General features: G+C 42.5%; 5 protein-coding genes across 12 annotated transcripts; 1 reads left to right on the top strand and 4 right to left on the bottom strand.

Annotated features, from left to right (window-relative positions):
- Positions 1–2,389: 2,389 nt before the first annotated feature.
- Positions 2,390–3,833, bottom strand: dnph1 (2'-deoxynucleoside 5'-phosphate N-hydrolase 1). Its single transcript, XM_064930805.1, has 4 exons — positions 3,610–3,833; positions 3,331–3,402; positions 2,935–3,045; positions 2,390–2,745 (listed from the first exon to the last, which is right to left on the bottom strand). The coding sequence occupies exons 1-4, from the start codon at positions 3,743–3,745 to the stop codon at positions 2,627–2,629; spliced, it is 438 nt and encodes a 145-aa protein (XP_064786877.1). The 5' UTR covers positions 3,746–3,833; the 3' UTR covers positions 2,390–2,626.
- Positions 3,834–4,161: 328 nt separating this feature from the next.
- On the top strand, positions 4,162–7,355 carry LOC135510912 (male-enhanced antigen 1-like). Of its 2 annotated transcripts, none has more exons than XM_064932235.1 (4): positions 4,162–4,261; positions 5,429–5,751; positions 5,893–5,998; positions 6,164–7,355. In XM_064932235.1, the coding sequence occupies exons 2-4, from the start codon at positions 5,461–5,463 to the stop codon at positions 6,325–6,327; spliced, it is 561 nt and encodes a 186-aa protein (XP_064788307.1). In that variant the 5' UTR covers positions 4,162–4,261; positions 5,429–5,460; the 3' UTR covers positions 6,328–7,355. The 2 variants fall into 2 exon arrangements, with proteins under 2 accessions (XP_064788307.1, XP_064788308.1); XM_064932236.1 differs by having other exon boundaries at positions 4,166–4,261; positions 5,433–5,751.
- ppp2r5d (protein phosphatase 2, regulatory subunit B', delta) lies at positions 7,225–52,413 on the bottom strand. Of its 2 annotated transcripts, none has more exons than XM_064932234.1 (17): positions 52,224–52,413; positions 50,987–51,070; positions 43,088–43,265; positions 20,354–20,553; positions 18,883–18,993; positions 18,612–18,704; positions 17,869–17,999; positions 17,439–17,498; positions 17,239–17,347; positions 17,064–17,117; positions 15,201–15,371; positions 14,816–14,943; positions 14,426–14,527; positions 14,172–14,244; positions 13,304–13,342; positions 13,064–13,180; positions 7,225–12,613 (listed from the first exon to the last, which is right to left on the bottom strand). In XM_064932234.1, the coding sequence occupies exons 1-17, from the start codon at positions 52,248–52,250 to the stop codon at positions 12,476–12,478; spliced, it is 1,815 nt and encodes a 604-aa protein (XP_064788306.1). In that variant the 5' UTR covers positions 52,251–52,413; the 3' UTR covers positions 7,225–12,475. The 2 variants fall into 2 exon arrangements, with proteins under 2 accessions (XP_064788306.1, XP_064788305.1); XM_064932233.1 differs by having other exon boundaries at positions 13,040–13,180.
- A 1,026-nt stretch (positions 52,414–53,439) lies between these two features.
- On the bottom strand, positions 53,440–83,220 carry LOC135510913 (zinc finger protein 318-like). 4 transcript variants are annotated; one of them, XR_010451180.1, is made up of 12 exons: positions 82,541–83,220; positions 70,740–71,738; positions 69,328–70,552; positions 67,085–67,167; positions 66,878–66,977; positions 66,455–66,774; positions 64,457–64,651; positions 63,587–63,686; positions 61,709–61,827; positions 56,550–59,175; positions 56,404–56,440; positions 53,440–56,317 (listed from the first exon to the last, which is right to left on the bottom strand). XR_010451180.1 is itself a non-coding variant. In XM_064932238.1 (10 exons), exons 1-10 carry the CDS (start codon positions 82,814–82,816, stop codon positions 56,839–56,841), a joined length of 5,754 nt encoding a protein of 1,917 aa, XP_064788310.1. In that variant the 5' UTR covers positions 82,817–83,220; the 3' UTR covers positions 53,440–56,838. The 4 variants fall into 4 exon arrangements, 1 of the variants encoding a protein (XP_064788310.1); XR_010451178.1 differs by having other exon boundaries at positions 53,440–56,440; XR_010451179.1 differs by having other exon boundaries at positions 56,404–59,175.
- A 2,786-nt stretch (positions 83,221–86,006) lies between these two features.
- si:dkeyp-121d4.3 (uncharacterized) lies at positions 86,007–103,424 on the bottom strand. Of its 3 annotated transcripts, none has more exons than XM_064932241.1 (18): positions 102,546–103,424; positions 101,810–101,842; positions 101,526–101,695; positions 101,317–101,362; positions 101,098–101,223; positions 100,862–100,966; positions 100,451–100,669; positions 99,618–99,755; positions 99,310–99,417; positions 99,075–99,188; positions 98,752–98,958; positions 98,423–98,563; positions 95,665–95,781; positions 95,456–95,544; positions 93,680–94,361; positions 91,590–93,431; positions 91,138–91,219; positions 86,007–86,131 (listed from the first exon to the last, which is right to left on the bottom strand). In XM_064932241.1, exons 1-18 carry the CDS (start codon positions 102,981–102,983, stop codon positions 86,124–86,126), a joined length of 4,665 nt encoding a protein of 1,554 aa, XP_064788313.1. In that variant the 5' UTR covers positions 102,984–103,424; the 3' UTR covers positions 86,007–86,123. The 3 variants fall into 3 exon arrangements, with proteins under 3 accessions (XP_064788313.1, XP_064788311.1, XP_064788312.1); XM_064932239.1 differs by lacking the exon at positions 86,007–86,131 and adding an exon at positions 88,341–89,750; XM_064932240.1 differs by lacking the exons at positions 86,007–86,131; positions 101,810–101,842 and adding an exon at positions 88,341–89,750.
- Positions 103,425–113,868: the final 10,444 nt, after the last annotated feature.

A 113,868-nucleotide genomic window follows, 5' to 3' on the forward strand; every position in this document is an offset into this window, starting at 1 on the left:
GCCGCGCCGGAGATGCCCAACTCGGAGAGGGTGGAGAGGAGGATCTGATGGTTCACAGTATCGAAGGCAGCCGATAGGTCTAGAAGGATGAGAGCAGAGGAGAGAGAGTTAGCTTTAGCAGTGCGGAGCGCCTCCGTGATACAGAGAAGAGCAGTCTCAGTTGAATGACTAGTCTTGAAACCTGACTGATTTGGATCAAGAAGGTCATTCTGAGAGAGATAGCGGGAGAGCTGGCCAAGGACGGCACGTTCAAGAGTTTTGGAGAGAAAAGAAAGAAGGGATACTGGTCTGTAGTTGTTGACATCGGAGGGATCGAGTGTAGGTTTTTTCAGAAGGGGTGCAACTCTCGCTCTCTTGAAGACGGAAGGGACGTAGCCAGCGGTCAGGGATGAGTTGATGAGCGAGGTGAGGTAAGGGAGAAGGTCTCCGGAAATGGTCTGGAGAAGAGAGGAGGGGATAGGGTCAAGCGGGCAGGTTGTTGGGCGGCCGGCCGTCACAAGAAGCGAGATTTCATCTGGAGAGAGAGGGGAGAAAGAGGTCAGAGCACAGGGTAGGGCAGTGTGAGCAGAACCAGCGGTGTCGTTTGACTTAGCAAACGAGGATCGGATGTCGTCGACCTTCTTTTCAAAATGGTTGACGAAGTCATCTGCAGAGAGGGAGGAGGGGGGGAGGGGGAGGAGGATTCAGGAGGGAGGAGAAGGTGGCAAAGAGCTTCCTAGGGTTAGAGGCAGATGCTTGGAATTTAGAGTGGTAGAAAGTGGCTTTAGCAGCAGAGACAGAGGAGGAAAATGTAGAGAGGAGGGAGTGAAAGGATGCCAGGTCCGCAGGGAGGCGAGTTTTCCTCCATTTCCGCTCGGCTGCCCGGAGCACTGTTCTGTGAGCTCGCAATGAGTCGTCGAGCCACGGAGCGGGAGGGGAGGACCGAGCCGGCCTGGAGGATAGGGGACATAGAGAGTCAAAGGATGCAGAAAGGGAAGAGAGGAGGGTTGAGGAGGCAGAATCAGGAGATAGGTTGGAGAAGGTATGAGCAGAGGGAAGAGATGATATGATGGAAGAGGAGAGAGTAGCGGGGGAGAGAGAGCGAAGGTTGGGACGGCGCGATACCATCCGAGTAGGGGCAGTGTGGGAAGTGTTGGATGAGAGCGAGAGGGAAAAGGATACAAGGTAGTGGTCGGAGACTTGGAGGGGAGTTGCAATGAGGTTAGTGGAAGAACAGCATCTAGTAAAGATGAGGTCGAGCGTATCGCCTGCCTTGTGAGTAGGGGGGGAAGGTGAGAGGGTGAGGTCAAAAGAGGAGAGGAGTGGAAAGAAGGAGGCAGAGAGGAATGAGTCAAAGGTAGACGTGGGGAGGTTAAAGTCGCCCAGGACTGTGAGAGGTGAGCCGTCCTCAGGAAAGGAGCTTATCAAGGCATCAAGCTCATTGATGAACTCTCCGAGGGAACCTGGAGGGCGATAAATGATAAGGATGTTAAGCTTGAAAGGGCTGGTAACTGTGACAGCATGGAATTCAAAGGAGGCGATAGACAGATGGGTAAGGGGAGAAAGAGAGAATGACCACTTGGGAGAGATGAGGATCCCGGTGCCACCACCCCGCTGACCAGAAGCTCTCGGGGTGTGCGAGAACACGTGGGCGGACGAAGAGAGAGCAGTAGGAGTAGCAGTGTTATCTGTGGTGATCCATGTTTCCGTCAGTGCCAAGAAGTTGAGGGACTGGAGGGAGGCATAGGCTGAGATGAAGTCTGCCTTGTTGGCCGCAGATCGGCAGTTCCAGAGGCTACCGGAGACCTGGAACTCCACGTGGGTCGTGCGCGCTGGGACCACCAGATTAGGGTGGCCGCGGCCACGCGGTGTGGAGCGTTTGTATGGTTGTGCAGAGGAGAGAACAGGGATAGATAGACACATAGTTGACAGGCTACAGAAGAGGCTACGCTAATGCAAAGGAGATTGGAATGACAAGTGGACTACACGTCTCGAATGTTCAGAAAGTTAAGCTTACGTAGCAAGAATCTTATTGACTAAAATGATTGAAATGATACAGTACTGCTGGAGTAGGCTAGCTGGCAGTGGCTGCGTTGTTGACACTACATACAGCGCACTAAGGTAGTAGTCTAAATTGAACCCAAGATTTATACTGTATAAGAGAAAGTGTTATGATTGACTTAAAGAGATATAACTCATTCACCTGCTCTAGTACTAAGAGCACACGTTCTTGTTGTGTCGGTGAGGAATAGCTCACTGACTCAATGTGTCAACCATCTGTCAATTTTAGGATATCATTTTTATATGAAAAGAGCCCTACAAGTGAGCCAGTGACACCCAGTGGACAGAAGAACCTGCATCTACCTCATGAAGCAAAGAACAATTAACAAAATAGCAAATGCACCATGGATGTGACCTTATGATATAGCTTTATAAGCATTCAACAAACTGTTATGCAATCAGTAAAAAGACAAGACATTTGCTTACGGTGTATGTAGAAAATGTATTCAAAACATGTCATATCTATAAGATCTAAAAAAACAAACATTTTTGACAAACATAGATCCTTAATTGAGAAACTTAAGGAATCCTAACCATATCTCTTCTTATACTCTTGAAGGCACCATAGATGTGCAGTTAGACCATCTCAGACTTTGACGAGTCCGTTGAAGTATTCTTCCAGGATGCCCTCCACCTCCTCCTCTTTGTAGTCTCGCACCTGGAACAGGGACCCGTCAACCGCCCCTCTGATCATGGCAGACAGTGCTGGACATGGGTAGAGAAGCCATATCATACAAGGTCAGTAGGTATAAAAGACTGGAATATGATCAAATCAACATCAAGTTGTGACGGTCTCAAATGTGGGATTGTTTAAAGCTTGCTGTGATATGTGTTATTTAATTCATGTGTTATTGTATTATGATAATTTCTCTCAAAGTCAAACTGTAATCTTACATTTTCCAGAGGAGGGCCGGAAAAGACAGAGGATTTTCTTGTGCATGTCCAGTGCCCTTCCCAGCTCATACCCAACTCCAAGAGAGGGCTGTGTCACTTCAGCTATTATCACTGACATTAGAGAAGAGCAATGTTTAGATCGAAACATTGTGTCGTAGCAAACACTACTAACTTGTCTTGCAACATGGGTATAGATTAGGGACATTCAGCAATGGGTAACTTTTTTAGCAAGAACAAGAGCTAATATTTAAATACTGTAGGAATGGCATTATACACCTTTGCTATTCTGAAATAAATCGCTTTCAATGAATAGTGACAGAGTAGATGCAGACATATAAGACAACAGACATTTAAATATTTTCATCCTAAGGCAAACTCGTCTTGACTCTTTCTTACCATCAGACATCATAAGCCATTCCATATCTCGGTCATGGATAAATGTATCGCCGTCCTGCACAGCATCCTCACCTAGGACAGTCAAGATGCAAGGTTCAAGTAAATGTTGACAAGTTCATGACCACCAACAGTGCAAATTCTAGTCACAATGCAAAAAAAATCGTTTCATAAAACGTAAAACAGTCCACCAAACGACAAGCAAGTTGAGCTCATGCTGGTATCCAAATCTACAAATTCTTTACAGGGAAGACACCGTCTGTGGTAAAGAACGTGGCTCACCTTTCTCTGACAGATCACAGTGACTCACGTGCTCCGTCAGAACTTCTCCATATTGCTGTAGTTTCTGCACAATTTTCTGATAAATAACCACATCCTGTCTTCCTCCACGAATACTGCCACAGAAGTAAATTTGCATAGCTTTCCTTTTAGCTTGCTAACTTATAGGTAGGTGTCTGAAAACGTTTTTGATTGTGTCGAGTGAAAATGATGCCTAAAAAAAAAAAAAAAACAGTGTCCACTAGATAGCACAGCCACAAAGTCAAATGGTTTATATCGTAAAAATGTATATATATTTTTTTTGTTGCTTTTTTGTCTTAATTTAAGGTTAGGACACAAGGTTAGCAATGCGGTTAAGGTTTAAGTTACGGTTAGGGTTAGTTTTAAAATTACATTTTAAGAAGATTCTTCGCAGAAATGGGAGGGGTTTATAACTTTGTGGCTATGGTAACTAGTGATAACCCCACAGTGTGTGATTAGCTTGCCCGTGCATCGTGTCCTTTCGCATTTTGGCGCCATCTCGTGGCACACATGCTGGCGCCAAAACGCGAACGCGATGACGTCAAATCCGCCTCGATTTCCGTTTCGTTGATTTACAGGAACGTTGACAGTGACTTGGTGGCCCAAAAACATTGAGGAAAATATAACTGTCAAGGTTAGTGAAATTAGATGTTATTGTTACACGCACCGATATATATGTTCAAAAGGTTTATAATACTCTCACCTCTTGCATGGGGTGTGTCCCTCATTGGGCAGTCTGAATCGATATCCTTTGCTAGCTAGTCGTTTAGCTAAATTGCTAACGTTAGCTAGTTGACGTTGTTAGCTTGCAGGCTATCTACATCAGTTTATTTAGCTATTATGTAACAGCAGGTAGGTAGGTGGAGGTCGGCTACTCGAAACTATATATCTGTCTTCATGTTCGTGCATTATTCGCTTCGTGTCAATGTAGTTAGCTAGCTAACGTTACCTCGTTAGAAAGTCATTTTATTCGTCACTTTCTTCGGAAACAGCAGGTGTTTACTAACAGTGAAGTGCTTACGGTTAGAGAAAGCAAATACATAAATAATATAAAATAACGAAAATAATAATAAATACACAATGAGTTACGATAACTTGGCTATGTACACGGGGTACCAGTGTCGAGTCGATTTTTTAACTAGGCAAGCCAGTTAAGAATAAATTATTATTTACAATGACGGCCTACCAACATGCCTCCTGCGGGGACGGGCGCTGGGATTAAGAATAAAAATACAAAATATAGGACAAAACACACATCACGACAAGAGGGACAACACTACATAAAGAGACCTAAGAAGACAACATATCATTGCAGCAACACATGAAAACACAGCATGGTAGCAGCACAAAACATGGTACAAACATTATTGGGTACAGACAACAGCGCAAAGGGCAAGAATGTAGAGAAGTGCAGGGTTATGAGGTAATGGAACAAGATATGTACATATATCTAAGAATAAAGTGACTAGACAACAGTATAGATAAAACAGTAGCAGCGTATGTAACGCGTAAAAAGGTCAATGCAGATAGTCCGAGTAGCTGTTTGGTTAATTATGGCTTGTGGATAGAAGCCGCACAGGGTACTGATGGTTCCAGAATTAGTGCGTCAGTACCACCATGCAGTAGCAGAGAGAACAGTCAAGGACTTGTGTGTTACAAACTTTAATACAAGCCAAACGTCCCTAGTTCCATAATAAACATCCATTGCAAAATGATAAGCCACAGGTAGACAGCAAGTACTGTATATAACTGCTGTGTTGATATGCCATTTCTACCCCTCACTCACGCACTCTTTCCCCAGCCAGGGCTTGTGCCTGAGTCCGGTGTCCGTGAATGGAAGTGGAGATAGCATTCGAGATGGGTCCTGAGAGAATCTTACCAAACTCTGAGGAGGAGCTGGGCCAGGAGCGGCCGTCGGATGGTGGAGTGGGCGGGGAGTGGAGTGGAGAGGACGTGGAGGAGGGCGGTGTGGGAGATGATGATGAGGAGGAGGAGGAGGATGGAGGTTACTATTACCAGCCACTAAACCAGGACCCTGATGGACTAAATGCTGCAGCTGGAGACCAGCCTGAGGATATGCCCCCAGTAGCAGAGCAACTGCATGAAGTCCAGGAGAGAATAGAGGTATCTAACCCAATGTTCTGAATATGATCTATGCAGTATTTTAATCAGTGTCATGTATTTATCATTTGGACAAAAGTCAGTAAAATGTCAATTGTCATTGCTTGTTGAGACATTGATGAAACTTAATTGATTCCTCCACAGTCAATGGGTTTACATCTTCCCCAGCCCCCTCCCCAAGACAGTGATGAGGAGGAGCCAGAAGGAGCCTCTGCCCTGAGCAGCGCAGCCTCCATCCCCATGGATGAAGGTGAGGATCCAGTCTTGCTTAGTTCATCCACAATACCCAAACATACAGGGGTTGGTCATACAAACTGACCATAGCTATTACTACTCCTTTATGGTATTGCTCATTAAGTTGCCATGTAATGCTCACTCTCAATGTAATGCTTTGTACTTATGTCCACTCCTTAAGACCACGTGGAGCTGGTGAAGAGGACCATGGCAGCAGTGGCCCTGCCCTCTCTGGCTATCCCAACCTGGGCTCAGGAGATCTCTGACGACCAATGGAAGGACATGGTCCAACAGACACTCCAGACTCGCCAAAGCTCTGGAGGCCTGATGCTAGAGCGCAAATAAGACTGAATGGGCCTCCTTCCCACAGTGTGTCTAACTGTGCCATGCATTTCACCATCACATTTACCTCAGGGGAGTCTGAGCTGAGCTCCTCTGAGCGGGGCATGAGTTCTAGGTGTCTCAAATCTCAAGTTCCAATTCCTATTAGATTAAGATATCTCTCCTAAATGTGTTTGATAGGAGCCTCTGGGTACTCACTACTTCTAAGGGCGGCAGGTAGCTAGTAACCGAAAGGTTTCTGGTTCAAACCCCAAGCCGACTAGGTGAAAAGTCTCTGTGCCCTTTGAGCAAGGCACTCTTGATAAGAGCATCTGCTAAATAACTAAAATGTAAACATTTACTTTGTATTTGTAAAGTTTAATGTGAATGAGTATAGTATATTTGTCTCTCAGATCATGCAAACTCTTTCTGGTTCTGGAAGGAAGAACTTGAATCAATGTACAGCAGTTTAAAGTATGAGGCTCAATGGTTATGATAGGTAAAGCCAATTGGCCTTGAGAACAGAAACACTACTCTACGTGAACTAGGAGTTCCCCCACCCGAAGCTTTTTGAAACGTTCCAGTGTACAGTCAAACCACCTTTCCAACACCAGATCGCCTTTGTTATTTTGGGGTGGCGATTACCATATTGCAATACTGTTTAATCATTGTCTTTGTTGAGCATGATATATATGGGCATCCCATAGGAACAGTAAAAATGTCCCCCGTCTCGTAACGTTAATTTCATGGGGACCCAAAGGGGTGCACATTTTAGACACCTGATTCCACTCATATGTTTCTGATGAATGGAATCGGGTGTGTAGTGTTAGGGTAAAAACACATGTGCACCCCTTTGGGTTCCCCAGGATGATGGATAATTGACTTGTTTTGTGTGTGAGGCCAACATATTTCCAAACTCGATGGATGTCAAACATGTCCACTTTATTTTTTGCCTTTTTCTTTTTTTCTGTACATACATGAACATCTGTACAAAATGATTTTCATACTATGTAATGCTCTAACTAATTAAAGTACAACCTATGTACATATGACCTGGAAGGCAATTTAAGATTAGTGTCAGAACTGGACAAGGGAGTGGAGCAAGACCCTTTGCTTCAAAATGTAATCTTCAGTTTGTGTGGCTGCTGGACAAACTAAGCACAGTTCCATGTCATCACTTGACACCCAGCAATGGCATTTTGTGTACAGTAACAATGCTACCTCTTGGCGAGTCTGGAATGTCTCAACAAGTACCTTTTAGAAGCATGGTCAATAGGAATGTATGTGCCTTGTTCAGTCAGGTAAGAGAACAGTTACATTCATTTTATTATGAACTAATATTTTAAATTATATAGAAACGTCTCATGCACAGAACTTTTTCAAGCCTCACCAGAAAATACAATTCAGAGAATGGTTCTTTGGATTTGCCAAATCTTGTCTGCTATCTGAGCCGATGAGATTTGTTCCACGCAGGGTGAGTGTAGAGGTTATCGCTACTTTGAAAACTGAGCACAGTACAAGATACATTTATTTAAGTGTAAGGATAAATGGATTTAAATAAGGAAATTGAGATCATATAATAAACAGCTCCAGATAGCTTGGATTAAGACTGCTCTTGACATTACTGTCGGGGAGGAAACATTGGCAGCCAACTTTTCACTAAGGAAATCAAATTTTATTTGTCACATGCGCGGAATACAACAGGTGTAGACTTCACTGTGAAATGCTTACGAACAAGCCCTTTAACCAACAATGCAGTTCAAGAGATTGCCTGGGTGAGATGGCGAGTCACTTTGCCCAGCAGCCATAGAGGGAGTTGTTCCCCACTGTTGGAGTGATTGACAGGAAGCTCAAACAATAGAAGAGACCCTTACAAAGAAATTATGACATCGTACAGCAAGTGGTAAAAAAACAAAGGGGGGGGGGGGGTAATTGGGATGAACCTACAGGACAAGGGGTTGCAACCCTAAGCAATATACATTACAATATACCGTAACACAAATATTTGGAACGGTACCCACAGGCTTTCCTTTTTCCAACATAATTATTGTGCCTAATTAGTGAGGCAAGTATCTTTTTTCATCTGTAGATAGTCCTTTAAGGAGGATTAATTGTGTGTGGAAGTGCACAATACAAAGTGCACTTTGCTTGAGTGCCTGAAAGAAACAATAGAACGCAATCTACGACAGAGACCTATTGAATCAAGCCGGTTTGGAGGAAGAGAAAACGAAATAGGTTATTTCTTAGAGATTCCCTACACTTGAACTGAAACAACCCTTACCTTTCTACAATGAGGCTGACTCAACAGAGGAGCATTTTCAAGAAACATACACTGAACAAAAATATAAATGCAACGTGTAAAGTGTTAGTCATGTTTCGTGAGCTGAAATAAAAGTTCCCAGAAATGTTTCACACTAACAAAAAGCTTATTTCTCTCAAATTTTGTGCACAAATTTGTTTACATCTCTGTTAGTGAGCATTCTCCTTTTCCAAGATAATCCATCCACCTGAAAGGTGTGGCATATCAAGAAGCTGATTAAACAGCAAGACTATTACACAGGTTCACCTTGTGCTGGGGACAATAAAATGCCACTAAAATGTGCAGTTTTGTCACATACTGTCACAGATGTCTTAAGTTGAGGGAGCGTGCAATTGGCATGCTGACAGCAGGAATGTTCACCAGAGCTGTTGCCGGAGAATTCCATGTTCATTTCTCTACCATAAGCTGCCTCCAAAGTAATTTTAGAGAATTTGGCAGTACATCCAACCGGCCTCACTACCGCAGACCACGTGTATGGCATCGTGTGGGTGAGCGGTTTGCTGATGTCAACGTTGTGAACAGAGTGCCCAATGGTAGCGGTGGGGTTAAGGTATGGGCAGGCATAAGCTACGGACAATGAACGCAATTGCATTTTATCGGTGGCAATTTGAATGCACAGAGATACGGTGAATAGATCGTGAGGCTCATTGTCGTGCCATTCAACCGCTGCCATCACCTTTCTGATCCACGCCACTACATTTTTTAAATGTATCTGTGACTAATAGATTCCCAGTATTCCCCGTCATGTGAAATCCATAGATTAGTGGGCCTAATGAATTTATTTCAATTGACTGATTTCCTTATATGAACTGTAATTCAGTAAAATCTTTGAAAATGTTACACGTTCCGTTTATATTTTTGTTCAGTATAAATCCACTAAAAAACAAATTAAAAAACGAAAGGCAAGAAGAAGGCTAGAGAGGAATAATTAGAGGCTGAGGCGACATTAACCATTGGGCCAGAAATATTAATAAACATATTAACATGAATTTGACGGAAGGAATGAATGAGTTGGGATAACAATCATGGCAGTCAAGAGTCTGTAGACAGAGCAAGAAGGTTATCTTTGAGAAAACGGAGAAAGGATGGACTAATTCTGCACCAGTTAATGGTTGCTTTTCCTAAAGACCAACCTCTTGAGGACAATATTAACCTGACATTCTATCTAACGGAATTATTTTCGGAGGTTTCTTTTTGACACAGTGACATGATTCGTTTTTGAGCTACACCTCTAATTATAAAAAATACAAGAAACATTTTACAGTTCTATTACAAGCTGAGACATTTGTCAACTCATTCTCTTGTACGGACAATTGCTAATATATCACGTTTTTTTTTATCTTTAAGTGCTTTTCAAAAGCCAGTTTTGTGAACTACAAAACGCACTCAAAAACAGATCAAAACAAAAACACAAACCTACACAATTCATGTGAGCAGCTAGGTCTGAACTAAGTTATTGTTTTTTCATGGATTCTGAAATAAACCAATCATCAGGATTACAATCATGTTATTAGCATATGACTAATCAACAGGGAAAATGCAATTCAACAGACGGTGTAAGGCCATGATTTTACTCTGCAAAGAGGTGACGAAGATACAATTACAGTACTAAAACGTGAGCAAAACAGTCTCATGGAAGAGACTGACATAGAGTAAATAATTAAATTAAGATAAAGTCAGCCATCTTGATTCCTAGTGCTCTCTCATTTTATTTAATTGCCTTGTCTAAGTTGTAGTGCTGAACGATTAGTGCTTTTTGAGGTTGGTTTGGTTATGAAAAAATAATCACGGTTTAAATGCTCTATACATTATGTGGGTTGTTGTGCTGAGCGATTAACCAACATTTCATTTTTTTCTCTCCGGTTATTAATCAACTAATTGACCGGCATCAGTTCAATTACAGTTCTTTGTGAGCCCTAGTGGGAAATCAAATCATTCACGAGAGAACTCAAGTCAAGAACTATGTGGGACGCTGGGATGAAGAGAGTTGTAGTTTTTCTTAAGCAAATGTTCAACCGAGTTCATTGCAGAAACGTGGTAATTAACTACAATAACCACAATCAATTGCACCTGTTTTTTCCAGCTCGGACAGAGACGGATCAGAGAGGAAGAGGCGGAATGTAAGGTTTCACTGTCGCCAAAATCTGCCCAATATTTTGAACCAACGCTTGTCGTCTGCTTTCCCGCCTTTGGGACAATGACATTGTTAGGGATCTCTGGACGGATACACTTTTAAGAGAGAGGAATGTACAGAACAAAACAATGAGAGGGACAGAGACAGTTCGTGAAAGTATGCCTTATCTACTTTGAAGAACTAGTAAAAAAATATATTTTGCCAGTCAGTTCTGAAGCATACTTTAGGCAGGCTAGCTATATAAGATGACTGAAGAGAGTACAGTATGGGGAGCACATAGATAACACTAGCCTGAGCAGAGATGAGATGATGATTCTAAGGAATTAAAAATAATAAAGTAAAGTAAAATAATCAAGTAATCAAATAAAAACTGAAATATTTTATTATTTCATAGAAATGTCCTATTTTTTATTGATGTCAAGACACTGGAATATTTTCAATGTTTTGGCAATTTAATGTTTGGAATTTCCATCAAAAAGCTCTAAAATCATTGCAATGTAATTATTTCAAAATTAATTTAATATTTAAATAAATAATCGAAACCAAAATTCAAAAAGCACTAATCCTCAGAACTAGTTTGTTGAATGCTGTAACACAGAATAAAAAGAATTAATAAAAGTCCCATGATGGCAATGACTGCCCAGTGCTGCTTATCACTTATTAACCATAATTTATTCACATTACTTTAATAAAATATTTCAGTTGTGTGTATTACATTTGTTTTATTTGATTACTTTATTATTTCATTCTAAGTCATAATCTCATCCCTATAGAGCTATGCTGTCTGACAAAATTAATATTTTAATAGTTCTTCAAAGTAAATAAGGCATACTTTTATGACTGCTGAATACCAACTATCAATTACTTAGATCATGTATTTTCAGTGAATTATGGTCATTGTAGGTAATTACCACATTTTCCATGCTAAACTATGTAGAATACTGGCCTGTTGGCAACTGCAACTCCCTACCATATCGTACAGTCTGGGTTTGAAATGATTTCTCTAGAAAAACTACACACTTGAGCTTACAGAAAAAAATCTAAAGAAATGGAATTCAAATAATAGAACCGATATCGGTCAATTAGTTGTTTAAAAAACATTTTGGTTAATAGCTCAGCACTACTAAATTGTATTGTAAGCTTTGTGTCACAGACTTCGCTTCCTCAACATTTACTATGTTGCCTGGGCATGACCTGACAGCTAGGGGTTTTTACAGAGCAGAACCACTACTTTCACTAGACTTCCGGCTAGACTAAAGCATGGCCTCATCATCCACCAAACCATTCAGATTACCCACACCCTCTCACTCCAGGCAAGCTAGCAAGAGAATCAATCACAATCTACTGCCCTCTATAGGTAATGCTGGGTTCCAAAAAGGAAACAAAGAAACATGCTTCACGGATGCTTACACTTAATACTACTGTTGTGTTATTGTTGTCCTTGTGCAACCTAATGATCGGCCCACTGTAGTCAAGTATGTATGCATCTCTGTGCAAGCTGGAACTATTGTAGGTCTGTATGTTCCTATATGTGCGCATATGTGTGTACTTGTCCGTCTCTGTGATGGCCCTGGTTTTCTGCAGATGGGGATCTCCGGCAGAGATGAAGGAGTGGAGGGGGAGAAGCGGAGGAGAAGAGGGGGCGTAAATCAGGTGACTGGTTGGATGCGACACGGGGGGGGGGGGGGTTAGGTGCAGGGGGTGCCACTGCTCCCTGGTCAGAGGGCCTCCTCGTTGGCCGTCAGGTACTCCTCCGCTCTCTTGTGCTGCTCCAGGGCTTTTATAGTGTACACGTCCTGCGGCAGCTCCGACTTCCTCCGGATCATCACCTTGTCTTTCTTGATGTCCTTCATCCCCTATGGAAGTTTATAGAACAAAGTGTTCAAGACCATATCCAATACAGTAATGAAATGTCTCAAATGGACAGACATGGTCTGGTGAATTCATAAACTGACATGAGTTGGTTGAGGAATACATTTAAAAACTTTAAAAACATAGAAAGATGAAAAGAAATAAAGAAGAAGAAACAAACATGTGAAAAATCAACAGAACAGCGCTGTTTTTTCTTAATCCATTGATTAGTTGGTAGGTGTATTAATACTATCCTGAACGACAGCCTGCAGGTGGGCGTACAGTATGTGGTACGGGTGGTGTGAGTACATACCTGTGTTTCAACAAATGAAGGCCTTGACAATTCATTGATTAGTAGGTGTGTTAGTAAGTGATTAGGCTGGAAAAACAGCCTGCAGGTAGGTGTATGTAGGCTACACAGAGCAGTGTACCTGTGAGTGTGCTGGTAGTTGTACCTGTGTGGCCTCTGTCTCGACAGTCTTCTTCAGCAGCTGAATGTCCTCAGCAGTTGGCGTCTCCGTCTCCATGGAGTACAAGGGCACCCCTCCCGGACTCTCATTGTACATCATGTACTGGAAGATTTACAGACACAAATTAGTTGTATCTGGTCTGGATACGGCCTGTGAAATACACCCACGAATGTACCAAGAGCAACATCAGACAGCCCATTGAATTCAGTAAGAAAAGAGGCAGACCTCTTCTTGTGGGTGGAGACCAGGTCGGAGGTTGGCAACCTGCAGAGAAAGTATAAGTTACACCATGGCTACATTCACTGAAGCACAATTCCTCTTAATTAAAACTTCAGCTATTTGTGCCTGAGCGCTTGGAGCTGGGAATCAGTCACGAGAGATGATTAACGGTGATAATTAGATGTGTCTGGAACAAAAGGACTTTACAAAGTCTAATTAATTAAAGCATGACCCTGTTTAAAACCCAAAGATCCCTGCCTACACCTCTTAATGTGCAGACAATTTCACACGCAACCATAGCAACATAATTGCTGAGGACTTTCTCCCCCTTTTGGTTGCTTTTTACCCCCTTTTTCTCCCCAATTTCAATGTTGTCTCATCGCTGCAACTCTCCAACGGGCTCGGGAGGCAAAGGTCAAGTTATGCGTCCTCTGAAACATGACCCGCCAAACCGCGCTTCTTAACACCCGCCCGCTTAACACGGAAGCCAGATGCACCAATGTGTCGGAGGAAACACTGTGCAACTGATGATCGGAGGTCAGCCTGCAGGTGCCCGGCCCACCACAAGGAGTCGCTTAGAGCGCGATGAGCCAAATAAAAATAATGTTTCCATTATTTTGTCAGTTACCTGTATTTGCAGGATCAGAACAACAGACAGGATGCGTGTTGCTAGGGACCATTCATTTGATACTACATACAGTACACTTTTTGGGGGCAAATCCAATTATGCAGTGTCCATCTACAAATGTGTATATGGAAATAAATTGCAGTGTCTCATTTCCTGAGCCTACTCCCTGAAACAACGTGATGTGAATGTTCCACAATGCATGGGGATAGGGTAGTGGTGTTTTTGTCATCCTGCCATAGGGATCACCTGTGGGTTATGCTTGGCCAGCTCCTCTATCTTGTGCCAGACCTCCTCACGCTCCTTCAGCTTGCACTTCTCTCTGAAAACACATCAGCAACAACAAAAACTACAGAGTTGGAGCCAACCAGGAAATCAGCTGGCTTGGCATTTTACTGTGCTTTGAGGGAGAGGATCAATAATTCCAGATGGGAATAAAGGAAGGTGCTGATTTACTAGAAGACCCTGCAGATGTCCTCTTTGAACATGCCCAGTGAACTCACTTCTGTTTCTCAGCCTTGTACTGCTGGGTGCAGTCATCAAACAGCTTCTGGTTCATCTCCATGAAGAGCTTCAGGGCGTTGTAGATCAGCCCATGGATTGTCCTGAAGAGAGGAAGGGCATGTAAACACAATGCAATATGTGCAAGTTAACATACAATGAATCGTTGAAATGTTTTGATGGATTATATTCAAAAGGATCCAGCGTCCTATTTTCAGGGGGAGAAAAATATTTCTGCACTATTGCAAATTGTATTTTCTTCCATTACAACTACTCATAGCTTTCTTCTCTCAAATGTGAACCCAGGGTCCTAATAGCCAGGCTTGTTTTGGATGCACGCAAGTTCAGCAGGAGCATTGATCTTTCAATTGACTTGGCTGCAGTGGTCGTACTTGTTCCAGTGGCTCTTGGAGTTCTTGTAGAGAGCAGGGAACATGATGGGGAGGATCTTGGCTGCGTTGTCGCTGATCAGGCTCATAATGTACTCGTTGTTCCAGTAGTACAGCGCCCTCTCTGCCACCTTGAGAGCACAACACAGGAGGAAATCAGAGACAATACACCCCTTGTCATCTAAGTGGTCTTCTTCTATTGTGGGTATTGTATAGTTCCTGTTCATGACCGAATATCGCACTCGATTCTAATACCAATTACTTTCAATTGACATGACAAGTTATTTTTCCTTCTTGAAGGCAATTTTATATTCTGTTATGTTTGGGGCAGTGAAGCAAAATGAGTAAACACAGCAATGTGAGTGAGCTTGAGGCAGGCGTAGTGTACCTGGAAGTGTGGACTGGACACACACTTGGCCAGCTGTCTGAACAGCGGCTCCATGATCTTGACGAACTCAGAGGGCTCGATGACATCCAGGATCTCCTCCAGCTCGTTGAGGAACATCACCTCTTTGGGGCTGTGGGTCTTAGGCCAGAACTTCAGCAGGCCCATGATCACCTCAGGGTCAAATCATTAACACAAAATTAACATTCAACGCCCACAACAGCAAAAAATCTACGTTTTTGCACCTCCACTGAACATTTTCATAATCCATATATTTTAGCTAGTTTGGATGAAAAAAAATCATATCTAACCATTAATAAATGGTATAATTGAGTGATATGATGCATTTTGCAACCCCACTCCCCCGTCGCACCAAGATGATGTTACAGGAAGGCCATAAAGATCATCAAGGACAATAACCACCCGAGCCACTGCCTGTTCACCCCGCTATCATCCAGAAGGCGAGGTCAGTACAGGTGCATCAAAGCTGGGACCGAGAGACTGAAAAACAGCTTCTATCTCAAGGCCATCAGACTGTTAAACAGCAACCACTAACATTGAGTGGCTGCTGCCAACACACTGACTCAACTCCAGCCACTTTAATAATGGGAATTGATGGGAAATTATGTAAAATATATCACTAGCCACTTTAAACAATGCTACCGAATATAATGTTTACATACCCTACATTATTCATCTCATATGTATATGTATATACTGTACTCTATATCATCCACTGCATCTTTATGTAATACATGTATCACTAGCCACTTTTACTATGCCACTTTGTTTACATACTCATCTCATATGTATATACTGTACTCGATACCATCTACTGTATCTTGCCTATGCTGCTCTGTACCATCACTCATTCATATATCTTTATGTACATATTCTTTATCCCCTTACACTGTGTATAAGACAGTAGTTGTGGAATTGTTAGTTAGATTACTTGTTGGTTATTACTGCATTGTCGGAACTAGAAGCACAAGCATTTCGCTACACTGGCATTAACATCTGCTAACCATGTGTATATGACAAATAAAATTTGATTTGATTTGAATGGTTTTGACCACTAAAGTTTTGCTTCTCTACACGCTCCACTGCTTAGATTGGTGCAGCTAGAAACCACAAGTGTCTATTCTATAATGAAAAAGGCAGCCGTGAAAAATTATTCAAGGAACTTGTTTATCTGTTTTGTTGTGCTGTCGTTCCATTTGCATTGGTGTTTTAGTGTTTCGTGTCCGATGCACTCAGGGTGTTGATATCATTTTGCGGCGTCATGAGCAAAGTCATTGTAGCCTATCATTTCACTTCACCTGTGAGAACCAAGAGCACTGGCTGACTTGGCTTTGACGTACCGCAGCCGGAAAGCTTACCAACAGCCCAACAAAGGTTTTCACCGTGTCCAATACAACGTAGAAAAATACATCTCTAGCCCAAACCGTTCAATAGGTATCCATATGGCCAGAGCTTCATCTTATTCTTTCTAACCATTTCTAATGCTTATGACAAATTCAGCTCCAGAACCAACCATAGCCTAGCCAGCTGGATACTTTTTTGAATATGTGTAGTAAAACCCCCCCAGCAAAACAGATAACATTAGCTAGCTAGTTAAGGTTAACAAGATAGCTAGCTAGATAAGGTTAGCATTCTAGCTAGCTTCAGTGACTGTCAGTGCCCTATTTGTTGTTGTTTCTCCACTCCACGTGGAAATCATCACGACGTTCCCACCCCCAATTCGTGAATTCTTCTGAGGTGGAACCAAATCCAAGCATTTCCGATCTAGGACAGGAATTACGTCAAAATAGGGGCGGCAACTTCCTCTAGAGTGCCCTTTCACTGTGTGATGAGTATTAAACTCACCGGTTCAGTTAGACTGCTGTCCTTTTCCAAGAACTGCACAACGCAATATGCCAGCTGTGGAGAGATAAAGAGAGAGACAAGTCGTATGAGTAAGAGCAATATCAGCAGGAACTTAAATGAGAGGCCCGTCTGAGCCTCATGCTGTGTGGTGGGGCCTTTCAGAGCACTGCGATACCTGGGGGTGGTAGACGCTGAGTGACTTCACTTTGTGAAGCGGCAGCAGCCCTCGGATCAGAAACATTTTGTGCTCCTCTTTCAATGGCAGGGCAAAGCCGTTGATTATGCTGGGGATAAGGGACAAGGGAAGATTTGTTTGAGATGAATGGTAAAAGAGCATGTGTTGAGGGGATCGTACACTGTGCAGTGTGCACTCACCTTCCTAAGATTTCTAAGAGCTCTGCGATTCCATTGTGATGCTCCGTTTCATATATAAACCTGCAATATGAGACCAGACCAAGGTCAACTATCGATTACATTACACAGATAACAGATATACTGACACATCTTCTTACATACATCAAACACAACCTCAACATTTGACAACCTTGCAGTTTTTTCTTTGTTGTGGTTACATATCGATCCTCCCAAGAACAAACAGACTCACTCAATCACACTCTGTGGATAGATTTCAATGGCGAGAGATGTAGCTGCTTGCAAGACATACGCATAGAAACAGAATAACTAGAACGGGCATCTCCCCCAATCAAGTCAGCATCCTGTGTTAGGTGGACCGGCAGCCACATTGGGTGTACCTGTAATTCTATTTCTATGGACAGACATAACTAGTGTAAAAGCCATATCTCACCTGTAGAATATGTTGTTGATCTGCCTGCGGATGTAGGCCCGGAGGCCCAGGAACTTGCCGTAGATCCTGTGGAGGATGGTCTTCAGGAAGTCCCGCTCCCTGGGGTCTTCACTGTCGAACAGCTCCAGGAGCTGTGGGGGTGGAGGAGGGACATGATCAGGCATATGCGTTCAAGAAACTAGCACTACTCAATAAAATAGATACAAATGGGACACTTGCAATTGTAGAGGCAAAGCATTTTTCAATCAGGCAAAGGTAGAAAATATACTCTTCGTCAGACAAATAGTCCATTCACAGATACACAAAAATGTTCCTGAACATGTAGCACATAGTATTAAGTGGTGCGGTGAAACCAAAATTACACTGCCATGAGATTTGATAGAGGCTGGGTTTTGCCATAACATAATGCAAGGCCATGTGTGTTTGGAGCCCAGGCCAGCACTCAGAAAGTGAGTAGGCTGACTCAAGTCCTTAACATTCATTTCCAGCAGCGGTGGATGGGAAGCATCATGTGGTCAGATGGAGCAGAGTGATCCCTGCTAATTCCCTCTCAGCTCTCATGTCTCTCTACTGTGTGGGTGGGAGACGGAAGCTGGCCAAGGTATGAGTGAACACACACACACAGCATAATTCCCAACTGCCTGGGCGCCAGGATATTACACATACTGCCAATTAAATATTTTAACAGCTCAGCAGTTACAGGGAGTGAAGTTTGTGTTTTGTTGGAGGAGAGGGATACTTACAGACAGTACAAACTTTTGGTCAATGTATTTTTTAGCGACATTAGGCTGGAAATCAGGGGACTCCAGGAATCGTAAGAAGAATTCATACACCAGCTAGAGGGAAGAAAAAGAAGACATTGAGATAAAAGGTTGGTGTGATTTGAGGCTGAAAATACTGAAGGGGGGGAAAAAAGTATTTTAAAAAGTCAAAAAAAATTATTTATAGTCTAAATTTCAAAATGTAAGAAAATATTCACGCCTACACTCACATGTGCACGCACACACACATTACCTGTAGGTGTGGCCAGGCAGCCTCCAGTGTGGGCTCGTCCTCCTCTGGGTCAAACTCAGCCCCTGTGGGGTTGGAGGATGGTGGTAGGGTCCTGAACAAGTTGATTGAAAACTGAACAGGGCAGAGGAGAGATGTCAATCAACATGGCAACAATCAACAACTCTTAAAGCTGCCATCCGATTGTAAATGTTAGGAAAACACAGCACAGCCCATCTGATACCACACAAAAGGAAGGACTTTCATAAGATCAGAGCACAGTGTGTCCTGGCCTCCTCTGCCTACCAATGAGAAAGGCCCTAGTAAGGTCAGTTCATAAGGTAACCCTGGTAACTCTTGTTTAAAGGCTGTTTAGGTTAGCCCTGCTAACACTACCACTGGGAGAGCTGCAGTTGAGCAGCATCCCTCTGCCTGCATCCCTGCAGCTGACGCAACGCAACGCTTCCCCAGCACCTGCTTCTTGTCTCGGCCTGAGGCTGCCGCAGCACAGAGCCCCTTCGGCACTGAGGAGAGAGAGAGACGCTGGAAATAGCCTGCCTGGCTCCACAGCTCCATCGCCCAACCTCAGCCTCATTACAGAATACTGGGAGAGGGAGAGACGACAGCAGAAAGGGAACAGGAGGTGGTAGTTTTGAAAGAGGGACAGTGATGGACAGTGGGGAAGGGAAAGATATACAGTGGGATGGGGAGAGAGAAAGGAGGGGCGAGGGAGAGAGAAAGGGAGGTTGTAGGAGGAAGAGAGGAAGAAGGGGAACGATATACAGAGGGGGAGATCCACATGAGGCCAGTGTTGTGGTGCATGGCCAACAATTCAGAGATGCTCAACGGAAGAGCAGATGTATGGGCTATAATTTGTGATGAATAATTGCTCAACATTTCCCAGTGCACGCTTATTACTCGTTGAGCACAATGCTCAAATTTGTCACAAGTGGAGGGGGAGAGAATGACCCGGGGGGAGGAGAGAGAGGAAGAAGAGGGTGAAATAATATCCCGGGGGGAGGAGAGAGGGAGGGAGTACCTCAGAGGAGAGAAGAGAGGGAGAGTACAACAGGGGGAGGAGGGACAGAATTCCCCAGGGGGGAGGAGAGAGGGAGAATACCCCAGGAAGTAAGATATAGGGGGAGGAGAGAGGCAGATAATAGCCCAGGGGGGAAAGAGACAGAAAAGAGAAGCTTCCAGGGGGATTTGGCTCGATCTGACTTATCACTGACATAAATAACGACCTTTGGGTGCTCCTCAAGGGTTTGATGCTGATTCTCTCACCCTACTGTGCTGGGTGGAATCCTGAGCCAGGCTAAGCTGAAGTCATTATTGAACACAGAGTCAGGATGTGGCATACTGAGGTGATAGGGGGGCCTTGACAGCATGTTAACACCCACAACCTTCCCCTGAACATGGTGATTAAATACAGGCCCAAAACCTTCCACACTTTGTCAGGGTTTATGTACAGTAGGTGCATGGATCTCTTTTTTACCATGATCACACCCTCTGGGTAGATGGACTCGGTGACCACATCGCGGTTGTGCGTGATGTACTCCACCATCTCATTCAGGCCAGCACGCTTCACCTCCTTGTACTTCAGGTCGCTCAGAGGGTCCGTGACAAAGTCAAAGAGCACGCAGCACTGCCGCAGCTTCTGCACAAACAGCTCCTCCCGGTCAATAAGGGGTGCATCTGAGGAGGAGAAAGGATGGGAAGATCAATGATATGCTGTATGTCTAGATTAGGGCTCTCCAACCCTGTTCATGGAGAGATACCTTTCTATAGGTTTTAACTCCGACCCTGTTCCTGGAGAGATACCTTCCTATAGGTTTTAACTCCGACCCTGTTCCTGGAGAGATACCTTCCTATAGGTTTTAACTCCAACCCTGTTCCTGGAGAGATACCTTCCTATAGGTTTTAACTCCAACCCTGTTCATGGAGAGATACCTTCCTATAGGTTTTAACTCCAACCCTGTTCCTGGAGGGATACCTTCCTATAGGTTTTAACTTCAACCCTGTTCCTGGAGAGATACCTTCCTATAGGTTTTAACTCCGACCCTGTTCATGGAGAGATACCTTCCTATAGGTTTTAACTCCAACCCTGTTCCTGGAGAGATACCTTCCTATAGGTTTTAACTCCGACCCTGTTCATGGAGAGATACCTTCCTATAGGTTTTAACTCCAACCCTGTTCCTGGAGTGATACCTTCCTATAGGTTTTAACTCCAACCCTGTTCCTGGAGGGATACCTTCCTATAGGTTTTAACTCCAACCCTGTTCCTGGAGAGATACCTTCCTATAGGTTTTAACTCCGACCCTGTTCCTGGAGGGATACCTTCCTATAGGTTTTAACTCCAACCCTGTTCATGGAGAGATACCTTCTTATAGGTTTTAACTCCAACCCTGTTCCTGGAGGGATACCTTCCTATAGGTTTTAACTCCAACCCTGTTCCTGGAGGGATACCTTCCTATAGGTTTTAACTCCAACCCTGTTCATGGAGAGATACCTTCCTATAGGTTTTAACTCCAACCCTGTTCCTGGAGAGATACCTTCCTATAGGTTTTAACTCCAACCCTGTTCCTGGAGAGATACCTTCCTATAGGTTTTAACTCCAACCCTGTTCATGGAGAGATACCTTCCTATAGGTTTTAACTCCAACCCTGTTCCTGGAGAGATACCTTCCTATAGGTTTTAACTCCAACCCTGTTTATTTCTTTTTTATTTCACCTTTATTTATCCAGGTAGGCTAGTTGAGAACAAGTTCTCATTTACAACTGCAACCTGGCCAAGATAAAGCAAAGCAGTTTGACACATACAACAACAGAGTTACACATGGAATAAACAAACATACAGTCAATAATACAGTAGAAAAAGTCTATATACAGTGTGTGCAAATGAGGTAAGACAAGGGAGGTAAGGCAATAAATAGGCCATGGTGGTGAGGTAATTACAACATAGCAATTAAACACTGGAGTGATAGATGTGCAGAAGATGAATGTGCAAGTAGAGATACTGGGGTGCAAAGGAGCAAGACAAATAAATAAATAAATACAGTACGGGGATGAGGTAGTTGGATGGGCTATTTACAGATGGGCTATGTACAGGTGCAGTGATCTGTTGGCTGCTCTGACAGCTGGTGCTTAAAGTCAGTGAGGGAGATATGAGTCTCCAGCTTCAGTGATTTTTGCAGTCCGTTCCAGTCATTGGCAGCAGAGAACTGGAAGGAAAGACGGCCAAAGGAGGAATTGGCTTTGGGGGTGACCAGTGAGATACCTTCCTACAACCCTGTTCCTGGAGAGCTACCGCTCTGTAGGTTTTCGCTACAAACCGAATCTAGCTGGTTGAGAAGCTGAATCCGGTTAGTTACAACTGGGGTTGGAGCGAAAACCTACAGAGGGTAGCTCTCCAGGAACGGGGTTGGAGAACCCTTGGCAAGATAGTGATTCATAACTTCAGAAAACATTATACACTTGTTCTGTCATCCCACCATTTTGTGTCCAAGGCTAACATTGGGGATAAAGTGTGAGATACAGATTCATACACCTCTATTCATAGACCTCCACGTTATTTACCCTGGCTCAATTGTACCCTTAGGGTTGTGAAACCCTGCTATTCTACACAGCTAGCTACTGTTTTACAATTCAGACTCCCTTATGCAACGAGGCTTTCATGAAACCACAGCACCCCACCTCCTCCTCCTCCTCTTTTCCTGGATAATGAACATCAAGGTCTCCTGTACTTGTCAGCCCCCTCACGGAACTGAGGAAAATGGCATGACACTGTGGCATGGAGGAATGCAGACTCCACCTCACACACAGGTCTATAGGTGTTTCGGCCCTCCAGGACCGGAATTGAACAGCCTTGATCTAGTGTGTTGTTGCTTGTTGCGTAATGTTTAAGCACACTTGGCGTGAGTGCTTTACTGTCATGTCAGCTTAAATGACTAGGATTTACATGAATGACCCATTTCTAAGGGTCAGAACATGTTTGGATGTGAGCTATATTGTAGTGCGTTTTGGAGGATGTTGATTGAGTTTTGATAAAATAGCATTATTCAATTTGCATTGTGGGATAAGATCATGCAATCGAGTGGGTATGAGAATCACTTGAAACAAAGGAGGATTATGGTCAAGGACATAGACGTGAGGGTTGAGCTGTTTTTTCAAGAACACAAGGAACTGAATAAGAGGGAGAGGCTGGAATCTGGGGCACAGACAACAGTCCCAATAAAACTACATTTGAGAAGAGCCTTAGAGAGTGGCACATAGATTTCTTATTGTACTGGGCAATACAAGTACCAAGACTTGAGAAACTGGCTTTAAATTGGCAAGACTTTAAATTTTTTTTTTTAACCTTTATTTAACAAGGCAAGTCAGTTAAGAACAAAATCTTATTTTCAATTTCAATTATTTTCAATGACGGCCTAGGAATTCTGCCTGTTCAGGGGCAGAATGACAGTTTTGTACCTCGTCAGCGTGGGGTTATGAACTTGCAACCTTCCGGTTAAAACAGTACATCATACATTATTACACCACTACATATCTACAATACAAAATGTATAATACCACCATACAACAACATTACAATGTACGTGTTTATACACTGAGTGTGCATATGTGTGTGTCTGTAACTGTGTGTGTTTATTCTTCACAGTCCCTGCTGTTCCATACATTGTATTTAAAAAAAAATGTGATTATACTGCTTGCATCAGTTACTTGATGTGGAATAGAGTTCCATGTAGTCATGGCTCTATGTAGCACTGCGCCTCCCATAGTCTGATCTGTTCTTGAGGACTATGAAGAGACCTCTGGTGGCCTGTCTTGTGGGGTATGAATGGGTGTCTGAGCAGTGTGCTAGTAGTTTAAACAGACACCTCAGTGCATTCAGCTTGTCAACGCTTATTACAAAAACAAGTAGTGATGAAGTCAATCTCTCCTCCACTTTGAGCCAAGAGAGACTGACAGGTGTATTATTAACGTTAACTCTACATGTGATGATGGGACTTAGACAAGTTGTAAATGTATCATATAATAACTCACAGCTTTCTAAGAAAACAAACATTTTTGACATTTATGGTCTGTTTACATATATTGTAGAGGCTATTTATACAGAAAATGGGTGTAAAACCAGTATACACTGTATTTATAATTATATGACAATATTTTAGGTTGACAATTCTATTACACAATTTCTGAAATATCACACGCCTTACTTAGATTTTCATGCATTAGTCAAATCAGTATTATGCCTCTACTGCCATTCATTCCAATTAGACAGGTTTGGATTTCTCCCTGACCAATATGGCTGACATTTTCACCCCATTATGGAACTTTTAGGGTTATGACATAACCCCTCTAGCAATTTAAAAGGATCTCTATGTATTGCCCCATCTTCTCCACTGACCAGACCAGGGCCTTGCTGGTCAATACAGCCTGCCCCAACCGACACAAAACAGACACTTTGACATCATACAGTCAAATTTCTCACAAGGGGTCTATTTCATTATCTCAATGTTGTCACACTCCCCACAAATCACCCTGGTATGTGACAGTTTCTCCGGGGAAGCTCGCACGCAGTCACACAGACTACTGCAGGGGTAGGCAATTAGATTCAGCCACGGGATGATTTTTGTTGGAGCATATGGTTTTGCAGAACATCATAATAATATACAGTGGGGTCGGAAATGATTGATACCCCTGAGAAAGAGGAGAAATAACGACTGTCTAAAATAGGCCTGAGCTATATTGGTAGGCCTGAGCTATATTGTATGCAAAGAAATAAGGAAATTATATGATTTTATATGAATACAACTGCTCAGAAAAAGAGATTTTGTTTAACAAGTAATATCTGTTATTGGTAATGCTGAGAGGTTAGCATGTCTTGGGGATATGATATTTGACCCTCTGTAACTTTCTCATTCATCATTATTCACGGCTCATATGTATTCACAATAGCATCCGCGTTAATGTAGAAGTGTTAAGAAATGTATTATATTCTTATTTATAATGAAACTAACTCCAAAATGGCACAATTATGTTATTTACCATCAATTTATATTGGACACAACATAATCTGAAACACAACCAAAACAAACTGCAAATGCATCCAAAATATTTGTAGAGTCACAAGCTTGATGCAGTCAAACGTTTGACAACTTTGTTTCCATTAATAATTAATAATAATAATTGAATAATAATAATAATTTTAAAAAAATAATAAAAACATGTATATTACTTGTTAAACAAAATCTCTTCATCTGAGCAATTGTATTAGTATAAAATAATATAATTTCACAAAAAAATAAAATTGTTCCAGAGGGATCCGTGACACTCTCCCTGACCGAGTCTGTAATACCTACATGTTTCAAACAGACCATAGTCCTCGTGCCCAAGAAAGTGAAGGTAACCTGCCTAAATGATTACCGCCCCATGGCACTCACATCAGTAGCCATGAAGTGCGTTGAAAGGCTGGTCATGGCTCACATCAACGACATCATGCCGGAAACACTAGACCCACGCCAATTCGCATACTGCCTCAACCGATCCAAAGATGATGCAATCTCAATTGCACTCCACACTGCCCTTTCCCACCTGGACAAAAGGAACACCTATGTGAGAATGCTGTTCATTGACCTCAGCTCAGCGTTCAACACCATAGTGCCCACAAAGCTCATCACTAAGCTAAGGACCCTGGGACTAAACACCTCCCTCTGAAACTGGATCCTGGACTTCCTGACGGGCCGCCTCCAGGTGGTTAGGGTAGGCAACAACACATCTGCCACGCTGATCCTCAAAACTGGGGCCCCTCATGGGTGCGTGCTTAGTCCCCTCCTGTACTCCCTATTCACCCACGACTGCGTGGCCAAGCACGACTCCAACATCATCATTAAGTTTGCTGATGACACAACAGTGGTGTGGCAGCCTATAAGGAGGTGGTCAGAGACCTGGCAGTGTGGTGCCATGACAAAAACATCTTCCTCAATGTGAGCAAGACAAAGGAGCTGATCGTGGACAATAGGATACTCTTGATGGTGCAGCTGTTCGAACAGGCCCCCATTACCATCAACAGGGCTGAAGTGGAGCCGGTGGAGAACTATCATGGTCCAAACACACCAAGACCGTTGTGAAGAGGGCAACGACAACACCTTTTCCCCCCCAGGAGACTGAAAATATTTGTCATGGGTCCCCAGATCCCAAAAAAGTTCTACAGCTGCAACATTGAGAGCATCCTGACCGATTGCATCACCGCCTGGTATGGCAACTGCTCAGCATCTGACCGTAAGGCGCTACAGACGGGAGTGCGTACGACCCAGTACATCACTGGGGCCAAGCTTCCTGACACCCAGGACCTATTTACTAGGTGGTGTCAAAGGAAGGCCCAAACAATTGTCAAAGACTCCAGTCACCCAAGTCATAGACTGTTCTCTCTGCTACCGCATGTCAAGCAGTACTGGAGTGCCAAATCTAAGACCATACGGCTGCTGAACAATTCATCAAATGGCCACCCGGACTATTTACATTGACCCTCCCCACCTCTTGTGTTTTTACACTGCTGCTACTCGCTGTTTATTATCTATGTATAGTCACTTTATAAATTACCTTAACTAACCTGTAACCCTGCACATTGACTCAGTACCACCTGTATAAAGCCTCGTTATTGTTATGTAATTTTCATGTGTTCCTTTTTGATTTTATAATTTTTTTACTCTAGTTTATTTCATAAATATTTTCTTAACTCTATTTCTTGAACTGCATTGTTGGTTAAGGGCTTGTCATTAAGCATTTCACGGTAAGGTCTACAACACCTGTTGAATTCGGCGCATGTGACAAATAAAATTGGATTTGATTTTAAGATCTCTTTTTATATTTTGGGGAATACTTGGGAACAGATTTCCAAGACTAAAACACATTTTTTGCTGAATTCCTGGTGATTTTACAGTCTTTTTTGACCCAAAAAATACAATCCTACAAAAACTAAAGACTCGCGGATCTTGACCCGTACTACTCTATAACATCATGGAGGACTTGTAACATAGGCACATCCTCCTACATAAGATGATATAATACGAGTACCCAATACTTTTGCCAAAAACAAGCCGTTAAACTGAGTAGCTATGAGGCTCAAGACAACAAAGAATGTCTCTGTCTACTCTAGTCTAGAGCAATGAGAACAAATGGTGGGTTAGAGTGGAAGGGGATACTGGACACTACGGGTTTGGCACTTGACTACTTATGTCAGCCACTATTCCACTAGGAACGTAAGCTGCTTAGTGGTATAAACACAGCAAACAAAATCACTATACTATACTGCCGACCTCAGTCTTCCTCCTACCCCTCCTCCTCACAACCGCTGGCTCCATTTTAAAGCGTTTCACTCCAGGCCACAGCCACGGAATCTATGACACAAAGCTAGATTATATAATTTCAATTATTTTATTTTTTTTGTGATGGAGGATGAATCATCCAAGGAGGCCAGCGGCATGTGACAACAAGCTGAGGCTCCCTATTGGCCCATTGGCCCGGAGGACCAGTAGAGTGGCTGCATATGCCTTGCATGCGATGAAGTGATGCGAGACCAGTTACAAAACAGCACAACTATCATCAGGCCTCACACAGATGGAGAAAGGCTTGAACGGAGACAGAATTTGTTTAATGTGCCCAACGTGTGACAGTGCCTATAGGAGATATAGAATAGGGGAGAGTGGGATAAGTTACCCCATTTTGCTTAAGTTTAGCCACCCTTGTTTCTAGGAAACCATACACATAATGTAGCATTTTTTTTTGTTTTAGAAAGATGGCTTAATTTCATGGAGTCTGTGAAGGAAGAAACCACATGAAAGAGTGGTAAGCAAATTAGGTATAAAAAAAACCAACAGATTTTCACAAAGTCAAATGAATTGATTGTGTTAGTGGTTTCATGATGCTTGTATCTAGACCAAATTAGATAATTTAATGATCGTTCTATACAGCAATTGGGGTCTCTATAAGCTTCGGTATGAGGTCCAAAACCTAGCATGACATTGCATCCTTGTAGCTGTGTGGGCTAATATAGGCAAAATGTTTGCCTTGGGGTAATTTGAGCCAATGGCTGAGCCAATGGCAAGTTGAGCAAATTGAAGCATTGTCTTCCGAGGTATAATGCAAGGCATTATAGCTGGGAAATGACGTATGTTAAATGTTAAAAGTGTTTTAAAAAGGTAAAAAGTGTTTGTTAGGTGTTAAGTCTGTGTTAAAAGATACTTAAAATGTTCAAAAGGCAAAAAAAAGTGATTGAGTGTGTTGAATTGTGTTTGAGAAATAAACAGACATGGTTTTAAAATGTAGTGGTAATACTTCATTCAGTACAGAAACTTGTAGGCAGCTTAATTTACCTTGTCCCGCGGCTCAACTTACCCTGTTTTCAAAACTGTAATGTTTACATGGATTCTGATTATTTCCAGGGACACACAACATCCTGAAATATATGTAGATATCTTTATTAGAAATAATACTATATTTCTCTTGACAGAGTGACGTTGAATGTAAAAAAAATGGCTCAACTTACCCCACTCTGTATTCTAAATTAAAAAGAGAAAATAGTCACAAAAGGCTGGAGTTCTGGCTATATCTATCCTCTCTCCTTATATACTAGAAGGCTGTTTTATACCTAAGGGTGGCAGTCATCCATAAAAACAAAACAGACCGTATGAATCCCAGTTCTAAGCAGATTCAAGAAGAGACATCTGTACACCTGACCTACTAAGACTCAGTCAGTGCCTCCCCTGCACCCTCCTGAGAGCACGGGGAGGACACCACTGCATACATCACTCACTCTTACAATACAGCAGCAAATGCTCCTACATCTGTAAGTACACCTTACTGATACCAAAGCATATCTCAAAGTTTCCATCAGACTATAGGTTGGACATTTTCTATCGCCCACAGGTAGAAAACATGACCTTCTCAGGATAAAGGTTTACTGAAGATGAATTGGAATCCATATAGCCTTCACTTAGCTAAGAGCAATCTGTTGGACAGTATTGTGCATCTATGCTTTATAACCCCACTTAATTGTAGGCCTATATTGAAAAAGATCACCAGAGGCTTAACATCAGATAGATATCAGATTCCTTGAGTTGAAAGACTTAGGGAGTGCCAAAAGAGTGGAGTTCCTTACGAGAACTAATCAATAATCATGTGCCCAAGCATATGGAGCAGAACATCAACATCCTTCCTCAAAGCACAGCAGAATCAGATGAGCCTTGTACAACATGGCGAAATAACATTCAACCCTCTGTACCGTCAGTTCAGTTCTGCTTGTCAAAAACCACATCTTGGCAATAACATGTGGCCAAGGCCTTTCAGTAGGGCTGTCATGAGACCAGGCCTTCACCCTAAGGATCAACTGTCCCCCACTTCCCTGGAGTAAGATATACTCTCATATACACAGACTTCTATTATCTCCAATAGATATCAAATCAACAAATAAATAAAAGGATATTAATAAAAGACTGTCTTGGCAAGTTTGAACACGGAAAGAGTACTACAGTTCTGGACATCTTTTTTTGTTGTCGTAGAGAGGTAAATCCTTTTGAATTCAATCACTTTTTGACAGCACCCCTTTTGATTTGAACAAAACCTTCCATACGTATTTGCCCATTGTAGAAGTGCTCTTCTAAAAAGAAGTTATGGTATAATTCACACTCTGGATGGCATTTTCAAGTAAATGTACTCCTTTATGCTAATACCTTCATATAAAATCCTGACCTTGAAGGCAAACACTGTTTTTTGTTATTTACTTGTGATTTATTTGAACAGGTAAATTTACCAAACCTAAGCTGAATAATTTGATGCGTTGAACTATCATAATTGCACTACCGTGTAAAAGTTTGGGGTCACTTATAAAAGTCCTTGTTTTTCAAAGAAAGTATCATTTTTTGTCCATTAAAATAACATCAAATTGATCAGAAATACAGTGTAGACATGGTTAATGTTGTAAATTACTATTGCAGCTGGAAACGGCTGATTCTTTATGGAATATTTACATACAGAGGCCCATTATTAGAAATGTACAGAGGCCCATTATCAGCAACCATCACTCCTGTGTTCCAATGGCAGGTTGTGTTAGCTCATCCAAGGTTATCATTTTAATAATGTAGGCCTACCAACAAAACCAATGGCGCAAATCCCATAACATCACATGGAAATAGATTTTGATTTCTATGATGTAGTCTACAGTAGCCTATATGTGGTGTTCAATGCAGGCCTACATTGCATGAGACTTTTTAAAACGTTTTTTTTTTTTTACATTATGACGGGCTTGATATTAACTCATTATTTTTGACTTGGTGTGCGTGGCAGTCCTGGAGGAACATTGGTCGCGACCCCATGACAGGTCGCCTGATTTGAAAATAGAGTCGCGAGAGAAACTCAGAAATAAAACATTTGCTCCTGGTTATTAGAACCGGGGTTATGTCGGTAACATCTGTTAGCCACTGGATGTGGTTGTAATAAACAGAGCGGTTTCTGTTTTCTTCTTACACGTGGCTCTATCTTTTAAACGGTTTAAGCAACAACAAAAAATTATGACACAATCACTGACAGATAAGACTAAGTAACAAGTATGTGTCTTCTGTTCTCTCAACAATACCCACAAGCCACGCATGACTCACTAGAAGTGGACAAGACCAGGCACTAATTCTGACTGGGGGAAAAAATAACATCATCAATGATGGATGTCCTTTTCTACACAGAAAATCTTACAGAATTATGGCATTTTGAACATCCCAATACCTTTCTGATGCATCAGTCACTTCAAACCATCCTTCCTTCAGATTGAAATATTGTCAAAGGTACTGTCAGACTGATTTGTAATAGATTGTCATAGCCCCAGTTAAAAAAAGTAAACTTTTTTTTTTTTTTTCATGGTGTGGTCACAGATTTTTATTTTAATATAAAACATGGGAACCTCTGACCTAACTCGAAACTCACACGCCACCTATGGATTTGACCTTTGACCTATATGGGCTGAGATCTCAAGTGCTCTGAGCAAACATTATGTATGGATCATTTACTGCATCATCAGTTATCCTAGTTCACAACCTATTCTTTCACAGCCCACATTTTATGATGCACTCAAAGTGGCGAGCTAAAACAACCAATAGGACCGTATAATTCATTCTCTGCATGCATTTGCGTCTGAGAGGTTCAAATCCTTGGTGATCTTTGAATATGCATGCCATGGCAAGTAGCGATCTATGTCTAAACATACTAAATATTAGCAGTTACAATCCATCTTAGTCTAAAGCACTTCAACACTTCGCAGCACACAGTGCTAATCCCATTTCCCAGGATATTCCAATTTTAACATTCCCGGAAAAAGCAAGCTGCTGCTGGAGGTCAACGGGTCACCTACCCAAGACACTCGGCTGAATGTGCTGATCACAAGCGGATAGTGATAGAGAGAGGGAGTGGATGTAAAGCCATGTGTAACACACCCTCAAGCACTAGACCGAAACACACAGCAGCGCAGTGCCACTGGACAATATGACTGTCTGTTGGGAGAGAAATAGTCCTCATGCAAACTCCATGGCTGAAGCACCCTGGCGGGGAACAGCTGACAAACACTGACCTTTCTTTCTTTGAGATCACCGTCATAACACTGCAGTGCAAAGCAGACGTTTGCCGATCAATAAAAGGAAATCAATAGAGCTTATGAAGGGCTAAAGAAGTTCATACACTAACTAATAACGACAGCAACACAGCCTCAACAGTATATACATTATACTCCGCTCTCTGACTACAGCTAGGAGTTTACTCCTACGGTCATTGGCCTTTGGAATACATGGAAGAGGATGAGGTAGGTTAGTCTGTCCTAACTAGTTTTATTGTCTTTTGCTTGTCATTACATGGGATGATGATGATGGTGATTTTGAGGACGATGTAAATGAGCATTTGGGTGTTTTGCTTTTGGTCAGCATGTTTTTTCCATGAAGATGTTGACGTGATGTTTCTGAGAATGTGATGGCGCACTTTACTTACCTACTATTGCTACTGCTAACGTTGATCATAGTATTGTTGTATTTATATTGATGGCTGCCAACCCATGACTGATGCACAAGCACTGTATGTACTACCTTTGTATTCGGTATCATGGGGATTCATGTGTGTCTTTTATGTTTTTTTATGTCTCATGCACTTCTTGCTACAAAACCAATTGCCCTGTATGGAACTGGGAAAGGGCTTCAGTCATGTCTGAATCAGAGGTAGGAGGTTTACATCCAATTTGAGAGAGATTTTCTTGCAAATATTATAAATCTGCATCGGAAAATATGTGCATTTCCCCACCAGAGGTGTTTCCATCAAACTGACTTTGTTGCGGATGGAAGGATGTGCGCGAGGACGTAGCGCACATTAAAACAACTTTTGCTCTTAGGTTTTCATGTACCGGATAAAAAAAACATGAGTTTAATGTGTTTCCATTGCATTTTTCATTCTACTGATAAATGGCAAACTTGCCAACGCAAAACGATACCACCATGTCGAACAAACAAGTTGTCTGTCAACATGTATTAAATTGTACTGACATTTCCTGTTCCCATCACACTTTCCTTTTTTAGACACCATAAGAAACAAGCATCTACTACAAACTACACCTATGAATTTTGGTATGACAGAAAACCTATTTTTTTCCCTAAAGCCTGTGCACTTGGTCTATATGCTGTTAAATATACGCTTTTTATGTCAGATTTTGGCATTTATCTTCTAGAACTATAGTCATAATTTACCAAAATATGCAAATCTTCCAGGTACAGTATGTCAAAAAGCCTGAATTGAAGAGTGAATGTGAGGAGGAGGCTGTGCCTAATCTGTCTGCATGGTGTGTTATGGCGAGGTTTCGCTGTCCTACTTAGCGAAGACACTTGCACTGCTGATCCAATTACTGCCTGTGATCCGTCTGCTCTGCCTCTCTGCTTAGCCAGACAAGGGGAGACTCAATGAGAGGAGAGCACAGAGCAACAACAGGAGAGAGAAGGAAAGAGATGTGGTGGTCACTGAGAACCTGGGTATTACAGTAGCTTTTGTGCATCCATTTTCATTTCTACACATTTTATCATGACCATACCTGATAAGTCACACGAATAACAAGGCATTTCTGTACCTTGAATCACATTGTATTAGAATAATAATAATGTCAAAGTGTAAATACAAAATGAAAAGCTGAAATGTCTTGAGTCAAGTGTTCAACCCCTTATTGCAAGCCTTAGTTCAGGAGTAAAAATGGGCTTAACAAGTCACAATAAATTGCATTGACTCACTGTGTGCAATAACAGTGTTTAACGTTATCATCTCTGTACCCCACACATACAGATAATTGTAAGGTCCCTCAGTTGAGCAGTGAATTTGAAACAGATTCAACAACAAAGACCAGGGAGGTTTTCCAATGCCTCACAAAGAAGGGGACATATTGATAGATGGATTCTGTATCAATACACCGAGTCACTACGAAGATACAGACTTCCTTCCTAACTCAGTTGCCTGAGAGGAAGGAAAATGCTCACAGATTTCACCATGAGGCCACTCCACAATAGTAACCGAAATTACACAGTGAAAAGGAAGCGTGTACAGAATACAAATATTCCAAAACATGCACTAAAGTAAAACTAAAAAAATGTGGCAAATATGTTCTGAATACAAAGTGTTATGTTTGAGGAAAATCCAACACAACACTGAGTACCACTTCATATTTTTAAGCATGATGGTGGCTGCATCATGTTATGGGTATGTTTGTCATCGGCAAGGACTAGAGTTTTTTTATGATAAAAATAAACGGAATAGAGATAAGCACAGGCAAAATCCTAGTGGAAAATCTGGTTCAGTCTGCATTCCACCAGACACTGGGAGACAAATTCACCTTTCAGTAAGACAATAACCTAAAACACAAGGCCAAATATACACAAAGTGTTCAAAACATTAGAAATACCTTCCTAGTGTTGACTTGCAACCCCTTTTGCCCTCAATCGGGGCATGGACTCTACAAGGTATCAAAAGCGTTCCACACGGATGCTGGCCAATGTTGACTCCAATGCTTCCCACAGTTGTGTCAAGTAGGCTGGATGTCCTGTGGGTGGTGGACCATTTTTGATACACACGGGAAACTTCTGAGCGCCTGGCACCTACTACCATACCACATTTTAAAGGAACTTAAATATTTTTGTCTTCCCCATTCACTCTGAGTGGCACACATACACAATCCATGTCTCAAGGCTTAAAAATCCTTCTTTAACCTGTCTCCTCCCCTTCAACTACAGTGATTGAAGTGGATTTAACAAGTGACATCAATAATGGATCATACTTCCACCTGGATTCACCTGGTCAGTCTATGTCATGGAAAGAGCAGGTGTTCCTAACTCAGTGTACATTGAAGTTGCTTACCAAGACAACATGGAATGTTCCTGAGTGGCCAAGTTACAATTTTGACTTAAATCTTTTTGAAAATCTATGGCAAGACTTTAAAATGGCTGTCAAGCAATGATCAACAACCAACTTGATAGAGCTTGAAGAATTGTTTAAAGAATAATGTGCAAATATTGTACGATCCAGGTATGTTGAGCTCTTATACTTACCCAGAAAGACACAGCTGCAATTGCTGCCGAAGGTGATTCTAACATGTATTGACTCGGGGTGTTGAATACTTATGTAATCAAGACGTGTTTTAGTTTACATACATTTTTTACAAATGTTAAATTTTTCTTCCACTTTGAATTTTGTGTAGATTTTTGCCAAAAAAGTACAATTAAATAAATTTTAATCCCACCTTGTAACACAACAAAATATGGAAAAAGTTAAGGGGTGTGAATACTTTCTGAAGCCACTGTATATGTGTGTGATTAATTTGAGCGAAGACTATACATGCAGTTCTGCATTTTGAAGTACTGGGATGAAAGGGCCAACATCAATGAGCATCATCATTCTCCATAACTGGAAGCGATCTAATGAAAATATGCAGACAAAAGCTATTGCCAGTAACTATTCATATAGATCATATGGAACATTTAAAGAGCGATATGAGTCAGAAACATTTATTCTAGTGTCCAAATTGACTACAAGTGTAAATAGGATCATTTGGGTCATAAAGTCAGTCTCGTCCAAAACAGAGATTTGCGAGATGATAGGAAAAAAATGGTGTCAATGAATGAAGAGTACCCCACAGTTTCCTTGGGTTGGGTTTATTTCAATCTTGCCCACATGCCCACAGCATCCAAGTAAAATCACCAATTTGGAGCGCAGCTGCAAGCAACCCGATCACAATGCCCATGGTAAATTTGGTTTGACTTTGGATATCCCTATGGGGCTAGTCAGAGACCATGAGTAAATTACACAATATACATGGGACAGTACTTAAAATGTCAGTAGCTCCAAATTTCAATGACTTACCACAAACTAACTATAAATTGTAGAAATTCATATATAATGAGAAAAAAAGATCTGCGAGCATATAATAAATAGGGAATGCAAGGATTGATGAGGGTTGGTAGATATGACTAATTTATGGTATATGGGTCTAAATGTTTCTTTCCTCTCTCACCCTCTCCAGCCTACTTTGAGTGTTCAAATTATATTTGTATTTTCTGCATGATAGGAAATGTATTTTGAGTTGCAATGAAGGGATGCATGGGCTATAACTTGAAACACGTGACATGATCTAGTTTATTTGGTGAAGACCGTGGATTTTGCTTTCTTCAATTCTGAGGGGTGTAAATGATGCTCCCATGTCCGCTGTAGATGGCATCGGCTGTAGGCCAGCGTTTCCCCAAACTCAGTCCTGAGAACCCCAAGGGGTGCACGTTTTGGTTTTGCCCGAGCAGCCAGGACCGAGTTTGGGAACCGCTGTTGTAAGCGTTCTCAGCTCCATGTCCGCCCGGGAATCAAGCCAGCCTGGTCTTTACTGTCCTTGGAAATTCCCCTTTGGGCTCAGGGCAGGGGCTTCACTGACGACAATAATGTAGTCTTTTTTTGTTTGTTCCTTTTAGAAATGCTATAGAAATGTTATAATTGTATCACTGCAGTTAGTCAAAGTTATTTTAATTTGATTTTTTAGACAACGTCTGAAATGATTTATTGAGAAATGGAGGGTGGAGAGGGGAATGCAATAAAGGCCTTGCAGTGGGGAAAGCTAGGAGGGACACAGGGAGGGTTATATAGGGCAGAGATTTACATAGGCCTACTGCTATTTGGGATTAGGGATGGAATGTGTGGGGAAGGGGTTTTTGGTTGATGTGTTATTGTAAAGGGGGAAATGAAAAGATTATTAGTGACATGGCAATTATGGTTTGTTCCATTCTGGGATTTTACATACTATTTCTTTCTGGGTTACATCACAATGAATATATGGAGTGATCCACTCATTTGATCATTTTAGTGATGTTTAAGATTATCTCTTTGAATATTAATGGATCACATAATCCTATGAAAAGAAGGAAATGCTTATCCCATCTTAAAACAAAGAAAGTACAATACGAGTCAAACGTTTGGCCACACCTACTCATTCAAGGGGTTTTATTTCTTTTTTAAATTATTTTCTACATTGTAGAATATTAGTGAAGACATCAAAACGATAAAATAACACATATGGAATAAAGTAGTAACCAAAAAAGTGTTTAAAATATATTTTAAACGTAGTAGCCCCCCTTTGCCTTGATGACAGCTTTGCACACTCTTGCCATTCTCAAATCAAATGTTATTTGTCACATAAGCCGAATACAACAGGTAAACCTTACCATGAAATGCTTACTTAGAAGCCCTTAACCAACAATGCAGTTCAAGAAATAGAGTTAAGAAAATACTTAAATAAACTAAAATCAAATCAATCAAAAATGAACACAAGAAATGTACATAACAATAATGAGGCTATATACTGGGGGTATCGGTACCAAGTCAATGTGCAGGGGTATATAGTTGAGGTAATTTGTAAAGTGACCAAGTCAATGTGCAGGGGTATATAGTCGAGGTAATTTGTAAAGTGACTATGCATAGATAATAAACAGTGAGTAGCAGCAGTGTAAATAGTCCGGGGGGGAGGGGGGAGGTCATTGTAAATAGTCAGGGTGGCCATTTGATTAGTTGTTCAGCAGTCTTATGGCTTGGGGGGTAGAAGCTGTTAAGGAGCCTTTTGGTCCTAGACTTGGCACTCCGGTAACGTTTGCCGTGCGGAAGCAGAGATGACTTGGGTGACTGGAGTCTTTGATAATTTGTCGGGCCTTCCTCTAACACCGCCTAGTATGTCCTGGATGTCAGGACGCTTGGCCCCAGTGATGTACTGGGCCGTACGCACTAGCCTCTGCAGTGCCTTACGGTCAGATGCCGAGCAGTTGCTATACCAGGTGGTGATTCAACCGGTCAGGATGCTCTTGGTGCAGCTGTATAACTTTGAGGATCTCGGTACCCGTGACAAATCTTTTCAGTCTCCTGTGGGGGAAAAGGTGTTGTTGTGCCCTCCTCACAACTGTCTTGGTGTGTTTGGACCATGATAGTTCGTTGGTGATGTGGTCACCAAGGAACTTGAAACTCTCGACCCGTTCCATGTTAACGGGAGCCTGTTTGGCCCTCCTTTTCCTATAGTCCACGATCAGCTCCTTTGTCTTACAATGAGAGGTTGCACTTATCTTCATCTCTCAACCAGGTTCATCTGGAATGCTTTCCCAACAGTCTTGAAGGAGTTCCCACATATGCTGAGCACTTGTTGGCGGGTTTTCCTTCACTCTGCGGTCCAACTCATCCAAATGGTCGGGTGATTGTGGGGGCCAGGTCATTTGATGCAGCAGTCCATCACTCTCCTTCTTGGTCAAATAAGCCCTTACACAGCCTGGAGGTGTGTTGGGTCATTGTCCTGTTGAAAAACAAATGATAGTCCCATTAAGCGCAAACCAGATGGGATATCGCTGCAGAATATTCTGGTAACCATGCTGGTTAAGTGTCTTGAATTCTAAATAAATCACCGACAGTGTCACCTGCAAAGCACCCCCACACCATCACACCTCCTCCTCCATGCTTCATGGTGGGAACCACACATGCAGAGATCATCCGTTCACCTACTCTGCATCTCACAAAGGCACCGTGGTTGGAACCAAAAATCTCAAATCAGACCAAAGGACAGATTTCCACTGGTCTAAAGTCCATTGCTCGTGTTTCTTGGCCCAAGCAGGTCTCTTCTTTTTATTGGTGTCCTTTAGTAGTGGTTTCTTTGCAGCAAATTGACCACAAAGGCCTGATTCATGCAGTCTCCACTCAACAGTTAATGTTGAGATGTGTCTGTTACTTGAACTCTGTAAATAATTTATTTGGGATGCAATTTCTGAGGTTGGTAACTCTAATGAACTTGTCCTCTGCAGCAGAGGTAACTCTGGGTCTACCTTTCCTGTGGCAGTCCTCATGAGTGCACATGGTTTTTGCAAATGCACTTGAAGAAACATTAAAAGTTCTTGACATTTTTCCGGAGTGACTAACCTTCATGTCTTAAAGTAATGATGGACTGTCATTTCTCTTTGCTTATTTGAGCTGTTCTTGCCATAATATGGACTTGGTCTTATACCAAATAGGGCTATCTTCTGTATACCACCCCTACCTAGTCACAACACAACTGATTGGCTCAAATTATGCAAATGAACTTAACAAGGCACACCTGTTCATTGAAATGGATTCCAGGTGACTACCTCATGAAGCTGGTTGAGAGAATGCCAAGAGTGTGAGTATTTTTATTTGTTTAACATTTTTTTGTTACTACATGATTCCATGTGTGTTATTTCATAGTTTGCCTTTACAATTATTCTACAACGTAGAAACAAGTCAAAATAAATAAAAACCCTTGAATGAGTAGGTGTGTCCAAACGTTTAACCGGTAATGTAAGTCTTCACACCTTTTGCTATGAGATTTGAAATTGAGCTCAGGTGCATCCTGTTTCCATTGATCATCCTTGAGATGTTTCTACAACTTGATTGGAGTCCACCTGTGGTAAATTCAATTGATTGGACAGGATTTGGAAAGGCACACGTCTGTCTATATAAGATCTGACAGTTGACAGTGCATGTCAGAGCAAAAACCAAGCCATGAGGTCGAAGGAATGGTCCGTAGGGCTCCGAGACAGGATTGTTGAGGCACAGATCTGAGGAAGGGTTACCAAAATATTTCTACAACATTGAAGGTCCCCAAGAACACAAATGGCCTCCATCATTCTTAAATTGAAGAAGTTTGGAACCAACAAAACCCTTCCTAGAGCAGGCCACCTGGACAAACTGAGCAATCGGGGGAGAAGGGCCTTGGTCAGGGAGGTGACCAAGAACCCGATGGTCACTGACTGAGCTCTAGAGTTCCTTTGTGGAGATGGGAGAACCTTCCAGAATGACAACCACAACTGCAGCACTCCACGAATCAGTCCTTTATGGTAGTGGCCAGCCAGAGGTCATTCTTCAGTAAAAGGCACATGACAGCCCACTTGGAGTTTGCCAAAAGGCACCTAAAGGACTCAGACCATGAGAAACAAGATTATCTGGTCTGATGAAACCAAGATTAAACCCTTTGGCCTGAGTGCCAAGCGTCATGTCTGGAGGAAATCTGGCACCATACCTACGGTGAAGCATGGTGGTGGCAGCATCATGCTGTGGGGATATTTTTCAGCGGCAGGGACTGGGAGACATGTCAGGATCAAGGGAAAGATGAATGGAGAAAAGTACAGAGAAATCCTTGATGAAAACCTGCTCTCGAACTCAGACTGGGGCGAAGGTTCACCTTTCAACAGGACAACGACTCAAAGCACACAGCCAAGACAATGAGGGAGAGGCTTCAGGACAAGTATCTGAATGTCCGTGAGTGGCCCAGCCAGAGCCAGAACTTTAAACGATCTAACATCTCTGGAGAGACCTGAAAATAGCTGTGCAGCGACGCTCCCCATCCAACCTGCCAGAGCTTGAGAGGATCTGCAGAGAAGAATGGGTGAAACTCTCCAAATACAGGTGTGCCAGGTTTGTAGCGTCATACCAAAGAAGACTTGAGGCGGTAATCGCTGCCAAAGGTGCTTCAACAAAGTACTGAGTAAAGGGTCTGAATACTTATGTAGATAAGGTATTTATGTTAAAAAAAAATATATATATATATATATATATATATATATACACAACCATTCAAAAGTTTGGGGTCACTTAGAATTTTCCTATTTTTGAAGGAAAAGCATTTTTTTTGTCCATTCAAATATCATATTGATCAGAAATACAGTGTAGACATTGTTAATGTTGCAAATGACTATTGTATCTGGAAACAGTTGATTTTTTAAAATGGAATATCTATATACGCATACAGAGGCCCATTATCAGCAAGAGTTGCCTCTCCCGGAGTTGCCTCTTCACTGTTGACGTTGAGACTGGTGTTTGCGGGTACTATTTAATGAACCTGCCAGTTGAAGACTTGTGAGGCGTCTGTTTCTCCAACTAGACACTCTAATGTACTTGTCCTCTTGCTCAGTTGTGCACCGGGGCCTCACACCCTTCTTTCTATTCTGGTTAGAGCCAGTTTACGCTGTACTGTGGAGGGAGTCGTACACCGCATTGTACGAGATCTTCAGTTTCTTGGCAATTTCTCACATGGAATAGCCTTCATTTCTCAGAACAAGAATAGACTGATGAGTTTCAGAAGAAAGATCTTTGTTTCTGGATATTTTGAGCCTGTATTTTCAGCTGTGCTAACATAATTGCAAAATCGTTTTTCTAATGATCAATTAGCCTTTTAAAATGATAATCTTGGATTAGCTAACACAACGTGCCATTGGAACACAGGAGTGATGGTTGCTGATAATAGGTGTACAGAGGCCCATGTTGATATTCCATTAAAAATCTGCCATTTCCAGCTACAATAGTCATTTACAACATTAACAATGTCTACACTGTATTTCTGATCAATTTGATGTTATTTTAATGGACAAAAAATGTGATTTTCTTTCAAAAACAAGGACATTTCTAAGTGACTCCAAACTTTTGAATGGTGGTGTATATATTTGATAAAATGTCTAAAAAACTGTTTTTGCTTTGTCATTATGGGATATTGTGTGTAGATTGAGGGGGGAAAACTATTTCATCCATTTCAGAATAAGGCAGTAACGTAACAAAATGTGTAAAAAGTCAAAAGGGTCTGAATATTTTCCTAATGCACTGAACAATGTGGCTTTCAAACTATCCAGAATGGCTAAGCACTGGAGGGGAAGGTTGAGGAGATTTAGGTTACGTTACAGAGTGTTTTAAAAGCTCCTTTTGGACTGTTCCAAATGTTATCCCAAAAAAAGAGCCAATGATACAGATATGCAGGGCATCAATCAAATTCTATGCCATTCTAGGACAGTGTGGTTGTCATTACATGAAAAGGATCAAAGAGTCTCCACATAGACCAAGATATGCTTCTGTATGTTATAATCCTGCTATTCGTGTGGGGAAGCAGTCAACCATTTGGGGGAAATGGGTAGGAGAAGGGGTTCATACTCTGCACAAGAATTAGGTATTTTTGGCGTAATATGCTAATTAAAACCTGTGTGTCAACACTAGATGGTGCCATTAGGTCAAAGGGTAACAATGTTCTCTTCAATGCCAAGCTCTGTACAATCATCTTATTTATGTTACAAAATACTGTTAAAAGATTAATAATGACACCTGTGAAAAACTTGAATTGTGTGGCAAAAGTATTTACAATGCGAGATAGATAAGAATAGATGATTGTATATTATTTCAAATATTGGGCAAAATGTCACAAGCCGAGGAAAAGGGTATACAATTAAACGTTTTTTAATCGATTTCACTCCCATAAGGTTACTAACCCAGGACGGGTTTGTCACAGAATGATGTGTGTTGGCGTGAAGGGGCAAAAAGAACCCTCCTACATGCCAGAGTTCAATCTTGGTTTCATCAGACCAGAGAATCGATGTATTTGTGTTTTGTAGTTTAATATGTAGGTTTGTTTAGTTGATTATTGTTTTGGGATTGCATTGGTTATGGTCCACTGGGCTTAGATATAGTTTGGTGTACTGTGTGTTTTTTGTTTGTTGTCAATACAGAAAAAGACACTGAGAGCACAAAACATTAACACTTGCTCTTTCCATGACATAGACTGACCAGCTGAATTCAGGTGTAAGCTGTGATCCCTTATTGATGTTACTTGTTAAATCCACTTCAATCGGTGTAAATGAAGGGGAGGAGACATGTTTAAGAAGAATGTATAAGCCTTGAGACAATTGAGACATGGATTGTGTGTGTGTGTCATTCAGAGGGCAAATGGGCAAGACAAAATATTTAAGTGCCTTTGAACAGGGTATGGTAATAGGTCCCAGGCCCCGGTTTGAATATGTCAAAAACTGCAATGCTGCTGGGTTTTTCATGCTCAACAGTTTCCCGTGTGTATCAAGAATGGTCCACCACCCAAAGGACATCCAGCCAACTTGACACATCTGTGAGAAACATTGGAGTCAACATTGGCCAGCATCCCTGTGGAACACGGTCGAAACCTTGTGGAGTCCATGCCCTGACAAATTGAGCTTGTACTGAGGGGTGCAACTCAATATTAGAAAGGTGTTCCTAATGTTTTGTGTATATAAGTGTATATGGTCCCATTTACATTGTGTCATTTATTGAGGGTTCCTTACTAGCCCCGCATAGATGCTATCCAAAGTCAAACCAATTTTGCCACGGTTGCACACTGGCCGGCTGAAGCTAATTGCCGAAAGAAGTTGACTATTTTCCTAGCTAGTCTAGGCTACTTCCAGACACAATACCCGTTAGACTGTTTGAAGTTATCTAAAAGGTTGAGTGACTAACTGTGTACTGTTTTGGCAGAGTGAATGTACAAACGCTTCCCACATGCAAACACACGAGACACCCACATCAAAGCATACCTCCAAGACACAAATGTCATTCTCAGTCGCATTTCTTAATGAGGATGACTGAAACTGAGGCCAAATCAGTCCGTTCAGCCCCCATTTAAGATCTGGCTGGAGCGAGGGTAGCATAAAGGATATCTATGAATAGGACAGTGGTTGTGTCCCAATTCTCCACCTTTCTCCCCAAGTTTGCACTTGCACACTTTCCATCATGAATTTCAAAGAGTGGAAACCTCCGCCAGCCAATGCTTTTAAATGTGTGAAAGGAACAGCACACTTGAGGAGAAAGGTGGAGAATCAGGATGCAACCAGAGAATCTTGTGGGTTAGCTGGTGATACCTTTGAGGGCAGGAAGCTTCTGCAGCTCTCTGTTCTTGGCGAGGTTGAATCGTGACGAACTCTGGCGACGCTCCTTCTTGACGATCTGGGGACCGCCAGAGTATTTGATCTTGTTGAGCTGAGTGGGTGGTGGGGTGCTGTTGCTGGGACGCTTGCTGGCAGTTTGCTGCTGCTGCGCCTGTGGACAGCACACACACAAAAAAAAAATCACAATGAGCTTGATGTTCCGTGAGGCTTGGAAAAGTTGGAACCACTGAAAATAGATTGCAAGATGGATGTTTTATTCGAACTGAATGTATTGCATTTACATGTTGATATCTGTCCTCCTGAAGCCTTGACAGAGTTTTCTATTTGAGAAGAATACAATTTGCATTCCCGAAAACATCACTGCTATTTCTTGGGATCGACATGTACTTTCACAGTAAATCAATCTTAGTAGACAAAAACCCATTCAATCTGGTATACATTGTTTCTCACTAGTTGCTAACCCATACTACAGTCACCATGCAGAGAGCAGTAAATGACTCCACAGAAACACTGATTGGCTTGGTCTAGTGCCACCATTATCCTGGAGTTTTAAAGGGAGCACACAGAGAGATGACTCCTGAACATAGCACTGGTCATGTTGTTGAGAATGAGAGGGGTTTTATTCTGTCAAACACTACAAACACTATAATTCCATGTCCAATTGTATTTTTTCTCTAAAGCTTCCGTCTGGGACATTATAGACTAGAGGGAATAGAGTAGTATTGTCAGTGATGTCCTGATTCTGTGAAATCTAATTTGTAATCCTTTCATGACGTCCATTATTACATGCAGAGAAGTTCATCACAAACCTCAAGAGCATTGAACTCCACTGACAAAATTGATGTCCTCCTCAAGGATTGTAATGAACTTACATATGTGTAATCACAGACCAGAAGAAAGGATTTAGGTTTTCACGTCACTATTATGTTCCCTCTACAATGCCTCTTGGGAATTGTAGTTCTATGCTAACCTAAAAAAAACTATTTGCAAATCCATGTTCTTGAACAAGCTTGTCATTGGATATGCAGCTGCTCTTGTAAATAGGTTGACTGAATAATGTACTGCTCTCATGCAGTCCACACTGACTGACTAAGGTCCAGAGTGGACAATCACATCTTTGTACTTAGTTTGGACTCAAGTATGCATGAGTAACACTGCTCTCCATTCAGCAGTAATGTCAACTACTCCTTTGTAATACTGAAACAGTTCAGTTGAGGTTAAACTGTATTTTCTGGGGTATTACATAGTTACCCTCTCTTTGCTTTCAGTAGCGGTGCATGGGGTAAAATCGCTGGGGAAGCCAGAAAAAAAAAAATTACAACCCGTGTTGTAATAATTCCTTTGCTTGCTCTATAACCTGTTTGTTCATATGCCTCGCGACCATGATACAGTGCCTTCGGAAAATACTCAGACCTTTGACTTTTTACGTATTTTGTTAGGTTACATCCTTATTTTAAAATTGATTCAATTTTTTTTTTTCTAATCAATTTCCATAAACAATACCCCATAATGACAAAGCAAAAACAGGTTTGACATTTTTGCTAATTTATAAAAAACTGAAATATTACATTTACATAAGAATTAAGGCCCTTAACTCAGTACTTTGTTGAAGCACCTTTGGCAGCGTTAACAGCCTAGAGTCTTCTTGGGTATGATGCTACAAGCTTGGCACACCTGTATTTGGGGAATTTCTCCCATTCGTCTCTGCAGATACTCTCAAGCTTCGTCAGGTTGGATGAGGAGTGTTGCTGCACAGCTATTTTCAGGTCTTTCCAACAATATTCGATCAGGTTTAAGTCCAGGCTCTGGTTGGGCCACTCAAGGACATTTAGAGTCTTGGTGGTTCCAAACTTTTTCCATTTAAGAATGATGGTAGCCACTGAGTTCTTGGGGACCTTCAATGCTGCAGAAATGTTTTGGTACCCTTCCCCGGACCTGCGCCTCGACACAATCCTGTCTAGGAGCTCTACGGACAATTCCTTCAACCTCATGGCTTGGTTTGTGACCTTATAGAGACAGATGTGTGCCTTTCCAAATTACGTCCAATCAACTGAATTTACCACAGGTGGACTCCAATCAAATTGTAGAAACATCTCAAGGATGATCAATGGAAACAGGATGCACCTGAGCTCAATTTAAAGTCTCATAGCAAAGGATCTGACTATTTAAGTAAATAAGATATTTCTGTTTTACATTTTTTTAAATTTGCAAAAATTTAAAAGAAACAACAGTTTTCACTTTGGCATTATGAGGCATTGTGTGTAGATTGCTAAGGATTTTTTAGTTTGTTTTATCCATTTAGAATAAGGCTGTAAAGTAACAAAATGTGGAAAAAGTCAAGGTCTGAATACTTTCCGAAGGCCGAGACAATAAGAAGGCACAGTGGCAGTGTAAATTCAACCACACCTTTATTTCATCACAAAACCAGAGAGCAACCTCTGTCCAGTGAAGTCTGCAAAGAATATTGCAGGTAACAAACAGTTACATGACCTACAGCATGGTCAAGTAAGTTAATGTTTCTGACATTTTCAGACCACTCAACAGCTGTTGATTTAGAACCACGGAGAGATACCGCAAGTCAGAAAGAAAACAGGAGCTGCTTCCACTGTTCTAGCACCATTTCAACATCATCAAATCACAGATCCTTAGTCTAATAGTGACAACTAAAAGATACCAAAAACAATTTAGTTAAATCAACGTAAGCTCAATATCGCGTGGCTGTCTACGGTTCTGATTTCTGTGGGTGTGCGTATGTGTGTGCTTGCTTGTATAAAACACATGTTGACTCACCCTACTTGTAGACCAAACACCAATGCCATCCTCCTCTCTTTCATGTTGATGAAAAGGTATATCACTCTGTCATACAGTACACACTTTTATTTTTTGTTGTCCTAGGCAACCTGGCTAAAATGCTTGCTTGCTAGCCTAACTTCCTTTAGTGGGCAGCGTTAGCTAGTTAACATCAGCCTTCTATATCAAGCTACATATTGAACTTCCATCCACAATGGCAATGTACGAATTAATGGTTGGATCAGAATCTCTGTTACAATCACTGGCCAAGACAGAGAGTTAAGTAAAACCAGTCCAAATCCCTATTTCCATCCATGGCTAATTTAGGAAAAGGACAATTTCAGCTAGCTAGCCACTGGAGAACACCACCACAACAAGATGCAACAAGTTGTTTCTGTCAATGACTTATAGTTGAAGTCGGAAGTTTACAAACACCTTAGCCAAATACATTTAAACTCTGTTTTTCACAATTCCTGACATTTAATCATAGTAAAAATTCCCTGTCTGAGGTGTTAGGATCACCACTTTATTTTAAGAATGTGAAATATCAGAATAATAGCAGAGAGAATGATTTATTTCAGCCTTTATTTTTTCATCACGTTCCCAGTGGGTCAGAAGTCTACATACACTCAATTAGTATTTGGTAGCATTGCCTTTAAATAGTTTAACTTGGGTCAAACGTTTTGGGTAGCCTTCCACAAGCTTCCCACAATAAGTTGGGTGAATTTTGTCCCATTCCTCCTGACAGAGCATGTGTAACTGAGTCAGGTTTGTAGGCCTCCTTGCTCACACACACTTATTCAGTTCTGCCCACACATTTTCTATAGGATTGAGGTCAGTGCTTTGTGATGGCCACCCCAATATCTTGACTTTGTTTAAGCCATTTTGCCACAACTTTGGAAGTATGCTTGGGGTCATTGTCCATTTGGAAGACGCATTTGCGACCAAGCTTTAACTTCCTGACTGATGTCTTGAGATGTTGCTTCAATATATCCACATCATTTTACTTTCTCATTATGTCATCTATTTTGTGAAGTGCACCAGTCCCTCCAACAGCAAAGCACCCCCACAACATGATGCTGCCAACTGCGTGCTTCACAGTTGGGATGGTGTTCTTCAGCTTGCAAGCATCCCCCTTTTTCCTCCAAACATAATGATGGTCATTACGGCCAAACAGTTCTATTTTTGTTTCATCAGACCAGAGGACATTTCTCCAAAAAGTATGATCTTTGTCCCCATGTGCAGTTGCAAACCGTCGGCTAGCTTTTTTATGGCGGTTTTGGAGCAGTGGCTTCTTCCTTGCTGAGCTGCCTTTCAGGTTAGGTCGATATAGGACTTGTTTTACAGTGGATATAGATACTTTTGTAACTGTTTCCTCCAGCATCTTCACAAGGTCTTTTGCTGTTGTTTTGGGATTGATTTGCACTTTTCGCACCAGATACGTTTATCTCTAGGAGACAGAACAGGTCTCCTTCCTGAACGGTATGACGGCTGCGTGGTCCCATGGTGTTTATACTTGCGTACTATTGTTTGTATAGATAAACGTGGTACCTTCAGGCGTTTGCAAATTGCTCCCAAGGATGAACCAGACTTGTGGAAGTCTACAATTTTTTTTCTGAGGTCTTGGCTGGTTTCTTTTGATTTTCCCATGATGTCAAGCATGGGAAAATGAAGGTAGGCCTTGAAATACATCCACAGGTACACCTCCAATTGACTCTAATTATGTCAATTAGCCTATCAGAAGCTTCTAAAGCCATGACATCATTTTCTGGAATTGTTTAAGCTGTTTAAAGGCACAGTCAAGTTATTGTATGTAAACTTCTGACCCACTGGAATTGTGATACAGTGAATTATAAGTGAAATAATCTGTCTGTAAACAATAGTTGGAAAAATGACTTGTGTCATGCACAAAGTAGATGTCCTAACAGACTTGCCAAAACTACCGTTTGTTAACAAGAAATTTGTGGAGGGGTTGAAAAATAAGTTTTAATGACTCCACCTAAGTGTATGTAAACTTCCGACTTCAACTGTACGCTCTTAATGCAATTTGATAGGAGTGACATCAAACTGGCTTCCCTTGACACTTCATTTGTGGTGCGCTAGGACCATTCACAGTTGAGCTCAATCAGTTTAGCCCAATGCCGATTGGCTATTATTTGACACTTTTTTTATTAAGGGAGGCTAAATGCTCACTTGCTTCCCTTAAATTCAATGCTACAGGCTGCAACGATGTCATACTCTTTATGACCAGTTTGCATCAGATAGATGGCCTACACATACAGAGACAGAGGGGGGCTGTTTCGCTCACTCAGATGCGTTCTCCGATGAGATAAATGTAACCTTTATTTAACTTGGAAAGTCAGTTAAGAAAAAAAAATCTTATTTACAATGATGGCCTACCCCGGCCAAATCCTAACCCGGACGACGCTGGGCCAATTGTGCGCCGCCCTATGGGACTCCCAATCACGCCCGGTTGTGATACAGCCTGGAATCGAACCAGGCCAAATTCAGCCTCTTCAGAATTTAAGGAAAATGTTGAAATAGAGAGACAAAATGTATTCTTTTTTGTTTGTTTTCTCTTGGCATCCATGAATACACACCCCTGCTGGCTTTACAAATCACGTGTAAGGCCGCTGTCCCCTAAAGGCCCGTTCTCCATCCTGTTTTGGGCACTAACCCCTCTCTACCCTCTGCTATTACAGGCAGATATGCTTACAGGGGTATTTCTAGTGTAATTGAGTACAGGAGGGATTCCAATGTACTTGGCTCCTATGTTAAAAATGTATTTCATTCAATGAAATCACTGAAGTATACTGTTGAAATTAAGTTTAATAAAAAACGCATGGTCTCATGTCTCAATAGCAGTATCAAATGATACTCTTATTCAAAAGGTCCAACTAAAAAGTCTGGGTAAAATATCTGGGTAAAAGGGAAATAAGTACTGTAAAAAGTTGCAGGTTGAGTAACTGCAGCACTCTCATTGAAGTACAGTAAGAGGATCTGTAGGATTGATTAGCTGCTGAAACGGCTTCCCCTTTCTTACGAGGGCACGGGAACGGATCAATCCAAAAGTGAACAACAACACGACCGTCAAAGGGGAGTCCTTATTGCTCATCCTCAGATAGTGTAAAATACCCTTCAAACTGAGCAATACATGTTATATATTGGCCTGAAATTAAGTCTGATTTATCAGACCCCCCCCCCCCCCCCACCACCCCTTCCGGTATGACCTTTTGACAGGTGGAGTGACTGGATACGTTTCTACTATGGTTTTCACCTATCACGATCAGTGATCCAGAAGAAAAAGAGATGAAGAAAGGTTGTTTTCTAAACTGTTGTCCCAACCTTTATGATTTCATGTATGTTTGACAGTGCATAGTCTGCATGCAGTGCATTGACACACCTGGGCATGTTTTTGAAAACCTGGGTGGTGATGGTGTATGTTATGGACCATTCCCATATTCCCATCAGACACATGTCGGGGGCTTGCCCAAAGGCATGGCAGAGATGGCCGGTTTGCATGACTGAGCTGGTCTCAAAATAGACCCAATCAATAGCCTTTCACCCTACGCAACGTCAAACCCTAAGCGCCCTGCGTTTCCTGTCACCAATACCAATCTCTGGACTGTGGGATGTTTTGAGAGCGCAAACACTATCGTTTGTTAAGGTACGCAGGCTAAATATTACGCGAGAGGTTAACAAGCCACACTCAGTGACTAATGCAGGGTATCCAGTGTTGAACCAATGTTAATGAGGTGTACAGTTGCAGGACATGGTGATGCAACACGTACAGTATTGGCTTATACTGTACATCAGTGTTTTTCAACCATGTGCCTGGGGACCCACTTGTGCACACATTTACCTTCTGACCGAGGACTAAGACACATGATTCAACTTATCAACTAATCACTAAGCCCTGGATTAGTTGAGTCAGGTAGTTGATTAGTTAAATGAGGTGTGTTAGTGCTTCACTGAAAAATAATGATAAAAAAACAAACACTGCAAGATCAAAGTAATATATCTATTTAAAACTGTAAGAAGAGCTACATTTGTTTCTGTGAGGATCCAGGTAGCCATAATGCATGTGCCTACATTGCTATCTTGGAGTAATCTGTGGGCACTATATCCTAGAAACCTGCCTAGCAGTCACAACAATGATCTGTTGCATACTGAGTGGAAGGCCATTTGAAACACTTTGAGGCAAAGAGGTCAGTGTTTGTCATCTACAAAGATTCATGATTGTATTTATCTAGCCATACCAAATCAGACATAAACAGCCAGATCAATCATATTCTGAGCTATCTGAACCGACACTGTTTTTCCATCTCAGAGAGCTTGTTGGCTAACCAAAACAAAACTAGAGTTCTGATTAAAGAATGTTAATTTAGATTTGTCAAAAACTAAAATGTAAAATAGGCAGGTTTAACTTCTACTTTGACAGGAGGATATTTTACTGGGCAGTAAACTATGGAGAATGTACTGCCTCTATGGTGGTCTATGCAGAGAGCTCAGCTGCATACAGAGAGGTCTGTACACAGAGGACAGCCACTCCCTTCCTGATAAAATGGCTGGAGTCTGGATCTATCTCAAGCATCATAATGTTAAAGTAACAATGTTCCCCATAACAATGTTCCCAAGGAGCTGCTGTGAACTCAACCAGCAGGCATATATGGCTGAACAGACATAAGCCATACGTGTCATTATGCAAAGGCCTGACATTATGTTTAGCTTCTCTCTGTAATGTTGGCCTAAGCAGGGCGAGGAACAAGTATTGGCACTGATGCATTACTATCTATGTAACATTGGAAACGAGCAACAGAACTAGATTAAGAAACAGGAAATACCGGGTCAAATAGAATTACATGGGGGCATACATAGGCCCCTGATTCAACAGACCATTTATTATTATATTTTGATTTATATAACTAGACAAGTCAAATTAAACTCAAATTATAGATTTAACAGACATACACAAATCTTTGATCAATTCATCTTCAGAAATAAACTGCAGGCTAAAAATGAAAAAATAAATACTGTCGAATAACCATCTGGATCTGTCATGTTAATCAAATAATATCTTACCTCATCTGCATTTTCAGTTCCTGTGTCTTTCCCACTAGTGGCATTACTGTTTTTAGTGCTACTTTTGGCAGATTTGGTTGGCTCCTGTGAATGACAACAATAGTTATCTTACTGTATACATAAAGAAGAACACAATTGATATGGGACCATACACAACTCACATCCTCTGGTCTTTGGAGTGCACAATGCACAGGGATTTCATTTCTGTGGTATTGCCGAATGGGCACGCAGGGCATATGCCCCCAACCAAAAGAAGGTCGGAGGCCCTTCTGGAGGTCGGGGACCCACAGAAAGCAAATGAACATGTCATAAGCATTCGCAAAATGTTTTGAATTGCAGGAAATTTGCATTAAAACTGCAAAATTGTCTCAGCTTCATGACAAAATGTGTCGAATAGGGGAGATAGGTACCGGGGTAGGTGACCTGGGGCCCCATATGCGGTAGTTCCACCCTAGGTAGCTACAATGGCCTTGCTTTACCATCAAAAACAGTAAGAATGCATTCTTGTGTCCAAGACTGCTGCATTTGTAAGACAGACTGTATGGAACTAGACTTGAAATACCCTTTAAGTGGGAAAAAACGGAAATTACTGACCGCTCAGACAACGACTAAGCACAAGCCGATATTGAAACATTGTAGCAAGCGATCTGACATATTATAACAAGACGGGTGCATTCTCTTAGGAAGAACGAGACATTGAACTTGTAGCTATCAACTTGATGATAATCTTGTGTTTATGTAATGAATGTAGTCTAACCAAATGCATGCAAGAATAGCTGTCAACTTACTATCAGAGATCAGCCTAGCTGACACTAATGCATGTTCGCAGTTCATATTCTGACAACACATTCGGAGAAACATACGACAATATGCCATTACTAAAACGAAACATTCTTTTACGCAAAAAATGATTTGAGAATATCAATTATTTCAAGTTAAAACGTATTGTTACTGTAGGCCTAGGTTAGTGTATCGGTATCACATCCATTACGTCAATTTTCTAAGAATGTAATATTCAGGGTAATGTAAACCATTTGATAAGATTACATTTGTATATCTTGTTGGCTACTGATGGTATTTGCACGGTCTGAAAAATTATCTGCTCTGCTAGGCCTTACGATAATAATACAAAATCTAGTTAGCGAATTAGAATACATCACGAGATACGGCCCACTTCCTCTGAACATTTAGCAACAATATTTTAATTGTTACCATTATGTTGCGATCATTACGTTACCTTTTCCTTTTTAGTTTTATTCGGCATTTTGTGGCTGTTGGTGTTTTTCACGGTGACTCCGCGACAGACTTCGCCGGGACTCGATCGCTGCCACTCGGTTACCTTCAGCTCCCTGCGCCCTTCTAGGCCAAGAAAAAGACCATTGGCCAGTCACACATTATACTGCCTAGTGACGGGCCACTGTAATTATTACATTGGGTGGTTATAGGATGGGCGTATTGCACTCCCGGTCTAGCGGTTTCCACTAGAATACTAGATAGCACAGCCACAAAGTCAAATTATATTTTTTAGTCTGAGTTTAAGTTTAGGGCTAGGAATAAGGTTAGCATTGTGGTTAAAGTTAGGTTCAAATCTAATTTTTAAAATAGAAAGTGTAGAAATGTGCGGGATGTAGCCATAATTATGACTGTGGTTGTGCTAACTAGTGATCCAATCTAAGGTGAAGGTAAAAACAATACAGTATGGTGGAGTTGCTGAAATGTACGTATTACCAAGCAACAATTCAAGAATGAATCCCTCCCTAGGCTTATAACATAGGGACATAACCAATAACCTATCAACATAATTAGGACGTAATCGTGAGTTAATCGAAAACATTGTTCAGAAATATAGCAATAGGATGACTAGCTAAATAGTTAACAGTACATTACAGTATAATGGAGATGCAGCCCTTACATTCAACTTTTGGCACGTACGCTACAAAATGATCCACACTAGTTTGTTCATAATCTAAAAAAAAAATGTGTTCTGAAATAGAAAATTAAAGATATGATTATCCAATACCTTTATTCTAAACAATATTTGATCTATAGGAAGATTTGGGGTTTTCCAAAGTAACCCCATACTGTAAAGTGAAAAGTTTGACATGAATTTGGTAATTTGTGCAGCGCACCACTGGAAATATGCCTCCAAAACAACGTTTCAGAACTCTGGCGAACTGTACAACCTACAAAACTATAGCACAGTTTATATGACCACTTACAATGCACTTTTACGTGACAAAATATCTACTGGCAAAAGGCTGTGGCCTCATATTGGATTGTCAATGCACTTTACCAGCACCACCTGCTGGACATGATCCATAACCTTCTTAGGGGCTAAAGAGGAATCCCATCTATGTGTATGCATGCCTAAACACATTTATAAAAACACGTTGGTAAGCATGTTATTGGCAATGATCTGCACCCTTTTTTCATTATCAATATGGACAATGAGCTTCCCTTCAAGATAATTTATTTGGAAAATGAAATGACATTGGTTGAGCAAGGTTTTAAACACATACATAGTAGAAAAAACAAACAGTTTAGGCCATGCTCCAAAGATCTTACAGTGAGCAATAATTCACTGATATGGTACCAGTGGCGATAGAGTATTAACCATAGTCAGTGAAATACATGAATAGAAATGAGCATTTCAGTACAGCTGAATAATTATTCAGTGACAAGAGTAATGACTGTTATGAGACAGAGAACAGCAATATCCTATGACAGACTGTCCCTGGTTTAACATACGTGACAAGTACATAAATTCCCCTCATGTATAGATTGTGTTGCCTTATTCGATCCACATTTCACTGAACATTCACAGGAAAATCAAATCTTAATTGTTTAGAGTGGCCTTACCTTTTTCTGAAGAGAAGACTGATCTCCCAGCAGGCATTGTTGAACATAACAATATGCAGAAACTTCAGATATGGTCTTTGCCATACCTTTTGATCTCAAGTCCAATCAATTGCTTTCAGAATTCTATAATTAATTATTAAAGTAATAACTATGAGCCAAATGCCTTATTCATGCTGCCCTCAGCTTTGCCATACTACTCATACACAGGTAAGTGACAAAAACATTGTCATCCACACAATTAGAAAGAACACCTATGTACATACATAAATACATATAATAACATTGTTCTGTTCCTTTCTGAATTGCTGCCACTGAGGTTTTTCCTTAAGAATTCCTTTCGACTGCAATGGGCATACCCGGGTTGGGGAGTAACGGATTACACATAATTTTGTAATCCCTTACATGTAAGGGATTACAAAATCTGATTTTTACAGGTAAGGGATTACAAAAACGGTAACTGTAATCCGTTACCAGCAAAACAATATTGTAATCGGAGTACAGTTACTTTTGAAAAACTAGATGATTACTTTTACATTCAGAAAGTATGTTAGCTAAAATAAATCTTTGACACTTGTTTTCTCAATGACATTCAAACCAGCATTGAAAAAAGGCACACATTTAAATCCGTTCCACCTAAACGAGTCTGACCATCTATGATGACAAACCAAATATGTTTAATGGAACGCGGGAATAGGCTTTTGTTGGCTACAGTCCAAGCTATGTCTTCCAATAGTGCGACTGCTGTCGTTATCCAAAGATTATCCAACTTGAATAAACGCTTGGTAAGGGTAACAGCAGTGGTGTAGTCTACGGCGATACGGATATCAGTTATTATTGATATCTACTTGTAGCGCATTGATGTGATTGTGAATCACACTGCTACTCTCATTTAGCTATTTTCGCCTTACGGATTGTGGTTGTTGTGGATGGCTGTTCACAAATCTAAATGTGTATTTGAACCTAATAATGGTTGAATTCAAGAAGTTTAAGTTGTCTATCAAATCATTGTTTTTGAAACCAGGTGACAGCCAGTGAAAATTGTGCTCTTGAAACAGCTCCGAAGTGCGGATCCCAGCCTATGGAATAAAAGAGGGGCTTTTATTGCCCAATCTAATGCATGCTGTCAACAAATAAATCCATAAATCTAATCGACACACGCTCAAATTTGCACACTTTTGACTGCCCCTGTAAGTCTATCTGTAGTTGCTACATATACACACACACATATATACATATACACACACTTTGATTCTTGAAGAATATAACTTAAAAATGACTCATGAATTAAGTTCAACTGTCACACTCCATGGGAACCCAAAATATAAGCTTGTTTTACTCCAATGTGTGTAAACATTGTGAATGTAAACAAATACTGTATAGCATAACATGGTTAAAAAATATTACATCATGGATGGTCAGTCCCTGCATCCATAGCTGTCTATTTATCTGAGAGTGGTTACATTTCTCCAGGCCCATCACTCAGCTTTTTACCAAAAGAGGCAGGGAAACCATTTTATTGTTTCATCTGTTGATTTGCCCTTTGATATCTTGATAATATGCAGCTGTTTAGTGCCACCAACAAACAGGCAAACAGGCCTTTAGCAAATGTAGCATGACATTCACTTTTCAAATGTAAATAGCACTTTCAGTAGTGCTCAAAGTATGCCATTCCATGAGCGCAGCATTTATCTTTCAACTCGAATCAATGAGCCCAATCAGTCCTCCATGACAACAAAATCATAAACAGAGTCGGGCTTGCTAATAAGTCCTTCGTTTTGAGGTTATGCTCAGGTAAAACAATTTGGCTAATCTATACATCCATATTTCCAAGTCCTGTTCTTTAAGATCAAGGGTTATAACATTTATTGGAATGCCAGAAGTTCTGATAGATTTTGGCTTTTAACGTTAAGATGATTTATTATATGTAGTAGAAAGCGATGGGTTAGAAGAAGCCTACATAACCAACCCATAAAGAAAAATTTGACATCCATATATTGCCAACCATGTAAACTTGAACATTGATTGATGCTTCAATAGATGTCATTCAATTGGTAGCATACATTTTTGTCTTCTTCTATTGCCTCTTAAGGGGAAAGTAATCTAAAAGTAACCGAATGTAATCGTTACATTACTGATTACGATTTGGGACAGGAAACTAGTAACTAAGGGATTACATTTAGAAAGTAACCTACCCAACCCTGGGCATACCATAATGATGGTTTATGTTTCCAATGTCTGATTACAAAGTCTGAGAAATAACAGAGAAAATGTTGTGGTCACTGAAATTTATTTGAACTCTACTTTAGCAACAACAGATAAAGGACAACCATTTTTTTTTTTTAAATTTACACTAACACAGAATAACATTGAGCATAGTAAAGTCAGTGAACAAATGTGTTTTTTTTAAAAGATCAACAATTCCAAGGTTAAATTCATGAGTATCTATATCCACATCTTCTTTTCTGGAGGGTGCTGTAAAGAGTGACAGATATTACATGGTGTAATTGTCAAAGAAAGCCATGTTCGGATATCTTTTGGTCCATGCTGCACTACCTTACCAAATTCTGTTTTCTTCTTAAACGTGAGTTCTTGTTCCTGTATTAAAATACCTTTCAATCATTTAAAGAGAAAAGAACACATTTCTTAAGAGTCTGTGGATATACCAAAAACCATAGTAATCAATAAGCATGGTACAGTACATTACCTTTTAAGAAGTAAAGAAAGGTTTTGCTGAACGAAGTAAAATTCTCAAGACAAAAGGCTTGCAGAACAAGCTTCTAAAGTTCTGAAGATTCATCACTTAATATGAAGGTCAAGTCTTTTCGTGGAAGTTTCACTCCATTCAAATTCGAGCAGCCTGCTAGGGCCATCAAGTTAACAGGGCTTAGTTTCTGAATCAGCAGTATTTGTGTGGGTTACTACTTGTTCCCGTCTAATCCCATCAACTACCTAAAAACACACATTTCCAACAACCTGCTGTCTAGTGGAGTCTGTTACTCAAGATTAAAATCAAAGAGGTCTAAGCCCAGCACTTCTGTTGGGAGATCCAGGGTCTCTGTTGAGATACCAAGAGAATCTGATGGGTTATCCAGTTGTACGGGGGCATCCTCAGGAGTCTCTTCCTTGGGCTGCGGGTCAGACCCACTCTCAGTCTCCATTGACTCCTGAGTGTTGGTTTCAATGGTGTTACTGTTGTCAAGAGCTGTGAACTCTGATTGGGTTTGCTCTGTTTGTGGGGCCGTAGCTTCCAAGGCTTCACTGTTATTTGAGTCATTCAGGGCAGCTTTGGACTCTGCCACTGCTTTAGTGGCCTGCGGGTCAAACCCACTCTCAGTCTCCATTGACTCCTGAGTGTTGGTTTCAACCGCATTACGGTTGTCAAGATCTGGGAGCTCGGGTTGGGTTTGCTCTGTTTGTGGGCCCGTAGCTTCCAAGGCTTCGCTGTTATTTGAGTCATTCAGGGCAGCTTTGGACTCTACGACTGCTTTAGTGGCCTGTGGGTCAAACCCACTCTCAGTCTCTTGCTCCTGAGTTTCAGTTTCAATGGTGTTACTGTTCTCAAGAGCTGCTAGCTCGGGTTGGGTTTGCTCCATTTGTGAGGCCGTAGTCGCCAAGGCTTCGCTGTTCTTTGAGTAATTTGTTTCACCTTTGGAGTCTACAACTGCTTTAATGGCTGTGCTGGTGATGGATGTGGTACTGGCTGTGGTAATGCTGCTATAGAATATGTCAAATAAATCTTGGGCTTTTGCGGCAGCTAGATTAGACTTTGGTTTTTCTGATTTGTTCATCACCTCACTTGGGGGTCTCTGCATGAAAGGAGGGGGTGTGACCATCACAGGGACATTCTGCTCACTCTCAGGGACTCCTGGTGCAGATACATCAAACTTCATGGTCATCATGGTCAGGGGAGGCAGGGGAGTCTTGAACTCGGGCATCACTGCTGAAGGAGTAGATGTGGAGGCTTGACTAAAAGACTCTGCTGTGGAAGCTTTCTTTTCGTCTGGTGAAGTGGGACCTGGCTTCCCAGTGCCCTCTGCTGACTTCTTCAAATCCACTTCCTCACCACAGAAAGCTTTGGAAATTATGTCTGCTGCCAGTACTGGGTCATTTTTAGGCTGGTTCTGTATGACAGGCAGAGGGGTCACGTCACTGTCACCGTCACCGGGTGGTCTGATAGAGAGAAAGGTGTTGAGAGGGGCCGGTTTAGCATATACCCAGGGCCCAAGTCCAGAGGGTTTTCTCAGGACCGTGGAAGGAGCAGGAAGGTTTGGCCGTATTTTCCCAGAGTTGAAGGGTACCCATGCGCTAGTTGGGGAGATGACCGTCTTCCCTGACAGTTTGATAGCAATGCTCTTGGCTGCGGCCAAAGACTTTGAAAATGCATCTGGGTCGTCATCCTCTTCAACCTCCTCATCCTCCTTCAGGAACTCAACAGCCACTCTCTCGGCCTCCTTCGCAAGCTCATTTTCTAGTTTTTTTTTCCAGCTGAACTTACCGAAGGCAGATGGAGTCTTTGGCTCGACTTTGGCGGTTTCCTCACTTTTCTTGCGCAGCTTTGCTCTCAATGCTGGATTAGGACCACAGAACACTTTGGGAGGGTCACTGGGTTTCTCAGGCTCGGACTGCTTTCTAGATCCTGACGTCTCCTCCCTTTGACACCCACCCTTCTCTTTTCTGGATCGTCTTTCCTCCTTTTCATTCTTAGGTTTCCCTTCCTCCCTCTCTGATCTATACCTCTCCTCTTTCTTGCTACATTTGGGATTGGGCTCTTTCCACTTCCCATATCTGGACCGGTCTTCCTCTTCCTCCTGCTCATTATCCCTCCAATTAAACTTGGGTCTCTCCTCTACCCTGCTAAACCTAGGCCTGTCTTCATCCTCTCTACAGTTTTTGAGCCGCTCTTCCTCTTCCCTGCGATTTTTGAAACACTCCTCCTCTTCCCTGCGATTTTTGAACCGCTCCTCCTCATTGCCATGCTTGTATCTCTCGTCGTCCTCCTTCTTACTGTACGTGGGCCTCTCTCCTCCCTCCTTACCATGTTTGTACCGCTCCTCCTCCTCTCTCTTGCGGTACAAATACCTCTCTTCTTCCTCATTTTTGCTGTACTTGACCCTCTCCACATCATCCTCCCTTTTGTGTTTGGACTTCTCCTCCTCCTTTTTGCTGCGTTTAGGTTTCCCTTCCTCCTTCTCTTTGCTCTTTTTGGACTCTTCCTCTTCGTGTTTACGTTTAAGCTCAGAGTGCTTTTTGTCACTAACTTCCAACGTGAGTCCAGCTTGACGATCCAGGTTCCTTCTCTGTTCGTAGAGCGGATACTCATACATTCGTTTCTGGCAGAAGGACCAAAGAAATATTCAAGTCATTAGAGTGAAATGTAAACAAGCTGTCCCAAAATTTGACTTCAAGGGAACAGTCTACCCAAAATACAAAAACATGTTTGTTTTCTTACCTTGTAAGCAGTTTATGGACAAAGAGACTGCAATATACAATTTGAGTTTTTTTACTTAGCCATTGACATCAAACACTAACATTTTCTAACCAAAAACTGTTGTGAGCCAATGTACCCAATATTATTTAGCATGTTTTAAAGGTCATGTCCAAATTCTCTTATAAAAGTCATTGACAACACAATCTGGAGACTTTGGGATGACTTGGACATGATATTTAAACATGCTAATATCGTTTTTGCGGGGTGGGGGGGTGGGGTAGGAAATGCTTAAGTTAACGGTTTGTGACCGTGGCTAGGTGAACAAACAAAACTTGGTTTGCAGATTTGAGGAAATATATATATATAATTTTGTTATTTTAGGTGTAATTTTGCCATTTATAGCTGTGTTTGAACACCTATAGTAACATACTGTATACGACATACTTAATGAGTATATACTACATGTTCATTTTAGTATACTGTAAACTAACAGTACCCTTACTAACGCTTCACCTGTCTACCGGAAGTTGATGCTGCTATGCAACATCTTGCTAGCTTGTTAGAATAACTAACAAATTAATAGCTAGACTTCTTATGACTTCATTAATGTCCACTGCAAACGGTGAACGACTATACCACTTAGCTAAGAATGACATAAATAATCAAGTCAATAAACGTGGGTAGTTCTTTAGATAGTTAATGTACTAGCAAGTTCAATGTATTAGTAGCCAACTAACGTTAGTTAGCCAACATACCGGTATATACAAGCAACTGCTGTAATGATGTGCTATGCGGTTTGTAAGGCTAAAGTCATATTTCCGATACCATTTGATCATAGTAAAGCAGAGAATAAAAGACTACTGTGGGCACAAATAAATAAATTCAGTAGTAGTGTTCGGCATGGCCTGGCCGATTAATTAGGGTCGAATTCAATATTTCATATCAAATAGGGAATCGGGATTACATTGCAATCCACGAGGAGACTGTTGCAAGCAGACCACCTGTTACGCGAGTGCATCAAGGAGCCAAGCTAAGTTGCTAGCTAGCATTACACTTATCTTATAAAAAAAACAAATCCATCATTGTTGCACCAATGTACCTAACCATAAACATCAATGCCTTTCTTAAAATCAATTTTTTAAACCTGCATATTTAGTCAAAATAAATTAATGTTAGCAGGGAATATTAACTAGGGAAATTGTGTCACTTCTCTTACGTTCGGTGCAAGCAGAGTCAGGGTATATGCAGCAGTTTGGGTCGCTTGGCTCGTTGCAAACTGTGTGAAGACCATTTCTTCCTAACAAAGACCGTAATTAATTTGCCAGAATTTTACATAATTATGACATAACATTGACGGTTGTGCAATGTAACAGCAATATTTAGACTTATGGCCCATTCTATAAAATATGGAACAGTTCCGTATTTCACTGAAAGAATAAATGTTTTGTTTTCGAAATGTTAGGTCATTAATTTGGTAAAATCCGGAAACTAAGGCTCATATTTCTGTGTGTTTATTATATTATAATTAGGTCTATGATTTGATATAGCAGTCTGACTGAGTGGTGGTAGGCAGCAGCAGGCTTGTAAGCATTCCTTCAAACAGCACTTTCCTGCGTTTGCCAGCAGCTCTTCGCAATGCTTGAAGCACAGCGTTGTTTATGACTTCAAGCCTATCAACTCCGAGATGAGGCTGGCAATACTATAGTGCCTATAAGAACTTCCAAAAATCAAAAGGTATATGAAATACAAATGGTAGAGAATGAAATAGTTATATAATTCCTATAATAACTAAAACCTAAAACTTCTTAACTGGGAATATTGAAGAACTGGGAATATTGAACCACCAGTTTTCATATGTTCTCATGTTCTGAGCAAGGAACTTAAACGTCAGCTTTTTTACATGGCACATATTGCACTTTTACTTTCTTCTTCAATACTGTGTTTTTGCATTATTTAAACCAAATTGAACATGTTTCATTGTTTATTTGAGACTAAATTGATTGTATGCATTATATTAAAATGTTTTTAAAAAGTGTTAATTCACTATTGTTGTAATTGTCATTATTACAAATACATATATATAAAAAATAAAAATAAAAAAATAGGCCGATTAATCGGTATCGGCTTTTTTGGGTGAAATTAATCCTGGACCTGAGTAGCAGGTCCAAGATTCAGGACCAGAGTACCAGGTAATGTGACGCAGCAGCACAAGTTGCGTGGAACTTTTTACCCGTTGTAAACAAGCTAGCTTGCTAACCTCATGTTAAATGTGAGTCTTGCAAATCGTACCCTGAAACAGTTATTTTCAAGAATTCTACAAAACATTTTGTAGAATTTTCACAAAAGCTCCAGGAGTCCAAACCAGAGTGACGAATTTCAGATGAAATATACCTCACGGTGAAATAATGCCCTACTCCCAACTAGAAATGGCCTACCTTGTATTTCTCATTGTGAGGTTGACTCGTGGCATGATCTTCAGCGCAAATTGCATCCCCGCAAAACTCCTCGCAAAGCTGGCAATAATATCCCCTCACTGGCACCAAAAACTCAGATCCTATGAGAGAAAAAAAGAGACGTTTTTAAAAACACCTAATGGCCCGGGAACAATCACAGATTTGTACCTTTACTATGCTCTCCATGGAAGAAAAATGTAGTAATCTACTTTTACAAAAAGTTAGGTCTATTCCGTAAGCATACATATTCACATAACATCAACATTTGTATACATAGTGGATATCATAAGTACTCAACCCCATGGATTTTTTCAAAATAAATGACATTACAAAGTGGGAATGAAACAGATTTAATTGTGATTTTTTTTGTAATTGATCTAGACAAAATACTCCTTAACGTCAAAGTGGAAAGAAAATTCTACAAATATTTACAAATTATATATATATATAAAAAAAATCTAAGTTCCCTCAGTCAATAATTTAATTTCAAGCACAGATTTAACTACAAAGACCAGGGAGCTTTTCGAAAGCCTCATAAAGGGCAGTGATTGGTAGATGGGTAATAATAACAAATCAGACTTTGAATATCTCTTTAATAATTATACTGTGGATGATGTACTAAACCACCCAGACACAACAAAGATAGTCATCATCCTGAATTGGGCTGCAGGACAGGAAGGAAACTGCTCAGGGATGTCACCAAGAAACCACGGGTGATTTTAAAACAGCTACAGAGAGTTCAATGGCTGTGATGGGAGAAAACAGAGGACGGATCAACAACATTGTAGTGACTCCACAATAATGACCTAAAATGACAGAGTGAAAAGAACAATATAAATATACAGAATAAAAGTATTCCAAAACATGCATCATGTATGCAACAAGGCACTATATAGTTATAGTGCAAGAAAACACAGCAAAGGAATACACTTTTTGGCCTAAATGCAAAACATTATGTTTTGGCTAAATCCAACACGTCACTGAGTAACGGCCTGGTTATTTTCAAGAATGGTGATGGCTGCATCATGGTATGGGTATACTTGACATCAGCAAAGACGGGGAGTTTTCCCAGATAAAAATAAATGGGATGGTGCTAAGCACAGGCAAAATCATAGAGGAAAATCTGCTTCAGGCTGCTTTACACCAGACACTGGGGGAGGAATCACCTTTCAACGGGACAATAACCTACAACAAAAGGCCAAATCTACACTGGAGTCACTTACTAAGAGGACAGTGAATGTTCCTGAGAGGCCAAGTTAGTTGACTTAAATATGCTTTAAAATGTATGGCAAGACTTAAATTGCGGTACAGCCATGATCCCCAACACTAACAGAGCTTGAAGAATTTTGAAAAGAATAAATTGGCGAATAATGCACAATCCGGGTATGCAAAGCTTTTAATAAAGACGTACCCAAGAAGACTGACAGCTGTAATCCCTGCTAAAGATGTTTCTAACATGTATTGACTCAAGGCGAATACTTATCCAATCAAGGTATATTAGAGTTTAACTTTTCATACATTTAAAATATATAATTATTTGGACATTGACAAATGTTATTCTTTGAAGATCGTTCACAAAATGTTGACAAATCCATTTCAATTCCACTGTGTAGTACAAAATGTAAAGCAATCCAAGGAGGTGAATACTTATAATACCCACTGTCGACATTGGTACTAGGACTATAAAGGTTGCCCAAAATAGGATCCCCTTTACATTGCATTTAGAAATCAATGCTTATTTCTTATGCATATTTTGAATTCAGTGTCTGCAAACTGTGGCAGTAAAAGATTGCTAACAACATTTAACAGTACATAATAAATATTTAGAAAAAAGGAAAAATAAAAGATTTAAGTTTGTACCTTTAGCAGGTTTAGTCATTTTCTCTCCTGAAGAGTGAATCTTACTCTTCTCATTGTTGGAGGAACTTGACGCCCACGGTCGATTGTAAGGATCCTGAGTCTGCAAAGTGGCAAACAAAAAAGCATAACCAATCTGCTGCAAAAATACAAGGGACTGAACAGTTCAAATGAAAAGGTAAAAGGAAATCAGGCCAGTGATGGGGGACAAAAAACAGGAACAGGAGACAGCACTCATGATAGTAAACAAAAGCTCTTCAATTCACTGAGTATGATCAAATATCCAAGAAGGGTACAGCTCCAGCCGATCAGCCCCTCAGCTCTGTGCTCAAGAGATCCTTGCCGAGAACAGCCAATAGGCTTTCAGCATCATAATCAGGAGTCTGCTGCATTCCTTTTGAAGGTAGCTAACTAACTAGCTAGCTAGCTAGCTGACTACATAGTTAACAAGGCCTGTAAAGAGATGAGTCCATCTGAGTGTTTATCAGAAAGCAATTTAAATATAAAGTTAAACTGTAAACTCGACTAGCTATCTATCATACCATCACCAAACCAGTCACACAATGCTAGCTAATAATGTATTATAAAGCAGTAGTTCTGGCCATGCAATCTAATTGGTTATCTTGCAGTTACCAGCATGGCTGGAGCGCAAGTACAGCACAGCTTCCTGACCACTTGCAAAATATATTAATAAGACTACATTCAGCAACACTGTAGCTAGCTCAGTGTTTGTTTACTGCGTGGCTTAGCAAGGATAGTTTGGCTGTTCTCTGTAGTCTGTATGATATGTGACTGGTTCCATAGCAGAACTCCTGAGCACGGAACTGCTGAAGCTGGAGTCTTATTGGGACATTCTACAAGTAGTACACAAACCTTTCGGTGCGATTTGCTGTGCAAGTGCGTGAAAAAATCGAACATGGAACCACAGGTGACATTGCAGCTTTTGCACCAGTGGTTCCCAGCGTCATAGTGTTCAAACAGGTCTGCTGGAGTCTCAGGAGGCTGGGTACTGGCGGGAGCTTTCTTCTTCGTTTTTTCAGGAGAGGCTCTTGAGGACGACGATGCTGCCTAATGAAGAACAGAAGTTACACAAGTCAGCAAAAGAGCGAAATAGGCCTGGAGGAAGCAGACAAAAAAATACATTTGAGTGTTAAAAATTAAAACAGATGTTCGATAAAGAGAATTTTATGATGATCCCCAAACACTGAAGTTTTCAAAATCTCTTACCTTGGCAACATAGGCGATCTGTGTTCCAGCCTTGAGGGAGTTACTCGTGAGTTATCAGAGAATCCTGTTTAAGGCTAATATAGGACTCATATCGTCGTATCCTTGTACACTAATCTCCACCAATTAATGGTCAAAAATCAAATTAAGTACTGATTCGTGAGCAGAGCAAAGCAGTCGAGAGAAATGGACTCAATGAGTGCTGTTCACAGACCATGAGTGTAGAGTGGAAAAACATCAAGTATGACATTTAAAGAGATTCACTCCTCTCAACCAAACAGCTAAAATTCAGAGTCGAGTTTCCAATCGCAGAGGTCATAAAGATTGCGGCACCCACGCACTTACAACAAATGCCTTGTTTACCAAGTTTGCCGTATTGTACGTTGCTCTCAGTTACTCTTCTTTGTATCGTCATAAGCCCAGTATACATGATCCAAGTTAAACGCCATGACGCAGGCAATTTGAAAAATCGGGAAAAGTATATTGTGCTGATTTATTGGGGCACTGAACCATGTTGCGCGCCGTAGTTTAAAAACTCCATGGAATTAGTGGTGAAACCATGACGTCATATTTGAATTCCTACGAGTGTATGCACCCTCGCCATTAAAATCCATTTGACTTTTAAGATGCCAAGCAGCTCTACTGTAAAGATAAAATGTTACATTTTGGTGTATTCTTGTCTTCAAACAATACACAGTTTCCATATTTAATAACTTAAATGATTTAAATTGAATACCTTATGATTACGTTTTTTGAATGAGAAATTAGAGATGAGTGACCACCCTATTAACATACTCTTTTTAAAACACAAATTTGAAAGAATTAGAGCCACTGAAAAGGATTAAAACAGGCCACATAATTAGGATCCCTCTCTGTATGCAAAGTATTCATCCCAACTAATCTCTGATCTTCTATCTACACATTGATAGTGAAAAATGCTTTCGATTAAATGACAGTTAAATTACAAACTGGGGAAAAAGATGGCCGCCTTTCAATTTATGAATGTAAATACCATATATCCAAGCTTCTAACGCAAACATCTTACTGAGTTTGGCATCTCCAGAAACAATTTCAGAGAAAAAGTTTATGGTTGTGGTCTTTCATAAACAAATACAGTGAGAGCAAAATGTAGGAAGCGCTTAAGCATATGTTGGCCATATGAAAGTGAACAGGTTCCACCTATGTTGCAGGTATAAAACACATTCATTTGTAAACATGCATGTATTTGCAGACCAGTTATGAGATTATTTGGGTCAGACATTGGCATACAAAGAGGGAACTTTTCAATCAAGATCGGGATCCAACTCTGACTCTTGGGCAACACCAACATATGACAGAGCACACGGAATGTCCAGGTTAGACTGAGTAGTTGCACCAACATTGATTAACCCCATATCTGATGTATAAGCAGAAGGCTAAATGCCAGGTATTCAAAGTAAATACTGCTTACTGGTATTTAATGGATCAGACAAGGGCAAGTAGACATTTGCATCCAAACCAGCCCTTTTGAATAATTATTCAAGAAGTCATTTAGACTGATATTCCAAAATAAAGCGAAGGCAACATGTTTCTGCAGCAATGAAGGTTAAGGTTCTACCAGTACTTCAGCTCTCTGGCTTGTGCCTGGAGCAGCTTACGGAATTCTACCTTAGCAGAGGCATGGGCCACAGGTGATCTCTCTCGGATGTGAGCACGCTCCTTTTTCTTCTCTTTCTCTGGAGGTGGTGGGTGTGTTGGCTGCTCAAGGTCCGCAGAACCCCTACCCTCTCGCCGGGGCTTGTCATTTGGTTGTAGACCGAGAATGAGTGCCACCTTGTCAAGCTCGGATCGTTTCTTCTCTGCTACCTCGTGCTCTTTGCGGAGCTCAGCAATCTGAGTCATGACCTCTTCCTGCAGCCGACTGATCTCAGACAGTAACGGGTCCTTATGGCCATCCTTTTCACGCCGCTTTTTGCGCAGAAGCTCCCCTACCAAGATAATACAATTTTTATCCAACTGCACAAAACCTAATGAACATTTATGATTTAAAATACAAAGAAATATAGGAAAGGAATGACATGATTGAAGCACCTTGCTGTTTCCTCAATCTCTCTAGTTCCTTCATGAGATAATCTTTCTTTTTCATGCGGATCTCTCTGTCTCGTCTCAGTTTTTCCCGTTCTTCAAGAACCTAGAGAATGGAGAATCATTAGAGAACGAGTGTATGGAAAGAAAACAAAACCAGCCAAAACAGTGTCAAATGGCATTTGAATCGAAGTGGACAGCTGAATACTCCACCTTTTGTTTTTGGCTTTCATTATTTCGCTCCTCTAAAACCCTCCTGTCCTTGCCATTATCTTGAGGGGCCATATTGCATGACGCTATACAGGAAAAATGTACAAAATTAGACAGGAGTTATGTGCTGCAGTTTCATTGATCAAAAAATATATATACTCTACCAGTCAAAGGTTTGGACATACCTACTCATTCCAGGGATTCTCTTAATTTTACTATTTTCTACAATGTAGAATAATAGTGAAGACATCAAAACTATGAAATAACACATATGGAATCACATAGTAACCAAGAAAGTGTTAAACAAATCCAAATATATTTTATATTTAAGATTCTTCAAAGTAGCCACCCATGGCCTTGATGACAGCTTTGCACACTCTTGGAAATCTCTCGACCAGCTTCATGAGGTCGTCACCTGGAATCCCGATCAATTAACAGGTGTGCTTTGTAAAATGTTCATTTGTGAAATTTCTTTCCTTCTTAATGTGTTTGAGCCAATCAGTTGTATTGTGACACGGTAGGGGTGTTATACAGAAGATAGCCCTATTTGGTAAAATATTATGGCAAGAACAGCTCAAATAAGCAAAGAGGAACAAATGTCCATCATTACTTTAAGACATGAAAGTCAGTCAAACCGGAAAATTACAAGAACGTTGAAAGTTTCTTCAAATGCAGTCACAAAAATCATCAAGAGCTATGATGAAACTGGCTCTCATGAGGACCGCCAGAGGAAAGGAAGACCCAGAGTTATGGCTGCTGCAGAGGATAGGTTCATTAGAGTAACCAGCCTCAGAAATTGCAGCCCAAATAAATGCTTCAGAGTTCAAGTAACAGACACATCTCAACATCAACTGTTCAGAAGAGACTGCGTGAATCAGGCCTTTATGGTCTTATTGCTGCAAAGAAACCACTACTAAAAGGACAACAATAATAAGAAGAGACTTTCTTGGGCCAAGAAACACGAGCAAGAGACATTAGACCGGTGGAAATCTATCCTTTGTTCTGATGAGTCCAAATTTGAGATGTTTGGTTCCAAGCGCAATGTCTTTGTGAGATACAGAGTAGGTCAACGGATGATCACGCTCCGCAAGTGTGGTTCCCACCATGAAGCATGGAGGAGGTGTGGGGATGTTTGCTGGTGACACTGTCAGTGGCTTATTTAGAATTCAAGGCACACTAAACCAGCATGGCTACCACAGCATTCTGCAGCAATACACCATCTGGTTTAGTGGGAGTATCATTTTGTTTTTCAACTGGACAGTGACCTACAGGCTGTGTAAGGGCTATTTGACCAAGAAGGAGAGTGACGGAGTGCTGCATCATATGACCTGGCCTCCACAATCACCCAAACTCAACCCAATTTATTTTAATTTTTAATTTTACCTTTATTTAACTAGGCAAGTCAGTTAAGAACAAATTCTTATTTTCAATGACGGCCAAGGAACAGGGGCAGAACGACAGATTTGTACCTTGTCAGGTCGGGGGTTTGAACTTGCAACCTTCCGGTTACTAGTCCAACGCTCTAACCACTAGGCTACCCTGCCGCCCCAGGGCCAATTGAGATGGTGTGGGATGAGTTAGACCGCAGAGTGAAGGAAAAGCAGCCAACAAGTGCTCAGCATATGTTGGAACTCCTTCAAGACTGTTGGAAAAGCATTCTTCATGAAAGTGGTTGAGAGAAAGCATTACACACTCTTGGCAATCATCAAGTGGCGCAGCGGACTAAGGCACTGCATCTCAGTGCTAGAGGCTTCACTACAGACACTCTGGTTTGAATCCAGGCTGTATCACAACCGGCCATGATTGGGAGTCCAAATAAGGGTTTGGCCATTGTATGCCGTCATTGTATGCCGTTCAGAACAATTTGAAGAATTGTTCTGAACTGACTTGCCTAGTTAAATAAAAGGTTAAAGTCAAAGGGTGGTTACTCCTTCAAGAGCGTTGGAAAAGCATTCCAGGTGAAGCTGGTTGAGAGAATGCCAAGAGCGCAAAGCTGTCATCAAGGCAAAGGGTGGCTATCTAAAAATGTGTTTAACACTTTCTTGGTTACTACATGATTCCATATGTGTTAATTCATAGTTTTGATGTCTTCACTATTTATTCTACAATGTAGAAATATAGTAAAAATTAAGAAAAACCCTGGAATGAGTAGGTATGTCCAAACTTTTGTCTGGTACAGTATATATTGATGGGGAATGAACAAGTCATTAAACATCAATTATTCAATGCCATCAGTTTATTCTCACCCTTTCTATCACCCCCTTGGTGCAACTCTGGCTGGATAACTTTAAGGTATGGTCTGTCAAAAGGCGGAGCATTCGGAAAATCTTCAATGGGAGATTGAGGTGGCATGCCAATAGATGGAGGTGGGTACATGGGCCACTGTTGGGGCATGTAAGGCCAGTTCCCATATTGCCCATAGCCAGGAGGTGGATAGTTGGGTGGTACCAGACCATGCGCCTGGGCTTGGGCATAGGCAGGCATGGAGAGAGATGGGTGGGTGGGTGGCACTGGAGTAGTTTCAGGGGCTTGTGAAGCCTTCTGCCCCCAGCTACTGTCCTCAGTCCTCACCTCTCTGCCGCCTCGAGTCTTCCCATGGTTGCTGCGCCTGTCAGATGGGGGTGACTTCTTCCGGTTCCTGCTGTTATCACAGCTGCTACTACGGCTCCGGCTGTGGCTGTCACTACGACTGCTAGAGCTGCTCCCACTGCAGCTCCTACGCCTGCCCCTGCTCCTGTCTGAGCTTCCTGAAGAGTCACGGCGATCCCGCCTCTTGCCAGGTCGACGGGAGGGAGTTTTCGGAGGGGGCCTCTTTCCATGCAGACGCTCCTGAGTCCTGGCAGCCATCTTGCTGATCTCTGTCACCCCCAGGTCCAGCCCGATGGTTTTGAGGAGGTCCTGGATCTTCTCGTACTCCTCCACGTCTTGCTTCTCCTTCCCTTCCAGTGGCCCTGTTCCTGGTGGGTAGTCATTAGGCTCTTCAACCTTGATATTATGGTCAGGGATGGCAGAGGACCTGCTTTGATGCCGATACCTCATGTCCATCTGTTGCTGGCGAGAGCTTCTCGGATCTACAATACCAGGATGGCCCTCGAGGTGCGGTGAGGTGCCATAGCGTGCCGGGTCACTCATAATATCACCATAGAGCTCTGACAGACTGTGCTGACGGGGAGCTGCTGCTGGAGCCCTGCCCCGCTCTACATCATCTTCATCGCCATAAAGGAACTTCTCCTCATCGTCAATGTCTGGTACCTTCTTCCTTTTCTCCTCCTGCGGTGCAGGTGCACCTCCCAACAGGTCAAGGATCCCTGCAATCCCACTGTGGTCCAGCCTACTCTGGGCCATGTGTGGGTCATCCCTCAACTCTCCCAGCATGGTGGCCAACATGATAGGGTCCATGCCTTTCATAGCTGAGAGAAGACGCTCTGCCTCAGCCTCACCAGCAGGGTCAACTCTTGGAGAATCACTGTTCTGCAAAACAAAAACAAAATAATAATCTATGATAACCAAATTGATCATGAATAGTAATTTGGATGAAGAAGAAAAAAAAGCCTTGTGGGATGACAGGGTTAGAGTGAGTATAGAGATGGGTAACACAATACACAGCTATATGCAACACAATTAATTTAACATAGTAAGAAAATTACATGTCCACTACCTGCACATATGACGGGGAGTCAGTCTCAGAGTCCATGCGCCTCTTCAGGATGGACTTTGTGGGAATATTCAGCATGTCTTCCATCTCTTTGCGGCGACGGGCCAACTCCAGCTCCTTGAACCCACTTGTCTTCTTTAAGTTATTATCACCTCCCCTGCTGCTCCTGCTACTGCTGCTAGAACTGACACTGCGGCTCCTGCGTGGACCAGCAGTCTTTGCTCTGCTCACACTGCGGGCCCGTCCATAGCTCTGGCCATGACTCCCACTCCTGCTTCGGGACCTGCTTGGCGGACGGCTCTTGCTCCTTCCACGACTCTTACTCCGTCCCCCCATTTCAGGGCTTTTGCTTCGGGCCCGGCTTTTGCTTCGTCCCCCCATTTCAGGACTGCGGCTTCGGGCCCGGCTTTTGCTCCGTCCCTTCATTTCAGGGCTGCGACTTCTGACACGGCTCTTGCTCCGTCCCCCGATTCCCGGGCTGCGGCTACGAGGACGGCTCTTGCTCCGTCCCCCGATTCCCGGGCTGCGGCTACGAGGACGGCTCTTGCTCCGTCCCCCGATTCCCGGGCTGCGGCTACGAGGACGGCTCTTGCTCCGTCCCCCGAATCCCGGGCTGCGGCTACGAGGACGGCTCTTGCTCCGTCCCCCGAATCCCGGGCTGCGGCTACGAGGACGGCTCTTGCTCCGTCCCCCGAATCCCGGGCTGCGGCTGCGAGGACGACTCTTGCTCCGTCCCCCGAATCCCGGGCTGCGGCTGCGAGGACGGCTCTTGCTCCGTCCCCCGAATCCCGGGCTGCGGCTGCGAGGACGGCTTCTCCCCCTGCTGGGACTCTGCCTCCTGGGGCCACGGTCATCAGGGCCGTCATAACTGGACCTCTTTGGCAGGTAAGGAGGGTAGTCTCTTGAGGGTAGCCCTACCCCAGGTGGTCCAGTCAACTCATTACCCACAGTGATGACCAGACTGTGGTCAGGGGGGATGCCACCACGGGGAGATGGAGATCTCTAATGACAGAAATAGATGTAATCAGTTTCATAACACTGGGATTTTGAAATGATAAGACAGCATTTTGTGCAATTGATGCATTGCTCCAGTAAAAAAGGCAATATGAGCCCGTGCAAGGGACGGGACTAACTTCCAGTTACAGCTAACAATTTAACCAGTATCAGGGTAGAAGAGGAAACAATGAATGTCAAGTCTTCTCTCTAGCCCAGGTAGATACCATTCATTTTCCCATTAGACAGCTCTGCAAACATTGTCAAAATACGTTCGGTACTCACAAAATATGGAGTTTGTGAGCAACCGATACATACTTTCCAAAAAAATGTTAAACATTTATAAGCAACCCCAAAGAAATTTGTCTGTAAATAATCTTTATATTGTTTTTTTATCACGTGCCAAATCCACCTCTTCAGCACCAATAAAATCACTCATTACTGCCACGCACAGGTTGGTACAGTATCCCGAAAGGTTATTTATTTCATTACCTACAACCAGGGCCGCCGGAAAACGTGTGGCGTGGCAGCATTTGCCACAGCACGTTTTAATCAGGTGGCTGCGCCACACCACTTTGGCTTTATACTAAACAAAAATATAAACGCAACATGTAAAGTGTTGTTTCATGTTTCATGAGCTGAAATAAAAGATCCCAGAAATGTTCCATATGCACAAAAAGCTAATTTCTCAAATGTTGTGCATAAATTTGTTTATCCCTGTTAGCAAGTATTTCTCCTTTGCTATGATATTCCATACACCTGACAGGTATGGCATAGCAAGAAGCTGATTAAACGGCACAATCATTACACATTGTGCTGGGAACATTAAAAGGACAATAAAAGGTGCAGTTGTGACAACACAATGCCACAGATGTTTCAAGTTGATTGTCCATGCAATTGGCATGCTGGCTACAGGAATGTCCACCAGAGCTGTTAACAGATAATTTCTCTACCATAAGCGAACGTCACTTTAACGGTGATGCACCGATATGACATTTTTGGCCGATACCCATATCTGATATTTCCCTTGACAAAAATAAACGAGACGGATATTTTAAATTTTAGCAGTCTTTTAAGCATTCCAGTACAGTTAAATAGTTCACACACATTCACTGGTTCAAATCCAGGCTGTGGCCGTGATTGGGAGTCCAAGTGCGGCTCGCAATTGGCCCGGCGTCATCTGGGCCGTCATTGTAAATAAGAATTTGTTCTTAACTGGCTTGCCAAGTTGAAGGTTACACACACACCAAAAAGTTGGTGTTAGCATTTATTTATGTCCCCATTACCAGTAAAACATAATCAAAACCTATTTATTTCACTTACTTGCTGTGCTGTTTCGTTATTCATTTGTTCATTCGTTTCATTCTCAACCAGGATCTCTATGAAAGCCATTTGGGTCTTTGCATGTCAAAAAAAACACATCAAATATCACTACCACCATCTGTTTCAATAGCTATAGTTAGCTAGGAAATTAACTACAGTTGAAGTTGGAAGTTTACATACACCTTAGCCAAATACATTTAAACTCAGTTATTCACAATTCCTGACATTTAATCCTAGTAACAATTCAATCTAAGGTCAGTTAGGATCACCTCTTTATTTTTTAAGGATGTGAAATGTCAGAATAGATAGATTTATTTGAGCTTTTATTTCTTTCATCACAATCCCAGTGGGTCAGAAGTTTACATGTACTCAATTAGTATTTGGCAGCATTGCCTTTAAATTGTTTAACTTGGGTCAAACATTTCAGGTAGCCTTCCACAAGCTTCCCAACAATAAGTTGGGTGAATTTTAGCCCATTCCCCCTGACAGAGCTGGTGGAACTGAGTCAGGTTTGTAAGTCACCTTGCTCGCACACGCCTTTTCAGTTCTGCCCACAAATTTTCTATAGGATTGAGGTCCGGGCTTTGTGATGGCCACTCCAATACCTTGACTTTGTTGTCCTTGAGCCATTTTGCCACAACTTTGGAAGTATGCTTGGGTTCATTGTCCATTTGCAAGACCCATTTACGACCAAGCTTTAACTTCCTGACTGATCTCTTGATGTTGCTTCAATATATCCACATAATTTTCCTACTTCATGATGCCATCTAGTTTGTGAAGTGCACCAGTCCTGCAGCAAAGCACCCCCACAACATGATGCTGCCACCCCCATGCTTCACAGTTGGGATGGTGTTCTTCAGCTTACAAACCACCCACTTTTTCCTCCAAACATAATGATGGTCATTACGGCCAAACAGTTCTATTTTTGTTTCATCAGACCAGAGGACATTTCTCCAAAAAGTATGATCTTTGTCCCCATGTGCAGTTGCAAACCGTCGGCTAGCTTTTTTATGCCGGTTTTGGAGCAGTGGCTTCTTCCTTGCTGAGCTGCCTTTCAGGTTAGGTCGATATAGGACTTGTTTTACAGTGGATATAGATACTTTTGTAACTGTTTCCTCCAGCATCTTCACAAGGTCTTTTGCTGTTGTTTTGGGATTGATTTGCACTTTTCAAACCAAAGTAAGTTCATCTCTCGGAGACAGAACACGTCTCCTTCCTCAGCGGTATGACGGCTGCGTGGTCCCATGGTGTTCATACTTGCATACTATTGTTTGTCCAGATGAATGCCTTCAGGTGTTTGGAAATTGCTCCCAAGGATGAACCAGATTTGTGGAGGTCCACAATTGTTTTCCTGAGGTCTTGGAAGATTTCCACATGATGTCAAGCAAAGAGGCACTGAGTTTGAAGGTAGGCCTTAAAAATACATCCACAGGTACACCTCCAAATTGACTCAAATGATGTCAATTAGCCTATCAGAAGCTTCTAACGCCATGACATCATTTTCTGGAATTTTCCAAGCTGTTTAAAGGCACAGTCAACTAGGTGAATGTAAACTTCTGACCCACTGGAATTGTGACACAGTGAATTATAAGTTAAATAATCTGTCTGCAAACAATTGTTGGAAAAATTACTTGTGTCATGCACAAAGTAATGTCCTCACCGACTTGCCACAACTATAGTTTGATAACAAGAAATTTGTGGAGTGGTTGAAAAAAAAAGAGTTAATGACTCCAATCTAAGTGTATGTAAACTTCCGACTTCAACTGTATATAGCTAGGTGTCAGCATCTAAAATAACCCTAATTTATGAGACAGTTCTTGTTTTATTTATGGTGTCGGACCCATCTATGTGAAGCTAGCCACAGTAAGGATTTTCCACAATAGTGGACTTTGCGGTTAGCTTACAAAATAAAAGTAAGCCATAATTCTACTATTTGTATTACTGTCTATAACATACTTTTATTTTGAAGGCAAACTGCAAATTTCATTGTTGTGCCTAATACTTATTGTGGCTAGCTTCACGACATATAACCCAGTGTGGTCAAGCCTCACTAGCCAGATGAAGCTAGCTGACTGCTTATAACATTAGCTTTGGGCAACAGGGTTAAGTTGCTGACTAGCCATTTATTTTCATGAACTGAAGCTCAATTTCAATAGGCGAACAACAAGTGGCAACCTCGCTAATACCCACTCCCAAGGATTCCTAAATCATTGCTAAGAATAATAAATTACTGCAGGTTCTACTGGTCATTATTTTCTGGCTGCTTGTATTGGTGCTAGCTCGGTACCAAGCTAAAACTAGCTACCCCAGAATTTGCGGTCAAACAAATTATGCTTTATTACCAACGCGGTATTGTAAACACATCGTTCGTTGCCGGTGTTTGCATAGCTTTGACAGTGCTACTGTATCTTTTTTGACACTCAAAGACCCAAACGGCATTCCTGCTAATAGCAGTGACGCTATTACTGTAACTCCTGTAGCGCAACATCTGAAAAATAGCGCACTTGGTAGTGTGGACCGGTGCTCGACCAGTTGGCGAAAGCAAACATCACCCACGACAGAGAACGGTTGATTGTCAAGGGCAATGAATTCCATTATCTTGGTTTTAATAGATTTCACCTTTGAGTTGTCTTGCTGAAATTTTGTTATGCTTTCCAATCACTGCTCGACTTGTTGACTGTCGATCCACACAGCAGACATTGTGGGATAGTTTAGGAATGCTGTGTTGCACGTGTAGTGGCGTCTTAAAGTCATGTATCTACGTTATATAGGTATGCACGTCAGCTTTGACATCGGTTTTGCACATTGGGGCATTGAAGTAGACATGCACGATATATCTGTGAACATATCAGAATCGGACGATATTAGCTAAAAATGCAAATATCGGTATCGGACGATTCTGATATGTTCACAGATATATCGTGCATCCTTATTTTAAAGAATTTGTCGGTACGCCCAAATCGGCCTCACAAGCGCAGACCATGTGTAACCACACTAGCAAGACCTCCACATCCAGCTTCTTAATCTGCAGGATCGTCAGAGACCAGCCACCCGGACAGTTGACGAAACTGAGGAGTATTTCTGTCTGTAATGAAGTCCTATGAAATGCTTAAAGAGTTGCATTCTGTCTTGGAATGGGTGGAATGTAATAAACTGGGGTCCAGAACATCTCTAAAACTAAGAGCTTTGTATTTGGTACAACTCATTCCCTAAATTCTAGACCTCAGCTGAATCTGGTAATGAATGGTGTGGCTGAACAATTTGAGGAGACTAAATTACTCGATTTACCTTAGATTATCAAAACATGTAGATTCAATGATTGTCCATAATAAACAGATGCTCTGCTTTTTTGTTCAGTTGTGTGGTCAAGTGCTGCAATGAAAGACCTAGTTAAGCTGAAGCTGGCCAAGAACAGAGTGGCACGTCTTGCTCTTCATTGTAATCAGAGAGCTGATATAAATACTATGCGTGCCAGTCTCACTTGGCTATGAGTTGAGGATAGCCGAACTGTGCAACTTCTTTTTCGAAAAAACATTAATGTGTTGAAAATCCCAAATTGTTTGCATACACTACTTACACACAGCTCTGACACAGACTTACCCCATTTTGGGGTATTTTCAGAGGTGGAAACTTTGTGGGAATTAACAGGAATATGGGAATTAACAGGAAGATGCAAATTAATATTAATACCATTTAAAAGTAGATTATTTTTGCATTGGATATATTTACCATATCATATGAAGACAGAAACATAAACCTGTAACCTTATTATGTACAATTGTCTACTTATGATTAATTCCTTCTGATAGAAATAAAACAACTATTTAGTTACGAATTGAACTTTAAATAAATGAGTTGACTCTTCACATGGGATGATTTCACTGAACAACAAAAGGGAATATTGAATGATCCATCTCCCAAAAACATTTTCAATATACATCTGTAAAATGATAGTCTTGAAACTAAAGCTTTGGTTGTCTTCCTCTCAGGCTTCCATGTCTTCTCCCTGGACCTCCTCTTTAACACCAGGCTCTGAGGACTCATCTTCACTGTCACTCTTAAATCCTGTTGAGGATGGCTCATTGTCAGGCTCAAAAAGACTCAAATTTGCTAGGACAGCCACCAATTTTTCAACCCTTGTATTGGTCAGCCTGTTGCGTGCTTTGGTGTGTGTTCCCAAACAAGGACCAGTTGCGCTCTGATGTGGCTGATGTTGGTGGAATTTGGAGGATGATGAGGCAACAGGGATTAGGGTTAGCCTCAGATCCACAAAGTCCACTTCCAACAGGTGGCTGATGAGATATGTTGGCACGACTGCCATATTGCATCTCCATCCCAAAGCCCTTGCTTGGAAGTGTACTTCGCCAGACTGCCAAGAACCTTGCCCTCATCTAGGCCAAGGTGGCGAGACACAGTAGATGACACCATAGGCCTTGTTGATCTCTGCACCCGACAGGATGCTCTTGCCGGCATACCTGGAGTCCAACATGTACGCTGCGGCATGTATGGGCTTCAGGCAATAGTCCATGCTTTTTGATGCATTTCAGAACTGCAGTTTCCTCTGCTTGGAACAACAGTGAATTGGGCAGGGCAGTATGGATTTCTTCTCTTACATCTGCTAGTAGAGTCTGAACATCAGACAGGACGACATTGTCTCCCTCAATCCATGCAATGGCTACTGCTATAGGTTTCAGGAGTTTCAGGCTGCTTACCTCTCTCCCAAAATACATCATCAGCATAAACCCAACCAGTCATGTTTTCATTTGATTGTCAAACAATCACTTCAAAAGGGCTCTTTTACTAGGTTACCCACACATGTTCATCCACAAGCAACATATTTCCAAACATATTTCCATATCTCCAAACAGTGGTGAATGGAAAAAGACATCTGTTACACAAAACACCAAAAATGTAATGATTGTTTGATCGTAGCTAGCTAGCTACATAGCCGTCTTTGTATCATAGACAATTGTGTAGTCTAGAGCGATTTTCTAGGTTAGCTAGCCAGCTATTGTCGTTCTTTTAACGTAACGTAACGTAATCAACACTGCTAGCTAGCCAGCTAGCCCCCGAATAGCAGCACTGTAGAAACTATTCACTCAACGGAACGACTTGATTAGTGTAGTGTCAACAACGCAGCCACTGCCAGCTAGCCTACAAAGTCAACAACGCAGCCACTGCCAGCTAGCCTACTCCAGCAGTACTGTATCATTTCAATCATTTTAGTCAATAAGATTCTTGCTACGTAAGCTTAACTTTCTGAACATTCGAGACGTGTAGTCCACTTGTCATTCCAATCTCCTTTGCATTAGCGTAGCCTCTTCTGTAGCCTGTCAACTATGTGTCTATCTATCCCTGTTCTCTCCTCTCTGCACAGACCATACAAACGCTCCACACCGCGTGGCCGCGGCCACCCTAATCTGGTGGTCCCAGCGCGCACGACCCACGTGGAGTTCCAGGTCTCCGGTAGCCTCTGGAACTGCCGATCTGCGGCCAACAAGGCAGAGTTCATCTCAGCCTATGCCTCCCTCCAGTCCCTCGACTTCTTGGCACTGACGGAAACATGAATCACCACAGATAACACTGCTACTCCTACTGCTCTCTCTTCGTCCGCCCACGTGTTCTCGCACACCCCGAGAGCTTCTGGTCAGCGGGGTGGTGGCACCGGGATCCTCATCTCTCCCAAGTGGTCATTCTCTCTTTCTCCCCTTACCCATCTGTCTATCGCCTCCTTTGAATTCCATGCTGTCACAGTTACCAGCCCTTTCAAGCTTAACATCCTTATCATTTATCGCCCTCCAGGTTCCCTCGGAGAGTTCATCAATGAGCTTGATGCCTTGATAAGCTCCTTTCCTGAGGACGGCTCACCTCTCACAGTCCTGGGCGACTTTAACCTCCCCACGTCTACCTTTGACTCATTCCTCTCTGCCTCCTTCTTTCCACTCCTCTCCTCTTTTGACCTCACCCTCTCACCTTCCCCCTACTCACAAGGCAGGCAATACGCTCGACCTCATCTTTACTAGATGCTGTTCTTCCACTAACCTCATTGCAACTCCCCTCCAAGTCTCCGACCACTACCTTGTATCCTTTTCCCTCTCGCTCTCATCCAACACTTCCCACACTGCCCCTACTCGGATGGTATCGCGCCGTCCCAACCTTCGCTCTCTCTCCCCCGCTACTCTCTCCTCTTCCATCCTATCATCTCTTCCCTCTGCTCAAACCTTCTCCAACCTATCTCCTGATTCTGCCTCCTCAACCCTCCTCTCTTCCCTTTCTGCATCCTTTGACTCTCTATGTCCCCTATCCTCCAGGCCGGCTCGGTCCTCCCCTCCCGCTCCGTGGCTCATTGCGAGCTCACAGAACAAGGCTCCGGGCAGCCGAGCGGAAATGGAAGAAAACTCGCCTCCCTGCGGACCTGGCATCCTTTCACTCCCTCCTCTCTACATTTTCCTCCTCTGTCTCTGCTGCTAAAGCCACTTTCTACCACTCTAAATTCCAAGCATCTGCCTCTAACCCTAGGAAGCTCTTTGCCACCTTCTCCTCCCTCCTGAATCCTCCTCCCCCTCCCCCCCCTCCTCCTCCCTCTCTGCAGATGACTTCGTCAACCATTTTGAAAAGAAGGTCGACGACATCCGATCCTCGTTTGCTAAGTCAAACGACACCGCTGGTTCTGCTCACACTGCCCTACCCTGTGCTCTGACCTCTTTCTCCCCTCTCTCTCCAGATGAAATCTCGCTTCTTGTGACGGCCGGCCGCCCAACAACCTGCCCGCTTGACCCTATCCCCTCCTCTCTTCTCCAGACCATTTCCGGAGACCTTCTCCCTTACCTCACCTCGCTCATCAACTCATCCCTGACCGATGGCTACGTCCCTTCCGTCTTCAAGAGAGCGAGAGTTGCACCCCTTCTGAAAAAACCTACACTCGATCCCTCCGATGTCAACAACTACAGACCAGTATCCCTTCTCCCTTTTCTCTCCAAAACTCTTGAACGTGCCGTCCTTGGCCAGCTCTCCCGCTATCTCTCTCAGAATGACCTTCTTGATCCAAATCAGTCAGGTTTCAAGACTAGTCATTCAACTGAGACTGCTCCTCTGTATCACGGAGGCGCTCCGCACTGCTAAAGCTAACTCTCTCTCCTCTGCTCTCATCCTTCTAGACCTATCGGCTGCCTTCGATACTGTGAACCATCAGATCCTCCTCTCCACCCTCTCCGAGTTGGGCATCTCCGGCGCGGCCCACGCTTGGATTGCGTCCTACCTGACAGGTCACTCCTACCAGGTGGCGTGGCGAGAATCTGTCTCCTCACCACGCGCTCTCACCACTGGTGTCCCCCAGGGCTCTGTTCTCGGCCCTCTCCTATTCTCGCTATACACCAAGTCACTTGGCTCTGTCATAACCTCACATGGTCTCTCCTATCATTGCTATGCAGACGACACACAATTAATCTTCTCCTTTCCCCCTTCTGATGACCAGGTGGCGAATCACATCTCTGCATGTCTGGCAGACATATCAGTGTGGATGACGGATCACCACCTCAAGCTGAACCTCGGCAAGACGGAGCTGCTCTTCCTCCCGGGGAAGGACTGCCCGTTCCATGATCTCGCCATCACGGTTGACAACTCCATTGTGTCCTCCTCCCAGAGCTCTAAGAACCTTGGCGTGATCCTGGACAACACCCTGTCGTTCTCAACTAACATCAAGGCGGTGGCCCGTTCCTGTAGGTTCATGCTCTACAACATCCGCAGAGTACGACCCTGCCTCACACAGGAAGCGGCGCAGGTCCTAATCCAGGCACTTGTCATCTCCCGTCTGGATTACTGCAACTCGCTGTTGGCTGGGCTCCCTGCCTGTGCCATTAAACCCCTACAACTCATCCAGAACGCAGCAGCCCGTCTGGTGTTCAACCTTCCCAAGTTCTCTCACGTCACCCCGCTCCTCCGCTCTCTCCACTGGCTTCCAGTTGAAGCTCGCATCCGCTACAAGACCATGGTGCTTGCCTACGGAGCTGTGAGGGGAACGGTACCGCAGTACCTCCAGGCTCTGATCAGGCCCTACACCCAAACAAGGGCACTGCGTTCATCCACCTCTGGCCTGCTCGCCTCCCTACCACTGAGGAAGTACAGTTCCCGCTCAGCCCAGTCAAAACTGTTCGCTGCTCTGGCCCCCCAATGGTGGAACAAACTCCCTCACGACGCCAGGACAGCGGAGTCAATCACCACCTTCCGGAGACACCTGAAACCCCACCTCTTTAAGGATTACCTAGGATAGGATAAAGTAATCCTTCTCACCCCCCCTTAAATGATTTAGATGCACTATTGTAAAGTGGCTGTTCCACTGGATGTCATAAGGTGAATTCACCAATTTGTAAGTCGCTCTGGATAAGAGCGTCTGCCAAATGACTTAAATGTAAATGTAAATGTATGTGATGGTCAGTAGTCTAGAATGAATGCCTCCACCGCTGTCTGTGCGCGTCTCGTGTCAGTCATTCATCTCTGCCTTGGTAAAATGTCTGTTTTCTTGTCGAACCACATTGCATTTTGGAGCGTAGGCTGTCCACCTGTTTCCATTTGCACATTTTTCCTGCCTCTGACACTTACGGTAATTATAAATAATGGAGTAATAGCCTACAGTTTTCTTGACATTTGTTTTTATGCCTTTTATTTAACCAGGTAAGTTGACTGAAAACACATTCTCATTTCCAGCAACGACCTGGGGAATAGTTACAGAGGAGAGAAGGGGGGATGAATGAGCAATTGTTTTCATTATTGTGATAGGCTAAGGTTTTACAGGTATGGCGTACCCCCACTATTGATTTTGCCTGGACACTGTACAAGACCTCCTTACTTTCACCCCTGTATTTAAATAGATTAAGTAGACAATGTTTTCATAGTAATCTTTCTGAAGAGATTTGGTCAAAAACAATACTTTTTTTGGGGTGCTCGTAAAACATTTTTTTTTTTGGAAGCACATACCAGGCATGATGGCAGTAAAACACTTAAGTTGCTCCGCGAAAGTCCATATTTGTACTTTGACTTGCAGAACTGTCTAATGGAAAAATGAATGGTTGCTAACTGGGCTAGAGGAGACTTGTCATACTCATTGTCTCCTCCCCTGCACAGAAGTATATTCCTTATGTCGATTCAGTTGCAAAACGTTTCGTCTCTTGCTTGATTTATTTCAAACAGAAACAGTTTAATCCAAGCGGAAAATGTTTTGTGACGAAAATTAGTTTCTATTGGACAAATTAAGGTCGACCCCACACAGTTACCTTCCGATTGGTTCTTAAACGATAAACGGTTTCCGTTGCAAAACGTAATGTATACACACCAGATAACGTTACTGATTCAGCAAACAATAAACAGTGATCAAATGGTTATGCTAACTAGCCTAGTAAAGCAAAACAAATGTATAGCTACGTTTACCAATGTAATTAACTAGTGGTAGGCTGGTCAGGTAGCAGTAACATGCAAATAATGATTGTACTTACTTCTCTTTGGGGAGGGCCGCTGCCCCAGTATTCACCACCTGGTCCTCTGCGACTTCCTGAACCAGCTGAAGTATACCTCCTGCGCGGTGGAGAACGTCTGTACTGGTCTGGAGATGGCCCGTCATGGTAACCCTCAAACGGCGGTCTGGGCCTGCCCCGTTCTTCTCTAAATGGAGGCCGAGGATACGGCCGGCCAGGCGTAAGACCACGGGGCGGTGGACCACGGCCCTCGTACGGCGGCGGATACCCTCGAGGTGGAGGCCGTCCACGATACATACTTTACTGTTAAATTGGACTTTTCCTATCAATTACAGCCACTTACTAGCGAATAAATTTTATACACATTGCCGTTTTATATTACTTACTGTATGTCTGCAGCTAGTGATAATGACATTCTAACTACCATATAGCTATTTCAGTTTGTTTGACGAACACAACGCTCACTGTGTTACGATTTCCGGCCTGATTGAACCGAAAAACCTCGTCTTCTTCTTTCATATATTAGCGGTCCGCCAACTAACGTAAACGGTGCATGCCGCCACCAACTGTGATGGAGTGTGTGGTCGATTACGGTTAGATTTAAACAAAATACAACAAAAACCTAAATCGTCCGAGTCCTTCCCAATCCCATACTACTAAGAAAATAAAAGAGCCATGCTAATTCCGACCACAGCCCGTAAATTAACAGACCGTCCTTCCAATCCCCGAAATATATATACACACACACACACACACACACACACACACACACACACACACACACACACACACACACACACACACACACACACACACACACACACACACACACACACACACACACACACACAGTTGAAGTCAGAAGGTTACATATGCCTTAACCAAATACATTTAAACTCAGTTTCACAATTCCTGACATGTAAACCTAGTAAAAATGCCTTGTTTTAGGTCAGTTAGGATCACCACTGTATGTTAAGAATGTGAAATGTCAGAATAATAGTAGATATAATTATTTATTTCAGCATTTATTTATTTCATCACATTCTCAGTGAGTCAGAAGTTTACATACACTCAATTAATATTTGGTAGCATTTCATTAAAAATTTTTAAAACTTGGGTCAAACGTTTTGGGTAGCCTTCCACAAGCTTCCCACAATAAGTTGGGTGAATTTTGGCCCATTCCGCCTGACAGAGCTGGTGTAACTGAGTCAGGTTTGTAGGCCTCCTTGCTCGCACACACTTTTTCAGTTCTGCATTTGGAAGACCCATTTGCGACCAAGCTTTAACTTCCTGACTGATGTCTTGAGACGTTGCTTCAATATATCCACATAATTTTCCTCCCTCATGATGCCATCTATTTTGTGAAGTGCACCAGTCCCTCCTGCAGCAAAGCACCCCCACAACATGATGCTGCTACCCCCATTTTCACAGTTGTAAAGGGTTCTTCAGGCCTGAAAGTCTCCCCCTTTTTCCTCCAAACATAACGATGGTCATTATGGCCAAACAGTTCTATTTTTGTTTCATCAGACTCGAGGACATTTCTCCAAAAATAATGATCTTTGTCCCCATGTGCAGTTGCAAACCGTAGCTTGACTTATTTATGGCTGTTTTGGAGCAGTGGTTTCTTCCTTGCTGAGCGGCCTTTCAGGTTATGTTGATATAGGACTCATTTTACTGTGGAAAAATATACTTTTGTACCTGTTTCCTCCAGCATCTTCACAAGGTCTTTTGCTGTTGTTTTGGGATTGATTTACACTTTTCTCACCAAAGTACGTTCATCTCTAGGAGACAGAACACGTCTCCTTCCCGAGCGGTATGACCGCTGTGTGGTTCCACGGTGTTTATACTTGCGTACTATTGTTAGTACAGATGAACGTGGTACCTTCAGGCATTTGGAAATTGCGCCCAAGGATGAACCAGACTTGTGGAAGTCTACATTTTTTTTCCTGAAATCTTGGCAGATGTCTTTGGATTTTCCCATGATGTCAAGCAAAGAGGCACTGAGTTTGATGGTAGGCCTTGAAATACATCCACAGGTACACCTCCAATTGACTGAAATGATGTCAATTAGCCTATCAGAAGCTTCTACCGCCATGCCATCATTTTTGGGAATTTTCCAAGCTGTTTAAAGGCACAGTCAACTTAGTGTATGTAAACTTCTGACCCACTGGAATTGTGATACAGTAAATTATAAGTGAAACAATCTGTCTGTAAACAATTGTTGGAAAAATTACTTGTGTCATGCACAAAGTAGATGTCCTAACCGACTTGCCAAAACTATAGTTTGATAACAAGAAATTTGTGGAGTGGTTGAAAAATGAGTTTTAATGACTCCAACCGAAGTGTATGTAAACTATATATATATAAATACACACAGTACAAGTGTTAAGATATTTTATCTGTGTTTAAGATAAATGTTTAAATAATTCTACTTAGAAACTTAACCATTAGGGATTAGAGGTTATGTAGCATGAACAAGGAGTAATTAAAAATAATAAACACAGCTCCAACTCGGTTGGAGGGGGGAAGAGAGGAATGCATGTGTGTGTGTTTAACGAAAACAAAGAGGATCCTTAACCTATTTTTGAACCGACCCGGCTATAACTCTGTGGACATAAAATAAGACAGTGAGAGCCCCTGCAGGTTTTCCGTATCTGGGGGGGGGGACTGGAACTGTCTGCTAAGTGGTAATACACTATGGTGAGACTTCAGGAGTTAAGCAAGATATAGTGTGTCATGTATGTGCGCTAGTGGGTTGGAATGAACTTTAGAAGTAGCTTTTTCCTTGTCGGAGAGTAGGAGGAGCCTTCAAGACACTATGACGAAATGTGTGGTATATAAACCAATGTACATTGTATTATGACCAGCGCACTCGAGAATAAATGCTATTGGCTAATTTTGGTAGATTGGTCTCTGTCCATTTTATGCAAATAAGGATCTTACAAATTCTTAGAAACAGACAGTGGTTTAAATTGAATTGGTTAATGAACACATATAGGAATTGTTAAATTCCTTTAACAACCACTCAAAAGTTTACACACCTACTCATTCTTTATTTTTACTATTTTCTACATTGTAGAATAATAGTGAAGACAAAACTATGAAATAACACACAGGGAATCATGTAGTAACCAAGAAAGTGTTAAACCCTTCAAAGTAGCAACCCTTTGACTTTAACCTTTATCATACTCATTAACGAGGCAAGTCCGTTCAGAACCAATTCTTATTCACATTGATGACCTACACCGGCCAAACCCGGACAACGCTGCGCCAATTATTCGCCACCCTGTGGGACTCCCAATCATGGCCGGTTGTGATACTGCCTGGATTCAAACCAGAGTGTCTGTAGTGAAGCCTCTAGCACTGAGATGCAGTGCCTTAGTCCGCTGCGCCACTTCATGATTGCCAAGGAGTTCTTGAAGGAGTTCCAACATATGCTGAGCACTTGTTGGCTGCTTTTCCTTCACTCTGTGGTCCAACTCACCCCAAACCATCTCAACTGGGTTGAGGTTGGGTGATTGTGGAGGCCAGGTCATATGATGCAGCACTCCATCACTCTCCTTCTTGGTCAAATAGTCCTTACACAGCCTGGAGGTGTGTTGGATCATTGTCCTGTTGAAAAACAAATGATAGTCCCATTAAGTACAAACTCGATGGGATGGCGTATCACTGCAGAATACATGCCTTTAATTCTAAATAAATCACAGTGTCACCAGCAAAGCACCCCCACACCATCATCTCCTCATTGCTTCACAGTGGGAACCACATATGCAGAGATCATCCATTCACCTACTCTGCACCTCACAAAGACACGGTGGTTTAAGCAAAAATCAAACATTTGGCCCAATCAAGTCTCTTATTATTATTGGTGTCCTTTAGTTGTTGTTTCTTGGCAACAATTCGACCATGAAGGCCTAATTCACGCAGTCTCCTCTGAACAGTTGATGTTGAGATGTGTCTGTTACTGCATTTATTTGGGCTGCAATTTCTGAGGCTGGTTACTCTAATGAACTTATCCTCTTGCAGCAGAGTTAACTCTGGGTATTTCTTTCCTGTGGCGGTCCTCATGGCAGCCAGTTTCATCATAGCACTTGGTGGTTTTTGAGACGACACTTGAAGAAACTTTCAAAGCTTGAAATTTTCCGGATTGACTGAACTTCATGTCTTAAAGTAATGATGGACTGTCGTTTCTCTTTGCTAATTTGAGCTGTTCTTGCCATATTATGGATTTTTTGTTTAAACAAATAGGGATATCTTCTGTATACCACCCCTACCACCTTGTCACAATACAACTGATTGGCTCAAACGCATTAAGGAGGAAAGAAATTCCACAAATTAACTTTTAACAAGGCACACCTGTTAACTGAAATGGATTCCAGGTGACTACCCCTTGAAGCTGGTTGAGAGAATACCAAGTGTGCAAAGCTGTCATCAAAGCAAAGGGTGGCTACTTTGAAGAATCTCAAAAATAAAATATATTTGGCATCAAACCATGTGTTTGATACCAATCCACCGATTCCGCTACAGCCATTACCACAAGCCCGTCCTCCCCAATTAAGGTGCCACCAACCTCCTGTGATGTGAAGGCAGCATAACATATGAGGCGAAGCAACGTAACAACCAATGGTTGCGTGCCACGTCATCGACTATCATCGACTGACAAATTCCTATATAACCCTGGTCCCCCAACAGTACACATTGTTATTGTAGCCCTGTACAAACACACCTCATTCAGCTCATCGAGGGCTTGATGATTAGTTGACCATTTTATATCAGGTGTGCTTGTCCAGGGTTACAATGAAAATGTGCACTGCTAGGGGTCCTCGAGGACCAGGATTAGGAAACACTGGTTTAGCTGGTACTTTAAATACCTATCCAGGTGTAGTAAAATGTGTCCGGCGTCAGCAACGTCTCAGCATAGGAACGCATATCTGTGATTAGCGGATACAGAAAATACCCATCCAGGCTTTGTAATATCTGGCATGCTGCAGTAACACCTGGGTAGAGGAACGCGCCTCGAGTCTGTGAAGGCTTAACATTTCTGAAAGCACTGGTTTTGAGTTGTCTTTTGTGTAATCATCAGCTTACTTTTGTCTGCCTAGTTGAATTCAGACGAGCAGCTTTAGCCATGTCCATTTAAATTGCAATTCATTTGAGTTTTGTTCAACAATGTATTAGCATGGCTATACTGAAAATGTGTGTTGCATCAAAAGCTTGGGTCTAAGTAGTGCATACCAATATGGTATACATTTTGGTAGCCTTTCAATCTAATGTAAAATTATAGACACAAGTCATATCTTCATAATAGGCTGGTGTTTATCACACCATAATGATATTTTAAGAGTGAAAAGATAGGAATACCAGTAAGTTTAGTAACAATCCTTATGGCAGCGGTGTGCATTTATTTTTAAGAAACATTTCAAACAGAGACTATCCACAAAAAACACACCCCGGTCAAACTTTTTTTTTTACAGTTCTGAAAGTGGATGCATTTTCATTATTCTTGATACTCTGTCCGCTACGTCTCTTTCCTCTCAAGAAGCACACAATGTCATATGTCACAACATGCACACCTCAATGTCACCTATGGTACAGACTTTTATATTTTGATAAAATGAATACAAAAACACAATACACTAAGGAAACAATGCTGACATAACTACAAAATATGATACTACAATATGGTACACTGTACATTCACAGATCTTTTATTGATGATGCAGAATGCTGTAGCATTTCCAAAGATGTCTCAAATGTAAAATGTACTTCATGTTTGCTCTTGTTGGATGTTCAAAACCTAGTCCTGAGGTCATCCTAGGAAAAGAGTAAAGAGATTCCTGGATAGATTGGAGGAAAAGCAGCCACAGACAACCTAACAGCTTGGAAGCAGTGGGGGAAAAACCTCAAATGGACAAGTTAGAAATAAAAGGAATTCTAATACATAAGAGAACCTTGGAGTGGCCAATAATCTGCTAGCTAACTACTACACTAGAAAAGCTTTAGCAGCAGTGTACAAATAAACCTTGTTTACGTGTATAATTTCTGTTGGACGTGTACACTTTGGACAATAACATGTTCTTCAGAAATGAACTTAGAAATCGAGTGAGTATATGTTTAGACAAGACAGAGACTATGTAAGAACTTCCACTAAACTGAAGACTTTTCCTTAGTTCTCTGGTATCCTTTTGGCACACTTTCACCACCATAATTTACAGGCACTACCTAGTAAGAGGCATTCAAGCAGCAGTTTCATATCTCAAAGGATTTGGAGCAGAATGAAAATGCCAGGAACACGATATTTCCCAATTGTCTAGTTTATTTTTTGGGGGGCCAACAAAATGTATACAATAAGTAAAAGCCTGACACTTAGTGGATAAACAGAACATGCTAATCATCAATATGCTAAAACTAAAAAAGGTAAGATTTACATACAACATTTATTCAAACTGGATACACCAATAACAGAATGTATTATCTGCAATGAAGTTACATTACATCTAAATCAACCCTTAGGTTGGTATCCAGCACAGAGAGGAAACGATTACAATAGAGATATGAAAATACCCCCACCCTAAAAAAAAACATTAATTGGTAATTTCTTAAGTAATCTCAGGAACATTGTTTGCCTCGGTCTCCCACTTCTCCAAAAAGTCCTGCAGGTTCAAGTTGAAAGTATCAATACCTTTACCAGACAGATGAACCCCATCTGGCCTGTACAGGCCTGCGTCTGAGCAACACGTGATGTTTTCATGGGTCAGAGCAGTGCCACCTAGCTCCGCGATGATGGCGTGAACTCTTCTGTTGATGGCAGCCCTAAAATTGTCCACTGCTTCGCTGTCCTCCGTTTGCCTCCACGACATCCGGGGCAAGATGTCAGACCAGACCAACCGGCATTGTGGGAAAATGCTCCTCACGGAGGTCAGGTCCTTCTTCACAGACGACATAAGGGCCTCAGGGCTTTGGGTACCCAGATCGTTACCACCCAGGTGCAGGATGACCACGTCCGGTTTGGGCCACTTGATCTTCAGCTGGTCTAACTGGGGAAGCAGCTGGGCCCACGTCATGCCCTGTGTGCCCTTCCACCACACCCGCACACTGCTGGGGTCCATGCCCAACTGCATGCCAATCTCAGGCGACTTGGCCCTCATCTCTGCCCAATATACAAGCGAGTGTCCACAGATCCACACGTTCCTAGGCTCAGTGTTGGCATAGGTAACTTTGGGAACTTTTCCTGTAAAAATGCAATAATGAGACAGGGTAAATGTATGGGTTAGCTTCACAGGGGCTCTGCTAGGTTGACGTTACTGCGAGGATTGACCTGTGCTCCAGCTCTTGGGTCTCTGCAGGCTGGCTGTTTTTCTTCCACCTTTGGCCCAGAACTGACGGAGCTGACACTCAAGACTACGTCCTCCAGCAGTTAGTTAACTTAGTCTCGTGCTATAACAGAACTCTCCTAATGAACTGAGGTATGAGAAATATTTGACACTAAAGACACCTTACACACTAACTGACCTAGCTTGATCTTGTTTGTGTAGTACTACCAGACCACACCCTCATTGTGCAGGCCCTAGCTAGTCGTCAGATTGACAACGTTTATCCCTATTTTGGAGTGAAAACAACACTAACAAGTCCCCTATTCAGGTAAAATTCTCCCTAGCAGTAAAGATTCCCTAATCAAGAAACTTACAGTAATTCTAAAAAAGTCCTAAAAGTATTGAAGTATTGTACTACACAAACAAAAATACAATTCAACAGCTGAAGACCTATTGATGCAAAGTCTGCTAAAATACATACCTACAGCTGTTGGAGAAAACATTACATGTTAAAGCTAGCTCACATGAATATCTGTATTGAGAGCAACTCCTGTCGAGATTAAAGGAACATGGGAGTCTATGTCAGTCTATTGTTTCTGTTATTATTAGTTTGTCTGTGCAAAAGCACTTGAAGACCACCATGTTCATAAATTGTATTGCACGCACAGAGGGCAATACATGTTTTCATCAAAATATTGTATTGCATGCACAGTGGAAGATAAATATATATTTAAATGCTTCTATGTGAGCATAAACCAAGCATGGGCACTTTCTTACTAGGACATAGTAATCTTAAAATTGTGTAATGCAAGCACCAAACTGGTCAATTGTTACAAGGCAAATAAACAGGCATTGATGCAAATAAACAGGCATTGATGTGGTCTTCCAAGACACAAGGCTATGCTTTGTGAAGCAATGTGGTAGACATTAAATAAAATGTTACCTAAACTTTCTGAGCGAGATCCAGCCCTAACAAGCCCTAACACAATAATAAAAATGTAATATTTACGTTACAGAAAATATCATAGCTAAAGCAATCTAAGATATCACTTAAACCTGATTAACTATGGCTGTAATAAGAGCAAGTAAAACTGAAGTGAACTATATTTCCTCCATATCCATCTCTTGACACCTATGGTATCATCTCATCCTATACTTTAATTTGTGTTGAGTGCCAGGTATGTACAGCTCTTGACTTGTTCTGGCATCACCTAATCTTAACCTAAGCTAAGCTTAACCTAAGCTACAATTTGTGGCTGGCCATATTGCTATGTTTCAACCTTACTCTAAGGGGTTATCTGGTACCTGTTGTGTTTATCCTAGTGTCACGAGTATCGTTCTTCCTCTCCTGATTCTTCTGTCTCATCCGCAGGTTAAACTGCTCCAGCTACAAAACAGTGACAAATTGAGACACACACACAAAGTCTATCCCATGTAAATACAGCAACTCCTAAATTAAGCAGATTGGGACTGACTTACCAGCATGCACTAAAACCAGAACATATCAGAAGCAATTGAATAGAATTGGGACTACAAAAATTCTGTACACACTGCACTTTTCCCAAGAGTACTTATGTTGTGTGTAATTGTAAATTCCTGATAACTGCCCTATACTGTAGGCCTATACTGTAATTCAAATGTAAACAACACCAAGGACTGAAGGTGTGGCTTGTATATCATACACAAATGTAACACAATCAGACAGGTAAAATGTTTCCTAACTTCAACACACGGAATGAAAAAAAAGCACAACATACCCTTTTCTTCTGTTTGGCCTTGATATCGTCTTCTGTCACTGGTAGACCCCGAGTCTCTGGTGATTGAGGGGGAGGAGTGGGCTTTCCACCTGCAGAATCAGGGCTTTGTGTTTTGATCTGAAGAGGTATGGTGATATTTTGTCTTGGTGAATCCTGCTGTGCACCAGACACACTTTTGACTGTTTCAATCACCTTTAGGCATCTAGACTGGTTGGTGACTTGGATGATTTGACTCAAGACATCCCTTGTAGGATTTGATATAGTCACTTGATTCAATATATTTAATTGTTGTGTGAACTGAGTCTTTGCAAACGGTATCATGCGGGAACTAGGCTGCCCATAATAAGTGGAGGAGGGCAAGGCGGTGAGTAGGTCAAGTGATTGTCCCATAGGTGAAGTAAAAGTATACACCCCGGCTGCTTGTTGACCAACTGGAACATCAGGCGTGTTTGTCATGGATGAAACTGGGGAAATCTGTTCGGGGGGACCTGAGGAACCGGGTGGTAGTGATGAGAGAAAGTTGGTACTACAACCCTTGCTATGCCAACTCTTAGGCGCGATGGGCTGGGTCTTCTCAGGACACTTCCACAGTGTGGTGGAATAGGAGGTGCCAGGCTGTGTGGAGGGGGTAGGGGGCAAGACGCTCACTGTCCTGGTGAGGCTCTGCATCTGCCTGGCCCTCTCTAAGGCCGCCTCCTCTTCCGGGTCAAGGAAACCTCCATATTCCGAGGTGTCTTGGGGGCTGAGGTACACCTCCCGCTGGGAAGACCTGAATGGCGAGGCTGACCGTAAGTGTTTGGAATCAGAGTCGTCGGTGGTGCAGTGCCGATCTCCCCGCCTAGATGAGTGCTTCGTCTCTCTCTCTGAGGATGAGTGTTTGGATGACTTTGTCCCGTAGAGGCGCTCCTGGGTCCTGTCTGCCAGCTTGGTGACCTCTGTGGTTTCCAGATTCAAGCCGATGGCCTGGAGCAGGCTCTTGATCTTGCCGAAGTGCTGCGTCTTTTCCCGACTATCCTGCTCCCTGGTCTCCTCCACCGGGACTCTGGCTGAGCAGGACCTCTTGTTATCCCTGTACCTGTCTGACCGCCCAGGTATTTCACAGTGCTCTTTCTCAGTCGCTGCAGGGGCTTTACCCCCATAGAGGAAGTCCTCTTCTTCCACACGTTCAGATTCTCTCAATAGCTGGCTGTGGGACATCATTCCAAGAATTCCAGGAAAGCCACCACCTTCCTGGATTGCTCTCTCGTGAGGCAGCAGCCGGTCTTCATTTCTGGAGTTATCATAGTCGTCAGAGTTCTTCACTCGTTCCCTGATGAAACCCCTGCGTGGGCACTCTGGCTTTTCCTCTGTACAGGGCTCATCTCTGTACTGATCTTCATCCCCACGGTCAAGCAACTCGCAATAAGGCTTTTGAAGAATAGAACTATATTCCTGAATACCAGCAATCTCCTCTTGAGACTCCTTGACCATAGCTGATAGCAGACTGGCATCCACACCTTTGTTGAGGGTGTTGAGGAAACGGGCGAGCTGGGTGTTCAGGTTAGAGTTCTTTTCCTGAGACTCTCGAATGGGAGGTCGATTTGTTGAATGAGGGTCAAGAGGTGTTAGGCGAACTGGAGAAGGTTGCGACGGGTGTTCTCTAGAAGTCTGCTTATATGGATCATACTTGGCAGATAAGTCAGGAACAGGATGCCCAGCAAGTGAACGTTCATAATAGGACTTCTGACTGGATGTTTGGGTGTAGGGTGGTTGGGCAGAGTGTGGTTTATAGGGCGTCTCGATGTCATAACCATATTGTTCCACAAGCCTTTGATCAAGAGGTTGAGCTTTAGGGAGTTCAGTCTGGAGAGAATAAACAAAACATTTATAATTGGACTCCCCCCCCCCCCCATTTCATACAAATGACTTGATTTCACAAATTGCTCATCAGGCTGATGATTTAATATGTTTCTTTTACCAATATATGATAACTAAAAAAAGCACCGGTGCACAGTGGACTATTCTAATGAAATATAACCAGCTCTTAAAAATGATTGAGAGTGAACAAACGATTATCTACATGATTGAAACGTTTAAAAATGACAACTGACCTGCATTGGGAAAAGTGGACCTGCGACATGGTCTGAGCGTTTCTTCAGAATGGACTTGGGTTTGATGTCAGTTGGTGGTTTAGGTTGTGTAAGAAGCTCTGCCATTCCATGATTGTAGTCAAAGCAGGTCTCCTCCATAGGCTTCACTTCTGAGAAGAAATTGGGAACTCCACCATGTTTCTCCATGGCAACTATGGCTCTCTTGCGGTATATCAACTCATTGAGCTCCTCTAGTTCCCTCTTCTTTCTTTCTAGCTCATCATTCATTCTATCTGGAGATCTACTTACTGAGCTTGAACCATTCTTGGAGCTCCTCTGACTACTTCCATCTCGCTCTTTGCTGCGGCTCCTTTTCAATGAAGTTCTCTTTTTGCTGCCGCTCCTTTGGTTGTAATCTTTTCTCTCCAGACTGTGGCTTCGTCTCCTGTTCCTCTCCCTGCCCCGGCTCCTGCTGCGACTGCGCCTGTACTTGCATCTACCACCCTGCTCTTTGCGCTCCCTGCTTGTGCTCCGCCTTTTCTTCACCCGGCCAAACTGGTCTAGGCTGGGGCTCCTGTGTCCGTATCTCCGCTGGCTGCTGTCGGAGTCTTTGCCACCAGATCCAGAGCCAGCAGGTTTTGACCCCAGAATTTTTATGACTGATTTCATCTTGATTGACTTCTCCGAGGCAGGTTTGTCATTGCTGGTGCACAAAAGAATGAGGGAAATGACTTCGAACACATCTCTTAACCCTCTGGAGTCTAAGCAGGTGGGGGTGTGGGAGGGGGTGGGGGGTCCTACTATGCTAACATATGGAATTGTTTATTAAAGGTGGTCAAACCAAGGATAATTTAGCTATTTGATTTTGAGTTTTAGGACCCCTTAAGGGATCAAAAATGTATATATAAAAAAAAAGATGAAAAATTGAATTTGGCCTTACTGCTATTAGCCCATGGAAAAATATTATAAGCTTCATACATGGACAAGCAGATAGTCCCCCCCAAAGAATCTAAAAGGAAGTTTGTTCTGAAGTATCCTATATCTGATATTGCTGATTCAAATAATTAAAGCTTTAAAAAAAAGTGCACCCCTCAGGGTCCTGAGGTTTGAGTTTGGGAAACACTGATTTAACCCCTTATTTTAGGCACTAAACTAACTACATTTATACTTCCATTCATTTTATAAAACTGGTACCTGGCTACCTTCAGACTAGTCTTGTGAGCATCCTAGAGCAAAACAAACGACATAAGTGTTCGTGAGAGACTCACCTTTCCACAGAGGGTTCATATTAGTGTGTAGCCCAAACGGTTCAGACAGAGTCCTGTGACGCTTTTGGGGTCGTAGAGCAAAACAGAGAACACCATCGTGTTTGTGATGCCAAAAAGGAGTCATAATAGTTTGCGGGCCAAACTGTTCGAACGCTACAGACGTTTGTGTGAGAAGACCGATTTTCGGGATGCCTCATGGTCTGACTATCATCGCTCCAGCACTGCCATCTTTCACTGCTGATGCGGAAGGGTGACATCGGCGGATGCAGTGGATTGAGACGCATCCCATGCAAAAAACTTCAACTGTGTGGTGGAAACTTAAACGGACAGATTTTGATAGGGTTTTTTAAAATTATTATGCTAATTCTATTTCCACAGGGGCGAGGACATCGACTCTAGGGGATACATTTTTAGATTTCAGGGTAGTTGTGGCTGTGCCAACAAATGACATCCAAAATCATCACACAATGATACTTTACCTTGACTTCATGTTGGAACCAATACTACTACTAATTACAATCAAACTCACGTGGGATCATCATCTTTGTTCTCTACTTTGACACCTGTGCCCTTGAAGAGGTCATTTGGGTCTCTCATCAGTTCAATGGTCATCTTCTTCTGTAATAGACAATAATAGGAAATAGACAGTTAAAGACAACATAGACAGCCACGGGTCTATCCCTTAAGTGAATATGACATCCCCCAAAGTCACTGGCCTTTGTTCCATCATAAACCAACCTTTTCTTTTGACGCCATGCCCCTTAGCATGGGCACAGCGGTAAGAGCAGTGGTAAGAACACTGTCGACAAGGCGTTTGATCCTAATCGCTCGGTTGCCTCCTTCAGCGGTTTCAAGCTAGGAGAAAATTGAAAGAGTTGAAGAAAAACATAAAAAGAACAAAAATATGAATAAAACAAAAATGTGAGCTAGACAAAAGAGCTGATCGTGGACTACAGGAAAAGGCAGGCTGAACAGGCCCCCATTAACATCAACGGGGCTGTAGTGGAGCAGGTCGAGAGTTAAGTTCCTTGGTGTCAAAATCACCAACAAACTATCATGGTCCAAACACACCAAGACAGTCGTGAAGAGGGCAAGAGACTAAAAAGATTTGACATGGTTCCCCAGATCCTCAAAAAGTTCTACAACTGCACCATTGAGAGCATCCTGACCGGTTGCATCACTGCCTGGTATGGCAACTGCTCAGCATTCGAGTGTAAAGCGCTACACAGCAAGCGGTAGTGGAGTGCCAAGTCTAGGTCCAAAAGGCTCCTTAACAACTTCTACACCCAAACCATAAGACTGCTGAACAATTAATCAAATGGCCACCCTGACAACCCCCCCTCCCCTTTGTTTTTACACTGCTGCTACTCGCCGTTTATTATCTATGCATAGTCATCTTACCCGTACCTACATGTACAAATTACATCGACTAACCTGTACCTCCGCACATTGACTCGGTACCGGTACCCCCTGTATATAGCCTCGTTATTGTTATTTTGTGTTACTTTTAGTAAATAGTTTCTTAACTCTATTTCTTGAACTGCATTGTTGGTTAATGACTTGTAAGAAAGCATTTCACGGTAAGGTTGTATTCGGCACAAGTGACAAATAAAATTCGATTTGAAATAGCTATTTGGATGTACCATGCCTTCAGAAAGTATTCACATCCCTTGACATATTTCACATTTTGTTGTGTTACACAAGGTGAGATTAAAATGGATTTAATTGTCTTTTTTTAAACTTTTTTTTTTACAATCTACATAAAATACTCTTAATGTCAGAATGGAAGAAGAAAATTGAACATTTGTATATGACCAATGAAGATTAAAACATATATTATATATATATAATATACATTATATATAAAAGTATGTGGAAACCCCTTCAAATTAGTGGATTCTGCTATTTCAGCCACGCCCATTGCTGACGGGTGTATAAAATTTAGCATTCTGCCATGCAATCTCCATAGACAAACACTGGCAGAAGAATGGCCTTACTGAAGAGCTCAGTGACTTCAATGTGGCACTGTCATAAGATACCACCTTTCCAACAAGTCAGTTCGTCAAATGTATTCCCTGCTGGAGCTGCCCTGGTCAACTTTTAAGTTTTGTTATTGTGAATTGCAACACTCTCTACAGAGTTCCAAACTGCCTCTAGAAACAACGTCAGCACAACAACTGTTCGTCAGCGCTTCATGAAATGGGTTTCCATGGCCAAGGAGCCGCACACAAGCCTAAGCCGCACACAAGCGCAATGTCAAGCGTCGGCTGGTGTGGTGTAAAGCTCGCCACCATTGGACTCTGGAGCAGCCATTAAACCGTTTTAAAGTCACCATGGGCCTCATTGTGAAATCCCTGAGCGGTTTCCTTCCTCTCCATCAACTGAATTAGGAAGGATTCTGGACGCCTGTATCTTTGTAGTGACTGGGTGTATTGATACACCATCCAAAGTGTAATTAATAACTTCACCATGATCACCATCTACCAATAGGTGCCCTTCTCTGCAAGGTATTGGAAAACCTCCCTGGTCTTCGTGGTTGAATCTGTGTTTGAAATTCACTGCTTGACTGAAGGAACTTACAGATAATTGTATGTGTTTATTTTACCAGGTAAGTTGACTGAGAACACGTTCTCATTTACAGAAACGACCTGGGGAGTAGTTACAGGGGAGGGGAGGGGGGTGAATCAGCCAATTGTAAGCTGGGGATGATTAGGTGGCCATGATGGTATAGTATGAAGACCAGATTGGGAATTTAGCCAGGACACCGGGGTTAACACCCCTACTTTTAGTGCCATGGGATCTTTAGTGACCACAGAGAGTCAGGACACCCGTTTAATTTCCCATCCGAAAGACAGCATCCTACACAGGGCAATGTCCCCAATCACTGCCCTGGGGCATTGGGATATTTTGTTTTTTTTAGACCAGAGGAAAGGGTGCCTCCTACTGGCCCTCCAACATCACTTTGAGCAGCATCTGTTCTCCCATCCAGCGGCTGACCAGGACCAGCCCTGCTTAGCTTCAGAAGCAAGCAAGCAGTGGAATGCAGGGTGGTATGCTGCTGGCAAATGGCACACAAATTAAATGTGTGGGGGACAGAGATGAGGTAATAATTAAAAAATTATGTTAAACACTATTACTGCATACAGAATGAGTCCATGTAACTTATTATGAGCCTTTCTAAGCAAATGTTTACTCCTGAAATTATTTAGGCTTACCATAACAAAGGTGTTGAATACTTATTGACTCAAGACATTTCAGCTTTTCATTTATAATTCATTCGTAACATTAAAAAAAAAACATAATTCCACTTTGACATTATGGGGTATTGTGTGTAAGCCAGTGACAAAACATCTCCATTTAATCCATTCTAAATTCAGGCTGTAACACAACAAAATGTGGAACAAGTCAAGGGGTGTGAACACTTACAGAGGGCACTGAATACCAATTGATATTAATTTTGACGTGCCAATCGGATCACAGCACCATGGAGACTCACCGAAATGACACTGAACTTCACCTTCTCCGAGATGTTCAATTTCTTCTCCTCCATGACCTCGGTCAAATGGAAGAACAGCAGCTGGGGGCTCTGATGGCACTTAATGGTCCCAGACAGATCCCCAGCTTGCACCACCTCACCCTAGAGGGGAAAACACTTCACTTAGACATGCTGTGCAAAGAATATTAAAGGCATTTTTTTATAAAAATTCCATTACATAAAACATCCCACCTTTCTTCAGTGTGTAAAGTTGTCATACATCAAGTGGAAAAACCTAGCCAGACTCCGACTTAATGGCATCCTGTACCACATTCTAAAAGTGATCTTACGGTTCTGCGTTGCTCTGTTGACTCCTCAAACGTCTCTGAGAGAATCTCCACGTTGATGGCACGCTCCTCCTTAGTCTCACGGTTGGTGGAGATGTTAAAGTGAACCTTGTCTCCGTCACACATGGTGGCTTCAGTCAGAACATCAGCTGCTCCAAACAATAGCTGCTTCTGTGTGCCACCCACCAATGCCTCCAAAAGGCCCTGCTCCTGGGAGGAAAATGAGATAACACATTCTAAAATACATGATTTGACCACCCAAACTTTTCCCAACAAGAACACAACAATAATATTTGATTTGTACATTATTTCAGTACCACACGTACCTGCTGCTTTTTGGAGACCTTAATGACCGTTCCTGCATGCTGCGCAGCACTAATGTCCTCAAACACCACAGTCCTCTGGAGCAGCACCTCCTCCACTGGGGCCACTGGCTTCCACTAGAGACACAGTAATAAGGACATTACTGGGTATGTCACAGATGAGAGTACTCCACTCTGAATGACAGGAGATTTTCCACCAGTTGGCACCTATCATAATTTGCACTGAACTGTGCCCCACCTTCTCGTTTCCTGCAGGGTCTTCAACTATCTTCTCCGTGGTTTCTTCCAGTGTCACTGAGCACTCTTTCAGCTTCCTTACTCTGATGGCCATCTCCTTATTTTTGATCTAATGAAAACAAATGACATTATGTTAACGTCAAATGTATAAATCAATCAACAAATAATTTCAACAACATTGCTATACTTAGGACCAGAACCTGCACAGAGGGTCCAAACATCACTCCCAGGTACAAACTGATCATAATTCAGTGTCAACAAACTCAATTTGACACTGAATTATGTGGATGGGAAAGACACTATACTCACTGTGACAACTGTAAATTCCACCTCATCCATAATGGTGAACTCAGTTAGACTCATGTTCTCAGTGGTTTCAAAGGGCAGGTTGTTCTGGTTTGCAGCCATGATGGTACCAGAATCACACTTTACGCTCTTTATAACACCCTGGTGGAGAGTACAAAAAATATATCAACAACTAGCTACAGTAGAGATGGCCAACTATGGTCAATATAGAGCCGCTATGTGTGCCGTATTTTGTTCCAGCCCAGCTCCAACACACTTGATTTAAAGGGATTCTCTGTTACTTTTGTATACTTTTCAGCCAGTAGCTCTGTTAGTAGCGCTTGAACCAAAAGTGGTCACTGAAAATTGTCTACTACGTCACATATGTGCACCATGTCATTGCACTCGCACTGCTGTGGGTGCATCACGTCCATCCTGCTAGCTGTCACTCATATGGTGAGAGGCTGAAGCTCATTAGTTGAACTCAAATTTCTAGGGGGCTGGCCCACGTGGGGGAAAATGGCACATAACAGCTTCCAACAAAACTGATACAAACTAGGGATTTTGTGGCTAATTGAGGTGAGACAGTAATTCTGCTCATAGATTATGCATGTAAGAACTACACAATGACACAGCCAACCCAATGTGGGAGGTTTAAAAAGACTTAGTATTCACCAAAGTACGGGAGCATGTCTTTAAAAAATTGTGGTATCAATTGAAGATCTTGAATAGATTATTATTTGACTCAGGTGTGGTCATACTGAGCTGAATAAAATGGCGTGGGGCTCATCAGGACCAAAGTTTATGTCAGAATTTGTAACCAAAATGAAGATATGCCACTCAGACTTTAGACTCACCACCTCCCTCTTCTCTCCAGTGATCTTAAAAGTCTGTGGTGTCTTTGGCCGAATATTAGTGGCTCTAATTTTTTGGGTAACTATGTCGGTCAACAAGTTGAACATCACATGGTCCCCTTGAAACAGAGTGATGGTGTAGTCCTTCTCCGAGTAAAGCAGTGCTCTTGACATGCCGTCGATGTTGGCCTCAATTTGCCCAGGTTTCGGCTTTGCACCAGGCTGTGTGGGGGCACATAATTATGTTAATACCAACAAGGACATATTTAAATGAGAAGCCAAATACTAGTCATAACAAGCCAAGCATATAATCAAGTTACCTTACAATAAACATTTAGTTATGGCAGTGATGAGAACTTTAATAAAGTTATGACTGAATACTTTTTCCCCCTGTGTGCTACAGAGTTCTATCACCTGCTGCTCCAGGATAACATTGCAGACAAAACCTTCAATAATGGTGGAGTCAATCTCCTCAGTACCCCCTGGAGGTACAGACACACCAGTGGCATACTCCCCGGCCTGGGTTTATTATACAAAGAGGGGAAAAAAACAAGATGCATTATTTAAAATAAAATGAAAACTAATGGTTCACAAACTCCTGAAAATGTCTGTATAACTATATATAGCGAAAAATGTCTAAAGTGACCCACCTTCTCCTTGTAGGCTGTAAAATGCACCCTGACCCCAGGTATCATGTTCTTTGGGACTCCGAGAAAAGCATCAAAAGTGAAGGAATATTTATTGAGATCGTCTCTTTCGATGTAGCCATAAGTTGGCTGTGGGGGGAGAGCAAAACTTGAGAATGCAATGTTTACTAGTGGAGATGAAGAACCTTCCCTTCAAGCAGGCTTCTCAGCTTTTGGACTTACCCCTATGAATGAGATGACCCCCTTGGATCTTCCAGGTGGAGGAGGCCTATGATTTATAAGTGTTGAGAGGAAAAAATATATGCGTCATGTATAAGCAGAACTTATACATGACAGCAAATCTCATGTATGGAAGAGCAAACTACTGTATGCAATCAAACACTAATCCAAAGTGATGATGACATCCAAATTGTTGACATAATGATCATTACTTGTCATTGTAGCTCTTTTTCTGTCCTGCTTTTTTGTCCTTCTTTGAGTCTTTGGTCTTCTGTTCATCAGTCTGGGGTGGATCAAGCTGAAGAACCTCAGAGTCCCGGCAGCGTCCCCACGCATAAGGAACTACAGTCGTCTCAGTCGGAGGGGCTGTTGTCGGGACGGGCTGTTGTCGGGAAGAGAAACGGAGCCTGTGAGAAGTTGAGGCTCAGCAGAACATACATTTAATTAAAATTGTATCATAGAGATGACAGGACAGAACAGACACAGTGGCACTTACCCACAATAATGGAGGAACAGCATAAGGGTTGGCCTAAAGGAGGCCGACTTGATGTTAGGGATTACTTTAAAACCATGTTAGGGCCATTTAAACCATGTTACCTGTTAAACAGCCACCACTAACATTGAGTGGCTGCTGCCAACACACTGACACTGACTCAACTCCAGCCACTTTAATAATGGGAAGTGATGGGAAATGATGTAAATATATCACTAGCCACTTTAAACAATGCTACCTTATATAATGTTACTTACCCTACATTATTAATCTCATATGCATACGTATATACTGTACTCTATATCATCGACTGCATCCTTATGTAATATATGTAATACATGTATCACTAGCCACTTTAACTATGCCACTTTGTTTACATACTCATCTCATATGTATATACTGTACTCGATACCATCTACTGTATCTTGCCTACGCTGCTCTGTACCATCACTCATTCATATATCCTTATGTACATATTCTTTATCCCCTTACACTGTGTATAAGACAGTAGATTAGGAATTGTTAGTTAGATTACTTGTTGGTTATTACTGCATTGTCGGAACTAGAAGCACAAGCATTTCGCTACACTCGCATTAACATCTGCTAACCATGTGTATGTGACAAATAAAATTTGATTTGATTTGATGTCATGTTACTATAACACTAAATGAGTTTTTTACAAGTTTAAATTAAGAATTTACAATATGCACAAGGCACAACAAGTTGTCTTTAAGATTACCTCGCTTTGCCAGGGTAAAGGAAAGACAGGGTTGTCCACCGGAGGCGGAACCATGGGCGGCATATCTAGGGGAGGAATACCAGGGGGCGGGATACCTGGGGGCATTTGTCTGGGTCCATTGCACATCATTGTATCATATGGTCCGGGCATACCTGGTCCATCCATCCGTGGCCCATCTAAACATCCATCCATGGGGCCACCTGGACCCATTGGTCCATAGCCTGGCTCATATCCGTGATAATCAGGTGGCATGGGGCCGTGCATCATTGGATCTCCCATAAAGTTAGGATGTGGACCTGGGCCACCGTGAAAAGGACCAAAAGATGCAGGCGGCCCACACCAACCTGGACCCATGTCAAATGGATCAGGCACCCTTGGGCCCATATCAAATGGAGGTCCATTGCCTTTCCCACGCTTCCGACCACCACCTCGTCCCATTTCGAAAAATTGAACGAAAGCTGCTCTCAAGCTTACGTTAGCAGTAACAACTCTTCAAATGGGGAATCGAACGTTGAAATGCTGGCGAGATTACCATACTATATATATATATGTGTGTGAAGGTACATGTATTCACTATTGCGTATTCACAGTTTGTGGTTTAATAAGTACGTCTGGTTATATCGCAACTATAACATCCTACGTTAGCGAGCTAGCTAGCTAGCTTCATAACCTCACACTAGACATCAGCGAACTTGTTGCGGATATTATGACTATGGAGACGTGACATATATCCGGTGTCGATAGAGCCAAATCAGAGAGGCGAAAGTTTTCCACTAGATAACGCAGTCAAAATGGTTATATGGTAAACATTTATGAAAACAAAAACGTGCTTTTTGGTCTAAATGTTGGGTTAGGCGTAAGGCTAGCAGTATGGTTAAGGTTTGGTTTAAAATCAGATTATAATTAGGTAAATTGTAGAAATGGGCGGGGTGTATGGCTTTGTGAACTCGTGACGACCAAAGCGAAACATTGAGATCCTATTTAATTTAATAGAGGGTGCTATGTCAAATAAAACCTCAAAGTTTCAGAATAGCGTGAAAATGGCAACCATAGTACTGAACAATATTCACGTAATAATAAGCAATTCAGCTTCAGTGTAAAAAAAGCCAACTTCGTCAGATTTTTTGGAGGACGGAAATAACAAAACATGCCGAAAAATTGCTGTGATGTTCAATGAACGTGTAACCAAGTTCCGACCTACGGTTCGCGATGCTCCCAAGTAGGGAAATTGAGCCTGCGAGAAGAGCCCCGTTGCTTCAGTCTATTCGGTGTGGGAGATGTGGGGACCTGGTGTCCAAGTATGCTACACGTAGCTGTTTGTGGAAAACATTTAATCACAACTAAGCCATTTACGTTACTTGGTATAGTTCGTTTGTAACACCACTCACTATTGTAACCCAATAGTCTATTTTGTGTTGTTGGTCTTGTTTGGTTTACGTTGCGGTTGGGATGGTAGCTAGCTAGCATTCACTCATGTCGCTGCTAGCGCCATGAAAAGGTGCATGAGGGAAGCCCTATTACGTTTTTGTAAGTAGTGAGGACACGGTAGCAGGCAATGTTGACAAGTAATCTTTATACATGGTTTACTTTGCTTAATGTAATTTACTAAAATAAGTAGACAAAAATAATGTATTTGCTGTGAGCCAATGGGGTAACCTAGAAAACCACAGATTGCGTTACGCGGGCGGGGCCGCGACGTTCTACTTACGGAACGCCATTTGGGTGGGTGACATGTCAAATAACATTATGGTCAATATTTGCAATCACAATTAAGGCGCGCGTGAAGCCAGCTATGGGTGCGTTCGTAAATTCGCTCTGGCTATCTACTCCGATTTTAGAGTACTTTAGCCTGAGTGTGCCAGAGCGCAGAATAACTGGATTCATTCTCAAACGCTCAACACCCGTTGAATATGGCCGGTGTCAGTAAAAAAAAGCGTAATTAAATTGTCAGCAGTACAGTTAGTCACCAACGCTCTGGATAACATAAACAAACTAAATAGCAGTTGGGACGAGTAAAATGGTCAGAGTGAGGTGTTCTCTCATTTGTGTCTGGAAGAAGCTGGCTAACCGTTAGCCAATTATATTGGTTAATTGACTACTCGTTGTGAGGTCAGAACGCTCGGATTAACGCTACTATGGAAGGCCAAGAGTTTCAAATCGTCTTGATTTGGACGCTTGTTACGGGCATGTTTACACGCGTTCATTACACCTGTCCAGTGTGCATTTACAGGTGATTAGAACGCCTGTGTAGTAACGGGCACATCCCATGTGTCTGAAAGTACCACATTGTAGCCCCTCCCACCTCAATTTTTGTGAGTTTGACTTCCGGCCTGTTGTGATAAATAGCTTACTCAGGGAGGAGGAGATTATTCTAAATATGGCTCAATTTGCTATTACATTTACAGAATGTAAACGCTGCAGCAAGGCGTTGGTGAGAAAAAAATGGAGAAAGAAATTTAAACGACTTTTTCCACATAACTACAAATCTGACGCTGGCTATCTATCTTATTTTCATTGAAATAGCATGGCGAGTTAGCTAGCTAGCAATAGTATTCTGTCAAGCCTGTAACTAACGTTAATTGTTGTTACGTTGTGGAATAGAGCAACATAGTTCTCTGTACTTGTCATTTGGTTGAGACAAACATTAGTTTAGAACATAATTGTTTACTTTGTGTAGATTTGTGTAATTAGTGGGCAATATGGAATACAATGGAGGAGGAAGGGAGAATTAATAAGAAATCAGAACTTGGAGAATGTCAGGGAATAAGTAGGTAAATGTACAGCCTATCAATGACAAACTGTGCAGAGGTAGCCTTAACATTACAGCTTTTTTTCAAAACATTGGATTACCGATTTGAGTGGTGACATCTCAGTTAGCACCGCATTTTCACATGGATGTGTAAATATACACTGAACAAAAATATAAATGCAACATGTAAAGTGTCGGTTTCATGAGCTGAAATAAAAGATCCCAAACATTTTCCATAAACACAAGAAGCTTATTTATCTCAAATGTTGTGCACCCTGGTCCTTCCTCTGCTGCCCCTGTAACAGTTTTAAATTCATTTTTAGAAAACATTTTAATTCAGCCTTTGTGGTTTGGAAAGTATAGTGACTATTATTGCTTTAATTTATTCATCAAACAAATGGGGTTTTGGGAAATTAGGTACTTTATGAAAAACTATCCCATCTGATGGATGGAAAGAGTCATAATTTATATATACACACACACACACACTTGATACTTGGCTTGATACATCAAACAAGGAAAGAATATGGATAGCTAATGAAATGAAGAAAAAAAATATCTTACCTTATGAAGCCTTTGTGCTTTTTTTCTTCAATACATAAATCAATGTGACGTTAGCTACAAAATAAGATATTTTCTGCAATTATCCAAAAACTACAAATACGCCATTCCTTACCTGAACAGGTATAATGCACGCTTGTTAGAATCTCCATAAGCATTCTAATCACCTGTAAATGCACTCTGAACAGGTGTAAAAATTCATATTATAAGTGTTCAAATCGCCTGTAAATAGACACTAGACATTAAAAAAATCACGCGTACAGCAAAAAGAGACATTTCACACTTGAAAAAGGCAAGTGAAAAATGATAATTACGTGTTCCGGGTAAGACAATTTGAAACGTTTGGGCTTGCATATAGTCCTGGGCCAGAGCATCCAGTGTGCTCTCTGAATGCTCCGAGATCCGAAACGCTCTGAATTTACAAATGCCAAGAGCGCACTCTGGCACTCCAGATTGAATTTACGAACACACCCATCATCACCAATAAACAAATAAGTAATGTCAAAGTTTGAAAACATGAGACAGCGTTTTAAATTTTGCCAGCCAAGTACAACCACCTCAGGAGGATCGGGTGGTTCAATGGTAGGATACATTCTGGTAGGAGCCAGGTCCAGCCACATCACTGCACTCTATACTCCTCTGTAAACTGGTCATCTCTGTATATCCGTTTCAAGACCCACTGGTTGATGCTTATTTATAAAGCCCTCATAGGCCTCACTCCCCCCATCTGAGATATCTACTGCAGCCCTCATCCTCCACATTCAACACCCGTTCTGCCACACATTCTGTTAAAGGTCCCCAAAGCACAAACATCTCTGGGTCGCTCGTCTTTTCAGGTCGCTGTTGCTAGCGACTGGAACGAGCTGCAACAAACAATCAAACTGGACAGTTTCCATCTCCATCTCTTCATTCAAAGACTCAATCATGGACACTTAATGACAGTTGTGGTTGCTTCGTGTGATGTATCGTTGTCTACCGTGCTCATTGTGCTATTGTCTGTGCCCAATAATGTTTGTACGATGTTTTGTTTTGATACCATGTTGTGTTCTACCATGCAATGTTGTCTTAGGTCTCTTGTCGTGATGTGTGTTTTGTGCTATATTTTTTATATTATTATTATTTTTTAAATCCCAGCAGGAGGCATTTTGGTAGGCCGTCATTGTAAATAAGAATTTGTTCTTAACTGACTTGCCTCGTTAAATAAAAGTATAAAAAATAAGCAAACGAGATGCAACGGGCAGGGACGATTTTATCATGTAAATCTTGGTGGGGCAAACTACAATTTTCTTTTTTTAGATTCATCCCAGCAAACCCACAACACTAAACAATACACTAATTACATTAACTAAATTCAGAACAGTTCTTACAGTATTCTCCCTGTACACCATGTCATGTCTTGTTATGTCTGTTCCTGTCCTTTCTCTTCACTCTGTCTCTCTCTGCTGGTCTTTTTAGGTTACCTTCTCTGTCTCTCATTCTTCAGCTGTTCTACATCTCCCCTAACTAGCTCATTCACTCCTTCCCACCTGTTCTCTCTTCCCCCTCTGATTAGGTCTCTATTTCTCTCTCTGTTCCTGCTACTTTCAGTGTCTGATTCTTGTTTGTGTTTTTGATGCCAGAAGCAAGCTGTCGTCCCGTTTGCTTCCACCTTGTCCTATCCTGTCGGAGTCTGCCTGGCAGGTGCATCCTGCATTATTCTAACGTTCTTTTTGTTCCATTGACTACGTTGGAAGAGGATTTATGCCATTCCTGTTTTTCATTAAAGAACTCTGTTTTCTGTTAAAACCGCTTTTGGGTCTTCACTCAAGTACATAACAGAAGAATCAGACCAAGAATGGACCCAGCGGCTCCGGACCCTTTTCACTCCGCCGTCGAGATCCAGGGAGCGATGCTAGGCAGACACGAGGAGGAATTGTCTGCTGCTCGACATGCCGTTGAGACCCTGGCCGTCCAAGTCTCCGACCTCACAAGACAGGTTCACCAACTCCACCTCGATCCACCGCCCACTTCCAGGGTTTCCGAGTCTCCGGAGCCCAGGATCAACAACCCGCCGTGTTACTCTGGGGAGCCCACTGAGTGCCGCTCATTCCTCACTCAGTGTGATGTGGTGTTCTCTCTCCAGCCCAACACTTACTCCAGGAGCGCAGCCCGCATCGCCTACGTCATTTCTCTCCTTACCGGACGGGCGCGTGAGTGGGGCACGGCAATCTGGGAGGCGAGGGCTGAGTGTATTAACCAGTATCAGGACTTTAAGGAGGAGATGATACGGGTTTTTGACCGTTCTGTTTTTGGCGAGGAGGCTTCCAGGGCCCTGTCTTCCCTATGTCAGGGGAATAGATCCATAACGGATTATTCTATTGAGTTTCGCACTCTCGCTGCCTCTAGTGACTGGAACGAGCCGGCTTTGCTCGCTCGTTTTCTGGAGGGTCTCCTCGTCGAGGTTAAGGATGAGATCCTCTCCCGGGAGGTTCCTTCCTGTCTGGACTCCTTAATAGCTCTCGCTATTCGCATAGAGCGACGGTTTGATCTTCGTCGCCGAGCTCGTGGAAAGGAGCTCGCGTTCTCCGTTGCTCCCCTCTCCACATCACTGCCACCTGCCGCATCACTGCCACCCTCCTCCGCCGGCTCGGATGCTGAGCCTATGCAGCTGGGGGGTATCCGCATCTCGGCCAAGGAGAAGGAACGGAGAATCACCAATCGCCTCTGTCTCTACTGCGGCTCCGCTGGTCATTTTGTCACCTCATGTCCAGTAAAAGCCAGAGCTCATCAGTAAAAGGAGGGCTACTGGTGAGCGCAACTACTCAGGCCTCTCCTTCTGGATCACGCACTACCTTTCCGGTCCATCTCCGCTGGCCCGGTTCATCTGCTTCCTGCAGTGCCTTGATAGACTCTGGGGCGGAGGGCTGTTTTATGGACGAGACCTGGGCTCGGGAACATGACATTCCTCTCAGACAGTTAGGGAGCCCACGGCCTTGTTCGCTTTAGATGGTAGTTCTCTCCCCAAGATTCAGCGTGAGACGCTGCCTTTAACCCTCACTGTCTCTGGTAATCATAGCGAAACCATTTCTTTTTTAATTTTTCGTTCACCTTTTACACCTGTTGTTTTGGGTCATCCCTGGCTAGTGCGCCATAACCCTTCTATTAATTGGTCTAGTAATACTATCCTATCCTGGAATGTTTCTTGTCATGTGACCTGTTTAATGTCTGCTATCCCTCCTGTTTCCTCTGTCTCTACTTCACAGGAGGAGCCTGGCGATTTGACAGGGGTGCCGGAGGAGTATCACGATCTGCGCACGGTGTTCAGTCGTTCCAAGGCCACTTCTCTCCCTCCACACCGGTCGTATGACTGTAGTATTGATCTCCTTCCGGGAACTACTCCCCCGGGGTAGATTATACTCTCTGTCGGCTCCCGAACGTAAGGCTCTCGAGGATTATTTGTCGGTTTCGCTCGACGCCGGTACCATAGTCTCCTCCTCCTCTCCCGCCGGAGCGGGGTTTTTTTTTGTTCAGAAGAAGGACGGGTCCCTGCGCCCATGCGTGGATTATCGAGGGCTGAATGACATAACAGTTAAGAATCGTTATCCGCTTCCTCTTATGTCTTCAGCCTTCGAGATCCTGCAGGGAGCCAGGTTTTTCACCAAATTGGACCTTCGTAACGCCTACCATCTCGTGCGCATCAGGGAGGGGGACGAGTGGAAGACGGCGTTTAACACTCCGTTAGGGCACTTTGAATACCGGGTTCTTCCTTTCGGCCTCGTTAACGCTCCAGCTGTCTTTCAGGCACTAGTTAACGACGTCCTGAGAGACATGCTGAACATTTTTGTTTTCGTTTACATGGACGATATCCTGATTTTTTTCTCCGTCTCTCTCGATTCATGTTCAGCACGTGCGACGCGTCCTCCAGCGCCTTTTGGAGAACTGTCTTTATGTGAAGGCTGAGAAGTGCATTTTTCATGCCGCCTCTGTCCCTTTTCTCGGTTCCGTTATTTCCGCTGAGGGCATTAAGATGGATCCCGCTAAGGTCCAGGCTGTCATTGATTGGCCCGTTCCTAAGTCACGCGTCGAGCTGCAGCGCTTTCTGGGCTTCGCTAATTTCTATCGTCGTTTCATCCGTAATTTCGGTCAGGTGGCAGCTCCCCTCACAGCCCTTACTTCTGTTAAGACGTGCTTTAAGTGGTCCGTTTCCCGTTTCCGCCCAGGGAGCTTTTGATCTTCTTAAGAATCGTTTTACATCCGCTCCTATTCTTGTTACACCTGACATCTCTAGACAGTTTGTTGTTGAGGTTGACGCGTCAGAGGTGGGCGTGGGAGCCATTCTTTCTCAGCACTCTCTCTCTGACGGCAAGGTCCATCCTTGCGCGTTTTTCTCTCATCGCTTATCGCCGTCAGAACGTAACTATGATGTTGGTAATCGCGAACTGCTCGCCATCCGCTTAGCCCTAGGCGAATGGCGACAGTGGTTGGAGGGGCGACCGTTCCTTTTGTCGTTTGGACTGACCATAGGAACCTTGAGTACATCCGTTCAGCCAAACGACTTAATGCGCGTCAGGCTCGTTGGGCTCTGTTTTTCGCTCGTTTCGAGTTTGTTATTTCTTATCGTCCGGGCTCAAAAAACACCAAGCCTGATGCTTTATCTCGTCTCTTCAGTTCTTCTGAGGTCTCCACCGACCCCGAGGGGATTCTCCCTGACGGGCGTGTTGTCGGGTTGACTGTCTGGGGAATTGAGAGGCAGGTAAAGCAAGCACTCGCTCACACTCCGTCGCCGCGAGCTTGTCCTAGGAACCTTCTGTTCGTTCCCGTTCCTACTCGTCCGGCCGTTCTTCAGTGGGCCCACTCTGCCAAGTTAGCCGGCCACCCCGGCGTTCGGGGTACGCTCGCTTCCATTCGCCAGCGTTTCTGGTGGCCCACTCGGGAACGTGACGCGCGTCGATTTGTCGCCGCTTGTTCGGTCTGCGCGCAGACTAAATCTGGGAACTCTCCTCCTGCCGGCCGTCTCAGACCGCTTCCCATTCCCTCTCGACCGTGGTCTCACATCGCTTTAGATTTTATCACCGGACTGCCTTCATCAGCGGGGAAGACAGTTATTCTTACGGTTGTCGATAGATTCTCTAAGGCGGCTCATTTCATTCCTCTCGATAAGCTCCCTTCTGCTAAGGAGACGGCTCAGATCATTATCGAGAATGTTTTCCGAATTCATGGCCTTCCGTCTGACGTCGTTTCCGACAGAGGCCCGCAGTTCACGTCTCAATTTTGGAGGGAGTTTTGCCGTTTGATTGGGGCTTCCGTCAGTCTCTCGTCCGGCTTTCATCCCCTGTCTAACGGTCAAGCCGAACGGGCCAATCAGACTGTTGGTCGCATTTTACGCAGTCTTTCTTTTCGTAACCCTGCGTCTTGGTCAGAACAGCTCCCCTGGGCAGAGTACGCCCACAACTCGCTTCCTCGTCTGCTACCGGTCTATCCCCTTTTCAGAGTAGCCTCGGGTACCAGCCTCCGCTGTTCTCATCTCAGCTCGCCGAGTCCTGCGTCCCCTCCGCTCAGGCTTTTGTCCAGCGTTGCGAGCGCACCTGGAAGGGGGTCAGGTCGGCACTTTGCCGTAACAGGGCGCAGACTGTGAGGGCCGCTAATAAGCGTAGGACCAAGAGTCCTAGATATTGTTGCGGTCAGAGAGTATGGCTCTCCACTCAGAACCTTCCCCTTAAGACAGCTTCTCGCAAGTTGGCCCCGCGGTTCATTGGTCCGTTCCGTATTTCTCAGGTCATTAATCCTGTCGCAGTGCGACTTCTTCTCCGCGCTATCTTCGTCGCGTTCACCCGGTCTTCCATGTCTCCTGTGTTAAGCCCGTTCTTCGCGCCCCCGCTCGTCCCCCCCCCCATCCTTGTCGAGGGCGCACCCATCTACAGGGTTCGTAAGATTTTGGACATGCGCCCTCGGGGCCGTGGTCATCAGTACCTAGTGGATTGGGAGGGGTACGGTCCTGAGGAGAGGAGTTGGGTTCCCTCTCGGGACGTGCTGGACCGTTCGCTGATCGATGATTTCCTCCGTTGCCGCCAGGTTTCCTCCTCGAGTGCGCCAGGAGGCGCTCGGTGAGTGGGGGGGGTACTGTCATGTCTTGTTATGTCTGTTCCTGTCCTTTCTCTTCACTCTGTCTCTCTCTGCTGGTCTTTTTAGGTTACCTTCTCTGTCTCTCATTCTTCAGCTGTTCTACATCTCCCCTAACTAGCTCATTCACTCCTTCCCACCTGTTCTCTCTTCCCCCTCTGATTAGGTCTCTATTTCTCTCTCTGTTCCTGCTACTTTCAGTGTCTGATTCTTGTTTGTGTTTTTGATGCCAGAAGCAAGCTGTCGTCCCGTTTGCTTCCACCTTGTCCTATCCTGTCGGAGTCTGCCTGGCAGGTGCATCCTGCATTATTCTAACGTTCTTTTTGTTCCATTGACTACGTTGGAAGAGGATTTATGCCATTCCTGTTTTTCATTAAAGAACTCTGTTTTCTGTTAAAACCGCTTTTGGGTCTTCACTCAAGTACATAACACACCAAGTCAGAACGGTATGATAAATAAAAGGGGCGTCTAAGCAGACAATGAAAGCTCTGCTCTACCTGCCCTGAATGACGGGTCGTCACCAGGCACAACTCTCATATCTCACACATTGAAAAGTACTGCTTTTATTTTTCTAATAAGTCCATTGTATAGTCACTGCGTTAACTTTTCAACTGTGCTCCAAATTGGTTTGTAATCGGAGCATCTGTAATTTAACATCACGAGCGGAACCTCTATCATTGTCCAGTCTTGCCACAGCATTGTGAACTGCGGCACATTGAACCATATGATTGGTGTAGTTATGTAAGGGATCAAGGGGATTGGATGCATGTTTAAAATAAACACCCCTCAAGATTAGAGTGGAGCTGAATGCAGAGCGAGATTGTTCTCTGCTGAGTTTAGAAAATGGTTAAAAGAGCAGCATTGTAGCGCGACAATGAATATACCAATTAATTGGTTAGGGTGTAGGGGCAGTTCTATGTAATCTTGTCTAGAGTAGATTTGATCAATTTACTTTATTTAGTCTGATCAGTGGAACAATTGTCATTCTTAACAATGGGCTAAAACATAGGGTAATTGCTGTGCTTGTCAGCAAGAACACTGCTGTTATTCCCCACACGTATTTTACTATTCCACTTATTCCACATTTTGCCAGTGTAATCATATATTTTAAATCTCATATTAGCCTACTTGTGTCTTTAAAAATGAATGATATGAGGCTATGTATTATTGTAGCCGTTACTGGACAGTTTTGAAGAAGTCATACAAATAAGCATAGGATATTAAATGCTCCAGGAAATCAAATATAATTTAACATTTTAGTATTGTGCACAAGCTAGGCAGAGATGGTAAGGGGACTCACAACTCATAAACACATATTTTGTCTATGTAGGCATAAGTAGTCAGTAGCCTTGGCTTATGCAAGCTGGAACGGCTCATAGGACAGGAGCCAACCTCCTGTTTCCGTAGCGTGAGGCAGTTTGATGTAAAGTATACCCCCTAGACAGGACGCTAGTCTATCGCAGGACCTCACCCCCCAATCCATCTCTCCTTAGTAGACCTAAACTACCTGAATATTGATATTTATTAGATTTTTCACGAAGCTTGGGTGATTTTGAGAAATTATTGTTATAACAAGGACATTTTCAAACACCCAGCACTTGGGAAGCATAAATCAGGGGTGGCTAACCCTTCTGGAGAGCAAGCAGAATTCTCTTCCAGCCCTATTTTGCGTCCCTGTTTAACTTTATTACTGTCTGAATAAATTGTCAAACCACCATTTTTTTTAGCATTCTTAAAATTTCTTCCCCCAAAAGTAACAAAGTCGTCAACTTTTGAGTGTTCATTTTATATTCTAAGCATCATAAATATTGTAATAAAACAGCAGGGAGCAGGTCTCGAAACCTCGACCCCGCGCGCTTTCGACTGTGCTGCAAAAGCATGCTCATGCGGCAGGGTCGATTTCCGCGCTTATAA

Source organism: Oncorhynchus masou, chromosome 23 (assembly GCF_036934945.1).
Source record: "Oncorhynchus masou masou isolate Uvic2021 chromosome 23, UVic_Omas_1.1, whole genome shotgun sequence".
NCBI classification, from domain to species: Eukaryota; Metazoa; Chordata; class Actinopteri; order Salmoniformes; family Salmonidae; genus Oncorhynchus; species Oncorhynchus masou.

Coding starts and splice junctions, on each gene's coding strand:
- ppp2r5d (XM_064932233.1), bottom strand. CDS start 52,250: ATGCCGAATAAAACTAAAAAGGAAAAG. Junction 17,118..17,238: donor TCAGCGTCTACCACCCCCAG/GTATCGCAGTGC, acceptor ATCTCTCCACAG/CTGGCATATTGCGTTGTGCA. Junction 14,245..14,425: donor TACAAGGCTGAGAAACAGAA/GTGAGTTCACTG, acceptor ATGTGTTTTCAG/AGAGAAGTGCAAGCTGAAGG.
- LOC135510913 (XM_064932238.1), bottom strand. CDS start 82,816: ATGTATCGTGGACGGCCTCCACCTCGAGGGTATCCGCCGCCGTACGAG. Junction 71,739..82,540: donor GCGGCCCTCCCCAAAGAGAA/GTAAGTACAATC, acceptor TTCTGTCATTAG/AGATCTCCATCTCCCCGTGG. Junction 67,168..69,327: donor CCAAGGGGGTGATAGAAAGG/GTGAGAATAAAC, acceptor TTTCCTGTATAG/CGTCATGCAATATGGCCCCT.
- dnph1 (XM_064930805.1), bottom strand. CDS start 3,745: ATGCAAATTTACTTCTGTGGCAGTATTCGTGGAGGAAGACAGGATGTG. Junction 3,403..3,609: donor CTGTGATCTGTCAGAGAAAG/GTGAGCCACGTT, acceptor TGACTGTCCTAG/GTGAGGATGCTGTGCAGGAC. Junction 3,046..3,330: donor ATGGCTTATGATGTCTGATG/GTAAGAAAGAGT, acceptor CTCTAATGTCAG/TGATAATAGCTGAAGTGACA.
- LOC135510912 (XM_064932235.1), top strand. CDS start 5,461: ATGGAAGTGGAGATAGCATTCGAGATGGGTCCTGAGAGAATCTTACCA. Junction 5,752..5,892: donor AAGTCCAGGAGAGAATAGAG/GTATCTAACCCA, acceptor ATTCCTCCACAG/TCAATGGGTTTACATCTTCC. Junction 5,999..6,163: donor CTCCATCCCCATGGATGAAG/GTGAGGATCCAG, acceptor CCACTCCTTAAG/ACCACGTGGAGCTGGTGAAG.
- si:dkeyp-121d4.3 (XM_064932239.1), bottom strand. CDS start 102,983: ATGGGACGAGGTGGTGGTCGGAAGCGTGGGAAAGGCAATGGACCTCCA. Junction 99,418..99,617: donor TGGAATTTACAGTTGTCACA/GTGAGTATAGTG, acceptor TGTTTTCATTAG/ATCAAAAATAAGGAGATGGC. Junction 94,362..95,455: donor AACAAAGATGATGATCCCAC/GTGAGTTTGATT, acceptor TTTGTGCACCAG/CAATGACAAACCTGCCTCGG.